Below are 104423 nucleotides of genomic sequence, written 5' to 3' on the forward strand. Positions count from 1 at the left end.
TACAAATCCTGAAGTTAATTGTATGCTTCGTGCAAAAGGTGGGATCAAGTACTTTCATAACTTACAATTCAAATTTGTTTGCGTATATTCTCCAGACTTCTGTCCCAAGAAGTAACTTACCACATTGCATAGATGGAGACAGTCCTGGACAACAGTTGGAATTCTTTAGATATAAACTCCAGAGTACGCCTGTTTTCTCATTGCTTACACATGGAGCTTTAATAGATGAAGAAACTATGGCTCCGGTTAGAGATCCTTTCGTGCCTCTGCCTTGTCTTTTGATGATTTCTTAGCCTCTGGCTAAAATAAAATTTAATTCAGAGAGGCCCCACCTTGGCAGTAACTTCTGTAACAACACAGTATTTTTGAATAAAACAATGTTTATCTGAAAGAGAAGCAAATTATCCCTATCTGAGTTCTCTCATGTCTCTAGAGTTGCAACTCCAGCTTTTAAACACAGGGTAACCATGGAGGAGCTTTTGCGGCTGAAAGGGTTAAATGAAACCCAACTCTCCTTTTCCTGTGCTGTAAAGAATTAGTAATCAAACAGAAGCTGAAGGCAAGACAGAGTGTCAGAGCCACTGACGGAGCTCCAACCGGAGAGAAGCTGTGGACTTGGTCTCCTCACCCTCCAGAAGTGGCATCAGTGAGCACTTTGCCCTCACTGACAAGCGGATCCGGCATCAGGTAAGGAGGGTGGGTTTTGGATTACAGACTAAATCGTGGGTGCCTCTCACTGTCCACTCCTGGGTTAATCAGTTTGATCAAGTTTCAAAAGTTAGACGGGAAAGAGTGTCATGTAAAAGGGAGAACATTTAGAGATAAATATCGTGATTTTTGGCAGGCGAAGAAGAAGGGATGTTTACATGTGAAATTAACTTACAGTTAACTCATTCGGGGGCCCTTTTTTTCTAACATAGCACAAAGCTGTGATACTTCAATAGGGAGCAGGTAGCCTTGCTTGTTTCGTATGAGATGTCCTCCTTCCAACCTTGACCAGAGATGCCTGTTTGCACATTCAGTTCATACATTGAGTAGAGTTTGCATGTGAAAGTTAAGATTGAGAGCACTTGTTTGTAAGGGGGTTACTTGGTTTTTTCCCCCTGCACCTGCTTTGTCTCCATTCTGTGTATTTTGGAAAAGGGAAGCAGAGACAGGAATAACCAGACATTCCCATGAATGCCAGAAGCCAAGCCAACTTGGTTCGCAGCAAGGCAAGCAGCTGTGGGTGACACAAATTGCAGTGGTTGCCATCGGCTGATGAAAGAATCATGTTGCTACAGGCGCACGTAGTTGTGGGAACAATTCCACAGATTATCTGGAGTGGAGCAGTGTACGTGTGTGCTTGATCCAGTAAACAGATTTGGAATTTTGTTTTTTTTTTCTTTCTCATTTATTTATTTATTTGAACGGGAGAAGAAAATTAAAAGTGCTGGCAGGCTTTGCAAGATCAGGCTTTGCATACTTGAGTTCTTTATACAGGTAGTCCTCAAATTAAAACAGTTCGCTTTAGTTGTGTTTGAAGTTACAATGGCACTGAAACACGTGACTTACGACCGTTTTCCACACTTACGACCATTGCAGCATCTCTATGGTCATGTGATCAAAATTCAGATGCTTGGCAACTGGCATGTATTTATGACGGTTGCAGTGTCCCAGGGTCATGTGATCATATTTTGCAACCTTCTTACACACAGAAACTCAGTGGGGAAGCCAGATTCATTTAACATTTGTGTTACTAATTTAACAACTGCAGTGATTCACTTAACAACTGTGGCAAGAAAGGTCGTAAAATGGGCAGAATTCACTTAACAAATGTCTCCCTTAGCAGCAGAATCTTTGGGCTTAATTGTGGTCGTAAGTCGAGGACTACTGGTATAGTAAAGCAGGAAAAGAGACATAAGTTACTTCCTGTCTCAAGGACTTGGAGAGAATTGCTGGTCAGTAGAGAGCAGCCTTTTTAAACTGGTATTCTTCAAATATATTGGACCTTAACTTTCACAATTTGCATGCTACCAGGCTGAGATAGGAGTTCAAACCTGGCATCTAACGAGCACTAAAAGCTGATCCACTAACTGAGGTAAATGGGATGACAATTTTACCAGGCACAAGCCTGCTTCTAACAGTTCCATGAAATGTCAAGCATTCCAGTTATGTTCATTAAAGTTTTATTGTAAAGTTGCCTTGTTCAGCCAAATGCTGCCATGGGTATGATAAGCTAGACCAAACATTGCAAAAATAATATAAACAAAAATATAGCAAAGAGCAAAAGCTTGATATTTAAAGCTGCAGCAAGTTAATGCAACTGTTTTCAGCCTGCGGGTGTTGGGCAGACCTGGAAGTCATAGGAAATCTTTTCCACTCTCCTTAGCAAAGCAGCAGCCTGCAATGGATTGCTCAGAGAAATAAGCTTTAGCCTTCCTTCCTGAACCAAAGGTTGTGAAAAATAAGGGCACAAGATAGCAACAACCTCAGGATTTGTTAAGCAGTATGAGTTATCATGAATGGGAGTGTGTATGTTACGATAATGTACAACCAAGATGATGATCAGCACAGTTCCTAGAGGTATATTTCGATGCTGTGAACATCGTCCTTCAAAGCCATGTTGATTTGGACCACAAAAGAGTCTGGTTCTTTCTAAGTGGGTACTCCAACTTTTCCCACCAGATTCCAGGCCAGTTTAATCCCAGAGACCTGAATCAACCTGAATAGCAGCAGATCAAAGGAGAGGATGATAGGGTTGTACCATGAAACAGGAGAGGGAGAGCGGTGATTTTCATGGTGCAACTCCCCAGGAATTCTATATATTGAATTGTTGAACAATTCAATACTTGTGAGCTTAATAGCAGCTCACAAGTGCAGAGCAGGCATATAAATTGGCTCCCTCTCTCACATCATGCACAAGGTCCATGCTCATAGCATTCTTAAACAGAGATTTAGTTCTGCTGAAAAGAGTGCTAAACCAGTGTTTAAAACTAAGCTGCCTGCCAGCTGACAGGTACTATGAGAGATGAGAAGAGAAATGGAAAGCACCCCCTTGCATTGTGCAAACCTATAGTTGGGTTGCTTTTAAAAGGGGAGCCGTGTTAAATGTTGTTTGAAAAGCATTAATGTCAAACCCGTATTTCAAAATAGCCTGACTTAATTATTGGCACTTCACCATGCAGCCCCCACCCCCCACCCCACCACACACACACACCTGTCACTTGGAAATCAAACAAAACCTGGACCAAATTTTGACAGATGGCTAAAAGCAATGGACTGGCTATCTGTCAAAATTCCTTCCTGCCCCTATCCCATGTTAAGCGCTTTCCACTAGTCATTAAACTGATATAACTATGCCAACATAGAATTTGATGCCCCCTTAATATTTCCTGTCCTACCAGGTGGTTAGTTAAGCAGATTTTATATCTATGACAGAAAAAAAAGGATGCATTTAAGGAAATAGATGATAGGGATGGGTAGCTAGCACTTAACTAGCTACCAAGAAGAGAGAGAATTTTTTAGGAAGTTCAGAAGCTCTCTTTGTGCTCGTGCTTATAATCTCTTCTTGTTATCTGACTCAAAGAGACATATTTGAGTCATATAGGAGACTTATGCAAAACGTAATCTGCTTTTAAAGACATTTTACCAAACAGGATGCACTAAGAACTTTTATCAGTCACTTCATGATTAATAGTGAGTTGGGTCACACTGAATTCTAAACCACAAATTGATCTATAGACAACAATGGCTAGTTTCACACATATCATATTAAAACCAATAAAGACAAATGTAGTACAACATGCGAACTTAGCTAATATTTCCTCTTAAATTTGGACTTGGATCAGATCCCCAATTCCTATGAAAACATTCATGTAAGTGGGAATGTAGAACTGGTATATGATATGATTGTCAGTTATAAAAGTAATAACACAGCATGATTTCATGAATCCAATCTGGATCAGAATAGTATCAGTCACCTCTTCCATGAATTCTGTATGCTGTGTTGAAAATCATGGTTACCTAGACATTTGCTTGCTTGAAGTATGCAGTCCCCAACTCAGTGCAATCAATACATTGCATCAACTCAGTGCATCAATACCAACTCAGTGTATCAATACATGTACAAATGTGAAAATGTATAGAAACACACACACATTGTGACAGTGATACTTACATGTGGTATGTGCTACATAGATGGCTTCGCAACTAACTTGATATAAACCAGCTCACCATCCTTTTTGTATGGAGATCTGTGTCACTAGAGGCAAGATTTCTGTATAGGCACAACAGCAGGAAAAGAGTGCATTTTTCATGGAAATTATAAAGTTCCTGAGTCAAGTGGTCTTACCTGCAGGATTGGAGCCTGCTGGTTGCCTTCATAATGGACTAGCTGTCTGGCTGAATACAAGGCAACTTCCTCTGTTCAGCACAACATAATGAAGTTCAATTACACCCCACCTTATAATGTACTGAGCAGATATTATAGTTAAGCTGATTGCTAATCTAGAATTTTTATGAACTTAGGAATGTGCTTCTTTATTGTACATAGGTGGCAATGCATTCATACATCAGTGATCTGTCCAACGTAAAACACAGTAAATGGAGCAAAGAGTAAATATTTTCCTCTGACCCATTCTTTGGATTCAGATTGGGGAAACAAATACCTTGGGGAGAAATCAACACTTACTGTATCTCCACCTCTTTGGAATGTGATTCTTAATGATGATCCATAAGAACAGCCGTCTACCAATAAGTCATCGTTACTCTGAAAATTACCTTTGATCACTTTTTAAAAACCATTTGGTATATTATGATTACACTTAGCATACAAAAAGGCACAAAGTAATGACAGAACTTTAATTCACTTACGACAGGAAACAATTTCATGGTGGCCTGCACTTCTAAAATGTGAACATCTTTTTCATTTAACAAATTAACTCTTCTGGGATGCTTTTCCTGCATTTACTGGTTGAATTCACATAGGCAAATCCCAATAGTTAACAGATTCTGGAAATAAATATAGACTGCTATGGGCCATTTCACCATTCAAGGCATCCTATACCTTGAGTTTTATGTCTACATCCTATACATAGAACTCAATGTACAGAATTATTTACTGTACTTATGTTTCCAAAAATTTCACTGGGACAGAAAGGCCACCACTTTAGAAGATTTATACCCAATTTACATGATAGTGTTATCAAAATGTAAATCCAACTTTGGGGGACATCTGTCATTTGGTTACTAAGCAGACCTTCTCAATCAATTTGTGTTTCTCATATATTGACATTTGGACAGGGATTCATCTGGTCAAGTTCTAGTTTAGAAACAGATCAAGTTTCCCTACTAGAAATAGGTAAATGATTAAAAATGGTGTGTTTTACTCAGTGCCAGATCTGAAAGGAACATTATGTCATTTTTGAGGGCTTACATCAGATGTTGCCATTCTCTTTTCTGAATTTAACAAAATCTAGACTTGTTTTCTGCCAACTACTCCAGTTGAAGACTGTGGGCCATAAGGCACCTTCAGTGTCTCTTGTTCTTTTTCTTACACATGTAGGAAAAGAAGTATGCTCCTTTTATTATAGTTCACTTTTTGAACTAAAAGATCCATTCATTCACTCACTCACTCACTCACTCACTCACCCATTCATTCATTCATTCATTCGGTTGTTCATTCATTCATACTTTTACAACTCAGTCTAGCTGGCCAGGCCAGGTTTGCATTCCAGAAGAACTGAGCCAGAATATCCACGATGCATAATACCTTATTCTATGTAATGGCTACCAAAGATTATAATTCCCATATATTGTTATAACATTCAACAAGCTTGGTCAATCCTACTTTAGGACTTTTCTCATATCTCCTTGTACCTTTTCACCAAAATACTATTGACTTATTAGTTCACATGGAAGCTATTTATTATTCGAAAAGCCATCTTGTATGGAGATAAACATATCTAGTGTAGATATCTAATTACTCAGATATGCATATTCCAATAGTTTATCTTTTCTATCAGGATTCTATAATGCTACCAAGTATATTTCTCAAGTATTTACTTGATTAAACCTATCCTATCATCTCCAGCCTTTGGGGGAATATATCATAGTACTTCATCATTAGAATGCTCTCCAGATAATTTGGATCATAAATTTCATTATTCCCAGCTGGCAATGGATAATGGGAATAGTATTCCAATGTACCTCTAGGGCATCAGGTTGAGAAAGTTGTATAGTATTTAATTGCTTAATTCTACCCTGTTTGTAGTTACTTATTTAATGACTTGATTAGAAGGGAAGAGCAATGCTTTATTTTTGAAGGGGAAAAGAAACTTGTGAATAAATACAATAATGACTCTAAAATTCAGAAATGGAATTATGCCATGCTATATTATAGAATTAGGACTGTTGAGAGAGAGAAACTTCAGAAAACCAAACAATAAGGCAGACCACAAATACTGCAAAACTAGTACCGTGCTATGCCAGTGCACATATTTTTATATAAAAATTTAAAGTTTTTATTTAACTTTATAAACAACACCATCATAATACATGCTTGGCAACCCTGTGCAGGATCATTTTCCTCCTATTCAAATTTGAGTTATCCTGCATGGAAAAATGTTGCCATACCATTGCATTGTTTATTTCTGCATTTCTTCTTAAAATAGTTTAAATCTGCTTTGAATGTTTTGTGATGATTCTTCATAGAGCAAGCAGGCTTTATTTCTTATAGCAGAGTTAGATTTTGTCAGTCAGTCAACTCGTCTCTCACATAGTTCTGTGTTTGCACCAGATTCCAGAGCCAAAAAATAAGCAAATGCACACTCCCCAGATTGTATGCATTAGCATCTAAGGAGCAATGTCTAAACTTGCAGGTTTCTTTGGGCATCTCCAATGAAATGATTAAATTTTAAATTGTTATGATTCGTTAAAGATCAATTTTCAGATTAGACCAGCGTTTCTCAACCTTGCCAATGTTAAGATTAGTGAATTTCAGCTCCCAGAATTTCCCAGCCAGCATCCTGGCTGGGGAATTCTGGGAGTTGAATTCCATCTGGATTACCAAAATATCTCATGGGATTAGAGAGAAACTATAGCATTTTTTTATCTTGACTTATTATTCATAAATTATATTATACTGGTGATAGTTATTAGTTATTGTATGATGATTCTATTTTAATACTGAATTAAGGTTTAAAATAGGAGATTATAATATGTAGAAATGAATGAATCTTAATTTTCTTTAGGATTATCATTCCCTTAGTGAAGACAGAACTGAAATCTCTTACTAACCCTTTCTTTGTTCTATTCTAAAGTCTGATATTTCAAAATGGTGGAATGTTTGCTATATTCTTCTTTGGGGTAGTTTTTACATTAGTCTCTTGTGCTGAACCAGATGTTAAAGGACAAAGTTTAGAAAGGAGGTGAAATTAATTACTGGTACTTTTGGCTGGGGTAAAAACTCACTGTGAAGGAATGAAAAGTGAATATTTCCTGTGAATCTTTCAGACTAAAAATTTGGCAGAAAAGTGGAGAAGATTTAAAGCATTTTTAAACATATGAAAATAAATGTCAACAAAATATTTTTGCACTAATTCAGTTATAAAGCACCATGCAGTCATTTGCAGATTATAAAATCCTATGCAAGTTATGATCTAGTGTCCACCATCAATGCACAAGTAGAAATCAGAATATTTTTCTCTATTCTGCATAAGTCCTCCCCAGATGCAAGCAATGGCTTAATACCAAATAACCAGGGACATATCGCAACAGCTGTACAATCCAGACTTGGAGAGAGACTGGCACTATCCCAAAGACAGATTCTGGACTAAAGAATCCTAGTTTATAGTCCCCCTTCAGTTTACTATCTGGCTTGATAATTACATCCCTTTCCAGAACAGTATAATAACCATTTTAGCCAACCACTGAAACTGATCTCTTGTTAATTTTCAAAAACTTGAGATTTTCAAATATAAACCAAAAACAAATTATACATTTTAACATACACTATAGAGTGATAATTTTATTGAGCTACATCCCACCCCCACCCCCAATGTGGTAGTACTTGAATACCTCAAATTCCTGATTTTTATCTTTAGCAATAAGATTATCGCAACCAAGCTTTACTGGTTCCCTGAGGCATCCAATATTTGAAAACGCTTTTTATGTTACACCCCAAATAAATATCCATGGCCCTGAAGAGATATTATGGGTTCTGGAATTGTCCTGATGACTCATCATCCCATGCCAAAACCTTTCTGATTTCAATACAAAGTTCATTTCATTTTATTCTAGAGATAATTCAGATCTTACAGATAAGGATGTATAGATAAGACTGCTGAGGAAGGAAATAAGGAGTGGGTCTTTTATCCCACTCCTCACGGGCAGGGGGTGGGGGGTGGGGGGTGGGGCTTCAGGTAAGAGAGAGAGCAGACACATTCTCCTTCTCCTTTCCCCACCAAGAGGAGAGAAAACTAAAAGAAGCAAGATTTCTCTCAGAACTTCCTTAATAATCTGTATTAGTCCTTTTGGAATGTAAGCATCTGTCTTGAGATACTTTTAATGGGCTTGCTCTATTCATACAAATTTCCTGTGCTAAATATGGACACTGATGAATGAATTAGAAAATTCCTTTCAGGGTTACCTCAATATTTTTCCTACAAGAAAAAGCATGTGAAGATTCTAGAGCCAATCAACCAATCAACACCACTCCTTTTTACCCAATAATAAAATACAAAGAATTGTCAGCCACTCATTGTTTGGCTTCCAGTTACTTATTAACAGCACTCTCTCTCACTCAGGGCTGATTTATCAATTAGCTATTATAGATAAAGTGCCTAGTGCCCATGAAAATGTTTGTTATATGCTGCCCATCTCACTATCCAAAGTGACTTTCTAAAATGTTGTTTTAATGAGAAGGAATAAAAATGAAGTAGAAGTTATTTATTGTATGCCTTTTCATAAATGTTCATTTATTTTCACTCCTTTAATTAAAAAAACACATGAGAAACGCACAAACTGTGAACATCTAGCCAATAATCTTATTTGTAACCTAGAGGCATAGGGCGGCTACTGAAATTTAGTTAACTTTGATGATGATGATTAGATGTAATGCTATTTCCTATCTCTGTAAAATTCAAAGAAAATATTGAAAATTATATGAGGTATATTTTTTAAATACTATTCTTTTTATAGAGGAAGGGGCCTGTGAAAGCAAAATTAGCTAGGACCCAAAAAATTACTCTGATCCCAGCCTCCCCAGATCTGCATCAGGAATATTTTTTTAAACTAGCTTTTTTATTTTTTATTTTTATTTTACATTTATACCCCGCCCTTCTCCGAAGACTCAGGGCGGCTTACAATGTATAAGGCAATAGTCTCATTCTATTTGTATTTTTTTTTTTTACAAAGTCAACTTATTGCCCCCCCAACAATCTGGGTCCTCATTTTACCTACCTTATAAAGGATGGAAGGCTGAGTCAACCTTGGGCCGGGCTCGAACCTGCAGTAATTGCAGGCTCTGTGTTCTAATAACAGGCTTCTCTACTGCCTGAGCTATCCCGGCCCCTTTGAAGAAATAAAAGCAAAAGAAGAGAGCTGGTGCCATTTCCTGTGGGTGCACCTGTGCCCTCCAAAGCCACTGATGCTGCCATGTGAAGATGGCTGCACCTGGCTCTTTTGCCCAATGAAACCAAGGTACTTCTAAGGCAGGGAAACCGGAGCTGGAAAGCTTGTTTCCTGGAGCTCCCTTAATGAAAGCACATGTGCCCCATTTAGTGCAACAAAGGGAAACTAATTAATTGAAAGCTGTCACCTGACTGACAGAAACATGGGAATCAGATCTGGATTACTCAGATCTGAAATTTTCCTTCACTTTTCAACCTGTGGCTTTACAATTTTTTTTGTTTGTTTACATTTATATCCCGCCCTTCTCCGAAGACTCAGGGCGGCTTACAGTGTATAAGGCAATAGTCTCATTCTATTTGTATATTTTTACAAAGTCAACTTATTGCCCCCCCAGCAATCTGGGTCCTCATTTTACCTACCTTATAAAGGATGGAAGGCTGAGTCAACCTTGGGCCGGGCTTGAACCTGCAGTAATTGCAGGCTACTGTGTTCTAATAACAGGCTCTAACAGCCTGAGCTATTCCGGCTATTACATGACAACTCTTTCAAAGGAACAGAAGCAGGGGTGAAATCCAGCAGGTTCTGACAGGTTCTGGAGAATCGGCAGCAGAAATTCTGAGTAGTTTGGAGAACTGGCATATACCCCCTCTGGCTGGCCCCAGAGGGGGATGGGAATGGGGATTTTACAGTATCCTTCCCCTACCACACCCACCAAGCCACGCCTACAGAACCGGTAGTAAAAAAAATTGGATTTCACCACTGTACAGAAGATAGTTATTCAAGATCCAGCAATGGATCTTGGAAGCAGTACAATGCAAAATAATGGTAGAAGCAGGGAACAATGCAAAATAAATGTAACAAAATATCCTGAAGGGCTAAGTAAGTGTCATATGCAGTCAGTGCAAGTAGTCCTTGATTGATACTGGCCAGTTAATCACCATGTGAAGTTACGCTGGACTAACAAATGGTTATTTATGACCCACCTTCAATGTTATGACTGCTGCACCATGCAGCCGTATCAGGTGCTTGGCCAACTGGCTTGCATTTGTGACTGGTTGCAGCATTCCATGGCTATATGATCATTTTCTGGCAAGAACACCGACTGGATAAGCTGGGTTCAAACTTATAATCATAGGTTTTGCTTAACATTCAAGTAATTTGCTTAATAATCATGGTGATTCAGTTAATGACTGTCATAAAATGGTCATGAAATTAAATCTGGACACCTGGTGAATTACAGTGGTTTATAATCAATATTCTGCGCTCAATTGCGGTTGTAAGTCAAGAATTACCCATAGTGTGAAAAGAACTGTTTTCAAATGAAAAATTCCTTTGGAGAGGAAAGGTGATCAGGATTGAAGGAGGGATAAAGGAGTGATTAACTTCAAAGCAGCCATTTTTTTACTCCAATTCACTTATGAAAAGAGATATTGTAATTTAATTTGCCAGAATTTGTTGTTCATAATTTCATTCTGTGGTTTGTACTGTACTGACCATGGTTCCTGATATTTATGTTTTATATGGAGCTTAATAGTGATTCACAGTCAAGTAATGACCTCCTGGAAAATTATAACCTCTATGACATTTATAAAACTATTGCTTATTCATTTCTATTTAACTCTCTTATCCCTTTTATGATCTTTGTCTTTATTCATTTATATATATATTTCTATTTTTAAAAAAATACAATTTAGATTATTTGTAAATAATCCTTGCTACTATTGTTGAATTCAGAAGCAATACTTGTTAGAGGACATGCTCTTGAACATAAGCAGAGTGTCAAAGAATACTGAATAATTTACATCTCATTATATGGAAAATGCATTCATAGCAGTTATTCCTATTATGACTTATTACTTATAATATGAAATTATTAGAATACAGTATTGACTTAGTCCAACTACCAATGAATGTTAGCAGACATTCATTGTCTCTGAAGTAAAGATAGACCTAGTAATACATGAAGATTTTTATTACTAAAGATCAGTATTGACACTCACTCTAAAATACATCTTGAAGAGGGGAAAGAAACAGAAACAGAGAAAGAAGTAAACTAGCGGTGAAAAGCACTTACCTTTGCTATTGGTTCAGAAATGTGCATGCGCAGAGGGTCAAAAACAGGATGTAATGATGTCCTGGCAGGTGGGTGGAGCCTCCCGCTGCTTGTCCTACCGGTTCGCACGAGCTGGATAGATCTGGCCAGATTTCACTGCTGAAGTAAACTGACCTATGACAGAGATCAACCAAGCCATGACAGAGAGATCATAGAGGGAAAGTTTCTTTTGTTTTTCTAAAAGTTTATTTTCTTCTTCATCTGCAGGACATAATGGTATTATTAATCCTACTGGTTGCACTGGCAGCGATGTCTCCATCTACACTGGCGGTAAGTATTGAGGCCCAACTTTAAGAACTAGAATCAAATATAAAAATATAGGCCAGATGTTTGCAAAGGATGTGCAAAGGGTAAAAAAGGATGTGCAAAGGGCAAAAGATGTTTGCAAAGGATAAATCCGAGCTTAAAAAACAAGTCTTGTGCTCTTTCAAAAGAACACAGTTCTTTTGTGGGTTATGTGGGAAGAAAAATCAGGTCTGCTTCCAAGCTGGGAATAAAATGGAGGCTGCTTAAGAAAGAAGGCTTATTGATGAGCACAAGCAACAACAGTATACATTTCTGAGCAGTAGTGGGCTTCATTTACCTTCTCTATTGGTTTGCTATTGGGAGCGTGTGTGTGTGTGTGTGTGCTCACTTCGTTAGCGTGTGGCACTTCTGTGTATGCGCAGAAGCTTCTGCGCATGCACAGAGTGTCCGTGATGACATCCGGGTGGGTGGGCGGGCGGAGCCTCCCACTGCTGCCGCTACTAGTTTGCCCGAACCGGAGCAACCAGTAGCAATCCACCACTGGTTCTGGGACAGCTGACAAAATGGGGTTGGGATAGCTGGGCTTTTATACATTTGGGGGGATTTTGTGTTTGAGATGTTCCAGGAGGTTTGTGCAATGTAGTGAACTTTGTGTCTTTTGCTATTCTAATGGTGGTGGGTAAATCTTATTATGTCCTAAAGGTCACGTCTTGTCCTTGGGGGAATGTAAATTCTTAATCCCACCAAGTCTGGGGGGAGATGGGCTGAAAGCCTTTTGTTTATGAATAAACTGGCCTGGATTTCTTAATAGGCACAACATATCCATCTCTAAAGCCTTGAGGCTTCTGCTTGAGGCTATGGGACTGTTTTCTGCCTTCGTTATGATTTTTCTCCATTTCTCCTTTGGGAAAATATAATATTCTGCCTCTTTTAATATTCCCCAAAATATTTCATTCTCTGGGGGGAGGGGGATCTTACCACAGTTACACCATGTAAGACCTGACAAGAACTTTGGACAGATTCTTTTATGGATTCTTTTGGTTTCTCGTGGAAAATCTGGTAACTCATCCATTTAAGGAATATCAATTCCATATTTGTACCAAATTCCTGAGATATATGGATTCTGAGAGCTATAACTCAGTTAGCAATATGTAATATAAATAAAATGAGGTTTCTTTACATATGGATAGATGAGAATCATTAAATCTAATCTTTTGGAGGAAGGGGAATGAACAATACTCAAAATGAGTATTATTAGGTCCCTTTCAACTCCGTTAATCTGTTAAATCTATTATTCCCAATTTATTTTGAGTATTATTCCCAGTTTAATTTATTTTCTGAGAGGAATTCCTCTCAGAATATAAATTAATAAATTATTTGTTTAGAAATTGTTTTATGGGGCTCTTCAATTCCAAGAATATCTTGATAGAAAATGCAGTTGCTAGTTAATGAGGGAGAATTCAGTTTTCTGAATATTAAGTGTGAGAGGTCAGACTGCCTGCAAAATGGTCAGCACCTGAGCTTCTGGTGCCCTGCTGGTGTCCTGTCACTTTAAGAACTCCCCTAGCCAGTCCAGCAACTGGTGGCTGTAAAAGCCGAGCAGACTGGCAACTGGTTCCTGGTGGTTGTGTTGGAATGAGAGAGAAGGTTATGTTGCCTGGTTAGGTGGCTCAGTGGCTAAGACACTGAGCTTGTTGATCAGAAAGGTCGGCAGTTCGGTGGTTCAAATCCCTAGTACAGGTCTTCTGTGTGAACAGGGGGTTGGACTAGATGACCTCCAAGGTCCCTTCCAACTCTGTTACTGTATCTAAAAGTAGTTTGTGTTTTTTGGGGGAACTAAACTGACCTGAAGCAGCTCAAGGCAAATAAAAGAGTTACTGTTTTTCAGAAGTAGGACTCACAAAGAGAAGTAGTGGAAGAACAGGAGTTGTAGCAGAATTCGGAAGAGTGATATAGTAAACGATGTACTAGCCTTTGAGTCCTTGTGGGTATTGCCTAGAGGCCAGAGGGGTTGTTTTGGTTCTCTGGGGTTTTGGAGCTAACCGACCTGGGTATATATAAAAGAACCTGTGACATAGAGCTATATTATTAAACTTATATATTGCCAACTATTGAATATGGAAAGCCAACAAATAGTGTTAATTTTCTGATTTGTAACTTTGTAATATATATATATGGCACCTTTGGTTAGATGGACTAATAGAACTATAGTATGTCTGAAAACAATTGTATTTGTTAGAAAGCTATGGAATATAATGTCTAATAAAAACAAATTTGATCTGCATTCACATGCTAAACTGACTTTATGGGGAAACCCAACATTTAAAAAATTGAATGAAAGCTGGGATATTGACTTTGGACCAATTAATAGATGATGAATATGAATTTTTAACATAAGCTGTGCTGAGAGACAAATATCTATCAAATGTAACTCAGTGGCAATGTTTACAGCTACAACACTTGTAAATATTGTCAGCTTTTTCAGCAGAGATATTAGAACAATTGATTAAATCTTTCAAAATTAAAACAACCTGCTTTTTCTTTTTATAGATATTTGTTACTAATAAATCATTTAATATGCAAAACTGGAGAAAGGAGTAGAATAAAGAATTAGATACTCCTATTTTGTCTAGACAATGGGAAAGTACTCTTCTATAGCAAGAGCATCAATTGACCTTAATTTACAAGTTATACAAGAAAAAATAATATATAGAGTTTAGGAAATTTCCCTGTATAGGAAAGGATTACATCAGTACTAATCGTTAATTGGTTCTAGGAGGTGTGATGGGTACCAAAACTGATGAATACTAAATAAATTTTTCCCATAAGGAATAATGTAGTGAGTTATAAGGCACCATAAGGGACGTGGTGGCTCAGATGCTAAGATGCTGAGCTTGTTGATCGAAAGGTCGGCAGTTCAGTAGTTCAAATCCCTAGTGCCACCTAATGGTGTGAGCTCCCGTTACTTGTCCCAGCTTCTGCCAACCTAGCAGTTCGAAAGCACGTTAAAAAAAATGTAAGTAGGGGGCGTGGCCATGACCGTGGTGGGGTAAGGACCTTTCCTTCACTTCACAGGGCTTATTAATGAAGATTTATGAGAATTTATGCCGTTTGGAATGCACTGTTATGGAGGAAAGTTAATAAATCATGAACTGAAAGTGTTAACAGCCCAGCAGATTGAATTTAAAACTGGTAGGTCATCTGAAACGGCTTGAATTAAGGAGTTTCTACAGCGTGGGTTGACCGAGCCGGCAGACAAGATAAGTTGGAATAAATTACTGTGTTCTGTTTTTCCAAAATTAACTATCTTGTTCTGTGTTAAAAAATTTTTTTCTATTGCTGAGGCTAAGGAGTGAATATTAAGGACTGAATATTAAGGACTGAATTTGATAATGAGAAGAATTTTTTTTTTTGAGCCTTCCGGAAGTTCAGCCAAGAAGAATTTAATTGAAGAGAAGAGAAACTGACTTTCTACTGGATTGTTTGGCAGTAAGAGGATTTTACTGAGCTAATTTTTCTTTATTTTTTTCTCTTGAGAGCAAATTAATAGCTTGTTTATATTACAAAAAAAAAAAGGATTTTGCTTCGTTTAAGTTGGTTTGTCTTCCTTTCTGCTTTGCTGACGTGGAGGAAAAATGGCGCTGATTAATGTTAGCTGTGAAGTTTTGTGTTTCTTTGTGGAGTATCCTTGAACTTGAGAGATAACAGTGCAAATAAGCCGCTTCGCTTCAATTAAAAGACAGTCGTCCTTTGATCTTCACTAAGACCCTCTGTAAAATTGGTTTGGAATCTTAGTTTGGTTTTTTTCAAAATGACTCAACAACTTTCAGAAACGCAGCAACTTGCTGCAGCTTTAAATAAAATTGGGGAAAAAATAGCAGGACTATCAGAACGTATAGATAATTTGACATTGAAACTGACATCTGAAATGCAGAATTTAAAGCAAGAGATGAATGAAAACTTTGCAAAACAAAAAGAGGAAATGGTAATGATTAAAGATGAAATGGAGCAGATGCATGTGCATGAGGTAAAAGTCGATCGGCAAATTGGTAAAATATTTTATAAAAATGAGCAGCAAGATAAGAGAATCTGTCTTTTGGAAGAAGAGATGAGGAAATATAATTTTGTTATCAGAGGAATCTCGGAAGAAAAGGAGGATAAATTGAAACAGCGGGTTCTGAAATGGATTAATGATTTGGATACGCAACTTACGCTCCCAATAGCAGACCTGGCAAGTGTTTTTAGAATTGGATATAGAAGGCAAAATGGTTCTAACAGGAATGTGCTTGTCAGGTTCGCAAATCTTGGTGATAAGTTGGAAGTTATGGCCAAGGTGAGAGAGTTGGGAGATGCTTTGAAGTTTGAAGGGAAGACTATTCAAGTCTTCCCGGATATATCAAGAGAAGAAAGGGCATGGAGATTTTTTTTAAAACCAATCACAAAAGTTTTGAGGATAATGGAATTAAATACAATTGAGGCCACCACAACAATTGAAATTTTTTATAAAGGAAGGATGCGTACAATCACCCCAGATATAGATGCATTATTATATTTACGGGAGCTTGGACTGATTGAGATGGAGGATTTAATGGAGATAAAAGATCAAATGCTTCAGATGGGTGGAACATACGCGGAAACATCAATCCCAGAAGAAGAAAAAGGGGCTATTGGAGGACAAGACTCAAAGGGTTAAAGAGGAAAGAAATATCACCTGTGTTGGTTGAACAGAAGAAGAGTCGTGAGGATACAGTAAGAGAAGAAGCAGATAAGAGTCTTGGAAAATACGAAGCTGAATGCGGGTCATCGCTATCTTTTTTTTTGAGTGATGAATTTAAATAGACAGCCCGAAAGAAGTGGCCGGGCATTGGCACGTCCCTCTCCCCATTCTCTTTATAGAGGCGAAATCGATGAGGATGTGGGGAAGAAGATTGTTTGTACTTTATTGTTTGTTTTGTTTTGTTTTTTCTGTTTTCTTATTGTTGTTTATATGTTAAATATGGTAGTTTAATGTCGGGTGGTGGGCACAGAAAGGAAGATGCGGGGATAGGATTAAAAAAATTATATTTTAAATGGGAGTTATAAAAATAATGTCATGGAATGTGAAGGGTACAGGGAATCAGATTAAAAGAAGAAGATTGGAGTTTAAGATTAAAAGGGATTTGCCAGACATTTTATTTTACAAGAAACCCATCAGAAATCTGAAGATTCAAATAGAATTGGGGAAAAATAGCAGGACTATCAGGCGTATAGATAATTTGACATTGAAACTGACATCTGAAATGCAGAATTTAAAGCAAGAGATGAATGAAAACTTTGCAAAACAAAAAGAGGAAATGATAATGATTAAAGATGAAATGGAGCAGATGCATGTGCATGAGGTAAAAGTAGATCGGCAAATTGGTAAAATATTTTATAAAAATGAGCAGCAAGATAAGAGAATCTGTCTTTTGGAAGAAGAGATGAGGAAATATAATTTAGTTATCAGAGGAATCTCAGAAGAAAAGGAGGATAAATTGAAACAGCGGGTTCTGAAATGGATTAATGATTTGGATACGCAACTTACGTTCACAATAGCAGACCTGGCAAGTGTTTGAGAATTGGATATAGAAGGCAAAATGGTTCTAACAGGAATGTGCTTGTCAGGTTCGCAAATCTTGGTGATAAGTTGGAAGTTATGGCCAAGGTGAGAGAGTTGGGAGATGCTTTGAAGTTTGAAGGGAAGACTATTCAAGTCTTCCCGGATATATCAAGAGAAGAAAGGGCATGGAGATTTTTTTTAAAACCAATCACAAAAGTTTTGAGGGATAATGGAATTAAATACAATTGGAGGCCACCACAACAATTGAAATTTTTTTATAAAGGAAGGATCGTACAATCAGCCCAGATATAGATGCATTATTATATTTACAGGAGCTTGGACTGATTGAGATGGAGGATTTAATGGAGATAAAAGATCAAATGCTTCAGATGGGTGGAACATACGCAGAAACATCAATCCCAGAAGAAGAAAAAGGGGCTATTGGAGGGCAAGACTCCAAAGGGTTAAAGAGGAAAGAAATATCACCTGTGTTGGTTGAACAGAAGAAGAGTCGTGAGGATACAGTAAGAGAAGAAGCAGATAAGAGTCTTGGAAAATACGAAGCTGAATGCGGGTCATCGCTATCTTTTTTTTTGAGTGATGAATTTAAATAGACAGCCCGAAAGAAGTGGCCCGGGCATTGGCACGTCCCCTCTCCCCCATTCTCTTTATAGAGGCGAAATCGATGAGGATGTGGGGGAAGAAGATTGTTTGTACTTTATTGTTTGTTTTGTTTTTTGTTTTTTTTCTGTTTTCTTATTGTTGTTTATATGTTAAATATGGTAGTTTAATGTCGGGTGGTGGGCACAGAAAGGAAGATGCGGGGATAGGATTAAAAAATTTATATTTTAAATGGGAGTTATAAAAATAATGTCATGGAATGTGAAGGGTACAGGAATCAGATTAAAGAAGAAGATTGGAGCTTAAGATTAAAAGGGATTTGCCAGACATTTTATTTTTACAAGAAACCCATCAGAAATCTGAAGATTCAAATAGAATGTATATAAAAGGTATGCAAATATATGAAAAAGCATTTGGAACTTCAAAAGCTAGAGGAGTTGCAACACTGATATCAGATAGGGTGTACTTTGAAAAACATAAGGTAATTTTGGATGAAGATGGAAGATATGTAATAATTGTTGGAAATCTTAATGAGGAAAAAGTGACACTTGTTAATTTATATTTACCGAATGAAAAACAAAGAGAATTTCTTGAAAAAATAACAAAAATTTTGGAGAATGAAAGTGTAGGGAAAGTAATTGTGGCTGGGGATTTTAATTTAATCAGAGATAAAATAGATAGTACTAATCCCACCCGCTGTGGAGGAGCAAATAAAATGGGGATTTTAAATATGTGGATGCTTCGAAACGGCGTGGTCGATGTGTGGAGAGAGGTTAAAGGAATTGAGAGAGTATACACTTTTTTCTCTAAGATATATAATACATATTCTAGAATTGATTATATTTTTCTTTCTAAAGATTTGTTGAATAATGTGGATAAGGTAGATGTGGGAATTTTTAAAGATTCTGATCATGCAGAAGTTATGGTGGACTTAGATTTTAATTTTGAGAAAAAAAGAAGCTATTGGAGATATGACGAGAAATTGTATAAAAATGAAAAGGATAAAAAATGGATACTTAAAAAACTGGAGGAAAGTTGGAGATTAAATGATAACGGGGAGGTTAAATTTGAAATTGTTTGGGATGCGATGAAAGCGGTGTTTAGAGGGGAGAGTATTAAATTATCAAGTAGGAAATATAAAAATTATAAAATTAAAATGGAAAGAGATAAAAATCAGATTAAAGAATTGGAAAATCAATTTTTGCTTACTAAAGAAAAAAAAATTCTTCAGGAGCTTAATATGTTAAGAAATAAAATGATAGAAGAAGATACAGAGTTAGTAAAAAGAAATTTGAGATTTTTAAATAGGAATTTTTTTGAATTTAGTAATAGAAATTCTAAATTATTGGCAAAGATGGCGAAAGATAAAAGAGAGAAGAGAGAAATTGGAGTTTTGATAGATGATAGAGGTATAAGATGTTATAAAAAATTAGAGAAATGTGAAGTGGTTAGAAATTTTTTTCAGAATCTATATTCAAAGAAACCAATTAATCGGGGAAAATTGCAAAGCTATTTAGAAAAGTATGTGGTGAAAATTGATCAAACATATAAGGAATTGATGGAAGAAGATATAACACAAGATGAGATTAATGGAATAATACAAAAATTAAAATTAGGGAAAGCTCCAGGTGAGGATGGATTACCTGTTGAGTTTTATAAAGAATTTAAAGAATTAATAATACCAAGATTGCAAAAATTATTTAATGGAATATTACATGGTGGGGAAGTACCTTCGTCATGGAATAGAACGATGATATCCCTAATTCCTAAACCAGATAAAGATTTAGAAAGGATTGAGTCCTATCGGCCCATTTCTTTAATTAATCAGGATGCAAAGATATTTACTGCTATTATAAGTAATAGATTAAATAGATTTATAGATAGATATATAAGTTATAATCAAGTAGGTTTTGTGAAGGGTAGATACATGAGTGATATTGTTAGAAGAGTATTAAATATTATAGATGTAGCTGAATATAATGGTGATAAAATTGGTATAGTATCATTGGATATTTTTAAAGCTTTTGATTCTGTACAATGGGAAACAATTAAAGTAATTGTGGAGGCTTTAGGCTTTGGTAATAAGTTTATACATGTTATTTCAAAATTGTACCAAAAGAGCAGTGCAAGAGTGAAGGTGAATGGAATATTAACTGAAGAGATAAAATTAGAAGCTGGTACGAGACAAGGATGTCCCTGTCCCCAACATTATTTTTATTGGCTATGGAAATATTGACAAAATGATAGAAAAGATGAAGAATTAGAAGGATATAAGGGTATAAGATAAATTTGTATGGATGATACTTTAATTATTTTGAAAAATGTAGAAAGATCTGAAAAGATATATAAGCATTTGATAGAATTTGAGGAAATGACAGGATTGAAAGTAAATTGGTCAAAGTCAGAATTATTGATGGATAGTAATGGTAATGAGTCTGAGAATATGCAAGAGCAATTTGGGATAAGGATTAAAAACACATTGAAATATTTGGGTATAGTGCTTTCACTTAAGGTTAAAGAATTGAAAAAACTTAATTATGATGTGGTGATTAACGAAATTGAGAAGAAGATAGATAAATATAAAATTTTAAAGCTGTCTTGGTTTGGTAGAATTGCAATGTGTAAAATGATGTTGCTGCCCAAGTTCAACTTTTTTTTTTTTTTTCTTCCAAAAAGTTTTTATTGGTCAAAAAAGGTTTATACAAATACATATCAGGTATGGTAAATTTTCATTTTTCTTATACAAGATAAGAATTTTACTCAAAATTTTAAACACATACAACAGCCATATGGCAAGCAGGTGATACGAAGTAGCTAAGTTTATCAATCTTACATACGCAATAAAGAAGGGTCAAGAATAATCAGAATATCATACAAAGGAGAATAAGGAAAACCAACACAATACCAAATATCATTGTCACTTCCTAGTTTTGGATCTCAGAACTCTGGGTTCAGCCTGACCCAACTCCAGGGCCGCAACAGCGGCAGCCGCCTCCTCCCATGGTCTATAACCTCCCTTCTTCAACTCCTGGGTCATCTAATTCCAGGAGGCTTTGTGTTCCTCCACGTAGGCCGCAGCCTCCGCAATTGTACTAATTTTTTCGTAATGCCCTCCCGGAAAATCATCAATCCTCTGGCATCAGCCATCTGAAGCCTACTCCCTTCTGGTACAATTTGCTTGACAAAAAGTAATATTTCTTTCTCATTTCACGTACCTGTCTGGGAATCTGCCTCAGAATGGCTATCTCCCTGCCCCTATAAGTCAGTGCCCCACTCCTATGTTTTCTAAGAATTTCATCTCTCGTCTCTCTTCTCACAAATTTGACATGAACCTCTCTAGGAACTGCATGCGTGCGTGCATATTTTGAATTAACTCTATAAGCTCGATCCACATCCCAATTCATAAAGTCAACACCTCTCCCAAGAAATTCTCCCAACAGTTTAGTCACAACATCTCTCAAGTCTTCTTGGTCCACTTCTTCCAGATTTTGAAACCTAAGGAAATAAGACATTTTATCCATCTGTAGTCCAAGCACAGCATTGCCTGTCGTCTCCTCTCTTTTCTGCACTGCCCGCATCTCACCCTCCCGGCCTTCCACTTTCTGCTTGTTTTCTGCTGAGACTTGTTGAGTGTCCTTTAAATCCTTTTGGATAGTCACAATTTCTGCTCTTATTTCATCCAGTTTCTTGTCCATATTAGATAACTTTTCCAAAATTCTCTCCATTTCTCCAGCAGTTGGTCTCTGACCTTTTGCCATTTAAAAAAATTTTTTAAAATCCTCAGGCAAGCACAGTATCCTTGTAATTTCCTCCGGATCCACCAGGGGGCACTCACAGGAGCAACGAGTCCAGAGTACAGTTAGTCAACCAGGAAGCCGAAGGGAAGTGATGTCATCAAGATTCTCATAGTGAAGGCGGAAGCTGGACGCCACCATTGTTCCCCAGAGGGAGGGGGGGCCTCAAACCCTCCCTCCTAAATTTCTCCATCACCTCTTCTCTCCAGAGCTCCACAAAACCGGTAATCTTGTTATTTTAAGTTCTCCTCTCTCCAAAGTGATTCGTGCTCCTTCCAGTCGCAGGGGAGAGAAACCCCCCCGCACTCCGGAGCACTCCACTCACATTTGCCGATATCTCCTTCCCTTCTCCCTTCCTCAATTCTTCTCCGTTCCCTGTTCGCCACCAGGCTGCTGCAATTATAAATCCAAAGCCCCGGTGTCACCGGGCACAGCGGCCCAGGCGACGACCAAAGTAATGGCCGCGGCCTGAGGCCTCCGAACCCCTCCGAGCCTAGGACGCGCCAGCATCGGTCCCCCCAGTCCTGTATATCGGCTGGGAGACCCCTGGCGAGCCGTCCGTGCGGCAGGTGTCCTTTTCGGAACACCTGGCCCCTAAGGGCCTCGGAGGCGGCCGGATTCGGACACTGGAGGCAGGAGAGGCACCTCCAGATGTCCGTTGCCGCTGGATACCGGAAGTCGTCTCCAAGTTCAACTTTTTATTCGAGATGCTACCACTAAATTTGACAGAGAAAGATATTGAAGGATATCAGAAAAAACTGGATAAATTTTGCAACGGTGGCAAAAGACCTAGATTAGTGAAGAAAATGTGGTATCAAAATCAAAAGGAAGGTGGATTAGGAATCCCCAAATTATTTAATTATTACTGTGCGTATGGTATCCGGATAGTGGTAAAAATACTTAAAGGTGAAGATAACTATTGGAGAGATTTAGAGTTAAGGGATATAGAGAAATTTGGATCAAGGTGGTTTTTAGATAAAGCAAATTTAAAATGTGTAAGTAGAAGTTATTGGTTAAAGGGATTAAGTAAAATGTGGAACAAATTTGTTAAAATTTTAATTCCGGATATAATCTTTTTGGGGGAGACAACTGGAATTTGGCCGATTAAAAATAATATAAAACGTAATGAAGTGATTAAAGAGGAAAATATAGAAATTATTAGAGATTGGATAAAAGTTATGGGAAATGAAAGGAGGAATAAAGAAATTATTGAAAAATTAGGGTTAAGTTGGTTTGAAAAAATACAGAAAGAAAAATGGACAAAAAAACTAAAAGAAATTATTCGATAAATAGATGTGAAACTGAATTTGAATATTTAGTATCTCGGATTATGAAAGATGAAATTGGGCTAAAGGGACTCGTTAGTAGGGTTTATAAGATTATAAATTCTGATGAAAAATTACAAAGAGTGATGAGGATAAATTGGGAAAAGATCTTAATATTGAAATACCAGAGTCAGATTGGAATGTGAATTGGAAAAGTAGAATTATGAGAACTTTATCTATAAGGATTAAAGAGCACAATTATAAAGTTGTTTGAAATGGTATTTGACTCCAGTAAGATTGTCACAAATGGATAAAAAATTAGTAAAAATGTTGGAGATGTGAGATGGAATTGGGGACTTATGAACATATGTGGTATAATTGTGATAAGGTTAAAAGTTTTGGCAACAATTGGAGAAAATGATATTTGAAATGATGGGGAAAGTAATAACATTGAGAGTGGAAACTATATTATTGTTGGTAATTAAGGAAATAGAATTAACAAAATATGAAAAAGAATTGATTAGAATTATGATTATAATAGGTAGAATTATAATAGCTAGATATTGGAAACTAGATGTGATTTTTAGAATAGAAGAGTGGAATTCTGAAATGTGGAAATTAGCTTTAAATGATAAAATGACATGTGATATTAAAATTAGAAGTGGTGTGTATAAAGAAGATATTTTCTGGAAGACTTGGAAACCATTTGTGGACTTTGCGCTTGGAACATTGGACGCTTCAGTACCTGTACCTTGAGAACGTGGATTTTGGCAATCATGAGGATATATCCGAAGACCCAAATCTTCCTTTTACGTATAGCACAAGGGTGTAATAATGTATTTTTTTTTGTTTGTTTGTTGTAAAAAAAGTAATTAAAAAAAAAAATGTAAGTAGAAAAATAGGGACTACCTTTGGTGGGAAGGTAACAGCGTTCCGTGTGCCTTTGGCATTTAGTCATGCCGACCACATGACCACGGAGACATCTTTGGACAGCGCTGGCTCTTCGGCTTTGAAACGGAGATGAGCACCGCCCCCTAGAGTCGGGAACGACTAGCACATATGTGCAAGGGGAACCTTTACCTTTACCTTACAAGGCACCAGACACTGACAAGTTCTAGCTTAGCCACTGAGTACCAAACAAATGAGTCCCAGAACAAAATTTTCATGTCAGGATGCATTGAGAATCAAATTCAATGAGTTTCAAAGTGGTTGAGTATCAAGGTACCACTGTATCTGGTTTCTCCTGCAACCACGTCAAAATGGCCATGGAAGACAGTAATGGCACATGCTGATATGACCTGGGCCAATCCAACCCCTGAGTTTCATCGAGCAAATCATCAATGGAGCATCTTAAATCAAACCCATGGTAAAATCTGTGTTGGGACACCAGAGAAAGCTGTATTTTTAAAAATCTCAACTAGTTGAGGCTGACTTTAAGTTATTTCCCTTGTGGACCTTGTAAGTTATGAAGGCAAACTCATAAGGATATTTCATATCAGCTTGTGGGGAATGTTTGTACTGTCATAGTTGAAAAGGCATAAGGATAAGGCCTTAAGCTTTCCTATCAACGAGCTTTGAATGAGATGGAGACAATGTTGTGTAAAGAAGGGGATAAATTGTTCTTTTTCAAGAAAGAGTGATGGAATAGCTAAGTGCAAGTGGGAATGCACTCTCAGTGAAAGTGGCATAATTAGTAAACACTTTTTTGTTGTGAAACTACAGGTAAATTAAGAAGGTTAGGATTAGATGACTCATTCTTATTTTATCCTCCAGACAGAAGGAGAAGACAAGGTAGATATCAATGAAAAACAACAAAAGTGCTTCTCTAAGACACAGATTTTTTTTCTTTCTAGTAAGATAAAGCTGGGATCACTCACCCCATTACACTATAATGCTTTGCTTGGTTTTGGCTTAGCACAGTGTATGAATCCAACTACTGTGAGTTACAAACTATTGTCTATGACTTAGTATTCTGTCTAAACCAGCTCATTGTTCCACTCTTTATGGATTAAATAACCAATGATTTAGCATAGTTATGAATCAGTCTGGCTCGCTCTTCTTAAGATTTCATTTGAGACTATATGTTTGGAATAGTTAGGAATTGTGTGTCTTCAGTTGTGCTTAACTGCTTTTAAAAACAAAAAGCAGGAATTACAAAATGGCATAAAATCTCTTTCTGAAGTAAATTATGCTTTGCTGCATCCTTGACAGAACCAAGCCAAATATTGAATACCCAAGCAATTGCTCCTTGCTTTGTATTTATTTACCATATTAGTCTTAAATAAGGATACTTCTACATGGAGCTGAAATGGAAAATCTCGAGTTTAGAATGAACAATTTCTGAGCATTCCACACAAGGGCTTTGCACTGGTCCAAATCCACTCCAGATCTGCATCATTTACATGGTGCTGGCTGGTTTGGCAATTTGGCTCTGCTGCAATTGATTAAAAACTGACTGGATCTGTCTGGCTCACCAGGAAGATAGCTATGGCTATCTTTATTGAGATTGGTATAATAACAGACTTTTGCAAGTCTGATTGTGCTGTGCTACCTCCTTTCCTAATTTATTATACCTATGTGAATTGGGCATCCATCTGAGCTGCTTTCACCTATTTATTTATTTTTATTAAGCCTTGTTTTTTTTTTATTATTCACATTTATATCCCGCCCTTCTCCGAAGACTCAGGGCGACTTATATTGTGTAAGGCAATAGTCTCATTCTATTTGTATATTTACAAAGTCAACTTATTGCCCCCCCAACAATCTGGGTCCTCATTTTACCTACCTTATAAAGGATGGAAGGCTGAGTCAACCTTGGGCCTGGTGGGACTCGAACCTGCAGTAATTGCAAGCAGCTGTGTTTTAATAACAGGCTATCTTACAGCCTGAGCCACCCACGGCTCCTTGGTAACAGATCTAGCCTAGTCAAATTCATCTTCCTTATGCTCTGCAGGACCAAAGCTTATTGTCTAGGGATTTGGGCTGTTTTATTTTGATGACAATATTATGATTCCTTGGAGGAGTGGGGCAGTGGCCTAGAGGTGGAGCTCTCGCCTCACAATCAGGAGGCTGTGAGTTCAATCCTAGGTAGAGGCAGATATTTTCCCTCTATACATTGAGAGTATATCTGCTGAACATAACTCCACATTGGTGACAGGAAGGGCATCGGACCATTAAAACACTCTGCTAGCTCCATTCAGTTGCGCAGATTCCACCATGCAAGGGATTATGGGGTTGCTAAATGAAGATGATTATGATTGTGATTCTTTGGAATTTGTGGGTAGTCTGTCTTTCTCCACAGGTGAAACATTTAACTCAACTCCAAGTCCTGGGTTTGGTATCACTCCAATTACCTTAGAGGGTCTTGTTTGTGTTGCTTCCTTTCCAATGCAGCACACATGTGTGAAACAGACAGTATCCTATCATTTGCTCATCATAACTCCCAGAAGAAATGTACATGTAACAAGGATTTGATTATTTTTCTTTTTTCCTAGCAGATCGAATTGTTTTGCTCACACCCATACAACATTGGAAGAACTATTGATCATGCTGATCTCTCCATATTCTCTGTGTTTTGAAGTTAAGCAGAAGTTAGGACAATAGCGGAACAGCTTCCTGTGTAGTAATTGAAAGTGGAATCAGTAATGATAGAATAATACTAGTAGTGATAAGGTCACATGGTTTTAATGTTCCTCCATTAAAAAAAGAGTTTTTCTCCCAACAAAAGAGGTTCTTCCCAGTTTCAACTTTCTTTTTTCTTTATTCAAGCAGAATAAAGTATCAGCTTTATCTTGGCATCAGTTTATAGAAAATTCAATTATGAGAATCGGTGGATTGTCCCTGAAGACAATCAGTGACCTGAACTAGACTTCCTGGCTTCTCTATAGGGCTCTGTGTGTAGGGCCGGCAGAAACTGTTAGATAATTTGCTGCATGCAGTCCTGGGACTGATTAACTACTTTGGATTATTGTAACTTTCTAGGCATTAGCTAGGCTACACTTGACCTATGAAAATTAATACACTGTTATGTAGTATGCTGCTCTTTCCTGCCCTGTCATCTGTTTCATCTTTCACTTTCATCATTTTATTGACCTTTCCTTGCCCAGCAGATTCCTGTTTTGTACAAGTACCTTTCCATAACCACTTGATAACTCATGGAGTTATTATACATTTTATATATGCTTACTGTCTTTCATCTTGAAAGTTTTTAACAAACTAGCTGCTGTCAGTAAATCAGTAGTTATAGAAATGATGGATTTCTTTACAATTGAAATGCTTTGAGCATTTACATTTATTGACTCCATTTTAAGCATCTTCTGTTTCATCCTTCACGTTATTGACCTTCCCCTGCCCAGCAGATTCCTGTTTGTGCAAGTGCATTTCCATAACTACTTGATAACTCATGGAGTTATTATGCATTTTACATATGTCTTTCATCTTGAAAGCTTTTAACAAACCAGCTGCTGTCAGTGTTACAGAAAGTGACTATAAAAAATGATGGATTTCTTTACAATTGAAATGCTTGGAGCATTGTCTATACACATTTATTAACTCCATTTTAAGCTCATGGCAAATGAGTGAGTTTCATAACTTTATATAAAGATTGGATACGGTACTTTACTGGGTACCTAATCAATGTTTTTTTACATAAACTCCCATATCTCTTTGTGGCAAGATTTTTATGGCCTTATAGCAGGGGTGAAATCTATTTTTTTTTGCTACCGGTTCTGTGGTGGGGCATGGCTTGGTGGGGGTTCATGTGACTGGGTGGGCATGGCTATGTGATTGGGGGATCAAACAACAGAAACTCACTAGCAATGTCCTGCTGGAGCAGGGTTGGACTAGATGACCTCCAGGTCCCTTCCAGCCCTGGATTATCCTCTGAAGCTGCGTCTAGTGCCAGGTTTGTACTCCTTCCTTCCTCTCTTCCTTCCTTCCTTCCTTGCCTCCTTTCTTTCTCTCTCTCTCTCAAAAACGAACCCCCCCACACACACCCCGTTTTCCCTTCCAGCAGGCTTGCTGGACAAGCCAAAATATGAGGTGGGGGGTGGGAAGTCCATTTTCTCTTCCAGCAGGCTTGCTGGACAAGCCAAAAAACGGGGGGGGGGAGTGGGAAGTCCGTTTCCTCTTCCAGCAGGCTTGCTGGACAAGCCAAAAAACAGGGTGCAGGAGAGTCCGTTTTTCCTCCCAGCAGGCTTCAGGGAAACTTCAGGGAAGCCTGCTGGGAGGAAAAACGGACTCCCCCACCCCATTTTTTGGCTAGCACATAGCTGAACTGCGTGCGATCATCAAAGGCTTTTTTTTTTTTACTTTTAAAGCATTTTTTCTTCCACCGAAAAAATGCTTTAAAAAAAAAACCCTCTGATGATCACGCGGCTGAGCTGGGCATGGGCAGGGGGGGCAGGGATTATTGCTATCGGTTCTCCGAACCACCCGCCGCCATCGCTATCGGATCGCGTGATCCGGTCCGATCCGGGAGCATTTCACCCCTGCCTTATAGTCAAAATGCCATCTAGGTTTGTTTGGCGCCTAAAGAAAGCTTTTACAAAATTCAAATTTCTGTTTTTTTCCTCAGCTAATGAAATATATTTGATATTTTACATTCTAAAATTCTACCATGGATGTCCATGTTTGGAAAATAATCTAAAGTTCTTTTCAGTGCTGCCTATAATGTAATGGCAGCTGCATCTTAAAGTGGCTTTAAAAAGAAATGAATAGAAGATTGCGCCATTAGCCATACTTGCTAAATAGAAGTTCAAGTTACACTCCAAAATCAAGTACCTCTGAATACCAAAAAATGACATCAAATAATGAGGTGGTCTATTACATTTGTATCCTATTTATAGCCCTTTGACAGGCATCCTCTCACCACTGTTGGCAATGGGCTTTGGGACAAAAATATACTGTATGTAGCTCTTCTGGTGTTAACTTCCTATGTTCTCAAGAATGAATATTTTCCTGCGAGTTTAAACCTACTCAGGGGTGAGGTAGAAACAATATTCTTTATTATCATTTTATCCAGGTCTGATTAAAAATACCGTATTTTTCTGAGCACCGCCGTATAAGAAGCACCTTACTTTTTGGAGAGGAAAATAAGAAAAAAGCTGATTGGCTGGTGGATTGGCCTCCTGGAATACCCCAATTAGCTGTTCCCAGAGGTGAATTTTAGCAACAGGTTCCTTGGTTGTGAGCTCTGTGCCTTGCTTTTTTTTTTTTTGCTTTTTTTTTCTGCCTCTGAAACTCCATTTCAGAAAAAACTTTTTTCTGCCTCTGAAAGCCTCCAAAACAGAACTTCAGAAAAAAAGTCTTAAGTCTGTTTGGGAGCTTCTTTTCTAAAGCTCTATTTGGGGGCTTTTTTTCTGAAGCTCTGTTTGGAGCTTCTTTTCTGAAGCGCCTTGAAGCTTCATTTGGGGCTTTTTTCCTAAGCTCCGTGAAGCTGCGTTTGGGGCTTATTTTCTGAAGCTCCGTTCTTTTTTCAGCCTCTGAAACCTCCGTTTGAGAAGCTGGGAGGGGCTACATTCAGAGTATAAGACACACCCAGATTTTCACCCTCTTTTTTTGGGGGGAAAGATGCATCTTATACTCCGAAAAATACAGTAATCGCCAAAAAAGGAGTTGGCTATTAGCACAAAATTCTGTTATTTTCCATGTAGCAGCCATGAGGAAGCATGAACAGATTCAAGGCCTTGAGAAAGTTTAGCTTTAATTTCAACAACAACAGAATGCCTCTTGAAATATTTTATTTGTATTTCAAGGGAAGGTCACATTGGTGCCAGTAAGGGATTCCTTTGAACTTTATAATCTTTTTGTGTTGTAGCACCTGCTGTTTGGAACAATCTTTCACCAAATCCCAAAATTAATTTGTTAGACTTTAGAAAAGCTTTAAAAACATGGTTTCTCCCTTCCCCTGCATTGGGTCAGGATGCGAGATGACATCATCTTTGCTATTGTTGGTTTTAAGGTTAAATTTGACTCCTACTGTGAGTTGGACTAAAACTTCTAAAACTGTAGGATTAGAATACTTACCAGTCCAGCCAAAGGGAATTACATTGTATTGAAATCTACAGCTTCTTGGCAGTTTTTAGATCCTGCACCTGGGTCTGGAGATTAAGATTCAAGCTAGGCTTTATAATCTTTTACCAGCTGTTCAACTTGTACCAGAACAAAGTAGGCTTGTTTGGTCACTGCAGAACTCCTCGTTCTTTTGACACAATGTTTGAAAACCTTGAATGAAATCATGATTAACAGTCCAGTAAATGGGGGCTTTCCTATACAACATAGAAGATCACCCTTCATAAAATTTACCTAATATGGGTTTATAGTGAGAACAAAAAAAGAACGAGTTCTTTATAGGTAAACAGAAATAACTTTTTATTAAAAGGATTAAAAGAGAGCATGCACATATACCCATTATCCAGTGGTGGGATTCTACCAGTTTAACAACCGGTTCATTGAGTGAGCGAGCGAGCGAGCGTGCACACTTTGCAGAAAATTGAATTTACGCATTGCTGAGAGAAAGGAAAACAGCTGAGGAGCAGCAATCTACTCTGCCACCCTGATCAGCTGGGCTTCAGAAGCAGAAATATAGGTATAACACAGAGGCGGGCAGGCCCACTTCAAAGAAAGAGAGAAACGTTTCGCTCATGGCTGAAAGTCAGAACAAACAGTTCTCCCGAACCGGTCTGAACCAGTAGAATCCTACCACTGCCATTATCACAATATTCCTTTCCAAGGTAAGATACATTATGGAAGGCTTATGAAAGGAACAATAAGCTGAAGAAATGAAATTTGATAAGGGAAAAATGGAAATCTGGCCACATTTAGTTTACATCAACATCTTTCGCTATTCCTCTCAATACTTTTCTGTCCTTGCAAACTCTTCCTGCTTCCACTTTCATTCATTTCTCAATGATCTCTTGAAGAACAAACATTTGTTCTTCATCCAGCTATCCTTGCTAAAGCCGCACTGGACTTTCTATAAGTTATTCATTCTTACCTTCTTTGCAATCAGAATTCTGCCAGATATCTTTGCAAGCACACTTGAAAAATTAACCCCTCTCTGCTTTTTGCATTCTTCTGGCTAAGTATACCACAGCAGCCTTCTTCCAATTGTCAGGCACAAATACAGACTTCACCCACACAATTAAGCAGGTAATGCAGTCACTCCATAAAAATCCCATAAGCAAGTTTTCATGTTTTTCCAGTTACATCATCCGCACCTTTACCATTTTTCATTAACCTGACAGTGCTTACAGCTTTCTTTTCATCCATTATTTCTTGGATACTAAGCTGCCATCATCCCTTCAGGTCTGTTGTATTGCAATTCATTTTGTTATTTTTAAGCCATTCATTCCTTATTACCGGTTTCCAGGCCAACTTTTTACTAATATTAAACCTGTTCTGTATTTTCTCTGCTTGTTTCAATCTTATCCAGTCCGTGCTCTTTGAACACATTTTTGCAAATGTTTTTTGTATTTATATGCATTATACCAGGTATTTCCTCATTTTTATAACTGTCACCCCTATAGCTGCATTCTTGTCTCATGTACAGACTCTTTCATTTCTTCATTCCTCCAAATATACTTTCATACTTCCCATTAGTGTAATTCCAAACCCTCCTGTGATTCCTGCAATTGCTTTTTTTCATTCTCTTACAAGCATTTTCCTTTTTCCAATTTTTATACCCACTTTCTATCTATTTTATGGATAGATAAAAGATTTCTTTTTCATAAAGAAATCTTACTATCTAGTTTTTCTGTACTTTTTTCACTTATTTTCTTTCATGTCCATTTTCTCCACAATTCACCAAATATTAACATAACCAGAAATAATGTTTTCCTAATTTGGTAGCAAGCATCATTCTTGAATCCTTAATTCTGTCAAACTTTCAACATGCAAAATAAAATCAAGCCTACTTACATATCCATTGTCTTTCAATGTGTATGCATGAACAGATGTAGTTTCAAGTCACATATTCAAAATGAACACACTTTTGTCTAAACGTATTTTCCACTCATCATTTTCACTCATTCTTGGGTGTCTAAAAGGTCCAATAATGTTTTTCATCTTATCATCTTGTCTTTAATCATCCATTCATGTCACTTAGCAGATGTTATGGTCATCATCTGATGGACCCATTGATATTTATTGCTACCTCCCATCGTTCCCTGCTTATAGTGGAGACAGTACTAGTCTATTCCGGCACAATTGGACATATTGCAAACACAACCAAAGCCCATGTTTACCACAAATATGTTTATTCTATTCAATGCAAAGTAGGATCTTTACTCTAGAAACTGCAGAATAATTAGGAGATACAGGTGTATATTCCCACAATTCAGAATATATTAGGCAAAATACTTATAGCACATTTTTTTAAAAAAAATCCAGACTTGGGGTTTTGATTTGTTAAATTAAATCTCATTTCAGTTTCAATATGTAGACAGTATTTTGGAATGGAATTTGGGTTTTACACCTTTTCTCTGTTTGATATTTGGAATTCTTAAATTAAGTCTTATTCATATACAGTTTGAAATGTACAGGATTACATAAAACGAATGAAAGGCCAGAGATATATGGTGGTTGGTTTAGAGACACCTATAGAATATGATGGCTGTTATGTTGCAATGTAAGCTCCTTAGATGTGGGGGAATGCAGTGTGGAAACATAGGAAGAAGGGGGTTCTTTCCACAGAGTAAAGAAACATTGGAGCTTGGAATTTGTGGTGTGCAGGAAAAAGCTATTCACAGGATGTATCTAATATGCAGATAGTTGCTTTAGGCTGGCAAGATTTGTATCTATAGGAGAACCATAAAGAACTACTCAGAAGTAATTTCATGTATCATTCTTGATTCTTGGACCTGTCACATATAACCACACTTGTCCTCCTCCCCCCATAGACCTTTCTGAGTTGATCTTAATTATACCCATAAAGATGTTTGGAGAGGACCAAGTGTTTTTATGGGATTTCTCAAAATAAAGAGGAAACACTACTACTACTACTACTACTACTACAGTTATTATAAAAATAAAGGTAAAGGTTTCCCCTGTCCAGTTGTGTCCAACTCTAAGGGGCAGTGGTGCTCATCTCTATTTCTTAGCAGAGGGAGCCAGCATTGCCCAAAGACATTCCCATGGTCATGTGGCCAGCATGACTATACGCCGAGGCACACAGAACACTGTTACATTTCACCAAAGTGGTACCTATTTATCTACTCTCATTGGCATGCTTTTGAATTGCTAGGTTAGCAGGAACTGGGGCATGTAACAGGGACTCACCCCATTGCGTGGCGTTCAGGTTTCAAACCTTGGCTGTCAACTTTCCAGCTGACAAGCTCGGTATCTTTAACCATTGAGCCATCGCACCCCCTTATACTTATTATATTAACCATGTGTTGAAAATCTCTTTCTAGCAGAACGTGCTCAAACTTTTATCCATTATTACTCTTCTTGACTTGAGTATCCTTGGATATGTCGAGGGAGAAAATGAAAAGAACAGAATTTATTTATGAATGCTAGTGGCATAAACCAGATTTTTTTAATGGCTAGTGTCAGGCCTGGAAACCATACTAGGCTTTAGGGTTCCAGACGCTGCCACATTTTTCCCCTGAGGGGAAGAAGGGGGGTTGAGGGCTTTGGTAACATTCTTCAAGCGGTCAAGGTCGGATGGTGTTCACATCTGCAGGAGGAGTGGCGAGAAGATATTCGAATGAACTGGGAGAACGTGGGACCATGTGACCAGCAAAGGGGTTAGGGGGGTGGGACTCTTGGGGTTTGTATAACTAGGAAAAGAATCCGGAAGTTCAGTTTTGGAATTTCACTCATCGTGTGCCAGTTTCCTTATGCTAGTAAAGAACTCTGAAAGACAATGGCTTCTGAGTTTTTTTATGCAGAAGAGGTTTTTCTGGAACCTTGACATTATTCCAAAATTCCTAACTTTCTTTTTAACGGTACCCTCTCCTCCACTCGGAGGGGGCCCGTTAGGGGTGCTGGGCCCCAGCCTCCGCAACCTCCACAGCGGTGCAAAGACCCAGCGAATATGGAAGGGCAGCAAGCTGAAAGCGTGGAAGTAGCACAGAGGTTGGAATCTGAGGACTTAGTCGAAATCACCTACTTCCCATCGGAAGATATGACTCAAAACCCAGTGGTAGAGCCTGCTTGTCCAGGCCTGACAGGCATCCCCCCTTGGAAAAGAAGCTATATCCTAGGAAAGAAAACAAATAATTAATAAAGAAGAGTGTCAGTGGTCCACACTTCCCTTCTACCCCCCTCTCCCCCCTCCAAGAGGTTTTTTAGGTTTGTCAGGGAAAGTGTCGTGAAACCCTAAAGCCTAGTATGGTTTCCAGGCCTGATAGGGGGCATGGACTTCGTTCCAATGCCTGAACTCCCCGTGCAACCCCCCACTTCCGTTTCCCTAACGGACTGGATGAATTTGTTGAAAAAAGGTTGGGAAAATACAAAAAAGGCCTTAGCTGTAACAGCTCGAAATTACAAAGCCCAAAGTGACAAACACCGTTCCCTTCAACCCCCTTTTCGCATTGGAGATAAAGTCTTTTTATCTACTAAGTATCTGAGGTTGAGAATACCCAGCAGAAAATTTGGTCCAAAATTTTTGGGTCCTTTCCCCATTGTAAAGATTATTAATCCCGTTACCATCCAACTCAAGCTCCCTCGAATGTTGGGAAAATACACCCGGTATTCCATACCAGCTTATTAAAACCTGCTAGACAATCTGGACTGAGACCTCAACCTGCCGCTCCCCCACCACCCTTGATAATCCAAGGTGAAACCCACTATGAAATCAAGAAAATCCTTGACTCTAGACTATACAGAGGTCAATTACAATATTTAGTCCACTGGAAGGGATATCCATTATCTGAATCTACTTGAATCAAAAGTTGGAAAGTAAATGCGGACAATTTGATTAAACAATTTCACGACACTTTCCCTGACAAACCTAAAAAACCTCTTGGAGGGGGGAGAGGGGGGTAGAAGGGAAGTGTGGACCACTGACACTCTTCTTTATTAATTATTTGTTTTCTTTCCTAGGATATAGCTTCTTTTCCAAGGGGGGATGCCTGTCAGGCCTGGAAACCATACTAGGCTTTAGGGTTCCAGACGCTGCCACATTTTTCCCTTGAGGGGAAGAAGGGGGGTTGAGGGGTATGGTAACATTCTTCAAGTGGTCAAGGTCGGATGGTGTTCACATCTGCAGGAGGAGTGGCGAGAAGATATTCGAATGAACTGGGAGAACGTGGGACCATGTGACCAGCAAAGGGGTTAGGGGGGTGGGACTCTTGGGGTTTGTATAACTGGGAAAAGAATCCGGAAGTTCAGTTTTGGAATTTCACTCATCGTGTGCCAGTTTCCTTATGCTAGTAAAGAACTCTGAAAGACAATGGCTTCTGAGTTTTTTAATGCAGAAGAGGTTTTTCTGGAACCTTGACAGCTAGACTTCAAATGTAATTTTCAATCCTCTTTAAGTTGCCACCTAAATACTTTGTAAATGTAATGAGCAGCAGCAATAACCTTAAGAAACAGGAAGGAAAATTGCAACCAACACAAGGATCAGATAAAAAAATCGGAGTCCAGGCCAGAAATGCAATTTGAGAAAATGTCTCAGACATGTCCCTCCCTAGATCTCATGAAGAAAAAGGGGGAACGGAGGGAAGCACATTCAGACTTGCAAGATTCTGTAATATCAGCTTGCACATCTTTGGTTTCCAAGTTTGTTTACCTTGGAAGGCTGACAAAAAGAATGTCAAAAAGAACTTTAGTAGATAATCTGATATAGACACTGCAGCTCACTGTTTTAATTGTTTTTCAGATTCCCAGAAAGGCCCATACATCTTGCAAAAGTAATCAAGAATAAATAAGTCTCTGAATTCTGTGTCTTTCTTCAACTATCCATTGGTAGATAGATTACTCTTTTTTGAACTGAAACATGATAAATATTTTCCCTTCTCTCTGTCCTATGTATATATGTGCATATGGAAAAGTCTACAAGGCAAACTGACTCTCCCTTGTAAGAGGGACAGATTGTGAGTTGCCGCACGTTATTTCTTGAGCATAGATAGAAGCACCTAGATCAGGGGTCTGCAAACTTGGCTCCTTTAAGACTTGTGGACTTCAACTCCCAGAGTTGAAGCTGGCTGAGGAGCTCTGGGAGTTGAAGTCCACAAGTCTTAAAAGAGCCAAGTTTACAGACCCCTGACCAGATGAACCATTTCAAGTGCACGCAAATGCCATTGTCACAAGAGGTTTGTTCTTTGCCGTACCACTGAGAGACAAAAATAGGGATGAGACAAATAGTGTTGTCATTGTCCTTCAACCATATCGCATTGTTGGAAAGTATCTTTAAGATTACAAAATGTTGACCCTCTTGCTGTCTAATGAATTGTTCTTACAGGCTCGAAAAGCAAAGAGGCAAAATGACTTCTGGGGCAGTTGGGGGGAGTGGAGTGAATGCAGTCGGAGTTGTGGTGGAGGTATCAGTCGTCGGCAAAGGCCCTGCTACTCACGGAGGTAATAACTCTTCCTTTACAATTCAGTTTTCTACTCCTTCAGCTGTATCGTTTACAAGAAAGGATAGAACAGATCTTGTATGGAAAATTAAGAAGAGTCTTATGAACATTAGGCAGATATCTGTGGCCAAAAGTTGCCTATTTCTTTGATGGGTGATGTTTTTGTCTTGTTTAGTTCCTAATGATGCTTGCTTGGGTTATATTTAAATATATTGGGGATTTGGGTGACTGCAAGAAGTGGCATGGGAATGAAATACATGAACTGGAGGATGTAAGCACCATATCTGAACTTAGTTTTAAAAAAATTAATATAATGGTATTAATAAGGTCAGTAATGACCATCACATGGCATGCTGGTTATGTTTTCTTGATCAATAACTTTTTGGATAAATAAATCAATGTGTAACTTGATTTAACCTCTGCTCCAAGCCATTAGACACCTTTAGGTAAGCTGTTGCCTTTCTCCTCCCATCAGAAGTTTGAAAAGAAACAAGGTATTAACATCAATATTGGTGTTGTTGAAAGGATTACAATTACAATGCTCTGAACAATCGACATTACACAAATACTCAAAGGTAATAGAAGCAAAACTTATAATAGGATGCAATCTTTTATTTTGATTCTGGCCACAAGGGGCAGAAATGGACTTGAGATAAACTATATTTAGAATAGAATAGAATAGAATAGAATTTTTTTATTGGCCAAGTGTGATTGGACACACAAGGAATTTGTCTTGGTGCATATGCTCTCAGTGTACGTAAAAGAAAAGATACGTTCATCAAGGTACAACATTTACAACACAAATGATGGTCAATATATCAATATAAATCATAAGGATTGCCAGTAACAAAGTTACAGTCATACAGTCATAAGTGGAAAGAGATGAGAAGATTAATAGTAGTGCAGATTCAGTAAATAGTTTGACAATGTTGATGGAATTATTTGTTTAGCAGAGTGATGGCCTTCGGGAAAAAACTGTTCTTGTGTCTAGTTGTTCTGGTGTGCAGTGCTCTATAGCGTCGTTTTGAGGTGGAAAAGTCCCTCTGAATTTTGCTCAAGATTGGCAGTTTCGAGATCAGCAATGTCCTGGAAGGATCAAAGGTTTTGTGCAGATGTTACCTTTCTATTAAAAGAAGAAAGGTAGAGATGGAGGAAGAAAACTGATTATTTGGGACGATAGCACAAAAACATTTATTGTTTTCCTCAGCAATTTGGATTTGATGACTTCCCAAGTCAGTGCCCATGTGAGGTCTGAAATAGCTTCCTGCTCACAATCATGATGCCAGACTTTTTCATGTTTTCCTTCTCTGATTTATTCCACACCAAACTTTCCAAGAATGAGCATGATTGTGATCATTGCCTAAGAATTCTAATTTAAATAATTAAAATTTATTTTTAAATTTTTTATACCTGTGATGGCGAACCCATGGCACGTGTGCCACGGGTGGCACGCAATGCCTTCTTCTTGGAAACACGAGTCGTTGCCCCAGTTCAGCTCTGCTGTGCATGTGCGCATGCCTCCAACCGGCCAGCTGGTCATCAGGTCTCTGTCGCGCATGCGCAGGGGGTAAGGCACGTGCGGGGGCCCACATGCATGTATGGAGACCCACATGGGGTAGGCATGTATGGGGAGCAGGGCGCATGCAGGGGACTGCATGCAGGAACGGGACGCATGCACAGGGGCTCTGCACACATTGCATTTTGGGCACTCAATCCGGAAAAGATTAGCCATCACTGATTTATATTTTATTTTATTTTTATTTATTTATTTTTGTCACAAAATTATATATAAACACATATAATGAAAGAAAACAATAGGACAGGAACTGTAGGCACTTTTGTGCACTTATGCACACCCCTTTTACCATTGTAATTATAAATTTTTAATTTGCCTTGCAGTCTCATGGTGGAAAATTCATTTGGAAATTGTTTATGGCTCTTTCAGGTATTAATATCCCGATCTAAACTCTGAAAGAGTCTCCTGACCGCTACCAAACTGAAATTCTGAGTTAGTGCTGCTTTGTTTGTAGACATAGCAGAGATATTGTAAGCATGGCATTTTGCAGGCGCTAACAAAAGCCTAGATGTTACATCTATGTAGTAATAAAAATGCCTGAGCCTCGCGTGCTAGGGCAGGCAGAGCTGCACCCATTAGTTGCAATGTTCTGGAGGATATGTACTTGTCTTGTATAAACAAGGCCAGACATTAAAAGTGTTGAATGCTAACATAACAAATGCTTTTTAAAAATCAGTTTGTCCTAAGGTATTGCGAAATTACTAGATATGCCTTCTAAATGAAGGTCTCTGCCATCAGCTCTCTCTCCTTTTTCTTAACCTTTTAAATTTGCATATGCAGCGAATTTAAAACCAAGTCCTTCAATAATAACATGTCTGAAGATCTCCTTACTTTATTTTTGTAAACGTTGCTAGAAAGATCTGGTTTGGGGGGTGGGTGGGTTGCTATTTTTTTTTTTTAACCAGGGAGTATTCCTTTCTTTTCATTTATTTGAAATCAGGGAGACATATGTTTGCTTGCCTATAGAAAGAAAAAGACATGTTTCAGGGCTTAAATTGCTTCCATTGCAATCATAGAATCATAGGATTGAAAGGGACCTTGGAAGTCTTCTACTCCAACCCCCTGCCCAAGGCAGCAGTTCTTATTCCATCCAGGACAAATTGTTGTCCAATCTTTTTTAAAAACCACCGTCAGTGGAGTACCCACAATTCTGGGAGGCAAGCTGTTTCACTGACTAACTGTTCTCCATGTCAGGAAGTTTCTCTTTAGTGTCAGTTGGCTGTTTCTCTAACCAGCTTCCACTCATTGCTTCTTGTCCTGCCCTCAGGTGCTTTAAAGAACAAATCAACCCCCTCTTTCCTATGACAGTCCTTCAAGTATTTGAAGATGTCTATCGTGTCACCCCTTAAGACTTCTCTTTGTTAGGCTAAACATAGCTAGTTCCCTTAGCCATTTATCATATGATTTAGCCTCCAATCCTCTTATTATATTTGTTCTTCTGTACACTCTTTTTAGGGCCTCAGCATCTTTTTTGTATTGTGACCAGAACACAGTATTCCAAGTGTGGCCTTACTAGTGCAGTGTAAAGTGATACTATCTCTTCTCATGCTCTGTTGATACAGCCTAGGATATGCATTGTCTCTTTTGGCAGCTACACATACTGCTGACTCCTACTTAAGCAGTAGCCCACCAGGACACCTAGATCTCTGTCATAGGTATTACTGTTGAGCCAGGTGTTGCCTATTCTATACCTGTGCATTTGGTTTTCATCCCTAAGTGCAGAATCTTACTTTTCTCACCATTGAATTGCATCTTGTTGGATAGGTTGAGTCTATCTTCCAAAGTGTTAGCAGTTCCAGCTTGGTGTCATCTTCAAATTTGATGAGTGCCTCTTCAATCCCTTCATGTAGGTCTAGATGAAGATACTAAAGAACATTGGGCTGAAGACATAATGTTGAAAATACCCCACTAAATAGTTCCCTGAATGTAGATGTAGTTCCATTTAGGACCACACTCTGAGTGTGCTTAGTCAGTCAACTGCAAATCCATCTGGTGGTGGCAATGAAAGTAATAAATTTGGTTTAATCAGGTCTGTGAAGAGTGTGCCACACACACCACACGCAGTCACACACATACATATAGGATATTGCTGTGAGAAGAGGCTTTTGCAAGAAATACCAAAGAGATTACGAGCATTTCCCTATTCTGATAATTGAACAGTAAATTCCTAAACACGTTTAGAAAAACAATTTTAAAATTAACCATAAAAATGAACTTTTTAGAAAATATAGAGGAATGCTGGGTCAATTTTTTCCCAGTCTTTCAGCAAGCAAAGATGTACCAGATGTTTGCCTAACTTTGACCTTCCAACTCAGAAAAATATTTTTTATAATTCAAAAGCTTACAATCATTGTTTAGTCCATGGAAGAGTACTATTTTTCTGATCCTCTTATTATTATTATTGGATCAATATTTGAGTGATGCCATTACATCCACCAATACTGTTGGCAATCTGTAAAGTGAAAAAATCCATTTTTCCATAGCAGAAGTGATGCCTTCAAGAAAGTCCTTTGGATCCTGTCCAATAAGTAACCATTATGACCTTATTATGATAAAACGTGGATCAGCCTTCCTCAGACTGGGGAAAGGATTACAAATACATCAGAACAGCAAATCCAGAACTCCCAGTTGTGTGGCCAAAGAAAGAAGGGTATCAAGAAAAGTCCTTAGATTTGAGAGAGTATTTTCCAAAGGTGTGGCTCTAAATTCTCTTTTCTTGCCATAAGTGTCACTGACTTCAGTAGGATTTCCACATGCAGGAATCAGACAAACCTGAATTCTTTCCAATGTGTTCACCTGCCTTTTCAGCCAAAATTGGCATCAGAGGAAATTATACCCTTCCCTTCCCTGAAGCGAACTGTGTACTTCCCACTGCAGTGAATTTACCTGATGACAACCACATTTAGAAATTGTTCACTTTGCACAACATGCTTTTATCAGGGGTCTCCAACCTTGGCAACTTTAAGACTTGTGGACTTCAACTCCCAGAGTTCCTCAGCCAGCAAAGCTAGCTGAGGAATTCTGGGAGTTGAAGTCCACAAGTCTTAAAGTTGCTAAGGTTGGAGACCCCTACTTTTATGCAGCAGGATTCTATTATGATCCATATCCTATTGTGCCTAGTGGTTTGTTCACTAATGAATTTTGTCAGGAAAAAAAAATAGGAACTCTACCCCAGTCTGCCACATATAAAGATTTACAGTCCTGATATCTTTTAAGCTTCTGTCATGAGTCAAGGTATTTGCAGATTAAAAACCTTACTTGGCGGCATCTTCTGCTTAAAGTTGAATTTCACAAGCCATTCCCAAATGGCTGGACTGGAGATTAAATTGCTCAGAATTTATGGGTGGGAATGAATTATGCAGCATTTCTTTATGGTTAATATATTAGTGAGATCACTCTACCACTCTTTTGGGTTATTTAAATGTTACCCAAGGCTTCCAGAATAAAGTTCTTGTGTGACTAAAGTCACAACGTAAAAAGTTCGACAATTAAATCACACCTTATCTGTCAGTTTGGTGCACTGAGGAGGAATTACTACTCTTCCCAAAAAAAAACAGAAATAAGGGGTCCTTGATGCTCTCTAAACTTGCTTGTTTTCTTGCAGACATTTCATTACCCTAACTAGGTAACATCATCAGTGCTAGAAGGAGTGCTGTTTGCTGTCAGTTTATATTCTGGTGACTTGCCTGTCTGTGTGGGTGGAGACAGTCTTAGAGATTCTTTTGTTGGTCTGTTTACTTTGATGGCTGTTTAGAAGTTTCTTGATTGGCTGAAGAAGCTACTTGATTGTTGATCTGAAGTTAACCTTGGAGTTATGCTGATCTGGGTGCTGAGTCTGGGTGCTGAGTCTGGGTGCTGAGTCTTTTTGTTCTCTTTCGGGCTGGTTGATTGTCTCTTTTGCATAGTCTATAGATAAAGAGAAAGAAGTCTGAATGTTATCCCAAAGACTGAAGAACTTTCTTGGATGAGAAGTTAAACATCTTCAAAGAAAAACCAGAAAGTCCAGTTGCCTTTTGAAAAAGCACCTTTGGGACAACCATGACCTGGATGACTGAGAATCTCCATAGATGTTAATCATGAATATAAGATATACAGTATCTTGAGGGAGATAAGTCATTGGAGTTGAGAGAACTGGTTCTACTTCAAGACAGCATCAACTACCCAAGAGTTTCACAATTCTCCTGGTTCAATCCTGCATTACAAATTGACAAACAGTGCTCCAATTAGAATTGTCAGTTCAGAAAACATAGACAAATATTTTAATGAAGGAAGAATTTGAATTCAGTTTGAATTTTTTAAAGTGAATATTCGAGAAAAGAAAGAAGGATATGAATTCGTCACTTCTTTCAACTAACAAACCACAGTATGTTTGACGTCTGGGAACATTACCTTTGAACCAGGATTCATCCCTTCACTTTACAGGATTACTGATTTAACTGTTAAAAAGGTAACTCTAACTCCTACCACTTGGAGAAATGGGGAGCAGAAGAAACTACAACACATTCCTTTCAATAGTTCCAAGAAGGCTCCACACCCATTTGCACCACTCAGGTGACCCTGATGACACAGATAAACCTCCAGGTGACCTTAAAGACTTGCTAATAGGATGTAAGTGACCAAAGAGCTGAAGAAGCTTCTTGGATGAGAAGAGTAATGTCTTCAAAGAAAAACCAGAAAGTCCAGTTGCCTCTTGAAAAAAGCACCTTTGGGACAACTATGACCTGGATGACTGAGAATCTCCAGAGACATGGAGCAGAAGAAATTTTCTTGGCAACTACTTCCTTGTTAGAAATATTAAAAATGATCTGGCAAAGTATGGTTTGGGCATCACTAATCATTTACAAGCTTTTGCTGATTGTTATTGTGTATTTCAGGACAGATGGTGGATCCAGTTGCATAGGACCAGCCCAAAGTTATCGCTCATGCAACATTCAGGTAATATATTGGTTTGTTTCTTAAGATTTATATAATTATCCATTTATCATAAGCATGTAATGGATGGGAATTGGAAATCTAAATGATTTCAGTCATTTTACGGAACATTTAATAATGAAAAATAAATATGAACCCAATTATCTTTGATCCAAAAATGCATTCACTACTCCCTCCTAGTTTTAGTGGCATGCTGGTCATATTCTGGTTTTTTTTTAAATTATTTGTTTGTTAGTATGCTGCTTGACTCACAACAACAGCTCATAACAATCAAAGCAATTTGTTTATCAAATTTGCATAGCTGCCCATCTCACTTAAACATGACTCTGGGCGGTGTGTATTAAAATAAACAGTTGAAAACAAATCCAGAACAACCATTAAAAATCATTAAACATAAATATAAATAAGACAGTGAGAGAATGGATCAACATCCACTCAGTGCAAGGGGGGGTTCTACTTACCTTTATTACCAATTCGCATCATGCCCCACGCTTGCACTTGCTTCACTCGTGCGCATCTGCACTCTTCTGCCCATGCGCAGATCATTTTTGATGACGTCTGGGTCAGTGGGCGCAGCCTCCCACCAGTTTTACTACCGGTTCTATAGAACCGGTCTGAACCGGGGGCAACCCACCACTGACCCAGTGTAACCTTTTGCAGCTGCCCGTTTTTATGGGATCCCCAAGCCTGCTGAAAAAACAATGGTTTAAGAACTAGCCAATAGCATCAAGGCTAAATTACAATAAATCAATAAAAAGAGAAGAAAAGACAGCAAATAAACAGCAAATTCCTCACTTGGAGGAAAATACAAAAACTAAACTCTAGAGCAGGGGTCTCCAACCTTGGTCCCTTTAAGACTTGTGGACTTCAACTCCCAGAGTCCCTCAGCCAGCAAAGCAAATTGTGAAGTCCACAAGTCTTAAAGGGACCAAGGTTGGAGACCCCTGCTCTAGAGTATTCTTCGAAATCAGTGACGTTCAACATGTCTTCTATTTTAGATTTTTCTCTTCTTTTCTATAGGACTGTCCTGAGGGCTCCAGAGATTTTCGAGCAGAACAATGTGCCGAGTTTGATGGGACAGAATTTCAAGGGAAGAAGTACAAGTGGCTCCCTTACTATGGAGGTAGTTTATTGATTCCTATTGCCAACTCTTCATAGAAGGTGACAGAAAATCTGGGGGGAAAGGGGGAAAATATTTGCTGAGATTTCTTGTCTGGGAACAGTTATTTAAATTATTATTTAACCTATCCTTCAGTTTAATAAGGAGAAGCAACAGATTTTTACAAATATCAGTAATTTAACGTTTACAAATATCACTGTAAAATTGTAAAAATGTAATTTTTTTTAAAAAAATTGCTGTTAGAATGAAAGATACATTCACAGAAAGGGGGAACAGAGTAGAGAAATGGCGAAGGGAAAAGCATAGTTGTATTCTAATTCTTAAAATTCCTGGGATTAAACTGATCAGTGAAGAAATTTGGAAAAGTAAAGGAATCACTCAATTTGGTTTCACTTGTTTGGAATACAGCTAGGTTTCAATTAGGTAGGTTTCAACCATGATGAGTGGCAGAGGTCAGTATGTATGTGCCCATTATATTGATAACTATAATAATAAATGGAATGGAATGGAAATTTACAACAGGGAATGGAAGAGGAATAAATGATAAAGAACTGGTATCAACAAATTGAAAGAAAGGAAAATAGATTTTTTTTGGGGGGTATGCTTGTGAAATAAGAGAAAGGGAAAGGATATAAAAGATTTAAGTAGAAATGGTGTGATCTTGTGGAGTAGAGTTCACTAATACATGCAGGGAAGTGAACGTGGAGTTTTAATTATGAATGAAAGGGCTAAATGTATGTCAGAAAATACGAATTGGTCTCATTTTGATTCTTGTGGATGTCTACACAAAAAGGAGATACTTTGCTGATAATTGCATGTTACGCTCTAGTGAATGGTGATAATGAAAAAACCATAGATGCGTTGGGGAGGCGGGAGGAATGTGCCACGTTTGGAATGAATGCAATCCAAGAGAAAGATTTGCTCTGCTAGCAGACACAAATGGCTGGGTGGATTAAGACATGTGAGTACAGAAAAAGTGATTGGGCTTTTCAAAGATTCAAGAATGAACAGGAATGATGATTGATTGGTTAATTTCTGCTTAGAAAAAAAGTCTGTTTCAGTGTGCACTTTAATGATATGTCTATTCATGGAACAGACATGCATTCCAAAGGATGACTGATATGTTCATTTATCAGGACTGCCACCGATCTGTAAGGCACCTTTGCGCAAAATGTATTTTGCCACCCCTTCCGCATAATCATTTTACTTACTATTTTTGAGAAACGGGATAGCGGTTAAGACTAGACAGGAAGTTTGTTAAAGCTTAATGGTGGAAGGGTGTTGTTTTGTTGCTGCAAGACTTGCCGCAACTCATATTTGTTAGGCTGAGTTTCCTAGAACTGTAACAATATGCGCATTGAAAGATGTTAGGGGCACTCATAGTTTCAGATTGTGCAATACATATGGTTTCTCTGAACTGATATATAGCATTTGTTTTGGAAGAAGTGAAATCTGATGTGAGTTAGCTGATGCAGTTGGAATGGAGGATAGATTTTGAAAACTTAATTTGGTGCCATTCCCTATCCCATCATAGTGCCTTTGTGCAATCTGATTGCAATGGCTCTTCCACTTACGATGAAGAATGAGAGAACAGTGAAGGATACAATGATGACAGATTCTGAATATGGCACAGACCATTGATAGTGTCAAGAGTGGATCATGGGTAAATAGGCACAGAAGAAAGGAAAGAAATGAAAGAAACTAGAATGGAAAATGGCTGCATGAAGAGAAAGTTCAAATCCTGTATTTAAAAAAAAATGAAGACAGATTAATCTCCCAGCAGAATTGATAAAAGTGACCATAAGAAAAGGAGATGGTGAAAGTGCTTGGAATAGAGTGAAATAAATGATCTATGAATGATGCCACAGAACCATGTTGAGTTTGTTTATGCACAGCATTAAAATTGATGCTTAGTGGAGTTTAGCCGAATCATAAACGTAAATAAGGCAAGCCAGTCAATATTTAGAGAGACTGAATGAACTGAAAAATGTATGAATGAAGAATGAATGTATCAGGAGGAAAGCGGAGCACTGAAAAAATTGTGGCTGAAATGTGATCTCCCCAAAAGGAGAGATGAGCTTAAAAAAAAAAAAAGGCAGTATGTGAATTGATCTATAGACCTGGTTCTATAGGAGTGGTTCTCAAAGATAAGTTTGGAGAAATATAGTGAATGGGGTTGATGTACTTTATCCTAATTTAGCTGTATTTACTTTTCTTTTTCTTACCTCATCTTTTCTTCAATTGCTATATCTTGCTTGCTATTTTTATCTTACTTTCTCAGCTTTGCTTAAAGTTGCTTAGTCCAAAAGATAACAATAGGATGGGTAAGTCTGTGATTTGATTAACCATAAACTAAATGAACTATGTCCACCTTGTCACTATTTGCCATTATTCGTCACTATTTGCTAATTATTGAACAAAACACAATTGGTTACATTTGCACAATACGCCATACCAAAATCAAACCAAAGAATTATGGCTTAGAGTGTGAATGCAATGAAACCTGTTAATGTTTCAAGCAATTCTTGTTTTGGTCCATGTCCAAATTAAAGATAGGTTTGATTCAAGCCTGAATTAACTGTGATCCACCCTTTAACCTCTTATTCCAGGATTAGGATTCTTAAACGCTGGCCTATTAAAGCCAAGTATGAGAATCTTTATTAAGTTTTGCTTTTCTCCATTTGTAGAAGAATCAAAGTAAACCAACACTTAAAACTCAAACAGCAGAATAACAGTGTTGCTTTTTAATTTTGCTTTCAGCTCCCAATAAATGTGAATTAAACTGCATCCCAAAAGGAGAAAATTTCTACTATAGGCAGAAAGAAGCCGTCATTGATGGAACTCCTTGTGAACCAGGGACGAATGATGTTTGTGTGCAAGGGACCTGTCACGTATGTATTTGTCTTCACTCGCTTTCAGAAAAAATGCCATGTTTCCTGCCTTTTTTGCCTCATAGATGAACTCTGAACTTCCTCAGACCATATATGGAATTACCGATATCTCACAGATTTATTCGATAAACTAAGCTGAAATCCCCAAACTCACATACCATGACTAGCTTTCTGTTTTGTTTGAGTAATAGTTTTGTTGACCAAGCCATAATTGATGGCATTCCCTCCACCTGCTCAGCGTTAAAACACATTCTATAAATCATGTTGTCTGAGTCCACATAATATCTCAAACCAGGGGTGAGGAGGGCTTTGTTAGCCAAGAACTGCGTTTAAGTTGGGGGAGGGTGTAGGCTGCTTTTAAGCAGCTGGGCCATCACACATTAAAGGTGTTGCAAGATTCAGCTAGCTTCAACGTTTGCCTTCCCTAGAGCTAAAGCTAATAGTGAGTCTTCTGTTGATGGTTGTTTTTTGGTGGTTTACTGAATATCAGCATATTGTCAATGCATTTCAATTCTATTCTGTGTTTTATTGCAAAGATGCCCTTTGTATCTGTTCAATGGATGATTATAAATGGCAGGACGTCCATATTTCTTTTGCCCAATTCAGTCTTTCCTCATTCCCCTGCCCATCTCTTCCAGCACTTTGTTGATTATGATCAGGTACACCTTTAGACCAGGGGTCTCCAACCTTGGCAACTTTAAGCCTGGAGGACTTCAACTGGCTTCAATGGCTTAGGACCGGGATACCTTCAAGACCGCCTTCTGCCGCCGATTGCCTCCCAACGACCTGTGCGCTCCCACAGAGTAGGCCTTCACAGGGTGCCGTCGACCAAACAATGTAGGTTGGCGACCCCCAGGGGGAGGGCCTTCTCTGTGGCGGCACCAGCCCTGTGGAACGAGCTTCCTCCGGGATTACGACAACTCCCCGACCTCCGGACCTTCAGAAGGGAACTGAAGACTCTATTATTTCAGCGCGCTGGACTAGCCTAAGAATAAAATGTTTTAGCAAAATTTTAATGGGTTTTTTACTGGTTTTTACTGTTTTAGTGATCAGGCCATGATAATATTTAGTCTTAACTGGGTTTTAATGCTTATTTATTATATTGTTTTAATATGCCTGTGAACCGCCCTGAGTCCTACGGGAGATGGTGCGGTATATAAGTATGATTAATAAATAAATAAATAAATAAACTCCCAGAATACTCCCAATTCTGGGAGTTGAAGTCCACCAGGCTTAAAGTTGCCAAGGTTGGAGACCCCTGCTGTAGACTATCCAGAATGCTTCCCCCCCCCCCAGCAGTCATTGTATAATTCAGGTTGAAGGCCTGACCTCTTGGAAGTTCCGCGAATAATCAAGGGATGGTCAGAAACCAGGGTAAAATTTTAAAAAAGTAGCCTTCTGAGGAAAATTCAGACCTAACGGATTAGATCAGAGGACCCAAGGAGCCAAGGATTACAGTGTATTTGTGTTCACAGAGTTGTATGCATCTAAAATCCTCATAATGGGACTGGAAGATAACAGAGAGAGGAAGGGAGGGGTTATAGTTCAGTTGTTGTAAGGTAAAGGAGGCCCTGAGGATTTTATTCTGCTAGACATTGCTAACTTTAAGGGATGGTGCTCATATCTGCTACAAGACCATTGAGCCATCACTGTCTGAAGACATTTCTGTGGTCATGTAGGCAGCATGATGTCATGAAGCCCTGCTACTTGCCAAAGTGGTACCAGATGCTGTAGGACAGTGTTTTTCAAATTTAATATGTGTGGATTTCAACTCCCAGCCAGCATGAAAAGGACCCTTTGTATGTCAAAAGGCCTTTCTGGAAACAGTTCGTGTCAGTGGATCTCCATCTTATAACAACAAAGCCAAAGGAGAAATGAAGAATACACTCCCCACCCCTCCGCCCCAAGGTGCATCTGAAAGCTCAGATGCACCTTGATTTTAAACTTTTTTAGCTCCTGAACTTCCACCCTTGGCCACCAGAGGGTTTTCAAGGACCAGAAAACAATCAGCAGACTAAAGAACGTGACCGCTGGGGAGAAAGCATTATCTACCCATCCCTGAGTTAGCCGATTTAGAATAGAATAGAATAGAATAGAATTTTTTATTGGCCAAGTGTGATTGGACACACAAGGAATTTGTCTTTTTTTGTTTGTTTGTTTACATTTATATTCTGCCCTTCTCCGAAGACTCAGGGCGGCTTACAGTGTGTAAGGCAATAGTCTCATTCTATTTGTATATTTACAAAGTCAACTTATTGCCCTCCCAATAATCTGGGTCCTCATTTTACCTACTTTATAAAGGATGGAAGGCTGAGTCAACCTTGGACCTGGTGGAACTAGAACCTGCAGTAATTGCAGGCAGCTGTGTTTTAATAACAGGCTTCTTACAGCCTGAGCTACACCGCGGCCCGCGGTCTTGGTGCATATGCTCTCAGTGTACATAAAAGAAAAGACACCTTCATCAAGGTACAACATTTACAACACAAATGATGGTCAATATATCAATATAATACTTACGGGACCGCCTGCTGTTACCGTTTGCCTCCCACCCACCCGTACGCTCTCACAGAGAGGGCCTTCTCAGGGTGCCGTCCGCCAAACAATGTCGGCTGGCGGCCCCCAGGGCAGGGCCTTCTCTGTGGGAGCTCCCACGCTCTGGAACGAGCTTCCCCCGGGTTTACGCCAAATACCTGACCTTCGGACCTTCCGCCGCGAACTGAAAACGTACTTATTTATTCAAGCGGGACTGGCCTAAAATTTTATTGGGTTAAAATTTTATTGGGTTATTTATATTTTAATATTTTAATTTGTTTTAAATCTGGCCACTTTATAATATGTTTGTTTTAATTTCTTTTAATGTTGATATTGTGACTTTTTACTTGGCTGTACACCGCCCTGAGTCCTTCGGGAGAAGGGCGGTATAAAAATTGAATAAAATAAATAAATAAATAAAATAAATCATAAGGATTGCCAGCAACAAAGTTACAGTCATACAGTCATAAGTGGAAAGAGATTGGTGATGGGAACTATGAGAAGATTAATAGTAGTGCAGATTCAGTAAATAGTTTGACAGTGTTGAGGGAATTATTTGTTTAGCAGAGTGATGGCCTTCGGGAAAAAACTGTTCTTGTGTCTAGTTGTTCTGGTGTGCAGTGTTCTATAGCCTCGTTTTGAGGGTAGGAGTTGAAACAGTTTATGTCCAGGATGTGGACATAAATATTTTCACGGCCCTCTTCTTGATTCATGCTTTTTTAACCAACTCCATCTTTAACTTTTTTAACCCTCTTCTTGATTTGTGATTTTTGTAACCAACATGAATTTTGCTATCCCCTTTGCTGACCCTTCTCTTGCTTCCCCTGCCTTTGCGAAATGGTGTCTCAATTATTTGTGCGCAGGCTTGACGGCAAAGCTATTGGTACAGCTTTTGGGTTCTTCTTCCTGCCCAGTTAAGCCCGAAACCAACCAGAAGGAAAAACATTTCCTAACCAAAGCACTGTGGCAGGAAAGGGTGTAACACAGGATCCCACTATTGCTCAGCTTCTTTCTCTCCACTCCATTTGGTTGTAAGCAGCACTGAATGAAGTTTTTTAAAAAAAACAACAACAATAAATTGATGTCACAAAAGGGGCCTTATCAGGATATCTCCCTCTTCCTTTTTATGGGTCACAGATGCCAACTTACACAGCCCTCTGTATTTTGTTTGGGAAACAATGACAAAGAGCAGATCCTACTGGCTTTCTGAAATGTTATTTCAGTCTTGCACAAAGCGAGTGAAAAACCCAAGAAGAGTAGCATTAGAGCACTGTTAGAACGCTTTGGCACTGTTGCGCCATCCTGAACGATCATCATTTCAGTTAACAAACCACCATTTTTTCCACTCTCCCGTAAAGCAAGGAAAATGGTAGCATCTTCACGCTGTGGAGATGGGCACTGGTTGTGGCAGGAAACACTTCAGGTACCTAGAAAGAAGATTGCTGGAGAAATGCAAAAAAGAAACCTGTGCTTAAAGTGTACAACTCTACTGCATTCCTGTCTTGGTCAATAAACAAAATGATTATACAAAGTGGAGAGGGAGAGAGGCCAAAACCACCTAGCCCAGGGGTCTGCAAACATGGCTCCTTTAAAACTTGTTTATTTGTGTATTTGTCACACAGTATATATAAGCATAAGCATGAAATAATTGTACAATATAGAAGCATATATATGAGTATGCATATGTAATAACTATATTAATTGGATATAACGAAAGGAAACAATAGGACAGGAACGGTAGGCACGTTTGTGCTCTTATGCACGCCCCTTGTAGACCTCTTAGGAATGGGGTGAGGTCATTGGTAGATAGTTTGTGGTTGAAGCTTTGGGGATTTTGGGAAGAGACCACAGAGTCAGGTAGTGTATTCCAAGCATTAACAACTCTGAAGTCATATTTTCTGCAATCAAGATTGGGGCAGTTAACATTAAGCTTAAATCTATTGTGTGCTCGTGTATTGTTGCGATTGAAGCTGAAGTAGTCTTCAACAGGAAGGACATTGTAATAGATGGTTCTATGAGTTAAACTCAGGTCATGTTGAAGGCGGCGGAGTTCTAAATTTTCTAAACCCAGGATTTCAAGTCTGGTGGCATAAGGTATTTCACTGTATTCAGAGGAGTGGAGAACTCTTCTTGTAAAATATTTCTGGACACGTTAAATTGTATTGATGTCAGAAATATGGTATGGGTTCCAGACAGTCGAGCTGTATTCAAGAATTGGTCTAGCAAATGTTTTATATGCTCTGGTTAGTAGTGTAGTGTTTTTGGAGAAGAAGCTGCGCAAGATTAGGTTTACAACTTTTAAGGCCTTTTTTGCAATGCAGTTACAGTGGGCTTTGGCACTTAAATAATTTGATATGAAAACTCCAAGATCTTTAACAGGGTGGGGGTCATCAGTAAGGTAATGTCCATCAAGCTTGTACTTAGGGTTTAGGTTCTTTTTTCCAATATGTAAGACTGAGCATTTGCTGGTTGAGATTTGGAGTTGCCAAGTTTTAGACCATTCAGATAAAAAGTCAAGGTCTTTTTGGAGGATAGCTGTATTGTTGGTGGTGTTAAATAGTTTGACATTGTCAGCAAAGAAAACACAATTACTTGTAATATGGTCACAGAGATCATTAATGTATAATATGAAGAGTGTTGGTCCAAGAACGCTGCCTTGGGGAACTCCACTTTTAACAGGAACAGGATTTGATAGAGCATTGCCAATTTTGACCACTTGTTGTCTGTTTGATAGAAAAGCTGTTATCCAATTGTGGAGGGGTCCTGAGATGCCATAGGATTTTAGTTTTAGGAGAAATTTATCATGTACTACTGAGTCAAAAGCTTTACAGAAGTCTATGTAGATTGCATCTATTGCTTTGCCCTGATCAAGATTTGTAGTCCATATGTTTTTGCAGTGAAGAAGTTGTAAATTACATGATAATTTTTTTCTGAAACCAAATTGTTTATTAGAGAGTCGGTTGTTTGTTTCTAGATGAAGAGTAATGGATTGGTTGATGATAGATTCCATTACTTTGCAGGTGACAGCAAAGAGAGATAGGTCTGTAATTTTCAACTAGGCTGAGGTCTCCTTTTTTGAAGATAGGGATGACCGTGGCAAGTGACCAAAGTTTGGGAAGGGAACTTGTGGACTTCAACTCCCAGAGTTCCTCAGCCAGCTCAACTCTGGGAGTTGAAGTCCGCAAGTCTTAAAGGAGCCAAGTTTGCAGACTCCTAGTTTTGGCCTCTCTCCCTCTCTGGGAGAATTCTTTGCTGGCTGAGGGACTCTGGGAGTTGAAGTCCACAAGTCTTAAAGGGACCAAGGTTGGAGACCCCTGCTTTATACAGTATACCAGTCCACAGTGCTTTACAGTCCTCTCTAAATGGTTTACAGAGTCAATATATTGTCCCCAACAATCTGGGTCCTCATTTTACATACCTCGGAAGGATGGAAGAATGCATCAAGCTCATGCTTGATAAAGATTGGACACCTGGCTGTGGGCAAAGTTTGCATGCAATAGACTCTTTAGGAAGGCAATAGCAGACAAGACTGAGGTGGATGAGAAAGGGGCAAGCCCATATCCACTTAAATAAATATTTCTGTGTTCTCATCTAATTTATTATTTTTCATTTATTCATCAAATCTGTATAGCCGCCCGTCTCGTCAAGCACAACTCTAGGCAGCATTCAATAATCAAACAATTCCTAGTCTTCAAACTTCCCCTCTAACCTAATGATTGACCAAGCATAATGTCTTTCACGGACCTTGTATTGCGCACTTTGCAGATTTGAGGAAGGAAAGAGTGTTTTAATGATAGCACAGAGAAGGATGACTCATGGGCTGGAAGAGTTGAGAAAAAGGCAACATCTTGGGGACACAATGAAAAAAGATGCCGCCAGCCATGTTTCTGCTGTGGTTAGGTTCAAGTGGAGATAAAGCTGTTGAGTAGCCACAAAGACTGGGAACAAGTGTGACGCATTAGTTAAAACCATAATGGCTAGATTCACACCAGGGCTGAAATGCTCCCAGTTTGGACCAGATCAGCCGATCCACTAGCGATGGTGGCGGGTGGTTCAGAGAACCAGTAACAAAAATCCTGCCCACCCAATCACCCTGTTGCCTGCTTGCCCGCTCGCCCGCTTTCCGCTTCATTCCAGCTCACTCGCTTTTCCAATCCAAATGGTAGGAATAGGTTGTAAAAAATACTTTTAAAAGCAAAAAAAAAAGTGGGGGGGAGGCTCTGATGACCACAGCTGAGCCGCACAATCATCAGAGCCTTCTTTTTTACTTTTAAAAGCATTTTTTACAACCTATGGGACCGAATAGGTTGTAAAAAAAATGCTTTTAAAAGTAAAAAGAGAGATTGCGCGCCACAGCTGATCACACACTCCTGCACGTGCACTGTTCTACTTACCCCATTCCTCCTTTTGGTGTGCACTGCACGGGCGCGCACACCTCGCATTTGGTACATGGTGCGCATGCGCAGCCAGCGAACCGGTAGTAAGCCAGTTCAGATTTCACCACTGATTCACACATTCTACTATACCAAAACTAAGAAAAAAACAATAGTTTGGTTCCTATGTGGAAACCCTGCCAGCAGCCCCCACTTTAACTAGAGGGATTGAAGTAACTTATTTGCCAGCTTAAAAACTATCTTTTGTAATACTTTATATTCCTTTTCTCTCCAAAATGTGGACATGTGCTCTTACTCTCTCTTGTAAAAGCTGTTTGTCATGGACATGCTGTAACAGTTGTAAATATGAGCCAGTTACTAAATGCCCAAATTGTGATCATGTAACCATGGGGGTTGGTGCAATGGTCATAACTTTGAGTATATTTTATAAAATAACTCATATTTTGCATCTGTCTTTACAAAAAAGGACTATTGCAATGCTCTCTACATGGGACTGCCCTTGAAGTGCACCCGGAGGCTGCAGCTAGTCCAGAATGCAGCTGCGCGAGTAGTAACGGGAGCCACTCATTGCTCCCATGTAACACCACTAGTACGCAGTCTGCACTGGCTTCCTGTGGTCTTTCGGGTGCGCTTTAAGATTTTGGTTACCACCTTTAAAGCGCTCCATGGCTTAGGGCCCGGGTACTTACAGGACCGCCTGCTGTTACCTCATGCCTCCCACCGACCCATACGCTCACACAGAGAGGGTCTTCTCAGGGTGCCGTCCGCCAAACAATGTCGGCTGACGGCCCCCAGGGGTAGGGCCTTCTCTGTGGGAGCTCCTACGCTTTGGAACGAACTTCCCCCTGGTTTACGCCAAGTGCCTGATCTTCGGACTTTTCGCCGTGAGCATTTATTTATCCAAGCGGGACTGGATTAAAAGTTTTACTTAATTTTAACTGGGGTTAGTTGTTAATTTTTAGGTAATGGGGTTTTATCATTTTAATTGTAATTTTAAATTTTGGCCTATTTAAATAAGTTTTTTAATTAGTTTTTATTGTGTATGATTTCTGTATTTTTATCTGGCTGTAAACCGCCCTGAGTCCTTCGGGAGATAGGGCGGTATAAAAATTTGATTAAATTAAAAAAAAAAAGGGAAAAACAATCCAACCTATCAAAAACAGCACCACAAAAAACAGATTAGGAACACAAGTTAAAATAGGGAAAAAAATAGTAAGTGAACACCTGTCTACCCTAGATGAGTTCAAATCACCAGGACCAGATGGCTTACACCCCAAGGTTCTGAAGGAACTGGCAGACGAGATCTCAGAACCACTGAACTATATCTTTCAAAGATCCTGGAGTACAGGGGAGCTGCCAGAGGACTGGAAAAGAGCTGATGTAGTTCCCATCTTCAAAAAAGGGGAAAAAAACAGATCCAGGAAACTACAAACCTATCAGCCTGACCTCAATACCGGGGAAGATTCTGGAAAAGATAATCAAGCAACAAATCACCGAACACCTAGAAGCAAACAAAGTAATAACCAAAAGCCAACATGGGTTTGTCAAAAACAGATCATGCCAGACTAATCTTATTGCATTCTTTGACAAAGTGACAAAATTAGTAGACCAGAGGAATGCTATCGATATAATTTACTTGGACTTCAGTAAAGCATTTGATAAAGTAGACCATAACCTACTACTAGATAAAGTAGAAAAATGTGGGTTAGACAGCACCACCACCAGATGGATTTGTAACTGACTGACCAACCACACTCAACGTGTAGTCCTCAATGGAACTACATCCACATGGAGGGAAGTATGTAGTGGAGTACCCCAAGGCTCTGTTTTAGGCCCAGTACTCTTCAACATCTTCATCAATGACTTGGACAAGGGGATAGATGGGGAACTCATCAAAACTGCAGATGACACCAAGTTGGCAGGAATAGCCAACACTCCAGAAGATAGGCTCAAGTTACAGAAGGATCTTGACAGACTTGAACATTGGGCGCTATCTAACAAAATGAAATTCAACAGTGAAAAAAGTAAGGTTCTACATTTAGGCAAAAAAACCAAAATGAACAGGTACCGTATATGTGGTACCTTCAGTGATGGAATTCAAATAATTTAACAACTGGTTCTCTGCCCTAATGATTTCTTCCAACAGCCAGTTCACCAAACTGCTCAAAAGTTAACAACCGGTTCTCCCGAAGTGGTGCGAACCAGCTGAATCCCACCACTGGGTACCTGTGAGAGGGATCTTGGACTCCTAGTGGACAACCACTTAGATATGAGCCAGCAGTGTGCAGCAGCTGCTAAAAAAGCCAACACAGTTCTGGGCTGCATAAACAGAGGGATAGAATCAAGATCATGTGAAGTATTAATACCACTTTATAATGCCTTGGTAAGGCCACACTTGGAATACTGCATTCAGTTTTGGTCGCCACGATGTAAAAAAGATGCTGAGACTCTAGAAAGCAACAAAGATGATTAGGGGACTGGAGGCTAAAACATATGAAGAACGGTTGCAGGAACTGGGTATGTTTAGTTTAATAAAAAGAAGGACTAGGGGAGACATGATAACAGTGTTCCAATATCTCAGGGGTTGCCACAAAGAAGAGGGAGTCGGGCTGTTCTCCAAAGTACCTGAGGGTAGAACAAGAAGCAATGGGTGGAAACTAATCAAAGAAAGAAGCAACTTAGAACTAAGGAGAAATTTCCTGACAGTTAGAACAATTAATAAGTGGAACAACTTGCCTGCAGAAGTTGTAAATGCTCCAACACTGGAAATTTTTAAGAAAATGTTGGATAACCATCTGACTGAGATGGTGTAGGGTTTCCTGCCTGGGCAGGGGGTTGGACTAGAAGGCCTCCAAGGTCCCTTCCAACTCTGTTGTTGTTGTTGTTGTTGTTGTTGTTAAATCCTTTTTTTTTTAAGCCATCGTAATTTTGAATTGTTAAATAAATGGTCATAAGCCAAGGATTACTTGTATTGGTCCCTCTGAATTCCCCTCCCTCTTTTCTGCTCACCAGGCATCTGTTGGATTCTGTGCTAAGAACATGTTTATGTAGGAAGAAGTTATTTGCTTGGGTAGCTAGTGTGGGAGGAAGGCTCTGGAAGTACCAAATTATAGAGACTAATAGGCAGTTTCATTAAAGCAACCACACCAATAGTTAGCTAAAAAAACCCAGTGTTTTAATTTTTATTAGCGAGTCAATAGTGGTTGCACGAACATTAGCTGAGTTAAATCTCTAATGTTATATCCCCATGGGTTGACTTTCCTACAATTATTATATCACAATGTATTTGAAAACAACCTCTTTTGAAATATCAGTGCTGGAAATGACTTTGGCATTTGTGTGGACTTTGAGCAAACTTGCTTAAAAGTCTAAGTGTACACATTCACTGCCGAATGTCTGGAACGTATGGATGTTGAATTCCCACGGGCCTGGTAGGTACCTACCAAGGCTGTTTTAGAAAGATGCTCTGAGAAAAGTTTTGAAACATATGACTGCTGTTGTCCTGGCCTTGATATCCCCAGAGATATTTTGAGTGGGAAAATCAGTATTCATTTTTATTTTAAAAAAAGGATTTGAAGGAAGAAACACTATTTATATATGCGCTCATCTATTAGTTTAAATCAGTTTTATAACGGTTTATTATTATTATTATTTCTGTCGTGTCCCACTCCTCCGCTGACGGCCGGGTCAGGGAAATCCGAATCAGGCTTGCCTCTGCAGCTCTGCCCAAAGTCCTAGCAAAGTCCTCAGAGCAGACAGGAGACCAGTAAGTGACTTCAGCAAGATAAGTTCGACTTTGCCTGACTCAGAGACTGCCAAAAAGCAGATCCTTTATATAGGCCATGGGGTGTGGCTCCATGACTCAGCACTCATTAAGGCCTGCCCCTCCCTTCCTTCTGTTGCCTCCGCCTATCCAGTCTTCTGATGCGAGGGTCACTCCAATCAGCAGCTGTTGGAAATAAACCTTCCTCAGGCTCACATGCTGTGGAGGAGGGGGAGGGGTCTAGCTGCTCCGTTTGCCTGGGCATGGAGCCAGGGCTGGGGCCGGGGGGTGCTCCCTCCTCTGCAGCCTGCTTGGGCATGGAGCCAGGGCTGGGACCGGGAGGTGCCCCCTCCTCTTCAGCTTGTCTGGGCATGGAGCCAGGACTGGGGCCGGGAGGCATACATTCCTCCGTGTTTGGGAGCAGATAAGAAGGCCCCGGCTGCTGTGAGAGCGGGCAAGACACAACAATTTCTTTTAAAAATCTGTTCCATCTGATCCAAATAATAGTAATTTAAAGAAAAAAATGGATGCTCACAATTGCAAGCAATGTTTTCCCCCATTTTTTTAAAAGCCCTTAAAGCAATGATTCTCAGACTTGGAAACATTCAGTCGTGTGGACTTCAACCCCAGGCATTCTGGGAGTTGAAAGCTACACGTGGTAAGGTTGCCAACTTTGAGAACCACTGCTTCAAAAATATGTCGTCAACCTTATTGTGAAGTGTCTTGTCTTTCTGTTTTCTGATAGCTGGACTTCTCCATCTCACCTGTGGATGGTTTGAACTTTGCTATTTTACAGGCTGTTGGCTGTGATAAAATGCTGGATTCTACCCAAAAGGAAGACAAGTGCTTGCAGTGCGGTGGGAACGGAAGAGCTTGTTTTGAAGTCAAGGGACTCTTTGACGTGCCCAACCTCCCAAAAGGTACCGCAGCGCCGTTTTGGTACCAGAGCTTTAATACAGGTAGTCCTTGACTTACGACCACAGTTGGGCCCAAAATTTCTGTGAGACGTTTGTGAAGTGAGCTTTGCCCCATATGATGACCTTCCTTGCCACAGTTGAATCACTGCAGTTGCTCAGTTAGTAACATGGTCGTTAAGCGAATCTTGGCTTCCCCGGTGACTTTGCTCATCAGAAGGTCGCAAAAGGGGATCGCATGACTTTGGGACGCAGCAACGGTCATAAGCAGGTACCAGTTGCCAAGCATCTGAATTTTGATCACATGATCATGGGGAGGCTTCAAAAGTTGTAACGGTGAAAAACGGTCATAAGTCACCTTTTTGCAGTCCCAGGATAATTTTGAACCGTCATTAAGTGAACTGATGTAAGTCGAAGACTACCTGTGTAGCAGACTTTAGACTGGGGTAGAGATGTGATTGATTGTTCTTATTAATCTCTTTATATCTTTAAAACTAAAGTCAATAGCTGTAACTCGGGAAGGTTTTTACTGTAGCATATCTGCAGTGTGATGCATTGATGTCACTGCCCTGTGCCATATTACATCAATTACATGCAAGGGTAACTTTATGGGTAATATGAATACGGATGGAGACAGTTCAAAATCAGTGAAGTAGTTACAGCAAAATTTATATCTTTTCCCATGTAGCTTCTCTGCACGAAAGAGTGACTTTACCCTGGCTTCCTTCTCTATTATATTCTCTCTCAGAAAATGAATTTATTCTGGCTGATTTATTCTGCTCCTATAGGCTACAATCAAATCTTTGTCATTCCGATGGGAGCCACAAGTATCCGGATCAAGGAAGCAATCCCTACCAGGAACTTCCTGGGTAAGAAGTTGTTAATCCTCTTTGTATATGACTCCCATGACCTCATTTGGTTATAACTTAATAGAAGACAATATGGATCTGCATATTCAGAAATATTACATGGTACCATCATCTGGGTATTGCATCATTAATAACAGAGATGGAAGAACTGCTTACTAATAGAATGCAATTGGTGTATGCTATGAAAGAAGGTTCTATTTGCAACAATATACCTGCAATAATACGAGTATTTTACATGAAGCAAGAGTCTTCATGACTTCTCCATCAAAGTTCCATGTATGCCATCCAACTTTGTTTATTTATTTATTTTATTATATTTTTAATCCCACCTTTATTATTTTTGTAAATCAGTCAAGGCAATGAACACACTTAATATTCCTTCCTCCTATTTTTCCCACAACCCTGTGAGGTGAGTTGGACTGAGAGAGAGTGCCTGGCCCCAGGTCACCCCGCCAGCTTTCATGCCTAAGGCGAGACTAGAACTCCCAGTCTCCTGGTTTGGAAGGATCCTCTGGAACAGGGGTCTCCAACCTTGGCAACTTTAAGACTTGTGGACTTCAGCTCCCAGAATTCCTTAGCCAGCAAAGCTGGCTGAGGAACTCTGGGAGTTGAAGTCCACAAGTCTTAAAGTTGCCAAGGTTGGAAACCCCTGCTCTGGAACAAATGATGAAACTCCACGGGGTCCATAAAGGGCAAGGCGAAAGGAACTGTCCCCTTATCAGCAAAAACATAAAAAACGAGGCATGTTCATACCTCAGCATGAGCGCAATCAACATAAATCATCGCAGGATGAAATGATTAATAAATCATCTCAAGCTTCCTTATAATGCTCTGATTTAACAATATGGGTTGAATGTTACTCACTGCTCTATACAAAAATGCCCAAGGTTCTTTCATGTCAAACTAGCATCCTAGTAACTGTTTACACATCTGAGTGGTTTTTGTGGCAGTAACGTGGAAATGTACATGCCTTCTTCCATGATGTTTTTGTCAGTATCCCAGGGCAGCCCACAGCTCAGGGATTTCTTTATAATCTGCCATCTAAATACAGATAGTCCTCCGTTTATGACTACAATTGAGCCCAAAATTTCTGTTGCTAGGTGAGACAGTTTTTAGGTGAATTTTGCCCCATTATACGACTTTTCTTGCCACTGTTGTTAAGTGAATCACTGCAGTTGTTCACTTAGCCACATGGCTTTTAACCCCATGGATTTTGCTTGTCAGAAGGTTGCAAAAGGTGATCACAAGTACCCAGGACACTGCAACCGTCATAAATATGAGCCAGTTGCCAAGCATCCAAATTTTGATCACGTGACCATGAGATGCTGCAACAACGGTCATATCACTTTTTTTCAGTGCCGTTATAACTCTGAACAATCACTGAATGAAATATTGTAAGTCAAGGCTACTGTACCTGTATTTGCTAAATCTCTGGGTTTTTTGGTGGGAGGAATCAATCATGGTTAGCTAAATACAATAACCACTTGTAGGTTTTTAGCAAACCATCATGCCTGTACTCCCCCCACCCCACAAAAAAAATATATCGATATGTCATTTTGTTTAGTACATAATAACCACTACATATCTGGGCAATCTTTTGCAACATCAGGGTCTCAGAATTCTACATCACTGTCTTTACATTTTTTTTCCCCCATTCCCCTTTTTTCACCCTCATCTCAGCCATCAAGAACGTACAAGGAACATACTATCTGAATGGGCAGTGGACAATTGAGTACAGCCGGGCTTTGCCTATTGCTAGCACCGTGGTACATTATGAGAGAGGTTCAGAGGGGGATCTGGCTCCAGAGCTTCTACATGCCCATGGTCCCATCACTGAGCCTTTGATAATTGAGGCAAGTAGCCACAACAGCTTTCCTGTTTTCTTGGAGGTTTAATCCCTGGATAATTCTCCAGAATAACCCAAACAGAAGGATTCCACAGGTTCATAAATAAAATAGATTGATGGGGAATTTCCATTTTTTTTGACTAACAACTATTAGAAAAAGAGTAGAGGAGAACTGGCCTTGAGGCTATCGCTATTTCATGCAGAGGTCAAACAGTAAATGGCTAATTTATTTGTCATGACATTAAGATCACTTTAGTTCCTCATTCCTTAACCCCAATAGTGTGCTTAGATGAAATGAGTTTTGTCACATTTGGAGGATACAAGGTTATTAAGACTACGGTAGTTTAACAATTGGTTCTTGATGAATAAAGAGGAAATATAATCTTTCTTCATTCCAGCAAGAAACCACTTTATCCTTTGTATTGTAGGCAAAGAATTCAAATGTTGATCAATCAGAGTCAGGAAAGACATACAGCAGGAGATGAATAGCAGGCAGGAAAGGAATAACTTTGGCAAGGATCTGAGTGATGGATGTTTGTGTGTGTGTAAGACTTCGAGTCTGTTTTTGACTCCAAGCAACTGTCTGAACAAGTCCCAAGGTTTTTGAAAAGTGGTCTGCCATTGACTGCTTTCTAGGGATGAGACAGAGTGATTGGCCTAAGGAAGGGGTACCAAACTCGATTTGATTGAGGCTCCATCAGGGTTGTGTTTGACCTAGGGGGGCCAGGTGGGCATGGCCAGTTTGACATCACTCATCGAGGCTCTATTTTCGGCCCAATGGCCTCCTGAAGCTCTCTGCCAGCAAAAGCGGAGCCCGGGTGGGCCATGTGAGCTTCCCTGAGCTCCATTTTTGCTGGCAGAGGGCTGTAGGAGGCTTTCACGGCTGACAATGGAGGCCAGGTGGGCCATGCACGGCCTCCCCAACCTCCATTTTCGCTGGCAGAGCACTGTGGGCCGGTCCTTCATTGTTTCCAGGGTGGCCCCGTGGGCCAGTTCTAAGCACCCCCCAGGCCGGATCTGGTCCACGGGCCTTGAGTTTGACAATCCTGGCCTAAGGTGACCCAACTGGCTTGTGCCCAAACAAAGACTAGAACTCACAATCTCCTAGTTTCTAGCCTTATGGCTTAACCAAATTGGCTCTTGAGTGATAGACAGTTTTCACAAATAGCAGACAAAGTTTGTTTGTTTGTTTATTTATGACATTTCAAAACCACCCATCTCCCTCACAGAGGGAGGTTGGAACTTGGACTGTAACAAACAGATGAGTAATTGGGTTTTTAAGTAATTAATTAATTAACATACCAGGGGAAAGAAATTAAGCTGACCTTAGTTTTCAACAGGTAGATTTTTGGTTTGTTTGTTTGAAAGAGGAATATTCCTATCATCTAAACCTTTATGTGCAAATGTCCTGGCTTGGCCACTACATGAACTGGACCAGTAGATAATACCTTGCTACAAGAGTAGCAAAAACAGTGCATTTCCTAACACCTGCTTATCTTCTTTCTTTTTCAGCTTATCAGCCAGGAACGAAACCAAGGAGTACATTATGAATACTATTTGCCATTCCAAAGACAAACATCAAGCTACAGCTGGGGCTATGGCTCCTGGAATGACTGCAGTGCTGAATGTGGTGGAGGTATACAGTATGCCAGCACCTCATGTTTAATCGTATTGATTTGCCTAAGTAATGCTTCCCAATCTATGTGTACAGATCCCATATCGATCTGTGAAGGCTGTAAAGCACTGTGAAGCAGAATATAAGTCTAACTGCTATTGCTATAGCCAAGTGTTTATTTTTGGCTTTTTGGGGGGACTCAATAGCTGACCATTATTCTTGAAATTGTTTCTCTTAGATCTTCATCAGGTTATCACTGAATCCTGGAGTCAGAAGAAATCTCATAAAATATACTAACCTAAATACTCAGCCTTCCTGTCTTTATATACTGTACAGAAAATAACAGGGCATATTCTAATATGGCCTGGAAGGCTGTGAGAAAAGCGTACATTCAGTGGTAGGATTCAGCCAGTTTGCACCACTTCGGGAGAACCGATTGTTAACTTTCTGAGCAGTTTGGCAAACTGGTTGTTGGAAGAAATTATTAGGGCAGAGAACCGGTTGTTAAATTACTTGGATCCCATCATTGCGTACATTGAAAGTAAACTCTGATTGCGTTGCAGCAGGATTATTATATCATGAACAAAATAACGTTTTTTTATAAAGCTTGTTTTGAGAATTTGACCTATATTTTTTTTAAAAAAAATGCTTGCAGTGGTTTGTGCAGAAATCATCTTGTAATCTTTGCTTATGGGATTATAAAGAGATCCGCTATTAGCCATTCTAGGAGATACAATTTTGTAATGAGTGGCAGACATATTTGATTCATTCAGTATTAAAGCCTGTCCATCTGCTTATTCTTCTTCAGAGTAAATGTGACCAACAACCTTAGTTATTGATTGTACTGCATATATGCCAGTGATATGGTATATGGCCGTGATGGCAAACTTATGGCACACCGCATGCACTGCTGGCATGAGCGCCATTGCCCCAGGTCAGATCTCCCTGGTGTTTCTTTCGTGAGCTTCTGTTTCCCTGCAAACGACGCAACAGAAGCTCACAAAAGAAAAAGATCTTATCTCTTGCTGGTGTTGGGATATCCTGCCTCCCACCGGCCAGCTGGTCTTCAAGTCTCTGCTGCACATGTGTGCGCATGTCTGTGCATGCATGCATCTGCACACGGTCATGCATGCGCATGTTTGCGCATGTTCTCACATGAGCACATTTGTGCATGTTCATGCATGCGCACATTTGCAAGTGCACACTTTTCTGTTTGGGCATGCATGTCTAAAAGGTTCACCATCATGGTATATGGTATGGTAAAGTACAAATAGCAGGTTTTTTTATTTCTCCATTAAGTGCCTCTGTGGCTCAGGCTGCTAATGCAGTCTGTTATTAACTGCAGGTTCTAGTCCCACCAGGCCCAAGGTTAACTCAGCCTTCCATCCTTTATAAGGTAGGTAAAATGAGGACCCAGATTGTTCGGGGCAATAAGTTGACTTTGTATATAAATATACAAATAGAATGAAGACTATTGCTAACATAGTGTAAGCCGCCCTGAGTCTTCGGAGAAGGGCGGGATATAAATGCAAATAATAAAAAAAAGTCTCTATACTGTTGCAAATGACATGAAAGACAGTTTGATGTATTGGTTAAGGCACCAGGCTAGAAACCGTTGAATTCTAATCCTGCCTTAGGCCTGAAAGCCTTTTGGGAGATTTTGGGCCAGTCTCTCTCTCTCAGCCTGCAACATCAGGCTTGGATGACAAGATGGTTAGTCAAATCCTGTCACAACCAGTGGAGCAGCACCTGATTGTTCCAGAAAAAGCTGACCCCGCAGTTGAGGAAAAAAATGCTAGAAACAAAAAATCCTACAGACAAAACAAAATCCAGTACAGACCATTCAAAATTACAACGGCACTGAGAAAAGGGACTTACAATCATTTTTCACATTTACAACTGTTGCAGCATCCCCATGGTCACATGATCAAAATTCAGATGCTTGGCAACTGAACTCATATTTATGACAGTTGCAGTGTCCCAGAGTCATGTGATCATCTTTTTGCGACTTGACAAGCAAAGTCAACGGGGAAGCCAAATTCACTTTATGACTGTGTTGCTAACGATTTCAATGATTCACTTAACAACTGTGGCAAGAAAGGTCTTAAAATGGGACAAAACTCACTTAACAAATGCCTCGCTTAACAACAGAAATTTTGTGGTCGTAAATCGAGGAGTATCTGTACTACACAGCATAATCTACAAACACAAAACCGCCTCAGTGGAATAAATAATGCATCTGTAGCAGTGGTGAACTGTAAAATTTGTTACTATCAGTTCTGTGGGCGGGGCTTAGTGGGGGGGGGATGTAATGTGTCTGGGTGGGCATGGCCAACTTTTTTTAAAAAAAAACTTTAAAAAAAAAACTTTTAAAAGCCTCTGACAATCCCAGCTGAGCCACACGATCATCAGAGGCTTTTTTTCCCTTTTTTTTATGAAAAAGTTTTATTTTTACATTCATATCCAATAACATATTTAATGTACAGTCATATATAATTAGTCGGGCTTGCCCAGTCACTGTCGTGTCCCACTCCTCCGCCGACGGCCGGGTCAGGGGAATCTGAATCAGGCGTGCCTCTGCAGCTCTGCCAAAGTCCTAGCAAAGTCCTCAAGGCAGGCAGGAGACCAAAAAGTGACTTCAGCAAGATATGTTCGACTTTGCCTGACTCAGAGAATGCCAGAAAGCAGATCCTTTATATAGGCCATGGGGTGTGGCTCCATGACTCAGCACTTATCCAGGCCTGCCCCTCCCTTCCTTCTGCCGCCGCCGCCTATCAATTCTTCTGAAGCGAGGGTCACTCCAGTCGGCAGCTGTTGGTAATTGACCTCCCTCAGGCTCATATGCTGTGGGGGAGGGGGAGGGGTCTAGTTGCTCCGTTTGCCTGGGCATGGAGCCAGGTCTGGGGCCGGGAGGTGCTTCCTCCTCCTCAGCCTGTCTGGGCATGAAGCCAGGGCTGGGGCCGGGAGGTGCTTCCTCCTCCTCAGCCTGTCTGGGCATGGAGCCAGGGCTGGGGCCGGGAGGCATACTAGGACATTCCTCAGCGTTCGGAAGCAGATAAGAAGGCCCCGGCTGCGGTGAGAGCGGGCAGGACACAACAGTCACCACCCCCTTCTTTTAACTCTCTTCCCTCTTCTACCTTCTTCTACTTTCCCCACCTTCCTCCCCTTCTTTTATCTACATCCTCTCTTCCCTCCCCCCTACACCTTCCTTCTCCCTCTTCTACCCCTCTTTCTTCCTCTTCTCCTCTTACCTCCTACTTACCTCCTACTCTCTTCTCCTTTCTCCCTCCCTACCATTCTGAAATGGTAGCTGGGCAGACCCGACCTTACATTAATTATATTTATACATCTTCAATAATCCCTGTACATTAACCATCATTCCATTTTCTACCCTCATCCCACCCTTAATTCCCCTCCCCCTTACTCCCCACCTCCCCAAGATTTCCCAGAATAAAATGCGGGGTATCAAAACTAACAGTCATAATCCAAAATAAATCTTAAATTATAATCTCTAGTCACTCCACACATCATCACACTGCTTTTTTTTTTCCTTTTAAAAGCATTTTTCAGCTGAAGAAAAAATGCTTTTAAAAGTTTAAAAAAAAACCTCTGATGATCGCGCGGCTCAGCTGGGCATGGGGGGGGCAGATTTTTGCTACCGATTCTTCAAACCACCTGCCACCATCGCTACCGGATTGGGGAATCCGATCCGAACCGGGAACATTTCACTCCTGATCTGTAGTAAAGATTCAATCAGCAAAATCCTTTCTTTCTTTTCATTACTCAAAAGAACCTGAAGAAACATATAACAATCCATTCACATTTAGCTAAGCTAATGTGAACAGACCCTGGGGGGGAGAGGGAGGGGGTGTCTCCATCTCAACCAGCTTCTGCAAGACAATCAGTCGGAGCAAGTCTGACCTCTGAGAGAAAGCTGGCCAAAAGCCCAGGGAAAATATTACCTCCCACCCCTAAAAGTTGATAAAACTGAGGGATTTTCAGCATTCTTTTCCAAGGATGTGCATATTGAACCCATTATTATGTTCAATTAATTATGTAACTTAATTAATTCCCCACCCCCACTCCCACCTTCAGATAAGTGCTAGCCCTGTTACCTTGATTTCAATCACACATTTGTGTGGGAATATGAAAAGACAAATCATTGGATGCTGGCCTCTGCCTAATGCTTATCTGTTAGATAATACTTGGTTGCTTTAGGGATATTATACAACCAATCTCCTTGGCAATTATCCATTACCGTGTGCCATCTTTGGTTCCTGTTGTTTTTCTCTGCTCTGCAGGTTATCAGTCTCGTCTGGTCTTTTGCACCATTGATAATGAAGCCTATCCAGATTATATGTGCAGAGATAAACCATGGCCAGGAAATAACCGCACCTGCGGCCTCCAGCCCTGTCCCCAGACAAAACGGTGAGCTTTGATTTGGTTTCTTTGTTTTGTGAGATACCTTGAAATCCAAGATCAGTCAAAAGTCAGAAATAACTTGGTCTCTGTTCAGAGCCCTTGCTGCTCTCATACGAAATGCTTGCAGGGAAACCTGAGCACAGGTAGCCCTCAACTTACAACCATCTGTTTAGTGACTGTTAGAAGTTAAAAGACACTGAAGAAACTGACTTATGATCGGTTTTCACATTTACGACCATTGCAGCATCCCCATGGTCATGTTATCTAAATTTGGGAGGTTGACAACTAGCATGTATTTATGACAGATGTGCTTTTCCGGGTTCACGCGATCGCTGTTCCAACCAGCCAGCTTCCAACAAGCAAAGTCAATGAGGGAAGCCAGATTTACTTAATGACCATGCGATTCACTTAATAACTGCAGGGATTTACTTAATAATTATGGCAAAAAAGGCCATTAAATGGGGTAAACTCACTTAACAGTTGCCTTACTTAGCAACAGAAATTTTGGGCTCAGTTGTGGTTGTAAGTCGAGGCCCACCTATCATACAAGCTAGAACAAGACGTTATCTGAGGAAAAAAATGTTACAATTGGCAAGCTAATTGGGTGGGAATAGGCAATCTCTTTTCTTTGGGACTTGCCTATTCACAAAATGTTTTCCAGGTTGAGTGTAGCTGATCACACAACACGTAATTTTTATTGATTTACCGGTATTAATCAAATGTATGTTGTTATCTTTCTTTCATTTTTTTTTTTATTGGCAAATTGTTGCTCTCCAAGATGTGCGCCATCTTTCTAGACACATTAACCGATGAACAAAGAAAAAAGTAGCTACAAAATCTACTGTTTTTCTTTTCTAAGCAAGTCAATACAATCTGTGTGAGGTCCAGGGAAACTTCTGGAAATGCAAATGATGCTAGAAGCTGGTGCTTTGCTTTCCCACTTACCATCAACCCAGTTAATTAAATTAAAAGCACTCCTCTCTTAGGAGAAGGGGTCAATATTGCTAAATGAACTAGGAAGGGTAAATAAAAGCTTTCTGTTAGAAGATGATAGCATATTTCCTGATTAGTGGGAAACCTTATTGGGGAGATCCTCCTTGCGTGAAATGCAAGTGGTGAGTAGCAGGAATTCCTTTTCATTTTATCAAAAGACTTTATCGTTATTTAGATAGGATGCAGATTACCAGCTGTCTGCAAGGAATATAAATCCTTCCATTCCCCACTATCCTGTCAGAGCTGAAGAAGCTTGTTGGATGAGAAGCAAAATGTCTTCAAAAGAAAAGAAAACAAGAAAGTCCAGTTACTGCCTGAAAAAAACCACCTTTGGGACAACCATGACCTAGATGACTGAGAATCTCTACACACTATTATTTACAAAGTTTTAGAAATATGAAGTTGTTTTCTCTGTTTAGCACTAGAACTTTTCTGAGCATAATTAGGTTTCTGCTTGTAATATGAACAGAATACAAAGCAAGCATCCACCTTCAGATCTCCAAAAGATGTGTCACAATTCAAACTTTCACAAAGTTAATCACAGTCCACCCCGCTCCTTCCCCTGTTCACTATGACCGCTTGCTAATTTCCAAGTACTTAAGACGGTTCTTGTGGCTACAGTGAATTTAAAAAATTGGAGCAATTCAAATGAAGAGATCAAACCATGAAAGCAATTTTTTTTTGTTATATGCAACTTTTGGAGGGAGTGATTTGAAGACATGATGAAGGGCAGGGGAAACTGAATTCTTCCCACCACCCACGTATTTGGCCTGGATTTGAATTGGCTCTTCTTCTTGTGGGTAATAAAGTGCCTGGATGTTTTCTGCATAATAGTAGCTATGGTGGGTGGTCTATTTTGGTGCAGGAAATTGGCATAGCCTGCAAAGAGGGGGGAAGGCTATTGCCTGCCCATGACCCTGATCCAGATTGGACCCCATCCCAACATCCTTTGCCAGTGTTTTTCAACCTTGGCAACTTAGAGATGTGTGGACATCAATTCCCAGAATTCCAAGCCAGCCATGCTAGCTGAGGAAGGGCCATGCTGGCTGGGCAATCCTGAGAATTGAAATCCAAACAGCTTCAAATTGCCAAGGTTGAGAAACACTGTGCTAAGGCTTTAAAAAAAAAAATGGCAGCGGAGGTTTTCAATCCGTCATCGAAATCCCGTTTAGTTTGGCTCTAAAAGGATAGAAATCGTACTGTAAAAGACAGACCCAGATGTCTATATATTTATTATGGGCTTTTAAATCTTTGTTCTATATACAAAGGGTATCTTACCTCTATCTGCCGGGAGCATGGAGCCGCAACAGAGCATGGAACTTGCAAACAAAGAGGTAACTAGGAGAAAGTGGTTTAGCTCTTTTCTTCCTCTGCCTCATCTCCAGTAGTGGTTTTCAAGCTTCCTAACCTTAGTAAAAACAGCTTGTATTCCTCCTCCTCCCGCCCCCCCCCCTAGCCCCGCATTGTTAGCTCTCATTCAGCAGAAATTTGCTAAAAAACAAACCAACCAGAAATTCCTGAGAAACGCTTGTTGAAAGCCACAGACCTAGATTCATGAAATCATACAAAATAGAAAGGTTGGAAGAGTCTCCATGCCTGGTGAGACTTATACAGGTAGTCCTTGACTTACGACCACAACTGCGCCCAAAATTTCTGTTGATAAATGAAACATTTGTTAAATGAATTTTGCCCCATTTTACAATTTTTCCTGACACATTTGTTAAGTGCATTTGCAGTTATTAAGTTGTAAGTAACGTGGCTTTTAAGTGAATCTGGCTTCCCCATTGGCTTTGCTTGTCAGAAGGTCACTAAAGGTGATCACAGGACCCCAGGACACTGCAACCGTCATAAATATGAGTCGGTTGCCAAGCATCCAAATTTTGATCACGTGACCGTGGGGATGCTGCAATGGTTGCAGGTGTGAAAAATGGTCATAAGTCACCTTTTCCCATGCTGCTGTAACCGTGAAAGGTCACTAAGTGAACTGTTGTAAGTCCAGGACTATCTATACTACTACAGTAGTTTAAGGCTTAGTAGTTCATCCTGCTCATCCCAGCGGTGTGACTACATAGCCTCTCTCCAAATTGCTGCTGAAAAGATGTAATTTGCAGTGTGACAGAAGGGATTATTGAATTCGTAGCAAGCAATCATATTGAGTATGCTCAAACATTTTCATTTACATCAATTAAGGCTAAATTTAATTTAGATAAAAAGATACTTTTGCCTTGGCTCTACATCCTGCTTGGAGTGTGGCTCCCAGCATGCTACTCAAAAGCTGGTGAGGCTCTAAATCTTCCAAAAGTTAAACATCTCTGGTTCCATGAACCTTTGAAGGGTTTTCTTCTAGGTGATGGACTTTGTTCTTAAAGCTTTGGCTTTTCTCCCTAAATAATGGTGTTGGGCAGTCAGTGCTTTTGGCCTTCTTGTCCTATGTGAAGAAGGGCGAGGGAAGATAGTTTCTTATTTTTCTTTGTAGCCCAAGAGTTTAGTTACCATATCCCCAGTAGCTTCTGCTGAGAAGTTTAGTAAATTAAAAATGAATATTGCTGGAGATTGCTGCATTAATTTATCTAACCTTTCTTTTCTATTTTTCTATATTTTCCCCATACCCATTAGTCTGGATGATAATTTTACATATTCAGTTATATACCCTCAGGATTTAACAGAGGTCCCTCCATAATGATGAATTACCAACCAATAGTACAACTGTATTAAAAGTCATATTTCACATAATGAAATTCATTACTACAAGCCATTTTCTTTGATAACGTCAACAAGGGGCTGGATATATATATAAAAAAATAGTCTTTTAATGGTTATTTATTGTGCTGGATACTTTAGGATTGGTATCCCTTTCATATAAGCGAATGGAAGACTCTGTTTTTCAAGTTTAGCTTGTTGATTTCTTGGTGACAACTAATTGATTAATAAGCAGAATGCTATAGTGAAGGATTTTTGAGTTGGATTCATATAACATTGTGAACCATGGTTTGTTTCCATTGTGGTTTGCTGAACATGGCATAATCAGGCCTAACTTTAAACCATAAACCACAATAGATGGCTCATACATCAGGCTAAACCAAACCGAAGAAAGGACCCATCAGAGGGTCAGGGTATGGGGAATTAGAATAATTACAAATACTGTTTGGGGAAGCGAAGGTATGACTTTGTTATGTCTTAACCTAATGGGACACCCAGTCTGATCCAGCGGAGCTCCTAAGTCCTACAGAAGAAGATACCAAAAAAGGTTTTGAGCTTTCAAATTGAATATCTGCACGATCGTTATACAGTCCCCAAATCTTTATTATGCTTTATAATTCAAATCAGACAAAAAAAAGAATCTCCCATGTAGGGTCATATACCCCCCACACTATTCATGATAGAATATGGAATGTGTGGCTAAATTAGCAGGGAAGTAAAGGTAGCTACAGTGCTATATAGCTTGCAGTGGTCACTCCTGAAGCAAAAATCTTTTGCTAGGTTCTTTAACTGTAACTCAGGGGTCCTCAGCCGTGGCCCATTACCACTCTGCGGTCTGTTTGGAATCGGGACGTGGGAGAGATGGGCAAGCATGTGCAGCTCCACTAGCATGAGCAGAGGATACTTACACTCGCATGCAAAACTCCATTCGTGTGAATGGAGCTTCGCATGCTAGCGCCCTCTGCTCAAGCACCCTCCGCTCGCACACTAGTGCACGCACCCTCTGCTCATGTGCAAACCTCCAATGGTGCTGTGTGCACACGCGTGCACCTGCCACTCATATGCCCCCTCCCTGTCAGACTGAGCTACCAAGCTAGAAAGATTGGTTATCGTTGCTTAACTGTTCCCACGACATGCTAAATCATGATGTGTTTAACCATGGTGTATTGATTAAATCATAATTGTGTGGGTTCACATAATACATTAAATCTTAATGATTTAATGTTTGATGAGCTGGTCTAAAACAACATATTAAACCACACTCTAACCGGCTGCATTTTGATTTAGCCATTATATGAACTCAGCTAGCACTGCAAGTCTATAGGATAGAGATCCCATTGCCGTTTGAAACATTTCTTGCAAATTTATTTTATTACTGAATATAGTTCCATGGCAATCTAAAGTAATATTTAACTATAAAGGAAGTAAGTGGTAAAATTCCTCTTGGAATATAAGGCTGAAATTATTTTTTAGGCACTGATCCTTATTCACAGTCTGTTTCCTTCTCTATTCCTTTTGAAGAAGCTGCGTAGATTCGCCTCCTGCCAGCTAAGTTATTTTTAGAATAGGACTTCCTCTGAGATGCCATGCTCCAATCCTACAGTCACTCTTCACTGAGCCTCCTATTGGTCTGTAGGCTGTGCCAAGATAGTTGAGGTTATTTGTGCAGTTTCTGTTGGAAACGACAGCTTGAGTTGGCTGTTTGACTGCCTGGAATTTTGATTAAAGCCCAGCCTTCCAACTGTGGTCCTTGCTACTCCTATTTGCAGCATTGGGTTTCTCCCAAATTTAGAAAAGTCAAATTAAAAGGAGAGCTTTATGTCAATGCATATACAGAGAGAAGTAGGTTTCAAGAGTATCAAAATCTGATTAATTCATATTTTATTCAAAGCGTAGCCCCAGGCTAGACCCTGGAGATCTCCTAAAGATCAGCCCTCTATCCCAAATGCCCTGGCCCACATTGATAGCAGTTGTGTTAGCTATAAATGTGCTATTTTTTTTCCCACAGGCACATTTTTACCTGAAATAAAAAATTCTTCAGCTATTTTTAGATATAGTGGGAACGATATTGGGACCCTGCAGGTGCAAAAGCCATCTAATATATTTATTTTAAACATGCATGGCATCTGCATGATATAGATAGATTATACAATAATCATATTCCTCATGCAGAATCTGGGGTTTGTGTTAATACAGCTCTTGGTGTTGCAACCCCTAAAAATAGTGACATTCTACTACTCTCTCCCAGAGAAAGATTCCCTCCCTTTCTAAATCTTTCCTGAGGCCTCTATTAATACTTCATCTCATATGGTCTTTTTGATTCCTTTCATTCACTTCCTTACCATAATTTGGCACCCCTGTTATTTTTAATGCTGCTAGGAATTTCCATTGTGCCCCTGATTGGAATTTCTCGCTTTTAATAGAACCGTGTTAATTCCTGTATTTCAGGCGTGTTTTTCCTAACCCTTGCTTACTAGCTGGATAAAGCCTGTGATCAAGAAAGCTCATCCCAGGAACTAATCATGAGAAATTTCTGTTCTGGGAAGCTCTCTTGTGAGACTAGTGACTTCTCGGTGCCTTGAGAGTTATTTTTTAAACATTTGTTTTTAGCTGGAAAACTGGCGGCTGGAGCCAGTGCTCGGCCACCTGCGGAGGCGGCATTCAAACCCGTACAGTTTACTGTGCCTCGTACAATGGACATCACTTTCAGGATGCTGTGGATGATACCGAATGTGCTTCCTTAACAGAGAAGCCACGCAGCACACAGCCTTGCAACCTGCAGCGGTGTGCAACATGGGTCTCAAGTCCTTGGTCTGAGGTGAGTTTCTTTTTTTCTATGTGCAATATCTGTACTGAACCGAGATTGGTCCAGCTTCTTCTACACCTTGGGGAGAAGGAGATAATCTAACCACAGGGCACCCTGATTTTGCCTTGCATGATTTTAGTACTCAGTAAAGCATTGGAAGTACAGGTAGTCTTCATTTAGTGACCATATTTAGGATCGTCAGCTCAGACATTAAATGAAGAGGTCACAGAGTGAAACTGCAACTGTGCTAAAGATCTTATTTCAATTTCCTTTGCTTTATAGACTTGCAAAAGCTATAAAAGCAAGGATTGGCCTTAAAGTTACTTTTTCATCACTTTTGTAACTGAGCAGTTACTAAACAAGGACTACCTGTAACACAATAGAATTCTGTAATATTGGGGTTTATTATAATTCTGTGTGCACCTGTACTACAAGTACAGAGTGAGATTAAATACAAGATGTAGAGCAGTGGTGCTATTCAGCCGGTTCTATCCGGTTTGGGCGAACTGGTAGCGGCAGCTGCAGGAGGCTTGCCCACTCACCCAGACATCATCATGTCCCATTTTTAATGCTCTGCGCATGTGCTCCCATTTGCCAACTGGTAGTGAAGGTAAGTGAATACCACCTCAATGTAGAGTGGAAGTTCATCTGGGACCATGGGGGAGCGGGGGTAAATTCGAATCTACCATAGATATGGAAGCTCAGTGTAATGTTAGACAGGCCATTTCCTCTCAGCCCAATTTGATTGACTGATTGATTAAATTTATATGTTCCCCCATCTCATCTTATAAGTTACTATATAACTTACCTTGGAAGATTGTTTTTGTGGGAAAGCAGAGGAAGGTCACTATATATGCCTCCTATGGGAAAAATAGGCTATAAATCTAACAAATAATAATAACAACAGAGTTGGAAGGGACCTTGGAGGTCTTCTAGTCCAACCCCCTGCCCAGGCAGGAATCCCTACACCACTTCAGACAAATGCTTATCCAACATTTTCTTAAAAATTTCTAATGTTGGAGCATTTACAACTTCTGTTCGACTCTGGTACCGCAATGTCAATAAATTGTACGTTTCGGGTTTTGACTGTGATATCTGACATATTGTGTTCCAAGTGACAATCTGTCTGTATTATTATTATTATTATTATTATTATTATTATTATTATTATTATTATTATTATTATTATTATTATTATTATATAATTATATTCTATAATATATAATATTATTATTATCATTATTATTTACTTTATTTGTTAAACATGAAATTCAGGCAATTGAACATTCAAAAATGCATCACAAATACCATTGACTGGTGCAAGTGGTTGATACGGGTTGCTGCCAGCGTCTTAGATATCAACCAAGTACCTTTTTAAAATGTACGATGTTCCATGTAGTGAAGTTTTTTGCGGTTCCGCTGGTGTTATTGCAGGAAGCTGCAATTTGTTGATGTATCTTATAAAATTCTTGAACATGGTACCTATTGTTGTTGTTGTTGTTGTTGTTGTTGTTATTTACAGTGTTCAGTAAGCTGTGGTGAAGGTATTCAAACCAGGACTGTAAGCTGCCAGGTTGAACAGGGCTCTCAGATTCTAGATATTGCTTGCTTGAGAGAACCAAAACCTCAGCACACCCAGCCCTGTATTGGGGAGAATTGTATACAGGAGATTGGCTGGCATATCGGAGACTGGGGATTGGTGAGTATGAAACATATTTCCCTAGAGGAATAGTCCAATTTTTGTCCCTTCGCTGCTCCCTTTTTCACATAGTTACAAAGATCCATTTGCATCCATACAATATTTGTTCATCTCCTGGGATAATGAAAATAACCACAAGAAGGAGGTCACCAACCTGAATAGCCAGTAGGCGAAAGTTAGAGCATGGTCACAACCATAGATATTTTAATCAATGGCTTTTTGGAGCAGGATGGTGATATTCACATGATCTTATCTTCTGCAAATGAAACTATAAAGTGTCTTAGTTGTAATTGCCTGTAAGAACAATTACCTGCAGAACCTTAGGCTATTCCTGGGCCTTATTTATCAGTCCTACTTCGGTAACTGACTTGGAAATAACTAATCCTACCAGGTCTTTCTTCTTTACCAGTTTCTTTCCCTGATGTGCCATGATTTTGATGTTTTGAGATGGTAATTTTCAGAATTCCAAGTTAGAATGGCTGCAGGAAGACTGGAGGGTTCGATTGGAAAACTTTGGTGATTATTTGCTCCTCATCTGATGATTCTTTGTTTCTCATCTGATTGTCCATTGTTTTAATTCTTACCGTTTTTTGATCCAGTGCTCAAAAAGCTGCAATTCTGGTATCCGAACCCGCCAAGTCATCTGTGCTGATGGTGATTCCAAATTCTATAGTCATGAGATTTGCCAAGAGATACAGCCACAGATACCAACCATGCTTGGGAGCTGCAATACACAACCTTGTCACCTGCCCCAGCGTAAGTGCAAAGTGCTGGTATCTCAGCATCTACTTCCAAGACACCAGGGATGTTAGAATAGATGAGAATGCCACCGTCATATAGTTTAACTGGTAGGCCTTTCCATTTTATACATGTTAAATTATACCTCTTTTGAAACATCCTTTACAGAAATGTTGAGCTGATGACTCAGTATTCTTCATGTCCTATGTTTGATTACTGATTTATTAAAAAAAGTGGGATGATGTGATACATGTTGGAATAAATGAGATTAGTAAAAAACAAGTGAACTTCTGCCTTAGTAGGTTGGACCTTACCAGTCAAACACTGACATCAGTAAATTAATTTCAGGAGTGCAGTAAGTAATTTCTGGAGTAATACGCTGGGTATTAAAGTCTGTTTCTAATGGAGCTTTATTTTCATCTATTTTATGGTGCCATTTTAACACTACACAACAAAATGTTGTACCATAAGATTCTTGATGAACATATCTTTTATGTACAGTGAGAGTGTATGCACCAAGACAAATTCCTGGCCAATAAAAAATTCAGTTCTATTCTATTGTATAGGCTTCCTTTAATTGTTGGTTGTGGGAGTAGAGGTGTGGGGTTTTTTTTACACAGAATAATACAGTATATTTATTTGTATTCCTGCAGAGGTTCCCAGTATGCAAGACATCACAGGATTCAATATCAGTCGTCGGACATTACTGACCCGCTACCGTCCTGACCAAGCCACTGAAGGTTTGGAAATGCCAAGCTGGCCTTCCTTCATCTAGTGTTATTTTGCTTTTCTCTGAGTAGCTTTTCGATGTTTTCCCCTTTCCCATTTTTAAGGAAATGGAAGTCTTAGAGGCTATAGTTTTATAAGGAAAAAGCTTTGGGCTCACTAGTCCTGCTTTCATTTTCCTGCTTTTCTCAGTGACGGTGATACTGGCAAAGGTGACATGACTATGAAGATGGGGAAATAAATTGATATCTGCTTCCACCCCTATTCACTAATGGGAACCAGTGTGCACATTTGGAAGTTGTAGAGCATCTTATAGCTGTGTGAGAGAAAGCAGCTTCCTATACACAAAATAAGGGGACGCAGTGGCTCAGGGTCTAGGACGTTGAGCTTGTCGATCGAAAGGTCGGCAGCTCAGCAGTTCGAATCCCTAGTGCTGCCGTGTAACGGGGTGAGCTCCCGTTACTTGTCCCAGCTTCTGCCAACCTAGCAGTTTCGAAAGCACATAAAAATGCAAGTAGAAAAAATAGGGACCACCTTTGGTGGGAAGGTAACAGCGTTCCGTGCGCCTTTGGTGTTGAGTCATGCCAGCCACATGACCACGGAGATGTCTTCAGACAGCGCTGGCTCTTCAGCTTTGAAACGGAGATGAGCACCGCCCCCTTGAGTCAGCAATGACTAGCACGTATGTGCGAGGGGAACCTTTACCTTTACCTTTTATACACAAAATAGTGGTCATGGTGACCTGCCAATCAGATACATCCAACAAATCACCTGGAGCCTAGAATATGCTCAGGGAGAATTTGCTGCTTATGGATAATACACTGGGAGTCCCAGTTCTAATACCTCATTGCAGATGACTTGCCTCAAGTCTTCAATGAACTTGAATGATAAATTTAAAAGGCTTTGTTACCCGTATGTCACAACTAGAGTTTCCAGAGTAGATCCTAAGAATAACTTATGGTTATGCAGAAGGCATAGGGCAAGCCTTGCCTGTCAGTATTTCTAATTTCTAACTTAAAGATACCAGAATTTTCCCCGGCACTTCTACCCTACCTGTACTTGGTACTTAAATCATGTGTCTTCTGGTACTTTACAAGTTTCCTGAAAAGTAAGAAATCATGTTGTCCTTTGATTGAATGTGTCAATTTTACCTAAAGATTATATTGAGCTAGCCTTGACTCCTAAGGCAGTAGACACTTATTGCTTCTTGACTAAATGGCTTTCTTGTAAGTGAATTATCTTCTTCTGGGATAGTATTAGTACCGTATTATAGTATTAGTACCGTATTATAGTATTAGTACCATATTTTTCAGAGTATAAGACACACCGGAATATAAGACGCACCTTAGTTTTTGGCAAGGAAAATAAGAAAAAAGCTGATTGGCGGGTGGATCGGCCTCCCAGAATACCCCCATTCAGCTGTTCCCAGAGGTGAATTTTAGCAACAGGTTCGTTGGTTGTGAGCTCTGTGCCTTGCTTTTTTTTCAGCCTCTGAAACTTTTTTTCTGCCTCTGAAAGCCTCCAAAACAGAGCTTCAGAAAAAAAGCATCTGAAACTTCATTTCAGAGGCTTTTTTTCTGAAGCTTTGTTGGAAGGCTTTTTTTCTGAAGCTTCTTTTAAAACCTTTTTTCAGCCTCTGAAATCTCTGTTTGAGAGGCTGGGTGGGGCTACATTCGGAGTATAAGACGCACTCAGATTTTCACCCTCTTTCTTTGGGGAAAAAGGTGTGTCTTATATTCTGAAAAATATAGTATTTCTTGGACTAGACTACACTTCTGGATTTCTTGGTGGTTGGCTATATTAACTAAGTGCAATCCCTGTTTAACTTTGAGGGAAGAGGGATCAGCCAAGATGACCAAAGTGCTTTTCCCTTGACTTTCACCCAAGCTTATACTTTTTGCTTCAGGTTCATGCTTCATGTTTCCTCATAGTGATAGTCAATGATAAATAAGAGGCAAAGGGAATACATAATTCTGAAATCTAATCATGCTCAGTGTTCTTGAGCCTTAAATGAGTATAAAATAAGAAATGAAATTGTATTCATTCTATATCCTGTGCATATTGCATTCAAATGAAGACTCTCCACAATATGTTATTGTATGCCATTTAGCCCCAGTGGGGTCTACGACAACTCACCACAGCCAACTTGTCACGGCCAACTCACCATGGCCAACTCGCCCTGGGACAATTCACCACACAGCAACTCCTTGCAGGACAAGAATTACACTAATAGCAAAGAAATAGTGGTATAGAATCATTAAAGAAAGGATGCCAAAGGAGGGTCAAAATGAAATGAAGGGCCGTGGTAGCTCAGGCTGGTAAGAAGCCTGTTATTAGAACACAGCAGCCTGCAATTACTGCAGGTTCAAGCCCGGCCCAAGGTTGACTCAGCCTTCCATCCTTTATAAGGTAGGTAAAATGAGGACCCAGATTGTTGGGAGGGCAATAAGTTGACTTTGTAAATATACAAATAGAATGAGACTATTGCCTTATACACTGTAAGCCGCCCTGAGTTTTCGGAGAAGGGCGGGATATAAATGTAAAATAATAAAAAAAAGTGAATGTTAAAAATAAAAAAAATTAAACTATTTTAAATAATTAAATTGAATTGTTGAATTGTCCTGCAGGAAGTTGTCCTATGGTGAATTGGCCATGGAAAGTTGTCCTGCGGTGGGTTGGCTATAGTGAGTTGGCTATGGTGAATTGGCTGCAGTGAGTTATGCCATTCTAGTATAAATGGCCTTTTCAAGAGTCCAGTCAGCTGGACTTGTAATACTCTTTCTGATTTCTGGAAAAAGAAGAAGGATAAGTTTCAGGTGGAAAAAAAAAAGAAGAAAATTTTTCTTTCTCCTCCCAAAATGTGTTCAGATTTCAAATCCGTATGCCAGACCTTACTATGTAGTAATGTAAAGTGGAGCTGCTAAACCTCTCCATCATTTCCCCATGCCTATTAAGTTTTCCATCCATATTATAGGCAGGAAAGTATGTAAGTATAAAAAATTAATAGCACACTTCTTTATTCTCTTGATCCTAATCTTCCCATCAAGCTCCTAATTCCTCCTCCTCCCCCTTTATTATTACCTTTCTGTATGATAATATAGCTACAGCTGCAAAGTAATCTTCCTGGGCTCCTAGAAAGTCAACCTAGAGAAACTACCTACTTCCAGGCAACCTGTCCATCCAACAAACGCTTTGGGTGTTTATTCCCATTTTTCCCCCCCAAAGATTTGATCTGTGTGAAAGGGAAAAATCATGAGAAAATCCATGAGAAAATCATAAGTGGTTACCACTGGAAGGTATTATCTTTTGTCCTTTCCCTAGTTCTGTGAATGGAGCAAGGAGTTTGCTCAATATTAATCAACTTGCCTGGATAGCTGCTAGCTAAGTCTTTGGACCATTTCTACTTCCCTGAGGTTTTTTTTTTCCAGGTTATATGTATATACAATAATTATGGTGCCTCATGACATTGTAAACAAACAAACAAACAAGCAAACAAAAATCACTATTTTAAATAGGGTAGTTTTATTTTGTTGTCAAATTAATAGATTCAGTTATGCAATTGATATTGTAGGAGACCATTCCTAAGAGGTCTGTAAGGGGCGTACATAAGAGCACCTACGTGCCTACCGTTCCTGTCCTAATGTTCCCTTTGATTGTATCCAATTTCATATAGTTATTATATATATGCTTATATATCGTATAGTTATTTCATGCTTATGCTTATATATACTGCTGTGACAAAATAAATAAATAAAAATAAAAATAGAGTCATGTTGGTCTTTGGTAGCCAAAAATCAGGAGGAATCTGGTAGCAGATTAGCAAATTGAAAAAGACTAACTCACTTCATTATAGGTATGGCGTGACCACCAAAATGTATGCCTTTTAATAACATTTGTTAGCCTAATAAAGTGGCACCAGCAGTGGTGGGATTCAGCCAGTTCACACCACTTCGGGAGAACCGGTTGTTAACTTTCTGAGCAGTTTGGCAAACTGGTTGTTGGAAGACATCATTAGGGCAGAGAACCGGTTGTTAAATTACTTGAATTCCACCACTGGGTACCAGACTCCTCCTCATTTCTAACAATTGATAGTAGAGGTCATTACTCTAACTTGGGAATGTATTGTAGTAGATTACTTATTTTCAGACTTTCTCCATTATGACTGAGTGCTACACCAAGTGATAAGCCTTGTACTGTAAGTACAGAAGATCTATGTCAGGTAAACAAGAACATGGTGGGTTGAGGGAAGGTGCAGGGATATTGGGGTAAAAGGAAACAGAGAAACCTGTTTGCAGATCTCACCACTACCTCTACCTCACCACCTCTAGTAAGAGTTTGCCCCAATGAAATATGATTATAAGCTATATAACATGGTATATTATGTTTTCTTGAAGGGTACAAAGGACTTTATCTCCTATGTTTTTCAGTTTCGAGATCTGAAAGAATAATCCAAACTGGCTCTACTCATCACCAGGTCCAGCTAAATGAAAGTCCTCGCTCCAATTTCTTACCTCTTGGATGGGATTCTTACTCAGACTCTTCTGTGTCCCGTCGGTCCCATTCTTATCCAAATGGTGGTGGTAATGATCAAGACTGTAACCATACTCCTCATGGCTGTTGTTCAGATGGTCGCACTGCTGCAGCAGGTCCCTCTGGCCAAGGTTGCCCACTTGATTCTTGCCATTTGAGCAGGTAGGTCTAGCTCACTGAATGAGCAATTTGCAAGCAAAGCTAATATATTGTGTTGCTTTCAACATGTTACTGTTTTTTCCTCCCAGATATGGGTGCTGCCCAGATGGAATATCACGTTCCCAGGGACCTAACCAAGAAGGGTGCACACAATACTACAGTGATGTTTACATAAGCAGAAATCCTGTTACTCCCACTCCAACAGTAAGTGAGGCAAACTTCTACACATTCTAGAAGACATGTTGGAATATAGTTATTTCCCCTTAGCTATCCCCTATACAATGGCTGCGTTAATCCAGAACCAGCGCTGTTTCCCTGTGTCCTCTTGATAAATCTGATGCTTCCATAGACATCTGCAAACTGAATTAGGTTCAAAAGTTCATCAGCTCTTCTGCCCCTCCAGATGAAAAGCTAGAGAAGGTTCCTTCCAACTCCACAATTCTACGATTTTTCTATTTCAATAGACAATTCCTCCAAGTTCTCGCTAAGATAGAGTAAAATATTATAAAGTGTTTTGCTGTCTTTCACAGGATGTAATGGGTTTTTTCCGTTCATCACATTAAAGTTAGCAGTGTAGCTTTTTGATATTTTATTCTGTAAATATCATAATGTAACTGAATTATGAATTGTTTCTGAGATTGATTCAGTTTAATGTGCTACATCACAAACACTGTTGAATGGCATAATCTGAGTAACACCTGGTTTTCTCTAAGACAAGCCAAGTTCTTGCCCAGCAGCTGCCGACAGAGGAATGCCGAGGTTCTATGTATGGTTGTTGCTATGACAACATTGCCTCTGCTTTAGGACCTCAAGGGGAAGGATGTCCCACAAGACTCAGCCAATGTAAGTGACATTTGGTTTTTGAAATGTAGCTTCACATTTAGTACTTTCTAGCACAATGGCAGCAACCAATGGAATCATTTTGGTGGTATTTTATATGTACAGGTAGTCTTGCTTAATGATGGTAATTGTGGCCTCCAGTTCTGTCATCAAACAACACAGTCGTAAAGCACATCACATGATTCTGTTGACTTGTGATGGCAGTTGCTGTAGTTCCAGTTGCCATTGTAGTTCCAGTTGTCAGGGCCTCTGGTGGCTCAACAGGCTAATGCAGCCTGTTATTAACAGCAACTGCCTGCAATATTGCAGGTTCAAGTCCCACCAGGCCCAAGGTTGACTCAGCCTTCCATCCTTTATAAGGTAGGTAAAATGAGGACCCAGATTGTTGGGGGGCAATAAGTTGACTTTGTATATAGAAATGGATGAAGACTATTGCCTGACATAGTGTAAGCCGCCCTGAGTTTTCGGAGAAGGGTGGGATATAAATGCAAATAAAATAAAAATAAATAAATAAAAAATAAATTGTCAGGCGAATCTTGTGTAGTCACAGCATACTCTAGTCATGTGATCACCGTGTGCAACTTCCTACTAACTTCACTGTTGAATTTGCTTGCCAGAAGATGGCAGAGAATGTCAATCACATATGCACTGCAACAGCCACAACTATGAGGAACAGTTGTTAAGTCCCCTCGTTCAGAGCCATCCTAACTTTGAATAGTTTGATGAAAAAGTGGTCACTGAATGTGGTCTACTTATGTACTATATAATCAAAAATCTGATTTAAAAAGACCTGTCAGAGTTCAACCTGAAATATATGAATATATTTATATCTGAATTCTGTTGTTTATATTTCTTGCGTAGAAAAATATTTTGTGCTTTTGTAGTAAGGTTTTGAAGAATTTGTACATTCTATGCTCTTCATAAGAAAGACTCACCAATACATTTCTGTTTTGAAATAAAACTTGTTCAGGCTCCTGGATGAAATCACTTGTATTTGTACATATCACACAATTCCCTTTTGTGTAGTATTTCCCAACCTTGGCAACTTCCCGGTGTGAGAACTTCAACTCCTAGAATTCTTATTAATGGTAATGCTAGCTGTGGAATTCTGGGATTTGAAGTCCACAAATCTGGGAACTGCCAAGTTAGGAGTTACTGCTTTAGGGGAAGCAGATTCATGCAGGCATGGGAAAAAGTACAGTATAAGAAACCAAAGAACTTGATAGAACTTGATAAATAAAAAACATACAAATGTCATTTCTCTTCCGGCTTTTGTTGCTAGCTTATCCTGTGCAGTGTCTGTTACCCAGTGCCCATGGTTCCTGCACAGATTGGACCATACGCTGGTATTTTGTAAGCGATGTTGGAAAATGCAATCGTTTTTGGTATGGAAGTTGCCATGGGAATAAGAACAACTTTGCTACTGAAGAAGAATGCATGAAAACCTGCCATGGATCAATGGGAAGAAGCTATGTGAGTCTTCACCATCATGCTGCAAATCCTAATGTCCACTCTAGTTCTCAACTGCAAGAAAGGAACACAAAGGTAAAGCCACAACAATTTGGAAGAACTATAACTCATAGAACAGGAAATGAAGGTCATACTGATAGGACTTCCTCCAATCAAGATGCCTTACCTGAATCTGAGCAAGGAATTAGCTTGCTAGAAAACCAGCCAGAAAGTTCTCATCACTCAAGAACTCTTGATGAAATAAAAAGGGACACAGTAGATCATTTGCATGGTTTGAGTGAGACTGTGATTTCCAGACACTCAGAGAAGCAGCTGACTGTGAATGGCCAGACTGCTCAACATGAGCCTGAAGAGTGGCGGAGGGAATCTGGAGCAGATGGATTAACACGGAGAAGATTTGGGTATCAAACCCCACCAGAGTCCACTTTTCAATATTCTCTGAACAGGTATGTATTTGCATTAGCACAGAAATATTGAAGATGTCTTGCTGATTTTTTAGAATCATGCTTCATACAAGTTCCTGTCTAATCCTCTATGCATATCCATTTTGGGGGAAACTGCTGCATATCTTTCAGGATCTTCTTGGATGGACCAGAATCTTCTGCAGTAGAGGCAGGCCTAGGACAAAGCATTCGTCTTCTCTGTAAAACAGACAATTCCCACTTCTCTAGAGTTGAATGGCAGAAAGACGGGCAGCCGATCTCCTATGATAGGTAGGTCTGAGCCCTGGATCCACCCCCTTACACCCTATGAATGGAACTCTGAGGTCATAGGTTTCACATTTGAAATTTGTCAGTATCTGAACCTACAACCTGTGATCATGTTATGAACTTCAGTGAGGTTTACATGCGTGTTGCCATTGCTGCATTGCAGATAATCCTAAACTTACAACAGTTGTTTAGTAACTGTTTGACATTACAATAGCACTGAAAAAAGTTACTTATGATCATTTTTCACACTTACGACTATTGCAGCACCTCCATGGCCACAAAATTCAGACACTTGGCAACAGTGTCTGGGGTTAATGTGATCCCCTTCTGGCAAGCAAAGTCAATGGAGAAGACAAGTCAAAGTCAAAGTCAATGGAGAAGACAAGATTCATTTAACAATCGTGTCACTAACTTAACAACTGCAGTGATTCACTCAAGAACGGTGGCAAGAAAGATCATAAAATGGAGCAAAACTCACTAAACAAATGTCTTGCTTTAGCAACAGAAATTTTGGGCTTAACTGTGGTCATAAATTGAGGACTAACTGTACTTCATTGTCTTCACATAACCAAAAAAAAACAACCTGCCAGTGATTCATCTTTAGCATCACCCGCTTGCTCCCATTCCCAGAGTAATTACTATTAATATGCATTTGACACCGTCAACTGAATATGTCATTCTATGTCAACTGATTCTGTCAGTGACTGTCACTGAGTTGGTGCGATTTTCAGTCTCCCATATTTGACAGTCCTTTAATCTTCTTCCCCTGCAGGCATACCTACCAGTCTGACAACTCCCTGGTGGTTAGCCATCTCAGGACTGAGGATGCTGGCATCTACACGTGCGTAATTTCAAATGGGAGGGTGGAACGCAGGCAGATCGAGCTGCTGATCAAAGGTGATTTTATTCTTTGTTACTCAAAACAGCCATGAAGCAAGAAACTGCTTGTCCTGATGTAGCCAGGGGGTCATTCTACAATTCTTTTTTCATCAATGGAAAATGATATCCTTTCCAAATTGCATCAGAGTACAAAACCCATGCTATCTTTATCCAGGGGACCGCTTTCTTGCTCTGTGGTTCCAATGCTTGGAAAGCTCTTTTTTTTAAAAAAAAAATTTGTCACAACATTATATACAAGCACATATAATGAAAGAAAACAATAGGACATGAAGAGTAGGCACTTTTGTGCACTTATGCACGCCCCTTATAGTCCTCTTAGGAATGGGATGAGGTCAATCTCCATCTTATGGGAAACTTAGTATAAGGAAAATCTTCTAGCCAAACAAACCCTGGAAAGAACCATCCCTTTGTCAGCCCCTAAAGATTTCGGAAAGTTAAATCCTGATGGCTTCTTTGTTCTATTTCTTTGTATAGAAATCCCTCAATCTACTCTCACCCAGGGAAGGAGGCATCAACTTACTCATGATCAGAATCACCAGCCCAGAGTCTTTGGCACAGGAACTAATGACAGGTGGTCACATGTTTCTTCTCTGCATCCTCAAATAACATACAGGTATATCTTTCAACTTCCCAAAGCAGCTCATGTTCCACATATTGTGCTGTGTGCTCTTTAGAGATGCATTTGGAAGCTGATCAAACAAGAGCAGGCTATTTAATCATAGTGCTATTGTATCTAATCTTAATGCTTAGAAATCAGCCCTGCATTTTCTTTACAGCTACAACATAGAATCTGGAGCAACCCTAACCTAGGTTTTTTTTTAGAAGTTTTCTTTCTTTCTTTCTTTCTTTCTTTCTTTCTTTCTTTCTTTCTTTCTTTCTTTCTTTCTCTTTCTTTCTTTCTTGTTGGCCCTGATGATCAGGCAACTGAAAGAACCTAAGGGACTTAATTTAAGCAACCGTTGATATCAAAGTGTTTTAATGAAATTATTTTATGCCTTAGGGCAGGCAGTTTTCTGTATTTTGCTTGGCTCCTTGAGGAACCTACCGTTAGAAGGAAACAATCATTAAGAAATTAATTACTGTGTTTAATAAATATTCACTGTAGAAATAAAACTATATCTGCAGGAAAGAGATTCTAGCAAAACAAGGTCTCTAATACAGACAAGCAGTCATTTAAATAGTTTATTTTCACTGATCCCTGGGCAGTTTTGTAATAAAACTCAGTGGCCTGCTTGCAGCCCAGGCTCACAAGCATCAGCAGCTCAAAATTGCTTCTTTTGCGTAGGTGGGTATCCTCTCATTAAGTACCATGAGTCACATTCTAGAATGTTGCTACACTAAAAAGAGCTAAGAAATGCTGCAGTGAGAGAGATGATGAAATTTAAGGGTTTATCTTTAGCAACTTAGTCTTTTTTAAAAAAAAAAGTGGCTCAGTATGGCAGTGGGGTTGAGTACATCATTTCAGTGACAAGGTTAACTATCAGGCCACCTTCTGTCAAGAAAGCTACCCAGACAAAAGTGTAAAAATGGAATAGGTAATCTACCATTCCCAATTCTAGTCATTGATCTCTGAAGCATCCATCTGTAGCAACCGTCATTATCAAAGGGAGTGGCAGTCATTTGTTTTACAATCATCTGCCATACGTATTCAGTTACTTTATTCTTTATTCTTGTTTACAGCATAGGAGTAAACCTCCTAACCTACTGTGTCTGGATTAATAGGCTGGCGTAGGTCCGCAGGCAGCTGCATGAGTTTGTTGAAATTCCTGCCGAAAGCATCACACACGGCCAGATAAATTATAAGGAGAACATTCTGTTACATGGGATTCTTGTGGCTAGCAGCATTATCTGGGCCTGTAGCCAAGGGAACAGTTAAGAGGGATGTATTTATACAAACCTACATTTTGTAAAGTGTTAAGAGAGAGTCGCACACTTGTTGAAGAAGAATCTCTGTAATGGTCCATTTATGTTCAAATCATGATGAAAGGAGAGAACGGCTAAAGTTCAATTACGTAATACAGATGCATTTAATTTATCAAATTTATACACCATTTTCAGCTTCTTCTGAAAGGAGATAATGTCAGGGTTAATCTAACCTCCAAGAGAAGGAAAAGCAATATTTCCAGCTTTGCCCTCTCTCCCCCAAGCTTCCTGAAATTGGGAAACAACCAGTTCCTTCTCCTCATAATTGAATTGGTCTGGGCGACTCCATTGGAGAATGCAGATCTACAAGAAACTTGGAGCCAAATCATAAATGACTCTCTAGGTTAAAATCAGAACTTTAAATTGCAGCTAAAGATTAATGTGAAGCCAATGTACAGCCAGGAATAAGATGTAATATATTCCCATCTACAACTGCTGATGAGCTTTCTGGCTGCTGCATTTTACGCAGTTGAAAATTCTGGATAGCTTCTAAATAGCCATATAAAGCCTGATACAGTACTCTAGATGTATTATGACGAGGCATGAATCACCTCAGTAAAGCTAGCTTGGTCACAACAGCAAGGCACTGGTAAAGTGGGCACAACAGCGCCTGCATTTTCTGTGTCACATGAGGAAAGTACATCTTCCTCCCCCTGTCCTTACCACTTTCTATAGAGGGACGATCGAGAGCATCCTGTCATATGGTATTACAGTCTGGTTTGGAAGCATTACTGCTTCGGACAGAAAGGCGGTGTAGAGTGGTGAGGATGGCAGAAAAGATTACTGGTAGTTCACTTCCTTCTACCCAGGACATAGGACATAAGCGATGCTTGACTAGGATCCACAGTGTGTATGTGTATAGATATATAGTTTCTTTAGAGACCAGGCAACGAAATTTCATTTTTATTGTGTGGCACTGTAATCACAGTAAAAATGAAAATAAAGATTATCTTATCTTAAAGTCCTCATGTATCAGATAAGGTTGTAACTAGTGCCACAGCCAGTGGTGGGTTTCAAATTTTTTTACTAGCGGTTCTGTGGGTGTGGCTTGGTGGGCATGGCATGGCAGGTGTGGCTTGGTGGGCGTGGCAAAAGAAGGATACTGTAAAGTCTCTATTCCCACCCCACTCCAGGGGAAGGTTACTGCAAAATCCCTATTTGCTCCCCATCAGCTGGGACTTGGGAGGCAGAGAATAGATGGGGGTGGGGCCAGTCAGAATTTTTACTACCGGTCCTCCGAACTACTCAAAATTTCCACTACCGGTTTTCCAGAACTGATCAGAACTGCTGAAACCCACCTCTGGCCACAGCCCAAGATGGGCAAAGGCTTATCTAGCCAAGGTTGCCAACTGTTGAACCAGTAGGAATCACAAATCCTTGGACAGACTGTATACTCAGCAGCTTCTTTGTCGTTCTCCACTTGTGTTCTAGGCCTCACTTCTACCATTTTATGCCCCAGCTATTTTCTCAAAAACCAGGAAGCCACCCAGAGACAGAGAGAAACTACTCTGGAATTATTATGCCTTGGGCCAGAGATATCATCTTTTGCCAATGGCAAACCTTACCATTAACAAGGAACTTTTCAGCACTTGCTGAAAAGAGTGGTTAAAATGTAAGAAGGAATTCTTATCCTTTCTTAAAAACATTTAATGCATCTACTTTGCAGGTTAAAAATGTATAAGAATGAGCCTTCAGTAGTTGATGGTAGCATTGGCGAACAAGTCAGACTGCCTTGTCGTGTAGAGGCTTCCCCCTCCTTAACCATTGAATGGCAGAAAGACGGCCGTCCTATTTCATCTGTCAGGTAAATCGTATCTTTGACAATATTACTCTCTCATTTTGTTGTCTTTCTACTAAGTGTGCAAAAGTCCAATGACTCCAATGAACTAGGTAAATTAAGTGTCTGTAAGTCTGGAGAGATTCTCAGTCATGCAGGTCATGGTTATCCCAAAGGTGCTTTTTCAGGAGGCCACTGGACTTTGGTTTTTTTTCTTTGAAGACTACTATCCTGTCAGAGCTGAAGAAGCTTCTTGGATGAGAAGCAAAATGTCTTCAAAGAAAAAAAATCAGAAAGCCCAGTTGCCTCTATGAAAAAGCACCTTTGGGACAACCATGACCTGGATGACTGAGACTCTCTACAGACTTTTAGCTATACAATTTGGGATGAACACTCTTTGAATGGTGTGGGAATTGGAATGGATTTCCAGAGGAGGGGGAAAAATTGCAGACTACAAGAACCAGGAGCACTACTTCGGTGACCCTGAGGACACAGATAAACCTCCAAATTGTTCAAAGACCCTCTAAAAGGTTGCAAATGACCAGCTCCTTGCAAAGAATATAAATCGTTCCATTCCCCACCATCCAGTCAGAGCTGAAGAAGCTTCTTGGATAAGAAGTGAAAGTTTTTTCTTTCTTCAAAGAAATAACAAGAACATCCAGTTGCCTCCTAAAAAGCACTTTTGGGATATGTGTCTGTAAATTTTCCCTTTCTGTTTTTCCTTTAGGACATTTCGTTCTCTGTATTATTCTACAGTTATGCTTTCATATTTCAGTAGGCCTTTCTTTAAGCATTTCCTATTCACCTTTTCCTGCATTTCTTTCTCCTACTTCCTTACATTTTTTTCTGGTAATCATTTCCACATAAATTTCTGTATAACCTTTTGTGGTAACCTGCTATTTTTTTCCTTGAGCTAGAAGTCTCTGTAACTGTTTAATGTACAGCAGCTGAGTTCATATAATGTGCTTAACAAAATCAGTCTGACTGTACTTGCATAGTTAACCTTAGCCTTGGCTTCTTTGTGTTACTGAATGAGTTGAGCCCATTTTGTTACACGTAGCCAGGGGTGAAATGCTCCCGGTTCAGACCGGATCACCCGATCCGGTAGCGATGGCGGCAGGTGGTTCGGAGAACTGGTAGCAAAAATCCCTGCCCCACCTCCATGCCCAGTTGAGCCACGCAATCACCAGAGGTTTTTTTAAAACTTTTAAAAGCATTTTTTCTTCGGCCGAAAAAATGCTTTTAAAAGTTAAAAAAAAAGCCTCTGATGATCGTGTGGCTCAGCTGGGATCATCAGAGGCTTTTAGAAGCATTTTTTTTACAACCTTTTCGGCTGAAGAAGTTGTAGAAAAAATGCTTTTAAAAGTCTCCTTTGGCAATCCCAGCTGAGTTGCCTGATCATCAGAGGCTTTTAAAATCATTTTTTACAACCCCTTTGGCCGAAGAGGTTATAGAAAAACTGCTTTTAAAAGTTAAAAAAAAAAAAGTTGGCCACACCCACCCAGTCACATTACCACCACCACCACCAAGCCATGCCCACAGAACCGGTAGTAACAAATTTTACATTTCACCCCTGCACGTAGCCCCTGGGTTACAACACCACTTGGAACCAGAATTTCTATAGCTAAGCAACGTGGACATAAAGTGCCATGTCACGTGAACACATTGCTTAGCAACAGCAATCCCAGTAGTCCCAGTGTCCATCGTAACCCTAGGACCATGGAGGTAATTATGTGGGAAATGAGAAGAGGCAGAAGTCCTACACAATCAAGCTGGTGGTTTCTGCCACGAGTCGAGAGGGGGGGGCCATGCATGATGCATGTGGATCATGGTGCCATAGGAAGATCAGGGTGGGTGCTGTGGGCCAGTGCCATAGGAGGCGGGTGTGCCATGGACAACTTCTATCAAGCATAGGTAGATGTGTGGGCACCACATCAGAATGCCACAGGCAGGTGCTAAGCATCACAGGTAGGCAAAAAAGAAGCACAAGTAATTTCCAACTTCCTGCCAGCTTCCCTATTGCTTTACTTGAAAGTGGGCAAAGAATGTTGGAAATTGTGAGCACAGGTCACTGTGACATTGTAATTGCAAATTGGCCATCACCGAGCTCCAACATGACCGCATGACCATGGGGATGCTGTGGCAGTCGAAACTCCCTCTTGTTTAGCATTATCATACAGTATCTTTGAACAATCACCGAACAAGCTGTTATAATCCAATCAACCACCCCTTTTTCATACCATTTATTTTCCCCCTTATACTGCCCTAGGTTTAACATATCCACACAGATGAAATAGCTCCAGCTAAAGAAGGCTGAGTAAGATGGCCTGAAATGCACCGTGTTTACAAAATAAATCTGGGAAAACCCGAACAGACAGCTTGTCCCTCCTTTATTTTCAGTGAGCTTTCCCAAACATGATTAGGGTGGATGGAACACAATATAATGTGATGATCAGTATCTAGGACTAGGCAGTTTCAAATCTTCTCTCAATCATGGCATTCTGAATTGACTTTGGGCCAGCCACTAATCCTTTGTTCATCCTCTCTCATTAAGTTCTTACTGTGTGGATAAAATAGGGAGACCCCCCTCCCACATACATCAGTTAGAAGAACCAGAAGACAGGCTATCAAAGGGATGTCCTAATTCTCCCAGAGGCTATCTCTCTATAATACATTCCTACTTCATCCATCCACGTAGAAACTCATTCATTTTAATGACTCAATATTTGTGGCCTGAAGTGATCTGGCAAAGACTGTCATTTGACAACCTGGATATCGGTTGTTCTTAAACTGCTTACAGTAGTCTTGCCTGGATGGGTACCTTGCATTGTAATTATATTCAGCTCAGTGCTTTTTGTATTTTTGACTGCTGCATATTTTAAGTAAAACAGGCAACTTATTACCGGCTGCTCAAAAAGATTAATTTTAAGAGTGGACTGATTTACACAGATGCAAAGTTAAAACCAAATACCGTTACAACTTGCATCTCCTTAAGAACCCAGCCAACTGTGGTTTACTCAGCAAACCATGGCTTAGTGCAATATAACCCAGCTACTTTTAATTGGCTTGCAGCAATTAAGCAGGACTAATGACACCTGATCCCAGAGAGATTATTAACATTTTTGAACGTTAGGCACTCATAACTTATATTCAGAATACTGTTATGTTTTGAGCCATTAGCTTCTCACAAAAAGGAGTCTGTACTCTGTGACTAAATGTATTTCCTCTTCTTCTAAAATTCATGGCAATTTTAATTTCCAGGCATAGGCAGCAACCTGATGGTGCCCTGCTAATCAGTCATCTGACAGCTGAAGATGCTGGCTTCTTTACATGCATTGCTTCTAATGGCCGGGACCAAGATCAGAAAAAAGTTCAAATTAGACCTAGAGGTAGTGGTTGTTTGGGGGGTGGGAGGGCAAGGGAGTTTTACTTCAATGTTACCCAAATATAAGAAATGAATTTGCTGCTGGTGAAAAATGTAGTCCTTTTTTTTGTTACCATTGTTAAATTAAGCTTTAGTTGCTGATTAATATATCCAGTCTGGAGAGTGTGAACTATCTCAGCATATTTCCAGCAATTGAAACCTGGTGTCAAGAAGAAATTTAGTAAAAGTTGACTATTGTGCTTAAGATTACAGAACTATCTCTACACCAGGGGTGTCAAACTTGATTTCATTGAGGCCCGCATCAGGGTTGTGTTTGACCTCTGGGGGCTGGTGGGGGGGAGTATGGCCAGGGCAGGCGTGGTCAGCTTGATGTCACTCGTGTAGGGGAAACCTGTGGTGGCCTGAGCTCTCTGCCAGTGAAAATGGGCTCCCGAACTCCGATTTCAGCTGCAATGACTTCCTGCAACCCTCTGCCAGCATAAATAGCGCTTGGGAGTGCTGCCCACGGCCCTCACGAGCTCCTTTTTCGGCTGCAACGGCCTCCTGCAACCCTCTGCCAGTGAAAACAGAGCATGGGAGGACTGCACACAGCCCGCGGGCCAGTCCTTTGCTGTTTCCAGGGTGGCCCTGCTGGCCAGCTCTAAGCAGCCCGCAGGCCGGATCTGGTCCCCGTGCCTTGAATTTGACACCCCTGCTCTATGCAGTGGCTTCACAACTCCCTTTAGCTATGAGATGGGTTTACTTTCATCAATGGTACCATCAAATAATCCGAGTGAGATATTTAGGGTTTCACATAAATTGTGCCAGGTTCAAGAAGTATAGAAAACTATTCAATACATTTTTTTTAAAAAAAAGTTTGGTGGCTATGGTTAAGATTATTCAAATTGGTTTAGGCTCCTAGTGGAAATATTGCTCTAGAAACAAGAAAGGGGACCTCTGGAAAACGCTGCTTCAGTGACTTTTGTGTGTGCGAGAGAGAATAAATGTAGGAGGGAGGTATAGTTACTGCTATGAAAACAGTTCCTACTTTTATCAGTGTAGGACAGCCATAGAGAAGTACTTAACTGTAGCTGATTGGTTACACAATGTTTCTCTGTGTTGAATTCTATTGTGCATATCACGTTGAGATTTTTCTCCCACGTAGATGGTCTTTCAGCTAGAAAGACTTAAGTTCACATGACCAGCAGGGCTATTCAATCAGAGCTGCATTTTCAGAATATAATTTGATGACCTCGGGCAAAACCTTCCTGGAATTGATGACACTCTTTTCCTGCTTAGGAGACTTGAAAATTATTGACCTGCTGCCCAGGCTTTCAGTGTCTGAAGGGGAGAATGCTCATCTTCATTGTGTTGTGACAGGCAGCAATGTAAACATAAGATGGTCAAGGTAAGAAAAAAAATCAGCTGTATTTACTTATCCCTTTAGTACTACTGTAACATGCAAGAAATTATCAAGCAATGACTATCTACTTGGAAGGTGAATTTGGATTTAGTTTTTCAAGCTCATTTGAAATAACCCTGTTTATTTAGGTGTTCCTTGGAAGATTCTGAATACTAACCCTCCGTTTATTTCCTTGCAACTGGGAGTTGGGGACAGTGTACAGCAGGGGTAGTCAACCTTTTTATATTTATTGCCCACTTTTCTATCTCTGTTAGTAGTAAAATTTTCTAACTGCCCACCGGTTCCACAGTAATGCACCATGTATCGTCATCTGCGCATGCCTCTCGCGCATCGTGGATTGGGTTTGGGGGGGCGTGCCGGCTACCAGCTCTGCTTGTCTGTTACAGCTGGGTGGTGTGTGGGGAGATGCGTGAGCTATTCTGGGACGAAGCTCTTTTGTTCGCGGTCGCACTATAGCGCCATTTAGTTTCACGTACGTAATGTGAACTAAACTTATGCGCGGACGATACAAATACTATATTTTCAGAAATTTAAATTGTCACGGGGAATTTTCTGAAAACCTAATGAAAGTGTTTTTAAATAATGCTATGAAAAATTTTTTAAAAGTCAATTAAATTTAAAAAAAGGAAAGTGCTTCAATATCGGACAAAACCCCTACCACCCACCATGAAAGCTGGAATGCCCACTAGTGGGCGGTAGGGACCAGGTTGACTACCACTGGTGTGCAGCAACTGCAAGATTGCTAATTATTTACTTCTGCTTAGAAATGGGGTTCCAGTAAGATCGGATGGTCATCGTATCCACATGTCTCAAAATGGAAGCTTGTTTCTAAATAATGTTCAGCTTGGTGATGAGGGCTCCTATACGTGCAATGCCTACAGTGGCAATCATTCGGTCAGTGCCAGTACAGATGTGAAAGTCATCAAAAGGCGGTCGGAAGGTGGGTATGCAGTTGTTTTTAAATTTCTTCTAATTTCCAGTATTGGATTTCACAGCAGCTGCAACCTTAAATGTGTGGCATGTGCTTTTCCTTCCAGGACTGGAAATGTTTTCTGTTGTAGACCCTCTGTAGAAACACAGCTGGTTGATCCTGTACATGAAGTATACCTCTGAGCTTCTTTATTTCAGAACCTCATATTATATCTGATACTCTTTAATGCAGGTATCTCCAACCTTGGCTACTTTAAGCCTGGAGGACTTCAACTCCCAGAATCCCCCAGCCGGCAAAGCTGGCTGGGGAATTCTGGGAGTTGAAATCCTCCAGGCTTAAAGTTGCCAAGGTTGGAGACCCCTGCTTTAATGAAAACGTATGTGTATAGAAGGCAGAGTTAAAAGAGAAGTATTTGCATCTGGAAGTGGTTAATGTCTCTTTGTGAAGGCAAGATGGGCACCTGCCTTCAAAGAAGCAGTAGTGTATGCGCTCTTGAAAAGGTTGTATTTCAATTTATCCGTGTTGGACAACTTCTGTCCTGTCCCCAACCTTCGCTTTTTAGGGTATATGCTTGAGAAGGTGATAGGGATCAGCTACAGCAGAGGTGTCAAACTCAAGGCCCGGGGGCTGGATCTGGCCCACGGGGCAGTTAGATCTAGCCCATGGGACTGCCCTTGAAACAGCAAAGGACGAGCCCACAATGCTTCTTCCAGCAAAAACGGGCTTCTGAGCTCCTTTTTCACTGGCAAAGGGTTGCAGGAGGCTGTGGCAGCTGAAAACAGCGCTCCAGTGTTTTTGCTGGCAGAACCCTTGGGGCGCCATAGGCGCCCCCAACAGGAGTGATGTCAAGCTGGCCACACTCACCCTGGCCATTCCCCCCACCTACAGGCTCACCGAGGTCAAACACAACCCTGATGTGGCTCTCAATGAAATAGAGTTTGACATGCCTGAGCTACAGAGCCAAAGAAGCAGATTTTTCAGTCACTCTCCATGTCTGGTCATATGAAGGGAAAAATGCTGTGATGGGTGTCTTGGATGCTTCCAGATGCTATTAATTTCTTGATGGGTATCAATACCATCAACAACAGCATCTTTATTGATTGCCTGCAGTGGTTGGGGACGCAGTTGTGCAGTGGCCCCATTTCCATTTGAGCCAGTACCAGACAGTAATTGCTAGGGGAAAACAGTTGAACCTGTAATTACTCAAAATTGCAGGGTTTGGTCCTCTTTCCTCTGGTTATCTATATGAAATCAGTTAAATTATTCATCAATGTGGGGTTTGAGTTACATATGGTAAACCCAGCCAAGGCTGGAAATGCTATGAGAATCTGGAATTGAGAGTTACTGGGTGTTGGGGCAGTATATAAATGTAATAAATTATTATTAATTGGTGCCTAAAATCTGACACTTCAATTGCCACTGCTGGTAAGGGGATTGAAATCCAGCAGCTTGCCTCTGCATGCTTTCCTCTAAAGCAGTATTTTTGCATATAATCAGAAACATGAAATCATTAATGAGACAATCCAGTCCTTGTTATTTACAAATAAATTCTATTACATTCAGATTACTTGGAAGACAATTTTAAGGTCAAAGGCTTTTAAACTATGCCAGTTTGACTTCAGGAATTACTAAGCTGTAACTGCTGTTATAGTGCAGAGCATTTATTTTCAGCCTGAAACAGCTGTTTGCCATTTAGAGAATCTCTCAGCAGAAACCAATCAATTTTCTCTCAAAATGCGTTAATGCTGATGTTGCCATTTGCTACTTTGAATGTTTGCCAAGATGTAGATTCCATTCACAGTATTTTTGCTGGAGCTGCAGCAGATAGAGAATATTTTCCACTGCATGCAGTTAAATAGCCATAATGTAAATAACAAAAAGTGAACTCTCAATTGATTATGAAAAACACTTTGTTTGGTTCTATCTGACTTTCTTTCTTGCCTTCCTTAACTCTTCTAGTGCCAGCATCCCTCCCTGTGGACACAAGCAGGGAATGTGTTGATCAACCACACCTTGCTAACTGTGATCTGATTCTACAGGCTCAGCTCTGCAACAATGAATATTATTCCAGCTTCTGCTGTGCCAGCTGTTCTCGCCGCTATGGCTGAGTCACAGGCTTGCTATCACTCTTGCAATCCTGCTCTGGAAGAAAAGCACTCATCTCCAACCTCTTTATCAAGCATACACACGGGTAGTCAATACAGCTAATGTGAGAACACAGAGAACAGTTGGCAGAAATGGTATCTCCACCTTCCTAAGCTGTATTTTGTTTTGCAAGAGAAACACCAAATCCTCTAACAGCTGGCTGACCTTTTCGTTTAAGGAAACGGAGAATTGTTCCACTAGCAAAGTTTAACAATGCAGACAAGAATCAGAAATGGGAAAGCTGCTTTAAGAGAAATCAAGGATAGCTGGCACATTTTAAATCAAACATAAAAGCTAAATTAGTGCCAGAACCAACTAAGAAAATCTGCTGACCATATTTTTTGTGGAAATTTAGTATTGACCTACAAACTTGTTTCCTGCAGTTATTTTAAATGTCCCTGCAGTTCAAATTTAAACAGTTGTAAGCAGACAATGGTTGTTTTTTTCAGCAGATACAGGAAACATTGCTGAGTTAACTACCAGCAGCAAATATCACTTAATATTTGTTGGAAATACGTCGAACTCGGAAGCATCTGAAGAGGAAAATGCATGGCAACATGGCGGGGTTTTGTATTTCAAATACTCTTAAAACAGCAAGGCTGTATTTCTTGAAGTAACTTCATTAAACAGTGATCCTCTCTTCTAATTAAACATGTATACCAATTGCATTAAGGCCTTTGAAAAAGGAAACAAAGTCTGTTGTATTGCTTTTGCATAAACAAATACAAGAGGGCTGTGCAATTTGAGAAGTGGTGTTTGTTTCTAGAATCTCACGACTGCAGTCACGCAATCCCCAAAGAGATACCACTGCATTAATGAGTCATAGACAAGTACTGAATTTGCACTCCTGTATGTTCCAAAGCACACACTGTGCAGCCCACCCCACTAGTGTACACAGCATCACAACAGAATTAATTGGTTCCTGATGCCTCAGAATTGTGGAACAGTATGCCTTACCTCTTTCATTATCCTATCCCATGTGCCAGATTATTTAATACAAGGATGACCATTGGCACTATAGAAGTTCAAACTGCAGTATCTATGCATTTTCAGTGTCTGACTGTAAACATATTCTATAGAGCAAGACTAAAAACATCCCAAACCTGTATGCGTTAACTATAAGGTTGTCAATTATTCACAACCTTTAAGTGTCTCAATGACCGTGAATACAGTAAGCTGTTAGAATTTCCTTTAAATGCAAAAGATAGGAAAAACCAACATTGCTGGCACATCTCCAGTTTTTTCTTCCCAATTCCTGCTATAGCTTTCGGTCCACTACTAAGGACTCAATTAACCTGAAACCTTCCCAGATTTTAGGTAGCTCAAGATCTCATTTCTTTTAGAAACAAAGTATATCTGTAATATAATACTACTTTAATTTGCTTGCTGGAAAAACAGGTATGACCATCTGCCATATCTATGAGGTTTGTACTAGGATACGCCATGAGTGTTCTGAAGGCAAATATGACTTTATAGTTGGGCTACTCCATTATAGGTTTCAGATACATGAATAGCTATAACCAGATAATGAAAAACAAATACCCCCCAAACAAATCTATTTTTTAATTATCTGATTGTACAGTGGGACAATCTTCACTGAAAATGAAAAACATACCAATTGCTTCTGTAAAAAATGAGCAGTATTTATAGCACATTATGCAGAATGTTCAGTAGCGGGAAAAAGGCGATCGTCTGCATATTACCTGCTGCTGAGAACTGCGGAGTACCATATGAACTAGGTAACATGTTTTTCAACTTCTTCAATAAAGATGCAAATTAATTCAGTGTTAATATAATTTAACTGTAGCATTCAGATGTATAGACAAACTGAGAGAACAAAGCATGTTTCTTGCATTCAGAACTGATTTTTCATGGAAGGTACAAATATCATCTTACAAAAACCAGAGAAAAAGCATGTGGTATTCCCCCAAACGTAAGTCATTCCCCCAACTGTCATTTATAATCATAAGCACAAGTTTTCCTCAGGGAGTACATTCATCAAAAAAAAAAATCCACTGACTCTATCTCCCCTTTAATGGATTGAGAAGGTTACCTTGCAACAGGCAATCAACTTAAAACCAACTAATCAAGGAGAGAAGCAACCTAGACTGAAGGAGAAATTTCCTGACAGAACAATTGATCAGTGGAACCACTTGCTTCCAGAAGTTGTGAATGCTCCAACACTGGAAATTTTAAACAAGAGATTGGACAACCATTTGTCTGAAATGGTATAGGGTTTCTTGCCTGAGCAAGGGGCTGGACTAGGAGATCTCCAAGGCCCCTTCCAATTCTGTTATTCTGTTAAAAAGACACTTGACCACCTTGAGGGCTAGTTTTTCAGAACAGAAAATTTGAGAATCAAAGCAAGTATGTTTTGGTGCTTTTAATGTTGGTATCTTAGAAGCTTAAATGGTGAAACTCGGAAATTCACTAGATAAATTGGGCCAGGTACTTTTTTTCATGTCTTATTTCCCTATTGCTTCTAAGAGATCAGGCTTTAAGGCATACCACATGTTTATAATCGAGGTCATCAACAGATAATATCAATCACAACTAAAAATCTTATCTTCCACGAACTGGTCAACCCCCTTTTAAACCATTCTAACTGGTGACTTTTAGCCCAGGTGCTGACAATAAAATCCAGTTTAACTACAGAGTGTGCACAATTATTAGGCCAAGTTGTATTTGGAGGATTAATTTTATTATTGGAACAAACAACGACAGTGTTTTCAGTCAATCCAAAATATTAATAAACCTCAAACCTGAATATTTATGAAAGAAAAAGTGAGGTTTTGGCTTTCTTGGGAGACCATGTGTGCACAATTATTGGGCAACTATTAGTGTGCAGAATTATTATGCAACTAAATGAAAAATGAAAATTTGCCTATCTCGTTTATTTGCATCTGTTAAAGTGAGAATAATAAACAACTCAAAATGTACAAATAAACATTTCTGAAATTTCAAAACAAAAAATCAGTGACCAATATAGCCACACTTTTCAATAAGTCATAAACCTTTCATTCAGGGAGTCTGTCAGTTTCTTGATCTGTTGACGGTCAACTTTTTGTGCAGCAGCAACCACAGCCTCCCAGACACTGTTGAGAGACAGTGTTTTCCTTCACTGTAAATTTCCAATTTAAGAAGAGCCCACAAGTCCTCAATAGGGTTTAGGTCAGGTGAGGAAGGAGACCGTGTCATTCTGTCATCTTTAAGGCCTTTACTGGCTAGCCACGCAGTGGACTACTCCGATGCATGATTGGAGCATTGTCCTGCATAAAAATCATGGTCTAGAAATATGAAGACTTTTTCCTGTACCACTACTTGAAAGAAGTGTCTTCTGAAAACTGGCAGTATGTTTGGGAGTTGATTTTGAGTCCATCTTCAACCTGAAAAGGTCCAACTAGCTCATCTTTCATAATACCAGCCCATTCCAGTATCCCACCTCCACCCTGCTGACGTCCGAGTTGAAGTGGAGCTCTGTGCCTGTTACTGATCCAGCCTCTGGCCCATCCATATGGTCCGTCAAGAGTCACTCTCATCTCATCAGTCCATAAAACCTTTGGAAAATCTGTCTTCAGAAATTTCTTGGCCTAGTCTTGCCGTTTCAACTTGTGTGTCTTGTTCAGTGGTGGTCAGATTTCAGCCTCCCTTACCATGGCCATGTCTCTGAGCACCGGGCACTCCAGATAGGTTTCAGTTCTGGAATATGACAGCACTGGAGGATAATGGGTTCCTGGTAGCTTCATGTTTGATTCTTCTCAAATCTTTGGCAGGTGTGTCTTTTTTTCTGAACACATTTCTTGTGACCCTGTTGACTATTTACAACAAAACTTTTGATGGTTCTATAATGTCACCCCAATATCTTAGCAATTTCAAGAGTGCTGCATCCCTCAGAAAGACTTTTTACAATTTTTGACTTTTCAGAGTCAGTTAAATCTCTTTTTTGGCCCATTTTGCCTGAGAAAAGCAGCTGCCCAGTAATTATGCACACCTTGATATAGGGTGTTGATCTCCTTAGGCCACACCCTCCCTCATTACACAAATATACATCACCTTATCATCAATGCTTATATCCACTAAGCATTCAAGTTTATACAGATTGTTGGGGGCAATAAGTTGACTTTGTATATAATATACAAATGGATGAAGACTATTGCTTGACATAGTGTAAGCCGCCCTGAGTCTTCGGAGAAGGGCGGGATATAAATGCAAATAATAATAATAATAATAATAATAATAATAATAATAATAATAATAATAATAATAATAATAATAATAATAATAATACAGCTTGGAGGTGGAAAATATGCATAAAAATGATATATTCAAAATGCTCACTTGCCTAATAATTGTGCACAGTGCATGTGCTGTGTGAAAAAGTTCTGAATCTCCCTAAATTTTATATAAATGGAATGATCTGAAGAAAGGGAAAACATTTCTCTAATTATCCACACCATGAATTACATTATATATCTTTATTAAATCTTTCCTTCATTTAAGGCCACAATTATTGTGGTCTTTCTGTATAGAAAAGCTGCTCCAACCTCTTGATCATTTTGGTTGTGCTTTTCGGTATGTTTTTAAATGATACAATATCATGCTTCTAGTATAGTGACCAGAACAGTACACAACGCTCTTGTCTCACAACAAGTACATATACTTAACACTCCAGATTAGTTAAAAAGAATCAGTCACAAGATTATTCCTAAGGATCTCCCTATAGCCCTCTCAGCAATGTGAAAATTGCCAGTTTATTTTTCCTTCAATCTTTCCCCAGTTGCAAATCCAATCCAGTGTGCAATCTCATCAAAATTTTTGGTGAGGCAAGATTGCTTTTGCAGAAACCATGCTGATTAGTTTACAGCAAGGCTCCATTCCTCTATGCATTTAAATGTTATTTTCAATTATTTTTCTTGGAGCAGAAGTTAAAGGAAATTAAAGATCAGGTGCAGTGCCTATAAAAAGTCTACACACCCCTGTTAAAATGCCAGGTTTTTGATATGTAAAAGAAGTCAGACCAAAATAAATCATTTCAGAATTTTTTTCCACCTTTAATATAACATATAAGCCGTACAATTCAATGGAAAAACAAACTGAAATCTTTTAGGGTGAAAAATAATAATTAAAAAAAAAACATACAATAACATGGTTGCACAAATGTGCACACCTTCTTATAAGTAGGGCTGTGCCTGTGTTCAGAATTAACCAATCACATTCAAACTAATGGTAAATTGTAGTCAATAAACACCTGCCATCAATTAAAGTGCCTCTGATCAAGCCCATATAAAGTTCAACTGTTCTAGTAGGATTTTTCTGACTTTTACTCAGTTGCCTCTTATAGCAAAAGCCATGGATTGCAAAGAGCTTACAAAGCATCAAAGGGATCTCATTGTTGAAAGGTATCAGGAGAAAGGTACAAAAAATTTCTAAGGTGTTGGATATACCATGGAACACAGTGAAGACAGTCATCAACAACTGGAGAAAATATGGCACCACAATTATATTATCAAGAACTGGCTGTTCCTCTAAAACTGATGAAAAAGCAAGAAAAAAACTAGTCTGAGAGGCTGCTAAGCAACAGCCTACAGCAACAGTAAAGAAGCTGCAGGAATTTCTGGCTAATACTGGTTGTAACAACAATCTCCTGTATTCTTCATGTCTGGGGTGTGGGATAAGGTGGCAAGATGGATGACTTTTCTTAGAAAGAAAAACATCCAAGCCCGGCTACATTTTGCAAAAACCTACATCAAATCTGACAAAGGCATGTAAGAAATTGTGTTATGGTCTGATGAGACCAAGACTGAAATTTTTGGCCACAATCCAAAAAAGTATGTTTGGTGCAAAAACAACAATGTGCATCACCAAATGTACACCATACAGTGAAGCATGGTGGTGGCAGTATTATGCTTTGGGGTTGCTTTTCTTCACAGGAACTGAGAAGTCAAGAAGGAGGGAATTATGATCAATTACAAGTATCAGTCAATTTTGGCACAAAACCTGCAAGGCCTCTGCTAAAATGCTGAAGAGGAATTTCAGCTTTCAGCATGGAAATGACACAATGCATACCTCCATATCAACATAAAACTAGCTTAATCAGAAGCCGATCAAAGTTTTGGAATGGCCCAGTCATAGCCCGGACATGAATCCAATTGAAAATTTGTGGGGTGGCCTGAAGAGGGCTGTGTACAGGAGATGTCCTCACAATCTGACAGACTGGGAGTGCTTTGCAAGGAAGAGTGGGCAAAGATTGCCAAGGCAAGATGTGCTATGCCAGGGGTCTGCAAACTTGGCTCTTTTAAGACTTGTGGACTTCAACTCCCAGAGTTCCTCAGCCAGTTTTGCTGAGCCAAGTTTGCAGACCCCTGTGCTATGCCAATGGGCTCCTGTCCCAAAACACTGAATGTTGTCATAAAATCAAAAGGTGCTTCAACGAAGTATTAAAGGGTTCTCACATTTATGCAACCACGTTATTGTATTTTTATTCTTACTTTCCCCCTTAAAAGATTTCAATTTGTTTTTCAATTGATTTGTACAGGTTATATGTTATATTACAGGTGGAAAACATTCTGAAGTGACTAATCTGATTTTTTTTTGTATCTCAAAAATGGACATTTTAACAGGATTTTTTATATCTACTGTAGTTCATCACTTCCCAAACCCCTTTTCAAAATCTGGGTCACATTGGCATATTTTCCCATGACTGGGAAATATTATTATTTAATAATATTAAGGAGAAATTAATAAAATAGCAAAGCAGCTTTTGCTGTACTTGTTATTGCTGCTAGATTAATGTTGAATGCATATATGAGAGAAGCACTTTTGATGTCTGTTGATAAAATTGAAGAAAGAATTATGCCTTCTTTAATAACAAATAATCAACCATTGATCATTATTTGTTCATTCATTCCACACAACCATCCCACAAGGAATAAATATTCCAAGAAGCCATTTTCCATAGACCCA

At 39.6% G+C, this 104423-nt stretch overlaps 1 protein-coding gene across 5 annotated transcripts; it reads left to right on the forward strand.

Moving 5' to 3' along the window:
• Positions 1-418: 418 nt before the first annotated feature.
• On the forward strand, positions 419-98209 carry PAPLN (papilin, proteoglycan like sulfated glycoprotein). Of its 5 annotated transcripts, none has more exons than XM_058161951.1 (28): positions 419-687; positions 11933-11995; positions 36638-36753; positions 43203-43263; positions 44281-44383; positions 47141-47271; positions 58757-58880; positions 59663-59743; positions 61424-61596; positions 63102-63225; positions 67506-67632; positions 69888-69953; positions 73930-74137; positions 75648-75824; positions 76424-76580; positions 77216-77302; positions 81716-81980; positions 82067-82181; positions 82691-82820; positions 84100-84733; positions 84863-85000; positions 85770-85894; positions 86372-86510; positions 89487-89624; positions 92859-92986; positions 94261-94369; positions 95149-95324; positions 97275-98209. In XM_058161951.1, the coding sequence occupies exons 2-28, from the start codon at positions 11939-11941 to the stop codon at positions 97421-97423; spliced, it is 4038 nt and encodes a 1345-aa protein (XP_058017934.1). In that variant the 5' UTR covers positions 419-687; positions 11933-11938; the 3' UTR covers positions 97424-98209. The 5 variants fall into 5 exon arrangements, with proteins under 5 accessions (XP_058017934.1, XP_058017936.1, XP_058017935.1 ...); XM_058161953.1 differs by having other exon boundaries at positions 43208-43263; XM_058161952.1 differs by lacking the exon at positions 69888-69953.
• The last annotated feature ends 6214 nt before the right edge of the window (positions 98210-104423 follow it).

Source organism: Ahaetulla prasina, chromosome 1 (assembly GCF_028640845.1).
Source record: "Ahaetulla prasina isolate Xishuangbanna chromosome 1, ASM2864084v1, whole genome shotgun sequence".
Classification (NCBI taxonomy): Eukaryota; Metazoa; Chordata; class Lepidosauria; order Squamata; family Colubridae; genus Ahaetulla; species Ahaetulla prasina.

Excerpts from the sequence above, each read along its gene's own strand:
- PAPLN (XM_058161951.1), top strand. The coding sequence starts at position 11,939 with ATGGTATTATTAATCCTACTGGTTGCACTGGCAGCGATGTCTCCATCT. Across the intron at positions 89,625-92,858 it reads CGTCCTATTTCATCTGTCAG|GCATAGGCAGCAACCTGATG; the intron begins GTAAATCGTATC and ends TTTAATTTCCAG. Across the intron at positions 92,987-94,260 it reads AGTTCAAATTAGACCTAGAG|GAGACTTGAAAATTATTGAC; the intron begins GTAGTGGTTGTT and ends TTTCCTGCTTAG.